Genomic DNA, 136,674 nt, shown 5'->3' on the forward strand with positions numbered 1-136,674 from the left:
CTGTTTTCGTAAACATTTATCGAGCACCCACTGTATGCCGGTGCTGTTTTCGTGCTGGGGGCACCACAGGGAATGAGACGGACAAAGTTCCCTGCACACGTGGCGCTCACACCATGAGTCAGTGATTTCACTCGTCACCGTCCAGCCAGCACCTGGCGCACAGGAGTGTCGCTGGCGCAGGAAGGAAGCCCAAGACGCTGCTGCACTTGGCGACCCCACGGGGACCAAGACGCATGCGGTCATTGCCTTCCTGAAGCTCACGGTCTGGTGGTCACCGTGGATGGCAAACAACACCCGGAACTTTTGTCTATTCGTGGGGGGGAGCCCCAGGCCCCTTGCCCTGGCTGTGTGTCCCACTCAGGTGCGGATGGAAGTCCCAGAGAGGAGAGTTTCAAGGAGCCGATCCTCCCACACACCCAGTCAACTAATAAATGGAGCCTTTGACCCTCCCCTCACCTCATATCTCAAGATAGGCTAGAACAGCAAGTCAAGGTGCGGCTTGCTGTGGATCTGGGCATGGCCAGGCGGGGAGAGGAGGTGGGCGTCCTGCTGGGTCAGGGCTGGGAGAGATGCCGTTGCAGGGACCCGTGCCTCGTGGAGCCTCAGTTTCCTTGTCTGCCTGCACTAGGAACACTTCAGGCCCTTTTATTCTCTTTCTGTCATTCAAAACACGTTGATGGAGCACCCTCTCTGTGTTGGAACCTTGTTCTAGGTCTCTTTTGGTGAGAGGCCAGATGGTAAGCCTTTTAGGGCTGTCGGAACTATACAACTCCATGGGTTCAGGGTGAAAGTGGCCCAGGTCCATACTTACGTGAGAGGGCCTGGCTACGTTCCAATAAAATCAACTGGGCAGTAGGGCTGGTTCAAAGGGCTTAAAGCGTGCTGGGTATACAATAGGCATCTCATTAATGCTTGTCTCCTGCCTGAACACAGCAGGCGCTGCACTGGCCCGTGCCTGGTTTACAGCAGGCTCTCCATTAACGCTTGCTTCATATGCATATGGAACATAATACCCCGCAAATAGCAGGCACTGCGTTAACGCTTTGTAAGTGGCTGGTATACAGTAGGCGCTGGAGTAATGCCTGCTTCGGTGCCTGGTTTATAGTCAGTGTTCCATTAATGCTTGTTTCCTGCTGGGCATATAGCAGGCGCTGCTTTAGCGCTGGGCTCGGGCCCCATATACAGGAGGCGTTCCTTTAAAGCTTAGCGGATGAGAGGAAGGTTCGTTTCCGGCCAGGCAATGCCAAGGCGCCTCCCGGGAGACCGTGAGCGCTGGTACCCCAGCGTCTCGCGGCGGGCCGAGGTCCCCGGGTGCCGCGACGGCAGCTACGGGGTCCACGCCGCTCGCTCCGGGGCCCAGCGGACCGCCCGAGCGGGGCCGCGCGGAGCCGAGCACAGACGAGCCAGCCGGCCGAGTCCGCCACATTCCCACAATCCCGGGCGGCCCCGCCCGGCTCCCGGCTGCGCGTCCCCCTTCCCACGTCGGCGCAACCTAACCCGCGGGCGCGCCCGCCGCGCCGCGCCCCGCCCCGCCCCGCGCGTCGCCCCGCCCAGCGCAGCCGCTAGTCCCGCCCCCGCGGCGGGCGCGCGGGCCACCGCCCCCTCCCATTGGCCGCACTGCCCGCCCGTCGGCGTTGTCCAGGCGCGGGTTAGGTTGTGCACCGCTTGTCGCTCGGTCGCGGCGGCTGCGGTTGGCGGCGGCGGCGGCGGCGGCGGCGCGGGCGCGGGCGCGGGCGCGGGGCAGCTGGGCGGGAGTGCGCGGCCGAGCGGGGACCGGCGCTCGTAGGCGGCCGAGGCGGACCGGCCGGCCCCGGGGGCCGAACGCCTAGGGCCAGGCGGGCGCGGCCGGGGCGGCTCCGGGCCAGGGCCAGGGCCGGGCCGGGGGGCTGCGGCGGCGGCGGCGGCGGCGGGGGCGGCCGGCGGGCGGCCGGGGCCGGGACGATGACTCTGGAGTCCATGATGGCGTGTTGCCTGAGCGATGAGGTGAAGGAGTCCAAGCGGATCAACGCCGAGATCGAGAAGCAGCTGCGGCGGGACAAGCGCGACGCCCGGCGCGAGCTCAAGCTGCTGCTGCTCGGTGAGTGGGGCCGGGCCTGCCGGGGTCCCGCTGGCCAGCGGGCGTCCGCGCCGGCCGGGTGGGGCCGCCCCCGCCGTGCTGCCCGCGGCCCGTGCCGTCCGCGGCGGGCCCCCGTCCCTGCCCGTGCTGTCCGCAGCACGGCCCAGCCTCCTCCGGGGCCGGCCTTGCCGGTGCTGTCCACGGCAAGTCCCAGCCCCTGCGTGGTCAGCCTTGCCCGTGCTGTCCAGATCAGGCCCCGGCCTCCTCCGGGGCCGGCCCTGCCCGGTGCTGTGCACGGCAAGTCCCAGCCCCTGTGGGGTCAGCCGTGCCTGTGCTGTCCGCGTCGGGCCTCGGGAATCCTCCCCTACTTCTGCCGTCCACATCAGATGTCCAGGCCCTTGTGGGGTCAGCCCCTGCCTCTACTGCCTGGGAAGGGACCCAGAACCCTCGAGGGTCAGCCCTGTGCCACTTCTCACCGCAGGAGCCCCTTGCCCACGCAGGGCTGGCCGTCTGTCCCTGCTCTACCGAGTCTAGCCGGTCGCTGCCCCAGCGTCTGCTCAGCAGCGGACCTCTGGGCTGTCACCCGCTAGCTGTGCCCCTCACCTCCCGGGATCTTGTCTCGGTTCTTCCCAGCAGGTGGAGCCCTGTTCCTGTGTGCGGGGGGTCTGTCCCCCGTCTAGCACCCCATTCCCGCTGCGGGGAGAACCTCCTTGAACGGTTTTACATCCCTTCCGGGAGAAGACAGCCTTCCGTTCCCTCGGGGTTTCTGTTTCGGGCCGAGGCCAGGGTGCGGGCACTGCAGGAACTATCCCAGATTCTTAGAAGCGGCCAGCTCACCACCCTTCCGCAAACCCCTTCCTTCTGTCTTGGTGAGAGCGGGCTCTCCCAGGTCGGCCTCCTCCTGCAGAAGATTCCTGTCCCATCGCCCCAAGGCACACCTGTTGTAGGGACGAGTGGGCCCGGCTGTTGGCAAAGTGCTGTCACCCTAGTGAGGGCTGTCGCAGGGCACCACCGCCAAAGGCAGGAAGGTCGTTTACAAAACAGAAACCCTGGCCCTGCCCTGCTCTCCCCAGCCCTGCGCCCTGCACCACGGGGAAGGCTGGAAATGCTCACTCGCCCTCAGGGGTAGCCTGGACGGGCCCAGAGTGGGAGCGGGCGGCTGGCCCAGGCGGGTGCGCCCAGAGAGTGGCGGGGGGTTTAGAGGAGCCGAGCCTGCAGGTGAATGAGTGGTGGGTGGCCCTTTGGGAGGTGGCAGGTCTTGAGGGGGATGCATTGCATTTCCTGCTTGTGGTAACCCACGTGGGCCCCCCATTTGATGAAGTACCTTTCCTGTTGTTTTTTTTCCAAACATACGTCCCGATTTACCCGAAGACTGCAAAATAGGCCATCCTTGCAGAAAAGACAGGCAGAGAGTAATCTTCACGTTTGGGGGAGACTTGCAGTGGGGCCCAGGGGTCTTTAGGGGGACAGCATGGCTCTGGCTGGCTTCTCCAGTGTGACACAGACTTTATCATGGGAGGGGGGCTTCGGAAGTTCTCGGCCTCGTAACGGTACCACCAGTTGGCCTTGGCCCGGGGGCTGTGTGAGCCTCCAGGTGCTCCCGCCCGCCACCTGTCCTGAGCACGCAGGCTTTGGGCTGAGTGGGGTTCGAGGGGGCAGGTCAGCAGCTCACGCTTCTGCAGCCTTGGCGTGCGTCTCCAGTGTCCCTGGATTGGGGGACCCAGCGGGGCCACCTGCTGAAAGTGTTGGTGCCTGCCTGTTTACAGCCCCACACCTCTGCCGCCCCGTGACCCTGGAGAGGCACCCAGCCGTCCCCCTGCCAGGCTGCACTGTGGGGGGGTCATGCACCCGTCCCCGAGGCCGTGACGTGCTAGGCATGCGGGGCAGATGGGAAAACGAAGGGGTGGGCTTGCGGGTCCGAGGTGAAGGTCTGTGGCATAGAGCACAGCAGCAAATGTCTGGGGTGCCCTGGAGGCAGGGTCGCCCCCGTTGGGAACCCCCCCCCCCCGCCCCAAGCCATGCTCCGTGCCAGCACACGGGGTCCAGTGCGGGCTGTGGAGCTGGGGTGTAGGCTCGTCAGGTGTTTGGGGAGGGCTTTCGAAGCGAGTTTTCCATTTGTCCACCAGAAAGCCGCATACACACGTGTGTGTTTGGTAGGCCGTGTGTGTGTGTGAACGTGTGCGATGCGCGCATTCGGCTCTCTGGGTGCCGCTGGTCAGGCCGTGCTCTGGTTACCGTTTTGTCCTGTCCGGAGCGGGAGTAGAGGGCGCGGCTGAGCGGGGCCAGCTCCCGGGATCTGGGTCCTGAGGACTCAGAATTGTGCGCGGGAGGACCCCGTGGCCTGCGGGCTGAAACCCCGTTAGGAGCTCTAGGGACAGGGGTCCCGGGCAGGCCTGGCTGGCTTCTGCCTCCCGTGACCTCTTCTGGCCAGGTCCTTTGCTGTTGTGTTTCTGTCACTTGGGGGTGCCCCTCGTCTGTTCCTTAGGGCGGGTTTATTTGAAAATCGAGATCTTCACGGGAACCCCGGTCACTGGAGGTGGCAGCGAACGGCCCGGCTGAGCCTCCGCGGCTCTGGGACTTCTAAATAAAGCAGGGCGGTCAGTTCCACAGGCTTCCTGTCGGCTGCGCCGGCCCCCAAAGGGCAGTGGAAAGGCCCGGAATCTGGCATGGGGTGTGGTGGCCCTGGTGGGAAGGGCGCGCCTCCCGGGGCTTCGAGGCGCCGAGCGGAGCGTGTGGAGCGTGGCTACCGGCTCCTGGCAGGGCGGTCGTGCTGCGCGCCCTGGGACCCCGGAGAGCGGGAGGCACCTCGGGGAGCCCCTGGGCTGCGGCGGGCCCGTGACCCACCCCAGGATGTGCCTGACGCCCCTTAAATCCAGATTTCGTTTCTCCTGCCCAGAGGGTGTGCTTTCTTGGGGCGCAGTCCGTGTTAGTGCTGCGGGGGCCCCGCGCTGCCCTCAGAGCTCCCCCTCCCTCAGTTTCCCTGCACGTGCGGGAGGACGCCAGCGCCTGGACGCGGCTCTCTCTCCCTCCCGCGGGGCCGCCAGGTGTGCCCCGGGGGCGCTGAGCTCCCATTGCGCAGATGCGCTGATGGAAGATCGAGGCCTTTCCAGGCTCTGCTCCTTCCCCGCGTGCGCCGTGCCCAGCCGGGCTGCGGTGGGACATGAGGAAGCGTTCTGCCTCAGATATTTAACCACAAGAGGTTTCACTTTCATGTTTTTGTGGCGGAGCCCTCCCCGGTGCAGCCCCAGGAGCGCGGCCACGGGCATCGCCGCTCGTGGTGCCCGGCGTTTGGCGCTTACAGCAGTCCGGGGAGGGGGAGGGGAGGTGTGTTTGTCCCCCTCGGTCCCAGATGGTGCCCGGTGCAAAGTTCAGCCGGGGCGGGCGGGTCTGGTCTGGGGCTCCGGGCCACGCCGGGTGGACCGAGTGGGTGGACTGAGCCGGACCCACTGCCCTCGGGAGGAGGGGCCCCATCTGCGGGCCCCCGCCGGGTACGGCTGTCCCGGCGGGCAGGGCGGCCCGGGAGCCGAGGACAGCCAGCCTCTGGGGTCCGTGGGCTCGGGCTGCTCACAGAACCGCCATCCCAGCCCTCAGGTGTGCAGCCTCTCGCAGGTGTTTGTAGCTCCTGTGCCCACGGTCCCGGTGCCTGTCTTCTGGGGCAGCCACCGTATCTGTCCCCTGTGGGGCATCCGGCCCGCGTCTGGGTCCCATCTCACGGCCACTCAGTCGCCGCGCGGTGTCGTCCTTGCTCCCGCTGCTCTCTGCCACCCCGGCCCCCGGTGCAGAGCCTGCAGTCTCAGGAATGGTGGCCAGTGACTTCCATTTGCTAACGGAATTCACATCCCCCAGGGAAACGGGACGGGAGTGACTTGGTGCTGCCACCACAGCCCTTGGGGACCCGAGCCTCCCTGCTCAGGTGGGCCCGATGCCATCTCACCTGTGGCCCTCTGCTCTGATGTGAACAGATGGGGACCCCAGCGGACAGCTCACGGTTACCCTCCTCGGGGGCTCCTGCTGGTGGGTGTGGGGGGCTTGCTTTGAGGGCTCCCTGTGCAGCCGGCTCGGGGCAGTCGGGGGGCGCTGGCTCTGGGGCGGGACCACGGCTCCCGCCCTCGGTTTCCTCCTCCGTCTGATGGGAGTGACTGTCCCAGGATTAAGTGTGATGGTGCCACTGAGGCCCCTGGCACACAGCAGGTGCTCGGCAGGCAGAGGGAGCCCTTTGATCCTGTCGCTGCCCGTCCTCCTGGGCACTTTGCACCACGTCCCCTATGAAAGCAGCTGCGACGGCCCTGGGAGGCACCTGTCCCCACCCCTCAGCACCCGGCCGGCAGGTGTGGGGTGGGGTTTCTGTTCTGCGTGACTCCCGCCCGGTCTCGGCATTGTCTTCTGGAAATCGGAAGTAGGGATGGCGGGGAGGGACAGACGGGGGCCGCCATCTCATTTCTGTTCGACCACACCGTCCACCTGGCTGGCAGTTCCCTCTGCCCCTGAGCGGGGCCACCCTGTCCTGCAGCACGGGGACGCACCGTCTCACTGCCTTTCCTCCTTACCTTTCCTGAGCCCTGGCAGCTGGGTGGCGCTCTGTGCCCCGGGCACTCGCAGACTCCTCTGAAGGGGCAGCTCCGGCCGGTCCCCTGGGAACTGGCCTCGTGTTGGCCCCGGGGCATCGTGTTGAGAGGGACAGGAGGTGTCAGGTTAGAACACTCCCAGAGTCCCTTGGGGCAGGAGCGTAAACGGGAGGCTCTCGCCATCTCTGCCCAGCTGGCCTGTCTTCCGAGCCTCTGTGGAGGTGTCGGTGAGCTGTGCGGGCCCCGTCCCTCTTCCCCAGCTGGGCTGGATGGGGGGCTGGGCAGGACTGGGGGCTCACAGGGTCCTGACTACCTCGGTGCCCCAGGAAGGGCTACAGTAGGACTTGGCACACGGGGGCAAAAGCGGGGGCGCAGTGACACGTGTGGGGTGAAGGACGCCCACCAACATCAGCAGGGACAGCTGTCCCACCGTTGGGCTGGGAGGAACAACCGACGTCACGGCCCGGCGTCTGCGCCCCGCGGCCCCAGCCCCGGGGTGTCCTCCCTCCTCTCCCTCGTCATCGAGGTGCACACTGCTGTCTTCTCGCTCTCTGGGCCCCACAGCCGAGCGACGAGTGCTCCGCCCCAACGCCGAGGCCAGATGGCCCCAGGCTGTGGAGGTCCGACGGTCCCTGGCTGTGTGACCCTCCAGAGTGTATCCCTCTGCGCCTCGCCAGAGGGGATATGGGGACAGTGGTGTCACTGAAGGAATGAGCGGGCTTGACTTGCCATCCTCAGCTGCTCAAGGACTTTACAGTGTCTCTGTCCTCCTGGGTAAGGTCAGCGTCCCGTCCCTGATATCAGACCCGCTGGCACAGCTTGAGGTCCCAGGGGTATCCGGGAGTCCCAGGTCGCAGGGGTGCTCTCGCGTGGTCTCCCCGCAGTCCCAGGAGCTCCCGGCTTCACTGCCCACAAGCCGGAACCGTGGCGGCCTGCCCCCGGGGTCCAGGGTTCAGCGGTCCCATGCTTCCTGCCTGTTAGGCCTTGGCCCCCACGGCGTTGGGTCCCTTTCCCGCCCGTCTGGGGCTGGGGCTCACACTTCCTTCCTCCCTGCCCCCCACCCCCTGCCCATCCCCCAGAGCTCGGTCCCTAGTGAGGCCGGACAGCGGCATCTCCTCCAACTCTGGCTTCTCCTTTCTTTCCCCTTTTTTCAGCTTGTCTCAGCTGGGCGTGGGTCAGATGCGACCCTCCTGCCAGGGATGCGTCAGGGCGCACCCGGGGGGCGTCCACGGGCTCCCGGTCCTGCTGCATCCCATCTGATCCTGTGGGGCAGGCGCCAGGCTGGGCTGCCCCCCAGGGGCTCCCCGTCCCTGAGTTAACAACCAGTCGAGTCCCCCGCCCGGCACCGGGATGAGGAGGACCCGCGGGGGATGCTTGGCGGAGCCGGCCCGTTGGATGGGGGCCAAGTTCATTCTGTTCATTCACAAAAAGCTTGTGCAGCATCTTCCGTGAGCTGGCCTGGGGGGTGGGGGCTGGGGGCTGGGGGCAGGCGGCTTTGGGTAGACCCCCCCCCCACCCCCCCCACCCCCGCCGCATGAATAACTGGGGTGGCATCGTCTGGAGCGAGAAGGGGTGGAGTGTCAGGGGGCCGAGGGCACTTCTAGGAAGACCTGAGGTTGCGTTTCTGCGAAGGAAGCGCCAGTCGCGCCGGGGGCGGCTTATGTCCCCTGGCGGCACAAGTGCCCACGGACGTCTCCTTGAAATGATGAGCAGCAGGCAGGCCGGGGGCCCACGGTCGTGGACTTGGGGTCTGCCCCCCGCCAGGACCTGGCGCCGGCACGGTTCCTTCCAGGGAGGCGGTGTGATTTCATCACTCGGCCCAGGGCGCCCCACCGCAGGGACCCCCGCCACCCATCTCATCCATGCGTCCGCGGGGGTTCCCACTAGGCTCTGAGTGCGCTCCGCAGCACGGCTGGGCCGCTGTAACCACCTGCCTGGACGTGGGGGCCGTGGGGGGCCTCTGGGCCGATGCCGCTTCTCGGCGGCTGTAGGAAAGTTCCAGGAAGTCACACGTGGGTGCTGGAGTGAAGACACCGGTCTTTGTCGGAGCGAGCGACTTTGGAGCTCCTGGGTCCAGGGCAGCTGTGCCTGCGTGGTTGGGGGCGAGGAGGGGCGCGGTAGGCGAGTCTGCGTGGGGGAGTGGGGCCCGGTCTTGGGCACGAGGTGGGGCCTTCCCTCCCTGGGGGGCACCCGGAAGGTTTTGAGCCAGGAGGGCACGTGCAACCAGATGTCTTTCAGGGGGAGTGTGAGCGTGGGCCAGCCAGGTTGCACCGGAGGCTGGAGACTGGGCGGGGCGGTGGGTCGGGCAGGACAGAGCCCCGTGGGAGGTGAGGGGGGCAGGGCTGACTGGAACCCGGGGCGTCGACCACGGCGCGGGGCTGGGTGAGTGGCTGGTTCCAGATGGGCTCAGCCGTGAGGTCCAGGCAGGCCTGGCCTCCGAGACGCTTGTGGGCAGGTGCACATCGGGTCAGGTGTGTGGCAGTTCCTGGGGCCAGGGATTCTGTCACAGGCCCCAGTCCCAGCTTCCAGGCGCTACGTGACGACAGATATGGCAGGGGCTCAGTTGGCCCCGGAAACGGGGCATCTGGAAAACGAGCCTGGGTTGCTTTGGCCAGCTCAGTCTTGCACGGAGCCTGGTCCCCTGCGTCCAGCCCTCCCTCCCCTCCCTCCCGGACGCTGCGGTGGCCCAGCGCCTCCTGGGCAGTGGGCCTGGCCTGTGCCAGGGCAGAGGGCCCTGCTGGCTCCCGCCTGCTGTGCTGCGGCACCGGGCCTGGGAGGCTTCCTGCTCCGTTGACGTAGGCCCAGAGTGTACGCCACACGCGACACGTGGCATTTTTCTCTGAGGTCCTCACCTGTCCACACCTGCCTTTCTCTCCATTCCCTCCTTTCTCCGTGGCTGCCGTGGGCAGGGTCACTGATTACCCCGTTTCCCAGGCAGATGGGGACTGTCGGCCGTGCCGGTCCCTTTTGCGTCTTTCCTCCCCTCGGCTTTATTGACACGTGAGCGATGTCGATGCTGAGCAGGTTTAAGGTATGTAGCTTGATGATTCGATGCGCTCACGTACCACAAAATGATTGCTGCAATCAGGTCAGTTAACGCGTTATCTCACATTAGGGTAGTCGGCACATCGTCTCACGTTGTCTTTGTGCACTTCGCTTCTGCTGGAGTTTGACCACAACCTCGGTCTTTGCTGTGGCTACTCTGCCGTGTGGGGGGCGCTTCCAGACTAGACAGCAGGGCTAGGTAGGGACCGTGGGACCTCGGCCACGAAGCTTGTCCGGTGCCCCCGACCTCTCCGGGAGCTGATTGTGTGTTTCAGGCTTCCTTGACATCCTGCTTATATCTCGGTTTTACGGAGAGTGTCCCCGCCACCCCCTGTCCTCCCTCAGCCCGGCTTCGTACCAGATGTGGGGCTGCTCTGGCTCGGCATCGAGGGCCCTTCACGGGCACACCAGCCTCACCTCCTGTCCCCCCCCCCCCACCCCCCGCCGCCGGGGCTCACAGCAGTATGTTGTGCTGATTGACACAGCCGTGGGCGTGGGTGTGGGTGGGTGGTGTGGGTGTGCGCACTCGTGTGCCCTTGTGTACATGTGCGGGTGTGCACACGTGTGTGTGGACGTGTGTGCACGGCCCCCGGAGCCTCCACGGGGGGCTGCTTCCCTCTTTTGCCTTCATTTTTATTTTTGTTCTGTAATTTTAATTACAAAATTTTTTTATTTTTATTTTTTACAAATTTTGTTTTTCATTTATTTTTTTTCAAGTTTACTTATTTTGAGAGAGCGCCCAAGCAGCGTAGGGGCAGAGAGAGCATTAGAGAGAGAATCCCCAGCAGGCCCCCCACCGTCAGCATCGTGGAGCCCAGCTCGGGGCCTGAGCTCACGAACTGTGGGATGATGATGACCTGAACCGAAATGAAGGCTTGGAAGCTTACCGACCGGGCCCCCAGGCGCCCCTTGCCTTCATTTTTAAGGAGCCGGTGTGAGGTCGGTCCTCGGCTGCACACGGTGCGGTCTACAGGCCCCTCCCGTGGTCTCCCCCCGCCTCTTGTGGGAGCCGTGGCCTTGGCCTCTCCCGTGCCGAGGTTCCCGCGTGTGCTGCCCTCGGGGCGGTGCCTTGTGGCCTCGGCGTGCGACCTGCCGTGTCTGCACGGCGGGCTGACCTCCGGGGCTGCGTCGGGGGCTGTGGCTGTAACGCGGGTACCTGGTTAGCTGTTTCCTGGGAGCGAGCCTCCCGAACAGACCAGAACAGACCAGCCGGGCAGTTCTCCTGCAGCAGCGTTTTTGTCAAAAGTAGGGCTTCTCAGGGCAGTCCTGCCCCCTGGAGGTCACTGGGCCGTGTCTGGGGAGCTGTGGTTGTCACACTGGGGGGCTCCTGCCATCGAGGGGGTGGGGCCGGGGATGCTGCCCGGCCCCCACAGCAACCCCCACAGTGCCCGGGTCGCCCCCCAGAGAGCGAGTCGGCCTGGGGTCAGCAGCGCCCAGGGGACAGGCGCTGGCCAGGAGGAAGGCACGGGAGAAACTGCGTTCCTAGCGCGCACGCCCCTCCCCGCGGTGTGTGGTGAGGGGGAGCAGTGTGGGACCCTCGCCGAGGGGCGGGGGGCCGGCCAGGGCGCGCAGGTGGCCTCCTGTCACTTTCACAGCAGAGGCGAATTGTTTGAAGGGTGGATGGAAGAGGGCGGGCAGGTAACCACGTTACCTGATGACAGACCCAAGGGGACCCGAGGTCGTTTCACTTACTCTGCGGCGGATCCGAGGCAGCTGATGAAGGAACGAGAGAGGCAGCCAAGGCCCCGCTTCGTGCTGTCTGGTTAGGGGCCCGGGTCTCCCCGAGTGCAGTCAGTCACTCAGATAGTGGCTCAGGGCCTCCCGGCCGCAGGACAGTGTGGACACGCGGGGCCCGCAGGACCGGTCCCCTGCGGAAGCTCCTGGGCCGCGGGGGGTGCCGGCCGCAGACACCTGCAGAGAGAGCCCCCGACTCGGGCAGCGGCCACTGTCCACCCCCAGGCCGCGGGGCTTTGTGGAGCGCGGATCGCCTCACGGGCCACGGCGCGGGAGGTGCGTGGACCGACCCAGAGCGGTGAAAATAAGCCTGAGCAGTGGGCGGGGCGCGTCTGGGGCCTCGGTCTGCGAGTGGGTCCCGTGGAGGGTCGTCAGACAGCAGTTTCAGGTGTCGCGCTCTCAGGAGTTACAGGTTGTCTCTGCTGTGTGATCATGTCACTCCGGGACTTAGTCTCTGGGGGTCCGGGGTCTGGGTGGCCCTGGTTCGGGGACCCTCATGGGGTTGCAGAGCACGTGTCGGCCACGTCCGGCTGCGGTCCCCCCCGTGGCCTCTCTGCCCAGCGCCGCTCGAGCGTGCTCGGTGTGGCGCCCCCCCTTCCCCTCGGCCAGTGGTGCCGGGCGGTGCGGACCTAGTCTCCGAAGTGACGCGCCGTCATCTGTCCTCTGTCGGCTGCAAGTGAGTCACGGAGTCCGGCCCGCGCTCACTGCCGGGGCCTCGGTCTCCCCCTCGGGAAGGGGGCGTCGTGGAGGTCCGTGGGCATTAACAGCCTCTGCGGTGGCTGGCCCTGAGTGTGGGGGCCCCCTCCACCTGGGGGCGCGAGGCCGACGCAGGAGGGGAGCCCGGGCTGCGTTGTGCCTCGGCGAGATCAGAGCGTGCCGGTCCGGGGCTCTGTGGGGCCGGGATGAGGGTGCGGTGGCCACGTAGCCCCTTTCCAGCTGGCTCTCCGATCCTTTTGATCCTGGAGGCTGAGGCGGGGGCCAGCGTGCTGCCTTGGAGCAGCCCGGTGAGCCCCGCGGCCGCTCGTGCTTACGGGGGAGAAGGGAGACCCCGGGGCTGATGTTGTGCGCGCCAGCTCAGCGGGCCGGGAGAAGGGAGCGGACGCCGGGTTTGGCGTGGCTTCTGGGTGGGCGTGGGACACGGGGCTTGGACTCCTGGTGCCGTGGTCGCTCCGGGTGAGCGTGGAGCGCTCAGCAGGCGGCGTGACGCTGGGTGGGTTTGTGAGTTCAGGGCTGAGGGGGAAGGAGCTTTCGGGGACCTTTGTGGGGACATATTCGGTCCTTAGAGCGTCCAGGCTTCTGTGCGGATACCCGACTCTTGACCCAAAGGAAGGCCGGCTTCGGTGGGGCCCCTGGTCGGGGGCCCGCGGAGATGTCGCCACGTGACGCTTGGCGTCCACGGTGGGCGTGGGAAGGTCTAGGGGGCCGGCCGGCCGTGGGGGCCCTGGAGGAGGAGTAGCTTGTCACCTGAGAGTCCAGGGGCGGTGGCATGTGGCAGAGACATGGCCCCGTGCCTCCCTGGGGCACCAGACCCAGCGTACCCGGCAAGCGCTCACGGAGGCCAGTCACCCCTGCCAGGTGGCCGGGCCGGACGCTTGGGGTACCTGCCCGTGTCGTACCTCGGTGCCGGACGCACCGCAGGCGCCAGGCCCCCAGCCCCAGTTTCCCATCGTGTGGCAGGGTCGTATGCTTGGGGACACGAGGGAGGTAAGACGGGGGACGCGCCTCCCAGACCGGCGGCGTGCCGGCCGCGCGTATCCCACGCCCGCCCCGAGCGCCGAGCTCTTGGGCCCTTGGGCCCTTGGGCTCTGACTCCCCCGTGGGCCCTCCTCTGCCGGGTGGGCCCCCGGCCTTGGCTCCGGCCCGTCCTCACGCGCCCTGCTCTGCAGGCACGGGCGAGAGCGGGAAGAGCACGTTCATCAAGCAGATGCGCATCATCCACGGGGCGGGCTACTCGGAGGAGGACAAGCGGGGCTTCACCAAGCTCGTGTATCAGAACATCTTCACCGCCATGCAGGCCATGATCCGCGCCATGGAGACCCTGAAGATCCTGTACAAGTACGAGCAGAACAAGGTGAGGCTCTCGGGCGGGAGCGGGCGGGCTGGACGCGGCGTGGGGCCCGGCCCCCGTCCCCCATCCCCGGTCCCTGCCAGGGCCTGCCTGCTCGCAGCGCCTGTGCGGGCCCGTCCTGGCCGGGCCTTAGCGCTCCCGTCCTACGGCAGGGAAGCCTGCCGGGGGACGGGCCCCTCGGCACCCTGTGTGATGCTCTGGGTGATCCCAAGGGAGGGGGCATTTCCCTTCCTTTTTTTTTAAGTTTATTTATTTTAAAAGGGAGAGCGAGTGAGGGAGCGCACCTGTGAGCGGGGGGACGGGCAGAGAGGGAGGGAGAGAATCTCAAGCAGGCTCCACGCTGTCAGCACGGAGCCCGACATGGGGTTCTGTCCCACAAACCGTGAGATCATGACCTGAGCCAAAATCAGGAGTTGGATGCCTAACCGACAGCCACCCAGGCACCCCTCGTTCCTTCTTCTTTTCTTTCTTTTTTTTTTTTAATGTTTATTTATTTTGAGAGAGAGAGAGACAGAGCGTGATCGGGGGGGGGGGAGGGTGCAGAGAGAGAGGGAGACACAGAATCGGAAGCAAGCTCCAGTCCCCGAGCTGTCAGCACCGAGCCCCAGGCGGGGCTTGAACTCATGAACCTGGAGATCATGACCTGAGCCGGTCAGACGCTTAACTGACGGAGCCACCCAGGTGCCGCCCACCCCCGTTCCTTTTTTTTTCACTAACAGCTGTTGGGACAGAATTCAGCCACCGTGCAGGCCTCCACTTAAGTGCGCAGTGCACGGTTTCTGACGCACAGAGCTGTGAAGGCACTACCACATCCATGGGGGAACATTCCCTCCCCCCAGAAAGAAGCCCTGTCCCCCTCAGCCGTGACCTCCCCTACCCCTTCCTCCCCCGGCCCCCACGAGCCCCCTTCCTGTCCGCGGATAAGCGTGTTCCGGACGTTTCACACACGCGGACTCACACCCAGCGTGGCCTCTCGTGCTCGGTTCCCTCCCTGAGCGTCGCGTGTTCGGGGTCCTTCCGCGGGGCGGCGGGGGTGGGCGCCTCGCTCCTGCCCGCGGCCGAGGGACGTGCGCGTACGCGGTGGACACGTTCATCTGTGGACGTGCCCGTGCGTGGAGGACACCCTGTGTGAATCCACTCACCGCCTGACGGACTCTTGGATCGTTTCCACCTTTTGGCTCTTGTGAATCCTGCTGTTGAGACGCTCACGTGCAGGTTTTCGTTGGCACACCTGTCCTCCGCTCTCGGGGGCCTGTTCTCAGGAGTGGGGGGGGGGGGCGGTCCCAGGGCAGCTCGGGGTCTGCCCTTGGGCGGAGCTACCAGCCCACTCTCGCCGCAGCGTCCCCGCCGGCCCCGCACCAGTGGGCTCGCGCTGCTGGCCTCCCTCGGCTTTGCTTTTGTAGATCTGTTTTTGGAGTGTTTCGTTCAGCCCCAGAAGTCTGCCCTGGGCTAACATGAGGTGGTTTAAATTAATCCATTTGCTTCGAGGCTTAAGAAGGTCGATCAACTAGATTGCTGATGTATCTCCGATTGGCACCTTCCTCCCTTTATGCCTGGTTCACAGATGATCAGGGACCCCCCAGCAGGGCCTGATGTTGGGCTTGTTGGGGGGTCCCTGCCGTCCTGGCCGTGAGCCGCGCGTACGGGGCCTGCTGGAATCTCTTGTCCTCTGGGTCTGGGTCAGTGTGACCTGCACCGCCGAGGCCCCCTCCAGCGTCCCGACCGCGTGTCCCGCGGATCCCGTGTTTGGACCGTAGGTGTCCGTCAGCGTCCAGAACAGGGGCCACCGGCTGTGGCCTGTTTCCGTAAACAGTTTTATTGGTTCTCACCACGCTTACTCGTTTACGTAGAGTCCCCAGTGGCTTTCGCTGCATTGGCAGAGACAGTGTGGCCACAAAGCTGACGACACTCCTCTCTGGGCTTTTACAGAAGCAGATCACCGGTCCCCGATCTCCACGTGTGCACAGTCAGTGGGTTTTCGGGGGCGGTGCCTGCTTCTCCAGGCCCCTGACCGAGAGGCAGGTGAGGGCTGGAGGCCACGGCCGGGGGACCGGAGAGCATCATTTGGAGGGGGGACAAGTGGGGGCAGCCCTCGAGTCCAGGAGGAGCCTGCTGGCCTTCGGCGCCCTGGCTAGGGCTCCCTCGTTCCCCATTTTGAGTTCTGTCCGGCTGTGTCCTCCCTGGTCCCCCAGCTGGTGGCCGGTTGTGTGGGCCTGACCACCCTGAGGACAGGCACGTGGAGTGGGCTGGAGGAGAAATGGAGAGTCTCCTGAGCCACCTGCCTCGCTGTTGTGTGTGTGCACACGTGTGTATACGTGTGTGTGTGTGTGTGTGCGCGTGCGTGTCTGGGGCATCCCTCGGGGCCTGGTTCCCCAGGAGCGGCTCCCCTCGCCCTGCGGGTTCGGGGGCGCTGTGCGGGTTCCTGCCGTAGTTGTGAGTGAAGAAGCCACTGGCCGCGGTGATCAGCTCAGCTCCAGCCCCTCCCCCTCCGCTGGCAGGTTCCTCGGCCCAAGCCCCACCCCCAGCCTCCTGTGTGCCAGGCGGGGGGGCGGGGGGGTGCAGGCCAGACAGCGGCTCCCCGACTCGGTTCCTGCGCTGGCTGGCGGTGGTGTTCGTTCCGTCGTCCCGTTTGCCCTCGGTCCCTTTCACGGGATCTGCTTGTGCGTGTGCGCGGTCTCCTCCGGTCCCGCCTGCCGCCCCGCGGAGCAGGGCCCTGACCCAGCCGGGCACCCCCCGCGGGCACCGCCTCGTTCCCGGGCCCTGCTCACCGGGGCACAGCCGCTGCCGCCCACCCTTGCCCACGCCTGACGCGCGCTCCCGCCTAACCGGGTGACGGCCCGCCCCGGTCGGGCGCCCCGTGTGGCCGGGCCCCCGGCGAGCCCACGGCTCTCCCTACCCACGCTCGCAGGCCAACGCGCTCCTGATCCGTGAGGTCGATGTGGAGAAGGTGACGACGTTCGAGCACCGGTATGTCCACGCCATCAAGACCCTGTGGGACGACCCTGGCATCCAGGAGTGCTACGACCGGAGGCGCGAGTATCAGCTCTCGGACTCCGCCAAGTAGTGAGTAGCGCGCCCGCCCCGCGGGTCCCAGCCAGGGCCACGACGGGGTTGTCGGGCGCCTGCTGCTCGTGACACGTGGGCCACGCTGGCGAGACGTGGTCACTGTAGGCAGCCTGGCTGTGCCCGAGCGTCTGCTGTGGCCACTTTTCTGTGAGCCTCTGCTACTGTGCTAGAACGAGAAGGTTCGTTTTGGAAAGTCCCCTGGGAGAGAGTCCCTCAGAGCCGGCTCGAGTCGTGCGGCTCCCCTGGCCACGGGACCCAGGGCGGGGCTGCTTCACCCCCGCCAGTGAGGGCTGCTGGGGGGACCGTGGTGGCCAGGCCGTCCCCCCACCCCTCACGCGCTGGCCCGAACAGCCTCGTCCCTGCCGTGTTACAGCTACCTGGCCGACGTGGACCGCATTGCCACCTCGGGCTACCTGCCCACCCAGCAGGACGTGCTGCGGGTCCGAGTGCCCACCACCGGCATCATCGAGTACCCTTTCGACCTGGAGAACATCATCTTCAGGTACCTGCGCCCTGGTTCCCTGGGGGTGGTGGCCCTGGGGCTGCCTGGGGCTCTGTGAACTGCAGGAAGGAGGGGCCCAAGCACCTGCTGTGGAGACAGTGCGATTCACTGGGTCCCGGCCTCTGCTCCCAGGGAGCGTCCTGCCCCGATGGGAGAGAAGGCTCATACAGCTGCCACCGAGTTTCCACGTGAGCCGTGTCCCAGTAGTGGCGCGGGTCGTGGCGGAGCTGGCCAGAGGCGGCCTGGAGGGGAGGGTCTTCCGGGGGGCCCTCTGTGACGGGGCCTCAGACGAGGGAGGGTGATCTGGAGTTCCCGCCAGACCTGGATACGCTTCAGGGCAGTGCGGGCTTCCTGACGGCCCTGGGGACCCACACAGAGCTGGGTGACAGGAGGGTCCTGGACTCTGGCTCTCGGGCCCACTGTGGCTCGTGGCACGTTGGCAGAAGGGGTGCGGCGGTTCTCGCTTGGGGCCAGAGTCGTGTGGCCAGAGTAGACTTGGTGCCTTGAGGTCCTTGAGGACCTGGGCCGGCCTCTCAGTGGGGTCCCAGCTGGTGGAGAGTCGCTAAGTGGCAGAGGGCAGGTGCACGTCTGCTGGGCCGCCGTAACAAAGGAGCACAGGTGGGCGGTTGTTTCTGTCCTGGCGCTGGAGGCAGAGCTGGTTGAGGCGAGGGCACGGCTGGTTCCTTCCGAGGCCGGAACGGTCTGTTCCGTGCGTCTCCCGGCTCCCGGGGGTCGCCGGCCGTCCTTGGCACCCCCTGGCTTGTAGGCGCACCGCCCCGTCTCTGCCTCTGTGGCCACGCAGCCTCTTCCCGTGTGTCTGCGGCCAGCTGTCCCTCTTCCTGTAAGGACACCGGTGATCAGAGTAGGGCCACCCTGTCTAGTGTGATCTCCTCCTAACCAGTGACCTCTGCAGTGGCTCTGCTCCCACGGCGGGTCCCGTGCCCGGTTCTGGGTGCACTCGTTTGGAGGACGTTCAGCCCAGCGCCCCCGGCACGGCTCCCTCTGCTCCTTGTGTGCAGGCTCACCCTGGGGAAGGGGCCGGTGCCTCCTGGGCGGGGGTCCCAAAGAGGCGGTCAGCCGTGGCCCCTGTCCCCGGCCATGGCGCCCCGCCCCGTGGCCTCAAAGCGCCAGCTCTGTTGGCTGTGTTCTGAGGGGCCCTTTGGCCTTCACCCCTCCCTGCCGTCCGCACCCTCTCTTACCTGCCGGGCCTCTGTCCGAAGCCCTCTGGGGTCCCCGGAACCTTCAGAAGCTGGGGGCACCCTCCCTGTGTGTGTCCGACAGCCCGTTTTCCTGGTGACAGCTTTCTGTTTTAATTAGATCCTCGGCGGGGTTGTGACCTCAGAGTTCAGACCTGAGGTCTCCAGAGCACAGGCTGCGGCTTGACGAGGGTTCCCCCGAGCCCCCATTTCAGGGACTCCTCGCGGCCTCACCCTGACCTCTGCGTGTCCTGTGCCTGCTGTGTCCTCCCCCTCCCGTGCCCGAGCCTGAGCTGGGTGTGTCCCCTCTTCTTGGCACCATTTCCCTGGTGCCCCTCCCTGTCGCCCCCTCTCTGTGGGGTGCCCGAGCTCTGTCGTGGGCCCCCACCCTCTGCCACTGCTGTTCCCCAGCCAGCCCACCCTTCGTTAGCTGCGTTCTTCCGCTCCAGCCGCACCCCTCCCCTCCAGCCGTGCACTCGTGGAGACAGCCTCGGGGCCCTGGCACTGAGCTTGGGTCTGGCCCCTCAGCGGAGGTGGGACAGCACTGAGTAACGGCCTGACGGCCCCGGTGTGTGAGGAGATGGGCCTGGTCCCAAACAGGGGCCTTGCGTGGAGACCTTGCTCCACACTGGGGAGGCCTCGCTTTCCAGTAAGGCCGTGGCCCCAGATGCCGTCAGCCCTGATGGCACTCCCCGGACTGGCCCTCACACAGGGCCCTCGGCCAGTCCCCACCCTCCTGTCACCACTGTCCCGTCCGTTCAGCGTCACCCTGGCACATCCACCATCCACCTGTGCTCTCTGGAGTCTCCCGGGGGGGGGGGGGGAGCGCTCTGCCAGGAAGCCCTGCTCCCGTGGGCCAGGCCGGCGACAGCCCTGTCAGCCCCTCCCTGCAGCCCCCGCTGCAGCCGCGGCCAGAACCCCTGCCTTCTCAGGGCCGGGGCCGGGGCCAGGCAACTCCTGGGTAGCCAGCGGCCAACCCCTGCAGGCAGGCCCGCGTGATGGGGTGTCCCTGGTGTTTCCTCCCCCTGCTGCTCCTTCTGCTTGTGAGCGTGTTGTTAGTACTGTTACTTTCCGCGCGTTGGTCCTGCTGGGCAGGAGACCTGCTGGCGGAGACAGTTCGCTGTCTGAGCCGCCCCCTTGTGATGCCGAGGCTCATGGCGCGAGGGTTTATCTCCGTCCCCTTGTGGAGATCGAGACCGTTCCCCGTGTGTCACAGACATCTGTGCATGATGCGCAGACGAGGGGATGGGTCTCCAGGGGTTGCCCCCCCCTCCCCGAGCGCCTGGGCCCCCGGGCTCCCCAGTCCTGGGACTCCTTCAGGGGCAGGTGCCCGGGCGCAGTGCCCCCGGCCAGGGCAGCGTGTCCCGCAGGGGCTCTGCCGGGCCCAACAGGTGCGGGGGGGGGGGGGGGGTGGGGGGGTGGCCCGAGGCCTCGCAGATGTCTGTCTGCGGGCCTGGGTGCTGAGCCCCGCCGGGCTCCTGTCCCCCGCAGGATGGTGGACGTGGGGGGGCAGCGGTCGGAGCGGAGGAAGTGGATCCACTGCTTTGAGAACGTGACGTCCATCATGTTCCTCGTGGCCCTGAGTGAGTACGACCAAGTGCTGGTGGAGTCGGACAACGAGGTGAGGCACCTTCCTCCGCTTCCTCCTCCTCCCTGCGGCCGGGGCCCCGCCCACGCTCACCCCCTCGTTCCCGCAGAACCGCATGGAGGAGAGCAAAGCCCTGTTCCGGACCATCATCACCTACCCCTGGTTCCAGAACTCCTCGGTCATCCTGTTCCTCAACAAGAAGGACCTGCTGGAGGACAAGATTCTGCACTCCCACCTGGTGGACTACTTCCCGGAGTTCGACGGTGAGCCGGCCTCCTCCGCCCCTCTGCCGCCGGGCGCCGGGCGCCCGTCCCGCGTGCTCTCGGGACCTCAGTGCCTGCGATGCGGGGACGCGGGTGAGGACGGTGTTTCGCACGGGCCCTGGCAGAGGCTGGTGGCTCAGTTAGTGCGAGCCCGGGAGCTTCCTGGAGCTCTGGTGGCTTCACGGGCCGCCTGCCTCGGTGCTCCTTCCCGAGCCTCTGTGTCCCCAGCGGGGGCGTCCTCTTGGGGAGGGCGTGCGCTGTGCCTGGTGCACAGCGGCAGAGGGACCCGCCCCGCCCGGACGCTGTGCTCCCAGGCCGCCACCCAGCCGGCAGTCCGCCCCGCCTCCCACCCCTGCATTGGGAGGGAGCGAGGCACTGGCAGCGAAGGGGTGGCCCAGAGAGTGCCCAGGGTCCAGCAGAAGGCAAAACCGAGCAGAGACGGCCCCCACCTTGCCCTTCGGCATCCCCGCAGCTGCCTCCCAGGACACAGGACAGGGAGAGGACCCAGGCCGGGGCGGTCGGGGTCTGGCCACAGCCTCCCCATTGGCCTTGTCCGGCTGGTGGACTGTTGTCGCGTGGCTGTGGGCCGACAGCTGGGCCGGGGCTGTGCAAGTGTGCACGCGTGTGCGGGGGCGCATGGGGCCGTGTGTGCATGCGTGAGGCCACGTGCCCGTCCGTGTTGGGACGGGGGTGTGTCGGGGACGCGGTGGGAAGGAAGGTGGGTGCGGTTTGGAGGTGGTGGGCTGTTCGACCGAGAGGCGTGCGGGGGGGGGGGGGGTGGGTGGGCGGTGACCTGCGTGGAGGCCGGTAGGCGCTGGTGAAGCTGCCGCCTCGGGAGCTGCGGGAGACCGCAGCTCGGGGCCTGTGGCCTCCACGCGGGGGCCCTCATGGGAGCAGGGAGGAGGCGGTGCCTCTGTATGTGCGCGTGCGCGGCGGGGGCGGGGCCTCACCCGCCTCCACCTCCCCCAGGGCCACAGCGGGACGCCCAGGCCGCCCGGGAGTTCATCCTGAAGATGTTCGTGGACCTGAACCCCGACAGCGACAAGATCATCTACTCCCATTTCACGTGCGCCACCGACACGGAGAACATCCGCTTCGTGTTCGCGGCCGTCAAGGACACCATCCTGCAGCTCAACCTGAAGGAGTACAACCTCGTGTGACCTCGCCGCGGCCGCCCGAGGGAAGAGGGGGAGCCCCAGGCGGGCCCCTCCTTGGGGCGCCGCGCCCGGCCGGCTGTCCCGGCTCCGCCCGCAGACCGGTTGATTTCGTTTTCATATTTTTAACAAATGGTTTTTATTTCACAGTTATCAGGGGACGTACGTCTTTCTTTCTTACACCTCGTGCACCTTCTCACCTGTGTCAGCGGCAAGGCCGCCTTTTCTTGGCCTTGACTCGGGGCTCGCTTTTTTCTAAAAAAATAAAACAAGAAAAAAAGAAAAAAAAAAAGGAAACAGAAGAACGGATGGAGACAAGTGGAGACGAGCGGCCCCGGGCCGGCGGCCTCCCGGCGGTCACGCGGGGACAGAGCCAGCCGCCGGCCTCGGACTCCCCGGCTTGCCCTCCCCTCGTTTCTTGGTCGTTTCCCTCACAGGCGCGGCGGCGGAGGCCTGGGGACTGTGACTTCTCTCTCTTTCTCTTCCTAAGTTATTGACACCCTGGACTCCAAGAAGTGGGGGTGGGTGGCGCCCCCCGCTGCCCGCCCTGGGAAGTGCCTAACCTTTTTTTTTTTTTTTTTCTTTTTTTTGGTGAGGAAGGAAAACGCAGTGTGCCCACTCTTTGGTCGGGGAGACGGCCTGGCTCTCAGCCCTCCCCGCCCCCGCAGACCTCTGGGGGCCCTCCCAGGGCCCTGCAGGCTGCCATCGGCACACCCCCGAGGGTCCCGTACCCTCCGGCCCTGGCCGAGGGCACCCCGCTGCATCCAGGAGGCCAGAAGGAGGCCCCCTTGGACTGGGAGTCACTTTTGATGTGTTCTGTTTTGAAAGCAGTTTGGAAACAGTGCGAGTGGGGCGGGGACTTTTTCAGAATCTTCTCAGGTCTGTCCCCTGGAGGTAGGAGCGGAGGAGTCGCCCCTGGCGGGGTTCTCGGAGGCTTCCGGCAGCAAGCACTTGCCCCCACGTCTTGCAGGTCCGCCCCGAGCCCCACCCCGGGAAGCGAGCACGCAGCACACGCACTTTGCCCAGAGCCATCGAGGGCCCGCGGCGGCCAGGCCGCGTGGAGGCCGGTAGCTGGCGCCTCGGCCCCCTGGTGGTTTCCAGGCCTGGCCACGGCCACGGCCACGCACTGAGCCAGAGCCGGGGCCGCCTTGCCTGAGCCCCCTTCTTCCGAGGGGCTCAGAGGGTGGGAACAAGCAGGGGGCTGTTTTGGGGGGGGGGGGGGATGAGGTGGCTGTTTCATCTGATGTAGACTGAGCAAGCACTACAGTGTTTTTCTGTGGGTTGGTTGTTTTGATTTGCACAAAGTAACAGGGATGAACCGCCGGTGATGCCTTGGACCCGCCCAGGACATCTGGTCGCGGCGCGTTAGCGGTCTGTGTGGCTGCTGCTTATGGGGGCCGTCTTCAAACACGGTAGAAACAGCTCAGCCACCAGCCCAGACGCCGGTCCTGTGTGCCTGGCCCGCTTCCTCTGTGCTCCGGAGGAGAAAGGACGAGGCTTGTGGCTCCCGCACAGAGTCCCTTGAGGGCGGGGTGGCTGCGTTCCTGGTGATCGGCCCTCTCTGGGGGCAGACTTGGCAGGGGGGGGCAGGGCCCCCGCTTTCTGTGCCAGTCGTCCCTCGGTGCCTCTACCGAAAGGGCCCTCGTGCCGTGTGTGTATGCGAGGTGTGTGCTGTGGGCCGGCAGCGGGGAACGCAGGGTCCTGGCTGGGTGGGCACCTCCATGTCTTAGCGCCTCTCTGGGGCCCGGATCGCCAGGGAACTGGATTGGGCTCTCAGGGTGCCGTGCGCCGCGGGCCTGAGGCACCCAAAGTATTCACTTTTCCCAGAGGGAGCAGTATGCCGAGCACCCCAAAGCCAGAGCCTGGTGCTCCCGGAACCCTGGGAGGGGGGCGGGTGCTGTGCGCCGCGGGGGGTGCGAGACCAGTTCTGTGCCGATGTCAGCGGGGGGGGGGGGGGGGGGGGACGGACCACGTGGTCTGGGCCCCTCCCTCGCCCATCTTGTGAGGTTTGTTTGTGTTGTTCTACACCCTGGTGGACCTTCTCGAGAGCGCGGGCCTCCCGCCCCTCCCGCTGCGCCGTCAGATCCCCAGCAGAGGGGAAGCCGCGCCTGCTCCCAGTGCCAACGCCCCCCCCCCCCCCCCCCCCCCCGCGGCCGTGCGGGGACCGTGCGGGGATCCTCCGGCAGGCCGCCGGCAGACGTTCTCCGGTTATACTTGTACATTACACAGGCCTGATTTCAGACGATTTAAACCTTAACCTATTTTAAAGAAGAATATTATATAAAAATACTGTTTTTAAACCTTTTGTCATTTGAAATGCATGTATCGTGAGCGCTGGGGGATGGGCACGTTAGCTCAATGCCAACGTCCTGGGGCCAAGGCTGCCGAGGTCGGGCGGGCTGGACGGCAGGCTTTGCTCATCGTGTCGGGGCCCTGACCCCTTAATCCAGAGATACCTGATGGAAATTGACTTTTCATATCTTTCTCCTGAAATGAATTCTGTTTTAAATTGGAATAAATTCTGTTCCTAAATGCCGTGGCCCCCTCTGGCTTATTTCCTGTCGCTGGCCGTGGTGGGTGCTGGGCAGTGCGTTGGTGCCGAGGGTCTGCAGGGGGCTGCCTGGTGTCTGCGCATCTGGCTGGGACCCCAGCACCTTTGGCCAGGTGTCTGAGCTCCTGGGACCCGTGGCCACAGCTGCCCCGGGATACGCCTGTGCCTCCGGCCCCGGGCGGCGACTGTGGCATCGGGGCCCCTGCTCTGAGGGCCTCTTTCTGGACCCTGGCTTCAAGTCCATTTGTGCTGCGGGACGAGAGCATCGTGCAAGAGTAGCGCCTCCTCACCGGGGGCAGGGGACCGGGGAGCCCGGTTCTGGGCCGGGCTTGCTACTCGCCGTGGGGGCCGTGGGGGCCGTGGGGGCTGCTCTTGTTGGAACACGTTCTCCTCCCCCACCTGTATTAGGCCAGTCTCCGCAACCACTCCTCGGATTTTTTCCTTTTTAAAAAGTGGTAAGCGCACATAAATGTACCATTTGTGGGCGCCTGGCTGGCTCAGTCGGTTAAGCATCTGACTCTTGATCTCAGCTCAGGTCTGGGTCTGCGGCTCATGAGTTCAAGCCCGGCACTGGGCTCTGCACTGGGCATACAGCCTACTTAAACGTACTATTAAAAAAAAAAAAAATTTTTTTTTGATGTTTATTCATTTTTTGAGAGAGCATGAGTGGGGAGGGGCAGAGAGCGCGACACAGAATCCGAAGCAGGCTCCAGGCTCTGAGCTGTCCGCGCAGAGCCGGACTTGGGGCTCGAGCTCACGGACCGCAAGATCATGATCTGAGCCGAAGTTGGACGCTTAACCGCTGAGCTGTCCAGTGGCATCAAACACACACTGTCGTGCACCCACCCTCCATCCGTCTCCAGAACTTTCCATCTCCCCAGACTGAGACCCTGTCCCCATGAAGCACGGACTCCCCACCCCTGGCTCCCACCATCCACTCTCTGCCTCTGAGGACGGGACTCCTCTAGGGACCCCCTGTGAGTGGGGTCACGCAGGACGTGTCCTTCTGTGTCTGGCTCCTGTCACGGTGCAGTGTCCCCCGGGTCCATCCACGTGGTGGCAGGCGGCAGGACGTCCTTCCTCGCCGAGGCTGGATGATCATTTTATGGATGAGCCACTTTCTTCGGTGGACACTCGGGTTATTTCCACGTCTCAGTGACTGGGAATCATGTTGAAGGGGACCTGTGTGTGCAAACATCAGGCTGAGAGCCTGCTTTCCGTTCTAGTGACTACACACCGCACCAGCAGTCGCCAGATCACGGTAGTTCTACATTTAGCTTTTTGAAGAACCACCAACCCGTTTCCACAGCGGCCGCCCCGTTTCACACTCCCACCGGCCGTGTCCAAGGCGTTCAGTCTCTGCACGGCCTCCTCCAGCTTTCCGCACTTGCTCATCAGTGGGATAGGCCTTGAAGGCTGTGGCACCAGACACAGCAGGGAAGCCGGATGGGGAACAATGATGACGTGAGAGAAGGGCACCCCAGGCACGGGGCACAGCCCGTGCAAACGTCCTGGGGCAGCACTGGGCTCCCATGTCGGAGGAACAGTGAGAAGGCCCGCGTGGCTGCAGCAGAGTGGGTGAGGGGGAGAGAGGGAGGAGGGGAGGGCAGGAAGGGGCAGGGGCAGGTCTGCAGGGCCTTGAGAGCCTCAGGAGGACTAGGGCTTTCCCCCCAGAGAGGTGGGCGACCCGGAGGGCTGCGGGCTGAGGAGGGCCAGACCTGACTCGGGTGCTCACGGGCGCCCTCCGATGGCCGCCATGGGGAGGACGGACTTGGAGGGATGAAGGCCCGAGCCGGGGATCCACGGCGGAGGGGACTGCTCTGGTCCCCGCGGGCGTGATGGGGGCTGCACCGGGTGGGGGCAGAGGAGGGGGCAGGATCCAGGAAGTGAGGCGGGGAGGAGAAGGCCCCGCGACGCAGCCGGCGCACCTGGACGTCATGCCCGCCGCGTCCAGCAGGTGCCGCTCTCGAGCTCTCCGGCCTTCCCGCACACCGGCAGGCTCCGACGCGCGCTTTTCCGCGGGAGGGCCTCTCCTCCTCCTCTCGTGGGGAAACCAAGGCACGGAGTGGCCAGTTCCTTGCCCTGACGGTAGGCCAGCGCTCGCCGGACATGGGCGCCAGCCGCGGCCGGTCCAGCGAGGCGCGTACACGAACTAAATGAAAACACACGATCTTTGTTTAAAAAAAAAAAAACAAAAAGGGGGGGGGGGCATTTCAAGACGGAAAACCTGCAGAACCGGGTTGCTACGCCCACGAAGCCTGCCCCACTGACCTGTCGACGGCAACCTGGGGCTGTGAATGATGCCGCTGTGAACACAGGTACGCAAGTGCCTGGATAGTGCTTGCCATTCTCCTGGATATAAAACTAGCAGTGAAATCGAGGCAGGAAGACTTTCTCGTCTTCTCCAAAGAAATGATCAGTTAAAAACTTGGTTATCCCAGCATTGACTTCGGGCCTTTGCCGGGGGTGGGCAGGACCTGAGGTGTGGCCAAGGGCCGGCGGGGACAGCCGTGGCCCTCAGCGGCCAGTACTCCCGGCAGCCGAGGACTGGGAGGTACTTGGAAACGACGTACAGATCGTATTCTTGTTAGGCACAAAGGACGCTTGTAAAACCAGAGACGCAGCAAGGCGCGTGCCATTCAGGAAATAGGACGGGAAGGAATGGACGCCGCTCCGTGGCGCATGCGCCGTGGCCAAAGCCAGTCCCTGGGAAACCCCTTCTAAGCCACCGTTCCCCAGTTAGGTTTCTCTCCGCGCAAGGTCGCCCCTTCGGTCACCAGCGGCCTGGGCCACGTGTCCACCGCTGCCCCGCTCGCTGCAGCCCCAGGCTGAAATTTAACCGGGCGCCCGTCAGCGGTCCAGGGTGGCTAGCGCGGCCTGGGGACCGTGGTTAGTGACACTGTACCGCACAGGTGAACGTGGATGAGAGGGGATCTTGGAAGCCTTCATCCCGGGAAAACAAAATGTCCCCTAACGAGACCCCTCGTGCGATGGTTTCACGATGGGCACAAATATCGGATCGTCACGCTGTACATCTGAAACGAACGCAAAATTATATGCCTGCTTAAACTAGATAAGCGTTGGGGCGCCTGGGTGGCTCAGTCCGTTGAACGGTTGACTCTTGATCTCTGCTCAGGTCATGATCCGGGTGTCGTCTCTCCCTTCTGCCCATCCCCCCGCTCGTGATCTCTCTCTCTCTCTCTCTCTCTCTCTCTCTCTCCCTCTCTCTCAAAAAAAAAAAATATATATATATATGTATATATATATATATATATATATAATAAAATAAATAAATGAAAAGACTGCCATCTCTCGACTGAATTGTCATTTGATCCGAGTCTATGCAGTCGATGGTGGTGTTTAGATCTTCTATATTCTTCCTAATACTCTGCCCGCTTATTCTACTGATTACGGAGAGAGGGGTGTCAACGTTTGGGAGCAGATTTGTGGATCTGCGGATTTCTCCTTTCAGGCCTTTCATATTTTGCTTTTCTGTGCCTCGTGCATACACGCTCCGGTGGCCATGTCCTCTGTGAATTGATTCTCTTATGTAATGTCCCTCTTTGCTTCCTTGCTTTTTTTTTTTTATTATTTAAATTTAAGCTAGGTTTTTAAAATTTACTTATTTACATAACAGTTTCTAAAAATGTATTTATTTTTTTTAAAGAAACTAACACTTTAATTTTTTCATGTTTATTTTTGAGAGAGAGAGAGAGCGAGTGAGCAGGGGAGGGGCAGAGAGAGGGGGACCCCAGGCTCTGTGCTGACAGCAGAGACATCGATGTGGGGCTCAAACCCCCCAACCATGAGATCGTGACCTGAGCTGAAGTCGATGCTTAACCCACTGAGCCACCCAGCCGCCCCTAAAGTTATGTCTTTAAATTCAAGTCAGTTTTTTAAATTTATTTAAATTCAAGTTAGTTTTTAAAAATTTGTTTATTTAAATTGAAGTTAGTTTTTTTTTAATTTATGTCTTTAAATTCAAGTTAGTTTTTTTAAATTTACTTATTTAAATTCAGCTTCCTTGCTTTTCTTTACGAATGTACAGCTCAATTAAGCTACCCTAAAATTTGTGTTTCCTTTTCTCCACTTGTGAACTTTATCTGCGCAAGATGAACTGTGGTGAGTCATTTCTATCTATCACTCAGTGTCACATCTGTGTGACACAGAGTGCTGCGTGTCCTTGTGGGTCGTCAATCCTCACCACCAGCTGTGGCCACAGCATTCCTTTGGGTGAATATCCCACATCCGTTCTTTTGTTTTTCTTAAAAAAATTTTTTTTTAACATTTATTCATTTTTGAGGGTGAGAGAGACAGAGCGTGAGTGAGGGAGGGACAGAGAGAGAGGGAGACACAGAATCCGAAGCAGGCTCCCCAGGCTCCGAGCTGTCAGCACAGGGCCTGACATGGGGCTCGAACTCACGGACCTTGAGATCACGACCTGAGCCGACATCAAGAGTCGGACGCTTAACCGACTCAGCCACCCAGGCTCCCCGAGAGATGACAGTCTTTTTAACAAATGATGCTGGGACAACTGGACATTCACATATAGAGGAAGAAGGAGAAGGAGGAGGAAAAGCAGGAGGGGGAGGGGAAGAGGAGAGACAGGGGGAGGGGAAGGGGAGGAGGAGGGAGAAAGGAGGAGGAGGGGGGAGGAGAAGAAGGAGGAAGAGGAGGAGGGAGAAAGAGAGGGGGGGGAAGAAGGGGAGGGGGAGGAGAAGGAGGAGGAGGGGGAGGAGGGAGAAAGAGAGGGAGGGGGAAGAAGGAGGGGGAGGAGAAGGAGGAGGAGGGGGAGGAGGGAGAAAGAGAGGGAGGGGGAAGAAGGGGAGGGGGAGGAGAAGGAGGAGGAGGGGGAGGAGGGAGAAAGAGAGGGAGGGGGAAGAAGGAGGGGGAGGAGAAGGAGGAGGAGGGGGAGGAGGGGAAGAACCTCTACTTTCATACAAGAAAGAACTCCGCGTGGTCGTAGCTCTAAATGTAACATGTAAAACAATAAAACTCCCAGAAGAGAAGATCGGAGAACATCACCTCCTCGGGTTTGCCAAACAGTTCTCAGATAAAACACCGAAGACATAATCCATAAAGTTAAAAAAATTTTGATTCATTGAACCATCATCGAAATTTAAAACTTCTGCTCTAGGGAAGACACAATTAAGGGGACGGAAACCCGACCTACGGGCTGGGGGGAAAAGCATTTGCAAACCACCCGCGCGATAAAGGACTTGCGCCCAGCCTGCCCGACGAATATTCAAAACACGGTCATAAGAAAACAAGGCACCGAAAGGAAGGCCGCTTCACCAAGAAGCACACACGGATGTCGCGTGCACACACGCGAGAGCGTTCAATGCCACTGGTCCCTCAGGGAGACACAGATGAAATCCATAAGGAGACACACACGTCTGAAAATGGCTAATACTAAAAATACAGACAATGCTAAGTGCTGGAGACGATACGGAGCAATTGGACCTCATTCATCGCTGCGGGGGGGGGGGGGGTGGCGTGGGGGGGGGATGCAGACTGGGGTGGCCACTTGGGAAACCGATCGCAGTTCCTCACGAAGCCAAACAATTACCCTGGCCCGGAGATCCCCCTGCGAGAAATTTCTCCCCGAGAAATGAACACGGATGTTCGTCCGAACCCCGAACACGTGCGTGTGCGGCAGCACTGTTCGTGATCACTGCACCCTAGAAACAACCCCCGTGTGTTCTGTGGGTGAGCACTGCCGTGTGGGGCCCCACAACCGCTCAGCAGCTGGAAGGAACAGGTCCCCGGTGCACCCCCAGCTTGCAGAGGACGGATCTCAAATGCTCCGTGAAAGAAACCAGTCTGAAAAGCTACCTAATACAGCATTCATTTGTGCGACCTCCAGAAAAGTACTTTAGAAATCATAGCAACAAAGATCAGTGGTTTCCGGGGACTGGGGACGAGGCGAGGGTCTGACGACGAAGGAGTCCCTGGAGGGAGTATTTCTAGGTGGTGGGAGCACATTCCGTCCTCTGTTCGGGTGATAATTTACATGGCTGTGTGCCTTTGTCAAAATCCCAGAACCGCACACCAGAGAAAGTGAACACGACGCCACGTACATTTCAGAATGAAAACCAAGATAAGTCTGGGGGCGCCTGGGTGGCTCAATGCAGTTAAGCATCCGACTTTGGCTCAGGTCATGATCTCACTGTTCAGGAGTTCGAGCCCCGCTCTGGGCTCTGCATTGACAATGCAGAGCCTGTGTGGAATTTTCTCTCTCTCTCTCCCTCTCTCTCTCTGCCCCTCGCTCACTTGTGCCCTTTCTCTCTTCAAAAGAGAGAAAAAGAAAGAAAGAAAGAAAGAAAGAAAGAAAGAAAGAAAGAAAGAGATAAATCTTAGTACCAAAAATTACTCCCCAAACATAGAGACACCGTAGGAGCGAGAGCATTGGGGACCGTTGGGCACTTCCTGGGGCTGGTGACATCTTCAGTCTTCACCTGGGTTCAGATCAAGTGGATGCAAGTTTCACAAGAATTTATTGGCTTATATATTCATGCTTTATGCGGTGTGTGTGTGTGTGTGTGTGTGTGTGTGCGTGTGTGTCTTAAAAATATGCAAGAGCCCGCCCTGCTATTCCCGAATGAACTAAAACGTGACAGATTCCCGCTGGCGCCTGGCACGGGGTGGGGGGAGGGGAGAAGTTAAGGGAACTGAAAAGGAGATTTATTTTGAAGCCGGAGAAACTCACGGAGGCCGGGCCCCTGGGGGGGGATCGAGGACCCCGGCCGTTTGTTCCGAGGCCAGTGAGCGAGAGCCACAGAAGACATTAAGCTAGACCCCATGACACCTGAGTCCCGTCGTGGCGTGCTGGGGGCCTGGTGACCCTCAGGGTCCTGGGCCTGGTGCCCGCATCTGGACCCGGGTCTGTGACTCAGCCTGGCCTCCGGGTTTTTGCCAAGCTGGTTATTTCTGTTCTGCTGTTCCCCGGCTCTGCGCGGCTCAGACCTATTTCTGCTTTTCATCTGCCCGGAGGGTGGAAAGTCACTTAGGCCTCCGGCTTTGGGGAGCACCTCTCCTCACAGCCATCCGGTTGTGGGTGGGGGTGGGGTGGTGAGCGGGGCAGCGCCTGCCAGCCCCAGTGACCCAACGGGGGCCCTTATCCAACTTCCCATCTGCTGTTCGTTATGAATCAACAGCAAAGAAAACCACACGGGTCTTGCGGGTCTTGCCGGTCTTGCCATGGGGGAGGGCTGACGGTTGCTGCCGTGTGACCCCAGGCACATCACTCACCCTCTCTGAGCCTTGCTGGTGCCATCCGAGAGGTGTCCCGAATTATGTGTATCTCCAGCGGGAGGGGTTTTCCAGAACTTTCTAGAGCCTTCTAGAACCTCTCAAAGCGGGGTTTCTACCGCCAAACAGGGCAAAGATCTGCTGGATTGGAGACAACCCAAGACGTCCCCTTTGGCTGTGAGTGCCCATCCAGAAAGCAGCCATGTGTCACCGTCCTATTTCTAGGGTCCCGGGGGCCCAGGGGGCAGGGGCAGGTGGCCCCATGGCCTTGTCGGGAAAGTCCCTGAACCGCACGTTCGACCCTCAAGGTCCCCCTGTGGCTAGGCTGCCTGTCCGACCCCCCCTCCTGGTGACCTTCCTTGACCCCTATTTAAAGCCCCAACCCAAGCACCCAGCGTGCCCTACCCCCTGCTCTGCTCTCTTTTGCGCTCGGAATGTACCGTCATCCAACAGCCTTGAATGTTAAACAGGTATTTCCTTATCTGCGTCTCCATCTAGAATGTTAGGCTTAGCGTTGTCACTTTGCGCCCTGCTGTGCTCGGCACTGTCCCTGGCACACAGTGGGCACTCAGTCCTCGTCCGCAGGAAGAAGGAAGCCGCCTGGTCGGCGTTGAGAGCCTGGGGCCCTGTGGGCGACAGCAGACTCCGGGCCCTGTCTTGTTCTTCCGCCCGGCGCCCGGGCAACTCACTTCCTGGCCCTGTGCCTCAGTTTTGCATCTGCCCATTGGGGATCACGGGAAGTCGGGGCGACGTGCACCTGAGACGGCCCCTCCACGGGAGCCCCCTGGCTTCCGCCCGTTTCTGGAGAAGATCCTTATTGGCCTTGCCACGACCTCTCGACCTCCCCTCACCGGCTCCGCTCCGCGGAGGGGAAGAAGGGGTGCGCCTGGGGCCCGCCTGGAGGCGGCGTCAGAGGCCCCGGGAGGATGGAGTCCGCCCGTTCTCCAGAATGAGGAAGGAGGGCCCGGTGGGGCGCTGCGGGGACGCTCACTGCACCCTGTGGTTGGGCCCTTCCTCCCGGCACCCCGCCCTCCCCCGGGGGGGGGCACCCGCCCTCAACCAGTTTGGCAGGGCAGGCCGGGTCTGGAGATGGGCGGGGAGCCCTGAGCCTCCGCGCCTTCCTGGGCGCCTCCTCCCGCCCCCAGCCGCCCGCCGGACACCCAGGCCTCGCCGAGCCGGGCGCCGGGCGCTCGAGGCCGGCCGGGGAGTCGGCGTCCCCGCGGGTGACCCCCCAACAAGGCTGCGCGGCCCCGGTACGCCCGACGGCCGTCCGGGCGGGGAGCCCTCCCCGGGGCGGGGCCATGCCGCCCGGTGCCCGCTGAGGCCCCCACCATGGCCCGCTCGCTGACCTGGTGCTGCTGCCCCTGCTGCCTGACCGAGGATGAGAAGGCGGCGGCCCGGATCGACCAGGACATCAACAGGATCCTGCTGGAGCAGAAGAAGAGGGACCGCGGGGAGCTGAAGCTGCTGCTTCTGGGTGAGCGGGCGGGTGGGGCGCGCACGGGACGCCGCCGGGGACCCCACGGGGCCGGGAGAGCCTGACCCACTTGGGGGCGAGAAGTCTAAGGCCCAGAGAGACCAGGTCCTCGCCCCGAGGTGTGGGCAGCGGGCGGCCGGGAGGGGCTTGTGCAGGGGGGGGGTGGGGGGGGGCAGGCCCCGCGGGCCCTGCCGGCCTCTGCCCTGGCGTCAGGGGAAGGGGGCGATGAGCCCAGGCGTGCGGCCCGCCCCGGGGCCTCCCCGTCGTCCGCCGGGGGCCCTGCCCCCTGTCTGTCTGCCCCACGCCGGCCGGCCGGGGAGGGCCTGGCCCCCGCCTGCTCTGGCGAGCTCGCCGCGGAGTCCCTGGGCCCGGGCATTGCCCGCGGGCTGTGACCCACGGGCTCACGGATTCATTCATTCGAGAAGTATCGAGTAACTCTCCGGGCGGGCGCCGCAGCCAGGGAGATGGGCCATGTCCCTGCCTCCGGGGACCTCATCTTGCCGACAGGGAGGCAGACGGCCCAGAAGCCAATAAGCAGAGAGAGAATTTCCGGCGGCAAGAAGAGTGAGGAGGAAAATAAACCAGGGTGGAAGGGAAGAGTGACGGGGGCGGCAGGTTGTAAGGCTCCAAGATTGTGGCCTCCCAAAGCGCAGAGTCTTGTCCCCAACGCGTGTCCACTCCCTCCACCCCTGGGGCCCTGCGGGCCTCCCCTCCAGGTGCCAGCCTGAGAGGGGCTCCCGGGACATCCTGAGCCCTGGGGTGGGGGGGGGGGGACACCAGGGAAGGTCTCGGGTGTCCAGAAGTCACATCTGCCTGCCCTGGGCCAGGAGGCCGGCCATCCGTATGGCGGCCTCACTCTTCCCTGGCTCCGAGGTGGGGGGGCCCTGGGGAGTGGAGAGGAGGGTGTAGAAGCCTGGGGCCCCCAAGATTGCACCTTAATTAGGGCCCTTCTGACTCTAGTCTTTTATGGAAAAGACATCCCCCCCCCCCATTTAGTTTTCCAAGGAACCTGGCATGGGGACGGTCTCAAGTCCAGCCGATGGCCCCGTGGCTGGCCCCTCAGACCCCAACTCCTGCAACTTCCTCCTGCGATCCTTTGCCACAGGCCCTTGCCTTCTCTGCTTTTTTCAATTATTTCATTTTCCTGAAGCTTCGGTAAAGTCGTCAGTGAGGCTATCTGAGCCTGGAAGGTTTTAATTAAAAATTTAATTACTTGGGACGCCTGGGTGGCTCCGTCGGTTAAGCGTCCAGCTTCGGCGTCAGGCCCCGTGCTGACCCGCTCGGAGCCCGGAGCCTGCTTCGGATTCTGTGCCTCCCTCTCTCTCTGCCCCTCCCCTGCTCACGCTCTGTCTCTCCCTGTCTCTCAAAAAATAAGTAAACATTAAAAAATTAAAAAAAAAAAAGAATTAAATTACTTGGGGCGCCTGGGTGGCTCAGTCAGTTGAGCGTCTGACTTCAGCTCAGGTCACGATCTCGTGGTTCACGAGTTCAAGCCCCACGTCGGGCTCTCGGCTGTCAGTGTAGGGCCCGCTTTGGATCCTCTGTCCCCCTCTCTCTCTGCCCCTCCCCTGCTTGCATGCTGTCTCTCAAAAACAAATAAAATATATTTTTTTTAATTAAAGAATTTAATTACTGTAATTACTGTAATTGCTATCTCTATTTGACATCAGACTAGGTAGGCTATTACAGGAAGAGGATGTATGATATATGATGTAGTATTGATCCCCTTTTAATAATATTATTATTAGGGCTACTTAGGCTATCTGTTTTTTCTTGCGTCAGTTTTGGTTATCGACGTCTGTCAAAGAACTTGTCCCTTTTCTTCGAAGCCGTCGAAGGTATGGGAATCAATCGTGTGCCCCATTCCCTCGTCCCGAGGGACATGTGAAGCGTCCATCTTTCATTCTGTTTGTCTGCTCGCTTCCTCTCGATCCACCCGGCACGGAGGTTTACCGATGCTGGCGATCTTTCCCTGCACACCTCGAGTTTATGTATCCGAACCTCAGGGCCTTTCCACTTGCTGTTCTCCCTGCCGGTGGCTCTCGGCATCACCCACGCCTCCGTGCGGCCGGTGCTGTCACTCAAGGCAACACAACTCGTGTGTCACCTCCGCAGAGAAGTCTTCCTGGATTCCCTGACCACAAAGGCGGCCCATCCTTCTCCTTCCTCCTTTCTTCAGGGCACGTACTGACGTTCTGTAGATTTGTTTAACTTGTTCTTTCCTGTCTGTCTCTCCAGTTACACGGAGGTGGGGACCGTGTCTTTCTTGTTCGTGCCTCTGTCCCCAGCATCCGGCCCAGGGGGCATAGGGAACCTGACAGAGAACAGATGCCCAGAGCATACTTTATGAATGAATAAGCGAATGAAGGAATCCTGTCTCTGGGGCGACTTCCCCTGGAGCTGCGTCGCATCTTCCAGAGCTGGGAAGGTCCCTGGTGCCACGCCACGCTGACCACTGCCCAGCCCTCCCCACACCAGGAAGCCCCTTCTGCTGGTGTGCGGTGGGGGCAGGGAGGTTGTTCATGTTCCCAAGCGCTGATGGTGGCCCTGTGGACCACGCTGTGGACTGTGGTTTTGACCGCCCCCCTACCCCCCAGCCCCAAGGGCTGCTTCCACACCTCTCTCCCTTCTTGAAAACAGGAATTGAAACCAAAAGTTATTTTTTCCTGGAGGTGGCTGGTCTTTTTGAGGAAGCAGGCTGAGGGGCCGGGAGTCTGTCCCTGACAGGAAGCGATTGGCGTGTTGGAGAATGGTGGGGGGGGGGGGACGTCAGAATGAAGCCATTAAAGGAGCCAGCTCTGTCCACAGAGCTTGAGGTGGATACCGCTCCTGTCCCCAGGTGGGAAACTGAGGCCCAGAGAGACGAAGCGATTTGCCCAAGGTCACACAGCCAGGATCGGAACGTAGAATTCCGGTTCCGGAGCCCATGCATTTGACCTCCCTGTGAATGTGCCCCTGGAGAGAAAAGCCACAGCACCCCAGTGGCAGATGGGGAAACTGAGGCCCAGGGAGGTGATGGGCTTGGTCTGGGGTCGGCGGCCAGTCTGAGCCAGAGCTGGACCTAGAAGCTGAGCCTCCTGCCCTCCAGCATGTCCCCGGCCCCGTCTTCTGGAGCATCAGAGGTCTGGGGCGGCCTTCCGCCGTGGAAGCAGCCGCCAGGTTCCCCTTCCTCTCCACCCCCAGGAGGAAGAGGCCCTACCCCTCTGGCCCACCAGGTGGGAAGAGCTGTCCCTGCAGCCCCCAGCCCCATTTGCGGACTTTCCCGCAGCAGACCGGGAACCTGGGGCTGGAGAGGTTCCAGAATCCTCCGTGGCTTCAGGACAGTCACGGGCTGCAAAGAGAGGGTTCCACCCAGTGGAGTTTTCAGACTTTAGGTGGTGACCCAGTCATGAGTCACAAAATCCATGCTGTGGGTGGCGACCAGGATTTTTTTGTTTTTCCTTTAACGACACAGGGGAGAAGAAAATCAGTGCCTCGCAAGTCAGCCGTTGCTCTGTGTGACCTTTGATGGGTCCCCACATGTCTGGGGGAGACCCGAGGCCTGAGGGTTGAAAGGCTACCGGGAAGGAGGTCAGAGGGTGTGGTCCCCTGCGCTCGTCTCAGTCCCCCTTCCCGCAGCCCCCGCAGGACCTGTCCAGCTCCCGAGTGTCTGTGGACGCGTGACATTGACATGACGTTCATTGTCCGATACTCGGCAGGCTGGCCGGAGCCCATTTTGTCAGTGAAGGACCCACCAGGGCTCGAGTTTACTCCCCTGCTTCTCTGCTCGCTGTGGGACCCCGGGAAAATCACCCCACCTCTCTGATTCCCGGGTGTCTTTTGCAAATAGCAAACCGGTGGGACTCTTTGGGGGGGGGGTTGGCTGAGGACAGGCACGGGGTATTCTGGCCCAGACACCAAGAGTTAAATCAAGCTCGCGGTGACTATGGATATGGGGAACTTTCTGGTTTAATACCGCTAACCCATGAGCTCTGCACTTGGACAGAACGAGGTCCGAGTCCCAGCTTGGCCCCTTAACCGGCTGCGTTGGCCCAAGGCAAGCCCATCAGCCGATCTGGGACTCAGTTTCCCCATATGAAGAGTGGGCCAAGAGCCGTCCTTCTGTCAGGCGACCTCAGACACATACGGCTCCGTGTTGGAGACTTTCAGGCTGTGGACCCGGGGCGTGGGGGTGTTTTGGGTGTTTTTGGGGGGGAGACTTTTTATTTCGGAATAATTTTAGATGTACGGAAAAGTGGCAAAGACAGAACAGTTCCCGTCTACTAAACGGCTTCCCCTGTGTTAACATCTCGTATGACCCCGGTGCACCTGTCACAGTGGGAGAGCTCCCTCGGAACCTCACGACTGCGTTCCGTGAGCGGCGCTCGGGCCTGGGATGTGGCCGGTTCTCTGAGGGGGCCCTTTTTCTGTTCCAGTTTCCCCTTCAGCATCTCGCATCACATGTCAGGCTCTTCCCCTCGGTTAACTTTTCAGTTTGAAATGCTTTCAGACCCACTGAAAAGTCGGGCCCGGTTCTTCTGCAAATGTTGTTTTACCATATTTCCTCTCTTCTCCATCTCCCTCCCTCTCGCTCCTTTTTTTTTTTTTTTTTTTTTGTAAGTTGACTTATTGATTTTGAGAGAGAGAGTGTGGGAGCAGGGGAGGGGCAGAGAGGGGGCGGGGAAGGGAGAGAGTCCCAGGCAGGCTCCGCGATGTCAGCGCAGAGCCTGACGCGGGGCTCGAACCCACGAACCACGAGATCGTGACCTGAGCTGAAACCAAGACTCGGACGCTTAACCGACTGAGCCACCAGGTGCCCCAGAGCAACTCATGTTCTTGGACCTCGAGTCCAGCGGACTTAACCACACCTGGCGTCACCCCAGGCCTGCCCTTTGTTGCCCACGGATATGTGGGGACACGGAGCTCCTGGCGGGGCACCCTCTCTTCTCTCCGCCTCCTCCACCCCCACTCTGCTCCCTCCGACTGTTTCCTCTTTCTGGGCTCCACCCCTTCCTTTCCTGCTGCTTCCTGTTCCTCCTTCCAGTCCCCCCTCCTGTGCCGGGAAGGACCCCATGCCAGGGTCCCCCAGGAGCTGGGTGGGGCAGGGAGCTGTGGGAGGAGCCTCCCCGTCCCACCCCTCCTGCCTGGCTATCACACCATTTTACAGATGGGAAAACGGAGGCGCACACACACACACACACACACACACGCCAGGGCTCAGGCAGCAGGGAGTCGAGCCTTCCTCTCTGAGCTTCCAGACCGGGACTACCGAAGATCTAAGTGTTATCGTCGCGAGCCCAGGGCTGGCTTTTCTGGGCGCGGGACCCGGGCTGTCCCGCAGTGCCCTGGGCTCAGAAGGGCCCCGGCGTGCACTTGGCCCCGTGAATCGTGTAGATGGCCCTGCAAGGACCCCTCTCCCCGCTCTGGTCCATCAGCGAAGCCTTCTCAGTCCGTCTCCCAAATATCTCTCGAAGGTCTTCTTTCCACCGGGTCCAGCCCCCGTCGTCACTCACCTAGACCTCCACCCCGGACGCCCTGCCCCTGCCCTCGCCCCCGCAGTCTGTCCTCCCTGCAGCGGCCACCGCAGAACGCCTTCGAGGACCTGGGTCGGGTGCCCCACTCCCCATAGCCCTCCAGGGCTCCCACCTCCCTGGGGTGAGAGCCCGAGTCCTCCGCGTGGCCCCCAGCCCCCCCGCACCACCTGGCCCCCCCCCCCCCCCACTCTGCTCCAGCCAAACAGCCTTTTTGCTGTTCCTCAGTATTTTCAGCCCCGCGGGCCAGACCCTCTCGGACTGCCGGCTTCTGCTGCCCGAGCGAGCAAACGGCCAGAGGCCGTGGGGACACAAATGGCCGTGACTGTGTGCCAATAAAACTTTATTTAGGGACGCCGAAACAGGAATTCCGTACCAGCTCCACATGTGATGAAATACTCGTGTTTTTGTTTTTTTTTTTAATTCCTTTCAATCGTTTAAAAATGTCAAAACCACAAGGACAGAAAGTATTTGAGCCGTGAAAGCTGTCGTACAAACTGAAAACCTGCTGGGCACGCGGACACAGGCGGCCGGCCGGCTGGCCCCTCGCGCCCTGGTTGGCTGCCCCCCCCCCCCCCAGGGGCCTCTTACGGGGTGCTCATTTACCCTCGCAGGCAGGCTCTGGCAGCAGGGGAAACTGAGGCACGCAAGGGGAAGGCGCTCGCCCAGGGTTGTCCGGAGCGGGGTTGGGGGGACTGAGCTGCTGTTGTCCCCCCCCCCCCAGGCCCCGGCGAGAGCGGGAAGAGCACGTTCATCAAGCAGATGCGCATCATCCACGGGGCGGGCTACTCGGAGGAGGAGCGCAAGGGCTTCCGGCCCCTCATCTACCAGAACATCTTCGTGTCCATGCAGGCCATGATCGAGGCCATGGGCTGGCTGCAGATTCCGTTCAGCAGGCCCGAGAGCAGGGTGAGCGAGCGGGGGGCTCGGGCCGGGGCCGCGTGCCGGTGGGCCTGTGGCACTGGGGGTGGGACCCGTCCCTTCCGACCCCCGGGCCCAGGCTGTGTCCACTAGGACCCCCGGGGCAGGATGCGTGCCCTCTGACCCCAAAGCCCAACGCATCTTCCCCTCACAACTTCCGGGGCAGGACCGCGTCCCCTCAGACGCCCCCACCCTGGTGGGACCATGTCCCCTCGGACCCTCCAGATCAAGACTATGTCCCCTCAGAACCGCAGGTCTGGGCCGTGTCTCATAGAACCCTCCGTTCAGGGCCACGTCCCTTTGGACACCTGGGACAGGGCCGTGTTTCTTGGGTCCCCAGGTCTTGTTAACTCTACCCCAGGAGTTTCCGTGCATTCCAGGCAACTTGGCATCAGCCCCCCTCTCGTGCTGTCCTGTGGGCCCTGCGATGACAGGGGTGGCCTGGGTGGGGGGGGTCCCGAACCAGCACCCGCTTTGCCGTAGCAATGTTAATACCATCGACCGGCGACAGAGTCCGGCTTCGGGGCGGGCAGCTCCGTGTGCACGTGTCACGGGAACACTTCCCACGCTCTCCACCCTCGTCACAAATGCTGGGGAGCACAGTGCAGTACGGTTCCCGGCAGGCCTCTCGCACGTGGTCCTCCTGAGGAACTAGAAGGTCACGGCCTCGAGTGGCAGATCCCCAGATCTCCCTGCCCCAGCCCCATGCCGCTGTCCGTGTCCATGAGTTTGCTTTTTCTAGAAGCCTCACGCAAGTGGGGTCATGCAGTATTCGTCCTTCTGTGCCTGGCTTATTTCACTTAACGTGATGTCCCCCAGATTCATTCATGTCGTTACCTATTGTGGATTCCCCTTCTTTTTTTAAGGCTCAGCAATAGCCGTGTGTGTGTGTGTGTGTGTGTGTGTGTGTGTGTGTGTATGCACATGCACCACATTCTCTTGATGGACATTTAGGTTGTTTCTGCGCCTTGGCTATTGTGACTCGTGCTGCAGTGAACACGGGATGTTAGTATCTTTTCAAGATCCTGATTTCAATTCTTTCGCTTAAACGCTCAGAAGTCGAATTGCTGGATCATAGGGTAGTTCTATTTTAATTTTTTTCAGGACCCTCCACACTTGTTTGCATTCCCCCCAACAGCACACGAGGGCTCCAATTTCTCCACAGCCTCGCCAGCACTTGTGGGTTTTTAAAAAAAATATTTATTTATTTTTGAGAGAGAGAGAGACAGACAGAGCACAAGCAGGGGAGGAGCAGATAGCGGGAGACACAGAATCTGAACTGTCAGCACAGAGCCTGACGCGGGGCTCGAACTCACAAACCGTGAGATCGTGACCTGAGCCAAAGTCGGATGCTTATCTGACTGAGCCACCCAGGTGCCCCTAGAATAGCGGTTCTAACTGAGATATAACACACGTGGTGAAGAAGCCAGTTCACAAGCTCAGTGAAGCCATCACAATGTAAGTGCACGTGTGTAATCACTGCCCAGGATGAGAAGCAGAACGTGTCCCCAGAGGCTCCTTCCCCAAATCACTACCCCCCCAGGAGTAACCAGGAGCTATATTGGGGTTACCTATTTTTGAACTTCTCATACATGGAATTATACAGAACGTTCTCGCATGTCTGGCTTCTGACACTGCTCAGTATGTCTGTACTTCTTCCATCTTTGGGGGCATAGTTGTGGTTTGTTCATTTCTATCATATGTGTTTCATGAAAACCTACGCATCTCTGTTGGGTATCTATGTAGAAGTAGATTTGGATCATAAAGTAGATTAGATTAGGAGGAGACACCAGACCGTCTCCAAGCGCTTGACTATTTCACACTCCTGCCAGCAGTACATGAAGAGTTCAGTTGCCACTCATCCTTGCCAACACTAGATGCTGTCGGCTCGTTTTAGCCATTCTGGTGGGTTCTTGGAAGTATTTCATTGTGGTTCTGATTTGCATTTCCCTGATTAAGAAGGAGGCTGCACACCTCTTCACAGGTTTGTCGAACATTTGGATATTCCATTTTGTGAAACAACTGTTCAAATCTTTCGCCCATTTTTGTTTTTGGCTTTGTTTTTGCCCTTTTTTTTTTCTTACTGATTTATAGCAGATTCTTTGTATGTTCTGGAGGAGAGCACTTTGTTGTGTATTTTGTAAATATCTTCTCCCCATCCATACCTTGCATCTTCATTGTTTTCACGGTGTCCGAATGAATCGCTCCTAATTTTAATGAAGTGCAGTATGTCAGTCTTCTGCTTACTGGTGTGTTGTTGGATTTTTGCTTTTTGTGTTTTTTGTTTGTTTGTTTTTGGTAGCCAGCTTAAGAGATGTTTTTCCTCCTGAAGGTCATGATGAAATTCTCTATCGCTATCTTTAACTTTTTTTACTTATTTGTTTTTAAAATTTTATTTATTTATTCTTGAGAAAGCGAGAGAGAGAAAGCACGCTCATGGGAGCAGAGGAGGGGCAGAGAGAGGGAGAGAGAGAGAGAATCCCAAGCAGGCTCTGTGCTGTCAGCATGGAGCTGGACACGGGGCTCGAACCCACGAACCGGGAGATCACGACCTGAGCTGAAACCAAGAGTAGGATGCTCAACCGACTGAGCCCCCCAGGTGCCCCTCTATTGCTGTCTTTTAAGTGGAGCTTTATTGTTTCAGATTTAGATTTACCTTGTACCTGGAATTGATTTCTGTGTAGGGTGTGATCACGTTTCTTTCCTTTTTTATCCTCCTGGTGCAGATATTCAATGGTGGCAGTGCCCCTTGACATTTTCCCCACCGTACCAGTCTCGTCTTTGTGATCAATCGGGTGTTCAGATGTGCCTGGATCTGTTAACGCTCGCTGTTCTGTTCTGTTGGTCAATTTCTCTGCCTTTGAGCGAACATCATTTCATGTTAGTGACTGTAGCATCCTAATACGTAGCCTCGGAGCCTGCGAGTGGAAATCCTTCCACTTTGTCCTCCACAATGGCGTCGGCTGCTCCGGGCACTTTTGCATTTCTACATTAAGTTTAGAATTATCTTGTCAGTGTTTACGCACACACACGCCTTTCTGGGATTTTGGTAGAATTGCATGGAATCTGTGGATTAATTTGGGGAGAACTGGCAGCTTAAAAATGCTGAGTCTTTCAATCCACGAACACAGCACAGCCTTCCAATTATTTAGATCCTTTACATTTTTTCCTTAGCGGGACGTCTGGGTGGCTCAGTCGGTTAAACGTCTGACTTTGACCCAGGTCACGATCTCAAGGTTCACGAGTTCGAGCCCCGCGTCGGGCTCTGTGCTGACAGTGCAGAGCCCCCTTTGTTGTTGTTGTTTTTTAATGTTTTCTTTTTTTCTTTCTTTATTTAGAGAGCATGAGCAGGGGAGGGGCAGAGAGAGAGAGAGAGAGGGAGAGAGAGAATCCCAAGCAGGCTCCATGCTGCCAGCACAGAGCCCGATGCGGGGATCGAACTCACAGACCGTGAGATCATGACCTGAGGTGAAATCAAGAGCCGGGCGCTTAACCGACTGAGCCACCCAGGTGCCCCGCAGAGCCTACTTTGGATCATCTCTCCCCCCCCCACCCCTCCTCCGCTCGCACACGTGCGCCCGCTCGCACAAATAAACATTTAGTAAACAAATTTTTTCTTCGTGATGTTTGTATATTTCAGCGTGGAGAGATTTCACGTGTGTTGTTAGATTTATTCCTAGGTATTTGATATCTTTTTTTTTTTTTTTTGCTACTGTAAATGGGATTTAAATTCTTGAAAACGTCCACCAGTTAGTGGTTAATATATAGCCACACATCGGATGTGTGTCTGTTGATCTCGCCAAGGTAACTAGCTTATTCTGACAGCTCATCGCTGGACTGTGTTGGACTTTCTACGTGCAGTCATGCTCTCGGCGAGTAACCACCGTGTGACATACTCCTTTCCAAACCTGACGCCTTTCGTTTCCTTTCCCTCTTGGGTGGCCCTGGCGAGGACCTCAGTACGTTGTTAGGTAGAGTGGTGGCCCTCGTTGTCACACTCCCAGGCACAGAGGCACACACACCCCCCCACGAGCACACACGCACGTGCCCACACGGACACACGCACACGCGTGCACAGGCCGACGCAGAAGTCTGAGCCGCTGTCCCTGCTGGAAGGAAAGGACGACGGGTGGAGGCAGGGAAGGGGCAGCACCGCACGGCTCCGGCTGCGTGTGCCTCGACCTCCCCGCGGGACCTGCACGCATTGTTTCATCACGCTACCTGTCTGTCGTGAGGGCACCTGTAGCGACTTGCCTCATGAGCGTCAAAGATGCAGAACTGATGTCCCTGCACGTGCCTTCTCTGCTGCCCCTCTGCCCTCCATCTGGGGACAAAGGCGGGCGCGAAGGAAGGAGCAGAGGCGGGGGGGGGGGGGGCTAGGAACTGCGGCGTGGGGGCGGGGTTCCGTCGCAGAGGGGCACAGTGGCTCGCGGGGATGTCTGACTCGCCCCGTCCCTCCCTCCCCAGCACCACGCCAGTCTGGTCATGAGCCAGGACCCCTACAAAGTGACCACTTTTGAGAAGCGCTGCGCCGTGGCCATGCAGTGGCTGTGGAGGGACGCCGGCATCCGGGCCTGTTATGAGCGTCGCCGGGAGTTTCACCTGCTGGACTCGGCCGTGTAGTGAGTGCGGGGCTCGGGGGCGGCAGGTGTGGGGCCCAGATGCAGCCGGTGGCGAACTCGTCCCGGGACAGAAGGGGCCCAGGCTGGTTGGCTCCCACTGCGGGAGGTGCTGTGGATGGTCTTGCTCCCGGGTGACGTCGTTCCTGGGGGGACACAGCTCCTGGGGTGACGTCGTTCCTGGGGAGACACAGCTCCTGGGGTGACGTCGTTCCTGGGGAGACACAGCTCCTGGGGTGACGTCGTTCCTGGGGGGACACAGCTCCTAGGGTGACGTCGTTCCGGGGGAGACACAGCTCCTGGGGTGACGTCGTTCCTGGGGAGACACAGCTCCTGGGGTGACGTCGTTCCTGGGGGGACAGTGCTCATCACCACGCAGTGACACTCCCTGGGCACGATGCTGGGCATTGAGGGCGATTTGACAGCTGCAGCCTGTTCCCAGGCCGTCACTTTTCTTGGGACAGTGCCACTCCTGGGGGTGACAGCTCTCCCAAGGTGACACCCCTCCCCCGGTGACACTGGTCTTGAGTTCACACTGTCCTTGAAGTCCTGCTGTTCTGAGGGTGAGGCTGCTTCGCCCCGTGCTCCCTCAGCCTCAGGGTGATGCTCCCGGGCCACCTGCAGACCCAGAGGTCCGGCCCCTCCCCAGCAGCTCCCCTCCCCCCGCAGGGTCGTCTCTGGGCTTTGGAGGGGGGTCTGAGAAACAAAGGGAGGCTGCGAGACTAGGCCTCAGGGCTCCTCACTCCACAGCTACCTGTCCCACCTGGAGCGCATCACTGAGGAGGACTACATCCCCACGGCACAGGACGTGCTCCGGAGCCGCATGCCCACCACCGGCATCAATGAGTACTGCTTCTCCGTGCAGAAGACCAACCTGCGGTGAGCCCACGGCCCGGAGCTGGGGAAAGCTTCCTGTAGGAGGGGGCAAAGGAACTGGGGCCCTGAAGGATGAATAGGAGTTTCCCAGTACCAGTCCTCAAGCGGCGTCCAGGCTGAAGGAGGCTGAGCTGGATCTAGACACCTGGAGTCCCCATGCAGTCAGGTGTGGGACCTGGAAGAGCCCGGAATGAGGCCACCAGAGGTCCAGGAGGGCAGGTCTTCCTGAAGGAGGGGACATTGGTATTGGGGCATTGAAGGTTGAATAGGAGTTCAGTCGGATAACTCGAAGGGCTGCTGGGTAGGAGGAGACGGAGACTGTGTGGTCAGCGGTTTTCCAGAGGGATCGATTTGGGCCTGGGGAAGCTCAGAGGGTGATCCCCCCGATGGGGTGAGGCTGGAGGTCAGGGGACTCAGGAGTGGGCGGGAGCCATGATCCAGGCAGGAAGCGCTGGTAAGGGCCAGGGCAGTGGTCGCAGGGATGGAAATGAGGGGATGGAGCAAAAATTGTTTCCGACGTAGAATGGGCAGGACCAGATGAGCCCAAGGATCAGAGAATCTGGGTGATGGGGTAAATGTCGGGTCACGGTGGTGGTGGCAGCGTGGGGGTGTTAGACTAGACAATGATGTCCTTTGGGGCACGTTGAGTCTGAGGGATCTGGGGCATCTGGGAGGTGGCTAGGCACACACAGGCCTGAGCTGGAAGGCAGAGGCGTGAGTGGCCAGCGCAGCAAGGGATCCAGGCAGAGTGACGGCCAGCGTCGAAGACTAAAGGTGAGGTCGGGAAGAGTACACCGGGAAAAGCGACTTCTGGGATTGGCATTTAGAGGGTCATCAGTGACCTTAACAAGCTCCGTGTCTGTGGGCTGATGGCAGGGAGCTGTGGAGGGTGCGGGGTGAGGACTGGACAAAGGGGTTGTGCTCACCTCACCCATACTGAGCCTCACACTGTCCTGAATTGATACCCCAAACGTGCTCCTCTGGCCTTTGCAATAGTCCTCACCAGGAAGGCTCATAATTTATCTGTTTGCCATCAGTCTCCTCCCCTGACGGAGAGCCCCACAAGGCTAGGGGCCGAGTTTGATTCCCCTGCTTTGCTAGTGATGATCAGCTCAAGATCAGAGTGGAAGTTAGTGAATGTGGGAGGAGAGTTGGAAAGATGGAAGGATAAATGAGTGGATGGATGGGTTAGTGTATGTATGTATAGGTGTGTGGAGGGTGGGTGGACGGGTGGGTGGATGGACGGAAGAGTATGTGGGTGGTTGGATGGATGGTTGGTTCAATGGTTGGGTGGATGGATAGATGGATGGATGGATGGATGGATGGATGGATGGAAGAGTATGTGGGTGGTTGGATGGATGGATGGATGGATGGACAGAAGAATATGTGGGCGGTTGGATGGATGGTTGGTTCAATGGTTGGATGGATGGATAGATGGATGGATGGATGGATGGATGGACGGAAGAGTACGTGGGTGGTTGGATGGATGGATGGATGGTTCAATGGTTGGATGGATGGATGGACGGAAGAATATGTGGGCGGTTGGATGGATGGATGGTTCAATGGCTGGATGGATGGATAGATGGCTGGATGGATGGCTGGATGGATGGAATTGTATGTGGGTGGTTGGATGGATGGATGGATGGTTGAATGGTTGGATGGATGGATGGATGGACGGAAGAATATGTGGGTGGTTGAATGGATGGTTGGTTCAATGGCTGGATGGCTGGATGGATGGATGGATGGATGGAATTGTATGTGGGTGTTTGGATGGATGGATGGACAGAAGAATATGTGGGCGGTTGGATGGATGGATGGATGGTTCAATGGTTGGATGGATGGATAGATGGATGGATGGATGGATGGACGGAAGAGTATGTGGGTGGTTGGATGGATGGATGGATGGTTCAATGGTTGGATAGATGGATGGACGGAGGAATATGTGGGTGGTTGGATGGATGGATGGTTCAATGGTTGGATGGATGGATAGATGGATGGATGGATGGATGGACGGAAGAATATGTGGGTGGTTGAATGGATGGTTGGTTCAATGGCTGGATGGATGGATAAATGGATGGATGGATGGATGGATGGATGGATGGAATTGTATGTGGGTGGTTGGATGGATGGATGGATGGTTCAATGGTTGGATGGATGGATGGATGGACAGAAGAATATGTGGGCGGTTGGATGGATGGATGGTTCAATGGTTGGATGGATGGATAGATGGATGGATGGATGGATGGACGGAAGAGTATGTGGGTGGTTGGATGGATAGATGGTTCAATGGTTGGATGGATGGATAGATGGATGGATGGATGGATGGATGGACGGACGGAAGAGTGTGTGGGTGGTTGGATGGATGGATGGTTCAATGGTTGGATGGATGGATGGATGGATGGATGGATGGAACTGTATGTGGGTGGTTGGATGGATGGATGGATGGTTCAATGGTTGGATGGATGGATAGATGGATGGATGGATGGATGGACGGAAGAGTATGTGGGTGGTTGGATGGATAGATGGTTCAATGGTTGGATGGATGGATAGATGGATGGATGGATGGATGGATGGATGGAACTGTATGTGGGTGGTTGGATGGATGGATGGATGGTTCAATGGTTGGATGGATGGATGGATGGACAGAAGAATATGTGGACGGTTGGATGGATGGATGGTTCAATGGTTGGATGGATGGATAGATGGATGGATGGATGGATGGATGGACGGACGGAAGAGTGTGTGGGTGGTTGGATGGATGGTTGGTTCAATGGTTGGATGGATGGATAGATGGATGGATGGATGGATGGATGGACGGAAGAGTACGTGGGTGGTTGGATGGATGGATGGATGGTTCAATGGTTGGATGGATGGATGGACGGAAGAATATGTGGGCGGTTGGATGGATGGATGGTTCAATGGTTGGATGGATGGATAGATGGATGGATGGATGGATGGATGGACAGAAGAGTACGTGGGTGGTTGGATGGATGGATGGATGGAAGGATATGTGGGTGGTTGGATGGATGGATGGTTCAATGGTTGGATGGATGGATGGATGGATGGACGGAAGAGTGTGTGGGTGGTTGGATGGATGAATGGATGGTTCAATGGTTGGATGGGTGGACGGACGGACGGATGGATAGATGGGTGGATAGATTGTAAAAGTTTAGGAATGAAGGTAGAGGTTGGGGAAGTCACAGGAAAGGCTGGGCTGAGGTGCTGACTTTTAAGTGAGAACCCTAGAGTGTTCCTAGGTGAGGAGAGAGCTAATCAGTGGGGTAAAGGATCAGAGGGATCCGATTAGGAGATGGGAGGCTGGCAAGTAACCTACCCCACATATATCTCAGTCCGCTAAGCCCCACTTGTAGCCACTGCACCCCTATCCCGCTCTGGGGTTGGAGGGGGTCTGAAGAGGCACAAGAGGGGTTGGTTGGTCTGTCGGATCAGGAGCCACAGGCACTAGCCTTGGCTTCCCGTCCATGCAAAGGGGCAAGTCCCTTCTTGCTCTGAGACTTCTGGCATTTCCTGTTGGCTGCCTGTGTAACCGTCCATCCCCGGGGAAATGATGCAGGGCTTGTTATCAGTGACCCACATTTCTTAGAGAGAGAACAGGAAGGCGGGAGGGCTCAGGCTTTGTTGTGGTGTGTGTGGGGGGGTGGAGGCTGGGCTTTCGCCCTGGGCCACACACCGAGGGGATGGCGTTGTCCAGCCAGAACCGTGTGGCTGCATTTCACAGATGGGGAAACTGAGTTCTGGAGCTCTTCTGCGCGTTGCCCCCCCCCCCCCCCAGCCAGCCAGAACCAGGGCAGACTCCGGATGTGTCTGACCCTCTGTCCTCTAATACGGGGGCAGACATCAGGCGGCCCAGGGCAGAAGCCCGGCAAAATGTCCCCCTCCCGTGCCTCAGTTTCCTCGTGTGTAAATGGGCAAAATAGTAACACCCACCTTGCGGGGTGGCTGAAAGGCAATTAACACACAAGGGGCGTCGGCCCAGGAGCTGCTATTAATATTGGTCTTGACGTGTCCCTGCTGTGTGGGGTGCGGTGTCACGGGGCCCTGATTGGGTCTGAGTTCTGACCCGGGCTGGCTCCTGGCAGGATCGTGGACGTCGGGGGCCAGAGGTCGGAACGGAAGAAGTGGATCCACTGCTTTGAGAACGTGATCGCCCTCATCTACCTGGCCTCGCTCAGCGAGTACGACCAGTGCCTGGAGGAGAACAACCAAGAGGTGAGGTCCACCGCGGGTGCGGGGGCACCGCCTCCTGCTGGCCTCCAGGCGTGCAGCCGAGCAGGACAGCCCATGGCCGCGCTTGATGGGGTCCGGGTGTGTCTGGCGTGGCTCTGAGCCCCGCCCCCCACTCTTCCGCGGTCAGAGCGCTGCGCCCCGAGACACAGATACACACACACACACACACACAAAGGGACACCGGAGCCCCTGGACGCAGCCCCCCCCCCCAGGAAGCGCAAGGCAGCTGGCCTGGGAAAATGGGTCATTGCCTCAGGGGCAGTGTCCTGCTTTTATTCCGAAAGGCTGGACAACACTCTTTTGTGAGCTCTTCTCCTAATTAAGACCCGGCCCATTTCCGACATCGGGGCTTTTAGGGGTTACGGTTCCACACGGACAGTTTGGGGATCCAGGGGTCAGATGCTATCGTCCCGACTTTCAGACCGAATCAAACAGAATGAATTTGAGGTCGTTCTGCCACAGAGTTTGCTCCAAGGCAGCCACACGAGGTGTCCTAGTTTGCTGGGCTGTCCTAACAAAGTACCACAGCCCGGGGGGCCGGAGCCACGGAGACTTTTCTCCCAGCGCCCGAGGCCACACACCCCGGATCCGCACGTTGGCCAGGCTCGGTCCTCCTGAGCCTGCGGGGGAGACCGTCCCAGGCGCTCTCCGCTTCTGGGGGTCACTGGCCATCCTTGGTGTCCCTTGTTCTGTGCACCCGTTGCCCATCTCCGCCTCCTGTGGTCCCATGGACTTTTCCCCACGTATCTGGGCCCAAACGTCCCCTCTTTAAAAGGACACCTGCCACCAGACGCGACAATCTAGAAGGACCTCTTCTTAACTGATTACATCTTCAAAGACCCTATTTCCAAATATGGTCCCATTCTGCGGTTCCAGAGGGGCGTCAACTTGGGGACACTAGTCGGAGCGGTACGGGCCACACAAAAGCGTGGGCCGCCCCCTCCGACCCAGCCAGGAATCGGGGAGCCCTGAGCTCCCGGACGGTAGGCTGGCAGCCCCCTCTCCACGTGGGGGAGGGCTCGTGTCTGGACCAAGGCGGCCGTCGTGTTGGAGCCGTGGTCTGCCTGTTCCCCCCGAACAGAACCGGATGAAGGAGAGCCTGGCCCTGTTCGGCACTATCCTGGAACTGCCCTGGTTCAAAAGCACGTCCGTCATCCTCTTCCTCAACAAAACTGACATCCTAGAGGAGAAGATCTCCACCTCCCACTTGGCTACCTACTTCCCCAGTTTCCAGGGTGAGTGGTTCTAGAACTTTCTAAGCCCTTCAGCTCCAACGAGCAGCTCCCAGGAGAGATGCTGGTCCAGACCCTGCCCCAGCTGGAGGTTCAAACGGGATCAGACAAACCTGAGTTCCAGACCCAAGCCGTGAGCCTCAGTTTCCCCCTCTGTGGGAGGGGGGGGGAGGGTGGCAGCCATCATGCCCCAAGCACCTGCTTCAAGCAGGGGTTCTAAAGAGGCAGGTGTTACAGATTCTCTGCACGTGGTCTGCTGTCGAGTTCATTGTCATGAGCCACACCTGGAAGGTGTCAACCTTTTCCAGACTCTGCCTAGGTTTTCGAGACTTCTTTTTTTGAGTCTTTCATAGTCACTGCATCTATGTCTAATCAGATAGCAGAATATTTTGTTACTTTTAAGAGAGAGAGAGAGAGAGAGCAGAGAGAGGCAGAGAGAGAGGGAGACAGAGGATCCGAAGAGGGCTCCACATTGAAAGTGGGGGGCCCGAGGAGGGGCTCGAACTTACGAGCTGCAAAATCATGACCTGAGTTGAAGTCGGTCGCCCAACCGACTGAGCCACACAGGCGCCCCCTCGGTTAGCAGAACACCAAGGAAATAGGTGCCTGACCTTTGAACAAGTCCTTCCAGGACACAACGTTTTCACAGACACAGCAGCCCTCTTTCCCGCGGCGCTTGTAGCTGACAGGTTTGTGCAGCGTCTCGGCAATTGCGCGTGAATCGGGACAGGACGACCTCACTGAGCGGGTTTGGGGGCGAGCCGTCAGCGCAGACGGAGGGGCGAGGGCCTGGCCGCCTAGAGAGGATTACGGGGGAGTCGGGCACAGGTCAGTGTATCCCGCAGAGGGGAGGTGGGGTGTCGGAGGGTCCCGGGAAGGGGTGTATTGGCTAGCACTCTCCGCCCAGGGCCACTGCGAGGACGCAGCATGGCTGTCTCAGGGTAGCCAGACGTCAGCCCGGGGGGTGGGGTGGGGGGAAGCCTCTGCTCCCGACGTGGTGGCCTCAGAGGTCCCGGATGGTCACAGCCGCCTCATTCTATGGCTCAAGCCAGTCAGGCCAGCTCCCACTCAAAAGGGGACAAACAGACTCCCGTCTTGGTGGCCGAATGGCACACACGTAAAGGGGTGGGGGGAGCGATGGCAGCCGTCCTGGGGACAAGCTGGCTTCATCTCCTGGCACCGCAAACTAGGAGGCTGAAAACAACAGACGTGGATCTGTCCCTGGTGTCTCTTAGTTTCTGGCGTTACCTGCAATCCTCGGTGTCCCTGGACATATGGATACATCCCTCCAACCTGCCTCTGTTGTCACATGGCCTCTCTCTCTCTCTGTGTCGTTCCTCTTCTTATAAAGACGCCAGTCATTGGCTGTAGGGCCCCCCCAATCCAGTGTGACCCCATTTCAAGCTAACCAATTACATCTGAAAAGACCTTATTTCCAAATGAGGTGACTTGGTCATATTCTGAGGTTCTGGGGGGACGTGGATTTGGGGGAACACTGTTCGCCCCAGTACACAAGCAACGTGGCAGATGAAGGTCTTAAGCCCGGTGACATCGCCACGGGCGTGACGCTTGGCCTTGTCAGGTCTCGCAGCCCACGAGGCCAATCTCAGCCAATCATCCCCAGAAGACTTAGGGGCCCGAGAGACAGATGGCAACTTGTCCCAGCATGGCGGACGCCCCTTGTTCCCTTCCCGGCTGGGCGGCCTTGGGAATGGGAGCGTGGTCTGGAGAGTCGGGGGAGGGGGATAAAGTGGATAGTTTTGAGGGACTGTTTTCCTTCATGTCAAAGGAAACGCTCATGACTCACCTTTTTCTCCCAGCCAAAGGGGCTGCAGTACTCTCCCGACTTCCGGGTGTCAGTCCTTGCCTGTTCTGTACTGAGTAGCATTTGTGATTATAACAGCGGCTAAAGTATCTAACATTGCCCGAGGCGCCCTCACGTAGGGACTCATTTGATCCTCGTTAAAAAGTCCTGTGCAGTGGAGCTCTTCCTCCTCACCGCTATAGAGGTGGGGAAACTGAGGCACAGAGAGGGGCAACGACTTGCCAAAAGTCACACGGCCAGCGGGTGGCAGAGGCAGGATTCGAACCCAGGCTGTGTGGATCCGGAGCCACCAGCCTTAACCACCGGGTACCCTGCCTGTCTGGAAGAATCAGAAGAACATTCCGATGATGGAGCACAGAGCCCTCCACATGATTGCATTGAATCCTCACAACTCTGGGAGGCTTGGGACTGTTAGGATCCCCATTTTACAAATGGGGAGACTGAGGCTCACAGCGCTAACATGGACTAACATATAAGGCAACCCAACGAGTAAGTAGGAGAACCAGGGCTTGGGTTCTAGAAGCCCTTGCCCACATTGTGCTTGGGGGAGAGAGAGAGAGAGGGAGACTGAGCATGGCAGGTGCCTCACCAGGGTGGCCACCCCTCCCTTTCTCTTGGCCTCGGTTTACCCCTCTGCACCTCTCAGGAATGTCTTTGTCTGCAGCTCTAGGCTCCCATCCCCTTAGCTGCAAGCCCAGCCAAGTGAGAGGGTTTCCTTCTTTAACACAGTTCTGCCTAAAGTCCCAGGGCCAAGTCTTATTGGTCCATTCCAGGTCATGTGACTCACCTGAGTCCATCCTCGATGATCCCATTGGCTGGACCTGATAGTCATGGGACCCTCCAGAAAAACCAAAGATGGCGCCGGCCTGCACCATGGCGCGTGGTTCCTGGGGCGCCTGCAGCCCCGTTGACGTGCACGCGTGGAGCAGGGTCTCCAGATCCCCTCCTTGACCCAGGAGACGCTCCCTCCTGCCCCACGAGCCCCGTGCCCTGACTGCCCATCCCCCCCCCCCTCCCCCAGGCCCGAAGCAGGACGTGGAGGCAGCCAAGAAGTTCATCCTGGACATGTACACTAGAATGTACTCCAGCTGCGTGGACAGCGCCGACGGGGGCAGGAAGGGTCCGCGCTCCCGGCGACTCTTCAGCCACTACACGTGCGCCACGGACACGCAGAACATCCGCAAGGTCTTCAAGGACGTGCGGGACTCGGTCCTGGCCCGCTACCTGGACGAGATCAACCTGCTGTGAGCCAGGCCCCGCTGCCCCCGGGCTCAGACCCGCGCGTGGCAGGCGGGACCTGCGGGCGGACCGGTGCTCAGGGAGCCCAGATGCCGCTTGTCGCTCGGCCCCGGGTCCAGGTGGCCGAAGGGCTGTGAGTGAGTCAGAGGTTGACGGCGGCGGGTGGTCGTCCCCCTCCTGTCTCTGCCCCTCACTGGGACAGCCCCTGGGTTTGCCCCCCCCCCCTTGACTCAGTTTACCCCCTCGGAAAGGGAGGGCAAGGGCCACTTGGGATGCCAGGGTGGGGGGAAAAGTGGGGCGAGCAGAGGATGCAGGATCTCTCCCGGGCAGAGGCCGGGACCTCCGCGGAGGTGCTGCCCCAGCCCCGGGATGGGGGGCGTGGGCCTTCCATCGAGGGACCGGACTCTGGCGCCCCCTGGCGGACAGGAAGCGGCACCGACCCGCTGAGGCCTGGGTAGCGCGGGGACTTCCTGTTCCCGGCTGGAAAAGCGCCCCGGAAAACGCTGTCCCTTTCACGATCTGAGGCTCACAGGGTGTCCTGCCCTGTTTACAGACGAGGGAACCTGAGGCCCACAGGCATCCCCCCGCTTCCCAGGCTGGGGGCCGGGCGCACCGCAACATCCCTTCTGTATTTATTCCCTCCCCTTCTGTGGCGCCCCTCGCAGGACATTAAAGAAACGACCTTCTGGACACCTGTGGTTTCTTAGGGTCGTCCTGTTTATCACTGCGCAGCCCCTTCTCGGGGCGCCTGTCCCAGGCGGGGTGGCACCACGGGGCAGGAGGGAAGCGATCGTGTGGACGTGTGGGACGTGTAAGCCCACCCTGTGTTGTCACCCCAAAATTCCAGGGGCCCCCACCCACCTCGGATGAAGGTGAAGGTTCAGACGTCGAGGGCTCCACTTACCCGGGACCGCGGTCTCCCGCCCCGGCGGGTCACAAGCCAGCCCACCTCTGCTTTCCGATGAGGAAACCGAGGCACAGAGACACGGAATCATCTGACGAAGGCTCCAGCCTGCGAGATGGCAGGGCCGAGAAAGGGATTCATCCGACACTTTTTTTCTTTTCCTTTTAAGCATATAAACTTTATGTTTCGGGATAGTCCCATTGACAGAAAAATCGTGAAGAGAGTACAGAGTTGCCCTACGAAACCACACTCCGTGTCCCCTACTGTTCACATCTTATGTTAAGATGGTACTTTAAAATTTTTCTGATTTTTAATTTTATTTTAGACAGGGGGGAGGGGAGGGGGCAGAGGGAGAGAGGATCTTACGCAGGCTCCTCACTGTCGTTGGAGCCTGATGCGGGGCTCAATCTCACGGCCGTGAGATCCCGAGCTGAGCTGAAATCAAGGGTCGGGCGCTCAACCGACTGAGCCGCCCATGTTCGGTAATTTTAAAGAACTTCTTGGTTTTATTCAGAGATTCGTGAATCGGGGAGCATCGCATCTGGCAGACAGATAGAAGCCCCTGGCTTGATTTTGATGAGCTTGGCAGTTTTCAAGCACGCTGGGCAGGGATTGCCTCGGTTTCCCGGGACCACAAAACAAAGGGCCACACACTTTGTGACTTCATGGCAGATTTTTACTCTCAGTGCTAGAGGGCAGAAGTCAAGGTGTGGCAGGGCTCTCTCCCTCCAAAGACCCCAGGGCTGGATCCTTCCCTTTCCGCATCTTCCAGCTTCTGGGGGCTCCAGGCGCCCCTTGGCCTTGGCTCCGTCCCTCCCGTATCTCCGCCTCTCTTCATGTGGCCCCTTCTCTCGTGTGCGTCCACGTTTTCCCCCCTCAGAGGGGGCAGCGGTCGTACTGAATGGGGGCCCATCCTAATGACCTCGCCTCAACTTGATTACACCTGCAAAGACCCTATTTCCGATGAGGAAGTGTGGTCACGTGAGGTCACAATGAGGTCACGTGCCCAGCTATCGGGGGCGAGGACTCCAGATCTCCCTGCAGGTATTTCGGGGATCGTCCCTCGGTGGAGGTTTGTCTGACGCTTTCCTCGAGATTAGGTTGAGCTGGCGGGCTTCAGGGGGCAGGACCACAGAGGCAAAGGGCCACTTGCCCCTCATCGTAGCAGGAAGACCGGTGTGACACCGCTGTGGGCGTCGGGCCCCTGGCTGAGGGGTCGCCCAACCCTTTGAAAACCTTTTTTTTTTTTTTTTCTCTGATCGTGGAAAATACCAAATCTACGAAAACAGGGAGGCGAGGCAAGGCCGCGCTGGGACTTCTGTGGGCTCAAGGCGTTATTGCTTTCATAGGTCTCCTCCTCCAGAAGCAACTGTTAAAAATTGTTTTCTTGTTAAAAAAATTTTTAATGTTTATTTTTGAGAAGGAGAGAGAGAGAGAGAGAGAGAGACCGTGTGCGCGCGTGGGGGAGGGGCAGAGAAAGAGGGAGACTCAGAATCCGAAGCAGGCTCCGGGCTCTGAGCTGTCAGCACAGAGCCCGACGCGGCACTCGAACCCACGAACCATGAAATCATGACCTGAGCCGAAGTCAGATACTTAACCGACTGAGCCATCAGGTGCCCCTTAAAAGTTGTTTTCTTAACAACTGTGTTGGTAGAAAGACCAGGGAAATCCAGAGGGGGCTCACTGTTACCTATCCGTGATGGTTGTATTTGTTTCCTTCTTCTAATTTCAAAAAGGAATGAAAGAGATTCGCACGGGCCCCTGAAAGTGTCATGGGCAGAAAGCGTAAGCTGACCGAAAACCCCCATCCCTATGCAGTCAGTTGGCATTGACCCTTCCTGGCTGGCCCATTTCCGGCCCTCCCTCCTCCCGGCCCCACCACACCTACCTCGTGGTGACTCTGATTATCCTTGACCTCGAGCCATTTCATCATCACGCACTTGAGGGCCCCCTTCTGAGACAGAAGGCCTCCCTCCTCCAAAGTCTAGCTAGCCCGTGGACTTTGTTCCAAATTGGCCAGCCTTCCGTGGACGCCCCTTTCCTGGTCCGGGATCCCTGATCGTGCTGTGTTGGCTCTGTGCCCTCATTCCAGGGTGGCTCGTCTTTGTCCCTCACGGCCCCTGGGAAGGGTTCTGCTCGGTTCCCAAAACTTGGGCTTGTCTGGTATTTGCTCTTGATTTGACTGACCCCGTGCATTTTTGGCCAGACTCCCTCGGGAGTGATGCTGGGACCCCGCTCAGCGTGTCGCCGGACTGGGCCCACGGGGGCGTCACGTCTGCTCGCGGACGGTCAGATCTCGCAGGCGTTTTCTCACAGACAAAGCCCACACGTGGTGTTTGGCCACTTCGGGGACAAACTCTTTTCATCTGTAAGCATCCAACGACCCTTTTCTCGCGGCCACTGATCTGTCGAAGAAACCAGGTCATTTGTCCCGTATCCCAGCCTCCCGACTGGGCGAGTGGCCTCCCAGGCGTCGACTAACGTACTCCCTCCCCATTCCCCGGGACGCCTCAAGCTGATCTGTCTGGAAACGTGAGTGGACTTTCAGGACGCCGCTGTAAGCCCACCCGAGGACACGGAACGCTTGCTTGATTCTCGTCGTGCCGGTCCCCGTGTCCACGTCCCTCTCCAGGAGACACGTAGCCGAACGTCAAGTTCACTCTCTCTCTTTTGTGTTAACACTGATCCCTGGACGGAGGGGGCACCCGTCCGATTCGTCCATCACGAATTTCCCCCATGAGCCTTTCTCCTAATGGTCGTAGCGGCCATTGGAGAACATTCTTTAGACACAGCATTGGCCACGGCTAGAGCGGGGGGATAGCCTAGCGCTTTCATTTTCTCTGCATTTATTGCCTGGAATTACTCTATTTAAAAACCACTCAGAAGAACTGAAAGGGTCTTGAGGCGATATTCGCACACCCGTGTTTCCAGCCGCGTCATTCACAGCAGCCGGGACGCGGAAGCAGCCCGCGAGTCCAGTGATGGGTGACGGAGAAACTCGATGCGGTCCATGCACACGCTACAGTATCGTCCAGCCTTAAAAAGTTAAGACGTCCCGGGGCGTCTGGGTGGCTCAGGCGGTTGAGCGTCTGACTCTTGATTTCAGCTCGGGGCGCGATCTCGTGGTTCGTGGGCTCGACCTTGGGATTCTCTCCTCCCCTCTCTATCCCTCTCCTGCTCACCGTCTCTCGCTCAATAAATACACAAGCTTTTTTATTATTTTTTTTTTAATTTTTTTTTTCAACGTTTATTTATTTTTGGGACAGAGAGAGACAGAGCATGAACGGGGGAGGGGCAGAGAGAGAGGGAGACACAGAATCGGAAACAGGCTCCAGGCTCCGAGCCGTCAGCCCAGAGCCTGACGCGGGGCTCGAACTCGCGGACCGCGAGATCGTGACCTGGCTGAAGTCGGACGCTTAACCGACTGCGCCACCCAGGCGCCCCTACACAAGCTTTTTTAAAGAGTTAGGATATCCTGCCGCCTGCCACCACGTGGACGGATCCGGAGGCCACTGTGCGCGGTGACAGGAGCCGGACACAGAAGGACGCGTCCCGCGTGACCCCACGCACAGGGGCTCCCCAGAGGAGTCCCGTCCACAGAGACAGAGAGCGGATGGTGGGAGCCAGGGGTGGGGCGGGGGGCGGGGAGTCCGTGCTTCCTGGGGACAGGGTCTCGGGTCTGGGGAGATGGAAAGTTCCGGAGGCGGATGGCAGGGCGGCCGCACGACCGTGTGAACGCGCCTGACGCCGTCGAGCTGTGCGCTTAGAGACGGTGAAGATGATACGTTTTATGCTATGATTCGTATCACAATTAGTATCACAATCAACCCCACTGTCCACGAAATCCCCGTTGTCCACGAAAGCGAACCACAGTCTGCTCTCCTCTGTGTCTCTGACTCCTGGATGTCACTGCTCGATGCGCTTCCGTCCCTCACGCCACCGCCACCCCCACCGTGGCTCCGGCCAGGAGAGGCCTCCTGGGTCCTCGGACACGTCCCCACTCGCCCCGAAGAGTTCTCAGCCGGGCACAGACAGCCGCCGTTAGCTCCTCCCGCCCTCGCCCAGCCCCAACCCTGCACCCGGCCATTTCTCCAAGGAGCCCTGCTGCTGCTTTTTCATGGGAAGTGATATTCCGGGACCACAACCTGACCACAAAGTGAGGCAACAAGTTGCGAAACGAGGACAGTGAACTCCCGTGAACCCTTTATCTATAGGTCAGGGACTCACCAACGACCTGTGCTGACCTGTTTTGGCAAAGGGAGTTGTACCGGCACGTGGCCGGTCCATTTACATATTGTCCCTGCCCACTTCTGCTGCAACAGCAGCGTTGGGTAATTGGTTTTGTTTTTTTTTTTTTTATTTTTTTAAAAATTGAGAGACAGAGAGAGACAGAGCACGAGCAAGGGAGGGGCCGAGAGACGGGGAGACACAGAATCGGAAGCAGGGTCCAGGCTCCGAGCCGTCAGCACAGAGCCCGAGGCGGGGCTCGAACTCACGGACCGCGAGATCGTGACCTGAGCCGAAGTCGGACGCTCAGCCGACGGAGCCCCCCCCCCCGGCGCCCCCCGCAGAGTTGAGTCATTGTGACAGAGACTGGCCCACAAAGCTGAAAATAGTTACTATTTGGCCCCTCGCAGAAAAAGTCGAACTCCCAGAGCTAGATCCGCCCGTGGTTAACCTCTTGCTTGGGGTCTCTCCACACACGTTGTCTAAGAACATATGATATGTTCCATAGAAAATCTTTTCCTCCATTTTCCCAAATGGTTTGAGAGTGAGTCGGACACATCACGAACCTTTCCTCCAAAACGCCACGCGTTGTCAATGAACGGACCCCTCTTGTGGTCTAAGCGAGGGCGATGGTCAAGTTTGGGGAATGCGGCAGTGAGAGACTGATGTCAGTTGATAGGCAGCCCGAGTGAAAATCGCGTCGGTTGTCCCCGGATTGTCCTTCACAGCACCTTTCCCCCACACTGGCGTCCCCCACACTGGCGTCTGGGACTCCCTCACTGCCCTTAATTCCACGAATCCTGGATCGCTTGTCATCCACAACAGCGCAGGCTTCTCTTTGTCCCACAACCTTTCGTGACCGCGACTCTTTGGAAAGTGTACGGGTCAGTCATTCTGTGGGATGTGCCTCAGGGCGAGTCTGTCCGCTGGCACACACCCCCGGCGGGAATATCCGAGCAGTGACCGGTCCCCGTCACCTGGGTGACGCCTGGGTGGCTCGGTTGGTTAAGCGTCCGACTTCGGCTCAGGTCACGATCTCACGGTCCCGTGGGTTCGAGCCCCGCGTCGGGCTCTGTGCCGATGGCTCGGAGCCTGGAGCCTGCCTCGGGTTCTGTGTCTCCCTCTCTCTCTCTCTGCCCCTTCTCCGCTCATGCTCTGTCTCCGTGTCTCAAAAATGAATAAACGTTAAAAAAAAAAAAAAAAGAAAAGAAGAAAAAGTGATCCGTGGGAAGATACTTTGAGATTATGCAAATGCCCTGCTCCCAGTGATCCCACGCATTTAACTCCCAGTGTCGACTCTTGCCTGGGCCAGTTATTGCTGGAGAGGTCACAAAGAGATGACTGTTCTGACACCATTATTGGGGGGACGTCTACTGGTGGAGCTGCAGGATATGGAAAGAGTCTTCTTTTCTTTTTTTCTTTCCCCTAATCGGTTTTATTGGGATAAACCGCACTTGAACATAAAATTGACCATCTTAACCACTTCCAATGCCCAGTTCAGTGGCGTTAAACGATCCCCAATGCTGTGCAGCCGTCCATCTCTTGTGAAACTGAACTCTGTCCCCATCGAACACTGGCTGTCCCCCCCTCCCCGCCCCCCTGGCGCCCAACCACTACTTTGAGTCTCTCTCAATTTTAACTTCGCTCAGTACCGATGCCCAGATCGCTCCAGGCTTGGCCAGCAGCCGCCCTGTCAGGCCGGCCCCTGTGTCTCTGACAGGTCCCCGCCCTGACTTCCTGGCACACCATGAACTTCCAGGGTCGCGTGGCACTCTCCCTGCCCCGCTCCCGGAATCAGCCATTTCTCCCAGGAGCCCTGGAGGCGATATTCAAAAGCCAAGATCTGATCTAAGGGCTAGATGTAACTGTTGGTATTGGCTGGTCTCAGTGGACAGAGTTATGAAACGGGTTTTTGTCTAAATCATCACGGGGCCCGGGGCGCCAGGGTGGCTCAGTAGGTTAAGCATCCGACTCTTGGTTTCGGCTCAGGTCATGATCTCACCGTTCGTGAGTTCAAGCCCCACATTGGGCTCTGTGCTGATGGTGTGGAGGCTGCGTGGCATTCTCTCTCTCTGTCTCGCTCAAGATAAAGAAACTTAAAGAAATGAAATAAAGTAAATCGTCACGGTCCTCGCTGATACTTTCCCTCCAGGCCTGTTTCGTGTGCTCTCCTCTCCATGTTGACGTCTTATATGCTCCTCTGTGAACACCTGCTTCTTCTTCTTTTTTTTTTTTTAATGTTTATTTATTCTTGAGACAGAGACAGAGCGTGAACAGGGGAGGGGCAGAGAGAGAGGGAGACACAGAATCGGAAACAGACTCCAGGCTCCGAGCCGTCAGCACAGAGCCCGACGCGGGGCTCGAACTCACGGACCGCGAGATCGTGACCTGAGCCGAAGTCGGACGTTCAACCGACTGAGCCCCCCAGGCGCCCCAAGACCTGCTTCTTACTAACATCAGTACCCTCGCTACTTTGCTCAGTCCCATAATGCACGTGAGACTTTCAGAATGACTACACCCTGCCAGTCCTGAAAACAAATGCACTAAACAACATCTTTTTTTTTTTTTTTTTTTTGGTCAGTTCCTTTTGTCTTTAGAAAAAGTGTCGTGCCCAAAGGTTGCACGGGCTGGTTCTCCTCTATTTCTGGGCGGTCATGGTTTTCATCTGAAACACAGTGCGTTTCACCTGTGTTCTGCTTCCGATACACATCCTGGAGCTTTTCCCCTGCACCCTTGTTGAGTTAATTTCATTGTAAACTGTGGCAAGTATTCTCAGAGCTTGAAAACTATGAGGAATGCCCATAGGGTGTCAGTCCCACCGCTGTCCATTTATTTCAACTCTACCCGCCCCCCTACCCCCCGCAGGGAACCAATTTCACGGGTTCCTGGTTTATCTGTCCCGTGTGGCTTTTGCAAAAGCAAGCAGATCGGGGCCTTATTTCCCCTTCTTTGCTTTGCAGCAGGTAGCATCCTACGTGTAGCCTTTTGTATCCCCCGCCCCCGCCCCCGCCCCCTTAACCATACGTCGTGGAGGCCATGCCCATCCACTCACTCACGTTCACAGCCGTGTGGCACCCCAGGCTACGTGCAGCGTCGCTCACCGGCCTCTCTCCTGGGTGCAGACGTTGGGGTTGCTTCTAATATTTTGCATTTACCAACAACAATGAGTAACCATTCGCATGCATACTTTGGGCAGGTTTCTAGAGGGGGGATGGCTCTTTTGTAGCATGGGGATAATCATGAGATTAAATAAGGTATGGTGTGCATAGGGCCTTCCACTAGGCGGCAGGTAATTCGTGGCAGAAGGTCATTGTTGGATAGCTTGGCCTTGTGAGTCAAACCCTGCTCTCTCATACCATTTACTTTGGTCCTGAATTCGCTCTCTGAGACCGGGGTCCGAGTTGCAGCTGGAGTGGGGCTTAGGCGGAGGCCCGGCTCAACTAGCATTGGGGCTCAGCTTGAGATCAGAGTTCAGTTCTGGGCCAGGTGTCAGCCAGAGTCAGGGTTGTGGTCAGTCTATGGTCACCCACTCAGCCAAGGTCAGGGTTCAGCCAGGGATCGGGGGTCAGCCTAGGATTAGGGCTGAGCCTGGGCTCAGGGCTCAGTCCAGGATCAGGGCTCAGTCTGGGATCAGGGCTCGGTCCAAGGTCAGGGTTAAGCCCAGGATCATGGCTGAGCCTGGGCTCAGGGCTCAATTCGGCTTTAGGGCTGAGCCTGAGATCAGGGCTCGGTCTAGGATCAGGGCTCAGGGCAGGATTAGGGCTCAGTCCAGGATCAGGGCTCAGTGCAGGATCAGGGACCATTTCAAGGTCCAGGCTCAGCATCAGGACACACAGCGTGTCTCTCTGTGAATGTGCCTGAGTTCGGTGGTTCCTTGTGAAGTTGAGGCTGAGGCTCAGTGCTCAGCTATTCGGGGGTGCTCCCTGGCATGTCCCCCTGCCCCAGCCTCACACCCCCACTGCCTGGGCAGCCCTTGTTCCCACAACCTCCTCCTCAGACCTGTTTCTGCTTGGTCACCTCCAGTGAGAAGATGCTCCTGAGTCCCCAGGCAGCACCTCTGTCTGCGGCTCCCGGTACCTGCCCTGCTCCCAGGGCTGAACACTGAACAAAGGGAAGGGGTGCAGGCTGGTCCGCCCTCGGCCCCAGTCTCGTGACCGCCGAGACTTATGGGGATGTTGGAGCCCCTCGTAGCTACGCCTCCCCGACTCGGATTCCCCAGGACCGGCTGGACTCGTGCCCCACCCCCCGCCCCTCCCCCACCTGGTGCCCATGCCCCAGTCCTCAGCATCTCCAGGTGAGTCGGCCTGAGTGGGCCAGGATAGACATGAGGGGGTGAGCTCCCACTTTTCCTATGAGCCCCGCCCCTCCCCATCCAGGGGTGAGGGGAGCAGCCCCAGCTCAGGCACAGGAGAGGCAATCCCGAGGGTCCCGGCCGAGACCTACGCGTGCGCCTGTCTGGGTGTTTACCTCCCGCTGCGTGTTCTCCTGGGCGACTGGGGACGGCTGGCCTCAGTTTCCCCTTCTGTGGACAGTGTACCACAGGCCGGGCCTGGCTCTGTCATGGGAACAGAATGTGCCTATGCCTTCCAGGAGGTATCTGGGGGTGTGCGCAGCCACTTAACACACTTATTAAGCACCTACTGTGTGCCAGGCAGGCTTGGAGCGGTTGAGGAGAATGACGGGGTCCTGGAGGGGGTAGCTTGACGGGGGGGGGGGCAGGGGAGCCGCCCAGCCCGGGAAAGGGGCCCATTTCCCCTCCCCTCTGGGGCCCTCGCCCCTCCCTGGGCTCTCGGGGTGGGGGTGGGGGTGGGGCGCACCACCGGGGGGGGGGGGCAAAGATAGGGTCTCGCGGCAGGGGGCAACCGCAGCACCCTCCCGGAGCCGGGGTGGGAGCCGACCGTTGGGATGCCCCTCCCCGTCCCCGGCCTCACCCCCGGCCTGGGGCGGGGGGTACCTCGAACATAACAGGAAATTTCAAATAACAGGAAACCGAGGCCCGGCGAGTGGCTCCACCCTGCCCCGGGGGTGAGCCACCCCGGGGCCTCAGTCCGTCCCAGGGGACCGCCATGAACGGCTCGGGGTCCCCGGCCGAGGCCCCCGAGTCCTGCCAGCGGCTGGCGGCCGGCGGGCACAGCCGGCTCATCGCCCTGCACTACAACCACTCGGGCCGGCTGGCGGGGCGCGGCGGGCCCGAGGAGGGCGGCCTGGGGGTCCTGCGGGGGCTCTTCGTGGCCGTGAGCTGCCTGGTGGTCCTGGAGAACCTGCTGGTGCTGCTGGCCATCGTGAGCCGCATGCGGTCCCGGCGCTGGGTGTACTACTGCCTGGTGAACATCACGCTCAGCGACCTGCTCACCGGCGCGGCCTACCTGGCCAACGTCCTGCTGTCGGGGGCGCGCACCTTCCTCCTGGCGCCCACCGAGTGGTTCCTGCGCGAGGGCCTGCTGTTCATGGCGCTGGCCGCCTCCACCTTCAGCCTGCTGTTCACGGCGGCCGAGCGCTTCGCCACCATGGTGCGGCCGGTGGCCAAGAGCGGGGCCGGCAAGACGGGCCGCGTCTACGGCTTCATCGGGCTCTGCTGGCTGCTGGCCGTCCTCCTGGGCCTGCTGCCGCTGCTCGGCTGGAACTGCGTGTGCTCCTTCCGGCGCTGCTCTAGCCTGCTCCCGCTCTACGCCAAGGAGTACATCCTCTTCTGCGTGGCGGTCTTCGCCTGCATCCTGGCCGCCATCACGGTGCTCTACGGGGCCATCTTCCGGGTGGTGCAGGCCAACGGGCAGAAGGCCTCCCGGGTGCTGGCCCGCCGCAAGGCCCGCCGGCTGCTCGAGACGGTGCTCATGATCCTGGCGGCCTTCCTGGTGTGCTGGGGCCCGCTCTTCGGCCTGCTGCTGGCCGACGTCTTCAGCTCCAACGACTGGGCGCGGGAGTACCTGCGGGGCATGGACTGGATCCTGGCGCTGGCCGTGCTCAACTCCGCGGTCAACCCGCTCATCTACTCCTTCCGCAGCCGCGAGGTGTGCCAGGCCGTGCTGGGCTTTCTCTGCTGCGGGTGTCTCAGGCTGGGCCTGCGGGGGCCCGGGGACTGCCTGGCCAAGGCCGCCGAGGCCCACTCTGAGGCCTCCACCACCGACAGCTCGCTGAGGCCGCGGGACAGCTTTCGGGGCTCCCGGTCGCTCAGCTTTCGGATGCGAGAGCCCCTGTCCAGCATCTCCAGCGTGCGGAGCATCTGAGCCGGTGCCCGCGGGGTGCTTCTCTGGGCCCGCGGGACACCCGGGAGGGGTGGGCCGGCGGGGGGCGGGGGAGGGGGGTGCCGGGAGTGCGCAGGGAGCAGGGGGTCCTGACGGAGAGGCGGGAGCGGGGCGGCCAGCGGGGGTGCGTCCCGAGGCCCCGTGGTCGTCCCCACGGGCGCCCGGGCCTGCTGATGCCCAGCAGGTGTCCCGTGGCCTCCCTGGAGGAGGTGACTGCTCACGGGGGCGGGGAGGGTCCCGGAGAGGGCATGAGCGTCTCTGCTGTGTATGCCCCCGGCTCCCGGGTGATTCTGGGGAGTCCCAGCCCCCCCCCCCCCCGCCGGCCTGGGGGGGGGGGGGGGGGGCTCCCGGGCTTAGAGGGGGCGGCTGGGGGGCTGATGTCCTGGCAACACGGAAGCTCAGTGATGGTTTGTCCCGGCCTCCCTCTCATTCACGCGTGGGCAGGGGGACGACGGCGCGGGGCTGTGGGCCGGCCGGCGGCGTGCAAGGAGGTGTGCCCGCGGCCAGGGAGGGCCGTGGGGCTGTGTGGATCTGGGGTGTGGTTGTGAGGGCGAGCGGCAGGGTGTGGACGAGAGTGTGTGTGAGGGAGGGAGGCGGGCACAGACCGGGGCGTGGCGACAGTGTGGGCTGGCCTGTCTGCTCGTGCACAGACCCCCTCCGTGTGTGTGTGTGTGTGTGTGTGTGCGCGTGTGTGCAAGCATGAGAGCCTCTGGGGCTGCCAGGTGGGGCCCCCGCCCCTCCCGCTCACTTCCCCTTTCCCTGCCCCATCCCTCATCTTGGGCCCTCCCGGTCTCTTCCCCGCCTCTGGCCTCTGCCCCCTGTGGGGGCCCCATCTGGGGGCTAACCTGGCCCTCCCGACCTCAGGGAATTGCCCACTCCTCTAGAGTTCCCGTTATTTATTATTAGTTTTTAAAGTTTACTTCTCTCATAGTTATACAGCCCTAATAGCTTTCTCTTTTCCATCTTCTGACTTTTTTTTTTTTAAAGTAGGCTCCACGCCCAGCATGGAACCTAACGGGGGGCTCGAACCCGTGACCCCGAGATCCAGACCTGCGCTGAGATCAAGGGCCGGATGTTCAACCGACCGAGCCACGCGGGCGCCCCTGGGGTTCCCTTTAGCACTAACTGCCTTGTCCTTCCCTCCTGTGACATGGGCCCATCACGGATGGGACCCTGGGAGGAGGCGCTTGCCAGGGCACGTGGTAGGAAGGCGCGGCCCATTCCGGGAGCCCCCGTGGCTGTTGAGCACTTGGTAAGTGGTCAGCGCCACGGGCAACCGAACTCAGTTTGGGTTTGAACAGCCCGTGCGTGACACCCGCAGCCAGCACATTGGACAGCGCAGGGCTACGGCCCTCAAGACGTGGGCCACTTTCAGCTGGGAGGAAGTTCCCTCTCTCTCCCTCCTTCCAGGCAAGCCCCTGCCTGCAAATCTTCCTGCCTCTGTCTTGCCACGTTCCTGGGGGCAGCACCTGCCTGCCGCGTGGGCACAGGACAGCTCTTCTCTGACCTCGGTTTCCCCTGTGCACGAGGAGGGGTGAGGCGACTGGAAACTCCGCCGCACCGCCCCGCGCGCCACGGCTAGCCGAGGGGCGGCTGTTTACAGTTAACGAAAATGAAATGAAATTTTGAAATTCACCTTCTCGGTGCCTCGGTCGGCTGGAGGTGCCGCGTCTCAGTGGCACAGCCCGAGGGGCTTTATAGACACTCGTTCCCTCGTGGTTCTGGAGGCCGGAGCCTCTGGGGCTCCGAGGTGGAATCCGTACCATGCTCTCTCCTAGATTCTGGTGGTTTGCTGGAATCTTCCGTGTCCCCCGGCCCGTGGAAGCGTCCTCCCGAGCTCTGCCTCCACGTGGCGCTCTCCCTGGGTGTCCGTGCCCGAATGCCTTCTTTCTCTAAGGACACCGAACGACCTCATTTTTAACGTGATCACCTCTGTAAAGACGCTGTCTCCAAACACAGTCTCATTCTGAGGACTCAGACGTGAGCTCTGAGGGGGACACAGTTCAGCCCATAACGTCCGGTCGCGCCAGGCACGTTTTAAGCGCTCCATAGTGACGTGTGGCTTGTGGCCACTGTCCGGGGTGGTGTAGACGCAGGACATTTCCATCATCACAGAGATTTCTGTTGCACAGAAACTCCAGGCATGTGTCCAGGTGCACAATAAACTGGGATATTCTTACATTTTTCCGACTCTTATTGTCACGTTTATGGGTGATGGCAGCAACCTGGCTGGCTGATGGCAGGGTCTTGGTGGAATCTGCGGTGAGTGGAGCCTGGGCCATCCACCTTGAACCTGCCAGCCCGTGCTCTGGGCCCGCGTGAACCGGTCCCACTGCCCCTTCGGGTCTCAGCTTTAGGACCGCCTCCTCCAGGGAGTCTGCCCTGATTTCCCCTCCTGCCTAGGTCGCCTCTCAGCTCCCACAGCTGCTTGCGCGTCCCACGCTGACGGCGGCTGTGCCCGCTTCTGGTCACTCATCCGTCTCCTCCCCTGGACTGTCAGCTCTGGGGGGGGGGGGCGGAGACGGTGGCAGTGTCTGGGTCACTGGTGTGACCAGAGCTCCGAGAGAACTGGACCCGACAGCACGCCTCCCTCGGAGCCTCAGAAACCTCTTCCTCTCCCTCTTCCCCACCCCAGGCCTCCCCCCTGACTGTCCCCAAGACAGCAGTACTGTCCCCAAGAATCCTGACTTCTGCCGTCTGTAACCTGCTATCATTTTCCGGCTTTGCCACACACCACGGGCCTCAGCTTCCTCCTGTAAAACGAGGATATTGATGGCCCCTGGCCTCCGGACATGCTGATAAGGTGAGGCCCATAGAGGCCCTCAAACGATCATGTGCGTGTTTTTACATGAACGGCAGTAGGAACAAAGCCTCATATATATTACTCAGTGCCTGACACGCTGCTCTCCTCCCTCGTTCATCAACTCGCTGGGCCCTCAGAAGCCCTCTAGGAGGCAAACGCCACCATCAGCCCCATTTTACAGATGGAGAAACTGAGGACCAGAGAGCTTAGGGGATGTACCCAAGGCCACACGCCTCAGAAGGGGCAGAGCTGGGGTGGCAGGCAGCTGGCGTCTCGATCCCTGCTTGTTAGGGATTACTTGAACCTCTCCATTTCCCAGGCGGGAAAACTATGGCTCAGGGGAGGAGGCGGTGTGAGCCGCTCCACGGCCCAGGCCTCGTCACCCGAGCCAAGTTCAGGCCCCTTTCTCCGGCTGTCTCTGGGTGAGTGTGTGTGTATCTTGTGCGTTCATAGCCTGACCTGGAAGAACGGGGGCACATGGCAGAAGCAGGGACGAAAGGCACATGGGCCAGAATGAGTTTCGGGGTGGGGGGGGCATTGGAGCTCTCACTTCCCATTCATTCCACTCATTCGTTCATTCACTTAACCAGTGTGTCAGGCTCTACTCTGGGCATTGGGGTTCCGCCCACAGACACCTTGGTGCCTGCCCCCACAAAGGTCCCACTCTGGTTAGGGGTGACAAACGCCAGGCAGGAAGGTGTTAGCCTTGCAGGAGGGTGGGGGGGAGGGATAGGAGAGGCAGCAGCCGGGAGGCTGCACGAGCTGGTGCATTCTCACATCAGCGCTTACTGAGCCCTTAATGTGTGCTGAGCTCTTTCTGAGTCAGTTCCCCTGGGGACCATCTTACTGAATTCTTACCCCTGGCGGGGGGGGGGGGGGTGGCTGGGAAAAGGGCATCTGATTATTTGTCATCATATCGGGTGGCTGAGGAAACTGAGGTTCTGCGAGGTGAAGCAATTTGCCCAAGGTCACACAGCTGGGAAGGGTGGGCCGGCACTGAGACTTGATTCCAGAATTCTATCAGTCAGCACACAGGTCGCCTCGCACCTGGGGCAGAACGGGGGGTCCCCCAAGTCCTTCAGGAGCCGTATTGAAGCCTGGATGTCAACTCACTGGGGGGCAGGGCCTTCTTGTTCGGCACCTTGTGGCCTCAGTCTTCCCATCTGTACCCTCACACAGGGGGTATGAGTTATGGATGTTCCTTAAGACCCCTCGCAGGCAGACAGTGCGATCTTAAGGTTGCCAGATTCGAAAAAAGCAAATACGGGACACCCAGTTAAATATAATGAACAACGAACTTCAAATGATTTTTTTTTTTTTTTACTATGAATATGCCCCAAATACGAATAAGCCTAAGTAGAAATCATCCTATCACCGACCCTGCACAAACTCCAGGCTCCAGACTACAAGTCCCATAACCCACTGTACCATCCCTTTAGGAAACTTCTATCATGATTTCTTTCTTCTTGTTTCATTCATTCATCCCCAAACGGTATAGCCAACCCACTGTATGCCAGGCCTCGCACTAAATTCTGGGGATACATCAACGCACGAAGCGGACAAAAGCCTTTGCCCTCGCGGAGTCTAACATCTACGTGTCTCGGTTGTTTTAACGGATTTTTCTGACTTCTGCCAGGAAGACTACAGCTCCCATGAGCCCTGCGCCTGTTTAACCGGACTACAGTTCCCAGGAGACTGCGCGCACTGGGCTGGCCCCTCTCGTCTCTTATTCCAACTTCCTTCCGGGTTGGAAGGTCACCTCCTGCCCCGCGGCTCTCGCCGCTCCCCTCGTCCCCCCACAAGAGACAGGGTTGGAGAAAGTTCGACCGCAAATAGTTGTTTTAAAGTCTCCGTATTTCGGGACTCGGAGTTGACGTGACACGCCATCAGTTCTAGCTCAACGGTCCACCGCGGCGTCCTCCGTTGGGAAGTAACAGAGTGGGCCTACCACTCCCAGGAGGCTCCGCGCGCGCCAGGAGGACTACAACTCCCCGGAGGCAGCGCGGCGAGGGGGGCGGCCCGTGGCGGTGCCCGCAGGACCCCGGAGCAGGCGCGGGCTGCCCGGCGCGGCGCCCGCAGGACCCCGGCGGCTACCCATGCTGAGGTGAGTCCGCGGGAGCCGCCGCCGCCGCCGCCGCCGCTGCCGCCGCCGCCGCCGCTGCCGCTGTCCCGTCCCCGCCGCCGCCCCGCGCGGCCCTGCCGCCGGCCAGGATGCTGGAAGAAGCGGGCGAGGTGCTGGAGAACATGCTGAAGGCGTCGTGCCTGCCGCTCGGCTTCATCGTCTTCCTGCCCGCCGTGCTGCTGCTCGTGGCGCCGCCGCTGCCGGCCGCCGACGCGGCGCACGAGTTCACCGTGTACCGCATGCAGCAGTACGACCTGCAGGGGCAGCCCTACGGTGCGTGCACCCCGGCCTCGCCGGGCTCCCCGGAGCCCGGGCACCCGCCGCGCCGGCCTGGCCAGCTGCAGTGCAGCCCGCAGACCTCGCTTAGGCCACCCGACCCTTAGCCTTAGCCGAGCCGCAGACGAGTCAGAGCCTGCGTACGGACCCCTGCGTGGCGCCCAGCTCTGTCCGTCCCGCGCCCCTGGAGCCCTCAGCGCGGGCTCCCCTGGCCCCTGGCAAGGGCAGCGGGCCCCAGAACCCGGGGCTCCGACCCTCAGGCCAAGCTCCCTCTGCTCCTGGACCCTCGGATTCCCAGCTGGGCCGGAGTCGCACTGCCGAGGCCCCCTTCCCGGGACACCACCCGGGTGCCCATCCTCACTGGGCCGTGTCCCGGTGCCCAGAGCTCCCGCTTTGGGGGCGGATTTGGAGGTGAGCCTCCTGGCTTGGTTTCTGCCAGGCGGAGCCCCTCGATGGGCAGTTCCAACCAGCCCTGACCCTACCCGGCCCAGGTACCCCCACTGTTTTCTGCTCAGTGCCAGTATTGTCCCCTCGGGTCTCAGGAGCTCTGATCTCTAACCCAGACCTGGCCTCACGTCCAGGCCCATCTCTCCAGCCTCTCAGGGCCCAGCTCATGAGCCAGATTCCTTAGCCAAGGCCCCCGGCCCCCACTCCTTCCCATTTCAGTCCCCGTGCCTGTGGGCTTGTGGGGTCCCTTAGACCCCGTGTCTTGTCCCTTCCTTCGGTGCACACACCTCCCCCCCTTCGTCCAGCCTCCTCATCCTGGTACCCCACTTGCTCCCTCTGTCCAGGAATCCTGGATTGCCTCTGACCCTACTGGGTCCTCTGTCCCAGGCCTCCTGGCCCTGGAACGAGCACAGCTCTTTGGTTCCCCCTCCTGCCCCTTCTTCTTCCTCTCAAGGTCCTGATCCCAGCCCCTAAGCCTCAATTCTAAATTCCCTCATCTCTACTGGACTATAGCTGTATCTGGTGTTCCAGAACCTTCTGGCCTCTGGGTTTTTCTTCCAGCTTGGTGCCTTAGGCCCCTGCAAGTGCAAGTCTGATTTCTCCATAAAGAGCTTCCTCCCCCGTTCTGGTTGTCCTCACCTCTGACCCAGTCTCCTCTTGGACTGGCTCCTCCTGTTAGAACATCTCAGTCCTAGCCTGAGCCCCATGGATCCCCAGCCAAGCCCTTGGGGAACCCCGGGCCCTGCAGACATGTCCAGACATCCTCTCAGATCCGTCCTCACCCCAAAGTTAGGCCATTTGTGTTTAGAACAGTGGCTGTCAACCCAGGGGACGCTGGGTGATGACTTTGTGGTTGCCCCAAGTGGGGGTGCCCCTGGCATCCAGTGGGTGAGGCCAGGGATGCGACTCACCGCCCCTCAGTGCCCAGAACGCACGCCCCCACCCCCAGAGAACGACCCTGCCCTGCATGTCTTCGGTGCCAGGGGGCTGACCTGAGTGGGTTAGAGTGATGATCTTGACCTGAGGCCCCAGGCTCTGGAGGGGTGGGATGGAAGGCCAGGAGCCCCTGATGCCCTGGGCATGTTTTGGTGGAATGTTACACGTTCACGTGGGTGAAGGGCCTTTACCGGCGGCGTCCGGTAGAACTTTCTGTCTTGTGTGTCTTTGCTGTTTAACGTGGGAGCCACGAGCCACAGGTGGCCACTGGGCACTGGAGATGTGGTCCAGGCAAGGGAGGACGGGAGTTTGTAGCGTTGTGTCAGTTGTAATAAACCGAATCAGCCAAGGGTGGCTGGCGGCTGCCGGAGGAACCCGTGCTCCAGAAGGCGCAGAGCCCGGAACCTGAGATAACCGGATGCCGGGTGGATCTCCGTCCGGCTCTCTTTTCCTCTTTCCTCCCTTCCCTGGGTTCATTGCCCCTCCTCCTCCTGGGATTCTCTCCCATTCCTTTTTGTGGCTTGACATCTTCCCCCGTGTGGCGTCCGTAAAGACCTTGGGCTCTGGGGGGGTGCCCCCCGTCTCAGCCGAGAGCTTCTGGTGTGCAGCCCAAGGAGGCAGAGGCCCGGTGCGTGGGGGGTCACGCACCCTCCTGACCCCGTGCCCCTCACACCGGGCTGTGTCCACCTGGGGAGACGCTGGAGGGACTGTTGGTGCCGTTGTTCTGGTGGGACCGGAGGGAGCCCTGGCTCTCTGGCGGCCAGCGTGGTCTCTGAGCGCCGGCCTGCAGGTCATCGCCGATTGCCGTCTCCCCAGTGTCTTCAGCACCCCCGCCGTGCCTGCGGGCTCCCCGCCTCCTGGTGCAAACCTCGCTCCGAGTCTGCCTCCTTTCCTCACTTCCTGTTCTCTCCTCTTGAGAAACGCAGGCCGGCCGGCCGGCGGCTGGGAAAAAAAGGGGTGTGCCCTTTGTGCCGAAGTGCCAGCTGGGCTGAGGGTAATCCCGTCAGGTACAAGGCCACGGGCGTGACCCCGCCACCGCCTCCCGGAAGACTGGCCCTCCCGAGGTGACAGGTCGCTTTAACAGCCCTTGTGTGTGCGCCTTGCAGCGCTTAGCGGCCTGGTCGTACCTGCCTCACTTGATCCCCTAGGCTGAGGCGAGGCCCTGGGAGAGGTGGCGACGCGAGCACCCCTGTCAGGCCCCTGTACCCCTCGTGGTAAATAAAGTTTTATTGGCACACAGCCGTGGCCGCTGGTTGGCGTGCAGAACTGAGGACTTGAGGCGGGGCTGGCGTGGCCCGCAAGGTGAGAGGCTTGGCCTCCTGGCCCTTGATAGAGCAGTCTGCGACCCCTGCTCGGGCCTGGTCCTGTCGAGAGAACTGGCGGCTTCCGTCCCGCCCGGTCGTGGCACCCGCCGAGCCCGACCTCTTCCTGTCCGAGGTCCGTGGCGGGGGCAGCTGCACCAGCCACAGCTTTATGTCGGCAAAGAGGGTCTCTGCCCCTGGGGCCCTCGGGGTCCGGGGGGCGGTTGGGGGCCCGTGTCCACCCGTCTCTGCTCTCCCCGCTTCCCTTCTGGGATCCTCCCCCGGGAAGGTGGAGTCCCGCTCCGTGAGGGAGCACCAGGCCAGCTAGGCCTGCGTGCCTCCCCCTGTAGCTGATTTGAAGGACTCCGGGAGGCCGAGTGTGGGGCACGGGGGAGGGGCCTTCCCGGACTCCCAGCGCTTCGAGGACGACCTGAAGGTCTTGCTGCCCTCGCCCTGCCCGGCCCTCCTGGGGCTCCCACGGCCAGTCCGAGTCAGGGAAAAGGCCCCTGGAGGGAGCACCCCACCCCCGGCCCTGGGGACGTGGGTCACCTTCGTGCCTTGGTCACAGGCCCCCTGCTCCCAAGATGGCCTTCCCTTTCCCACCTGGGACGCCGTCCCCTTTCCCCTGACCAGCCCCTTCCCTGGTCTGTCTGCCTTCTCCGGAGGCCGCGTTCCTGGAAAGCAGAGGTGGGGGCCGGGGGGCCGGCTCTGAGCTTGAGGGGTTCGTAGCCGAGCGTCCGTGTGGACACCTGCCCCCGCAGCTCTGACCTTCGGATGGCAAGGCCGGGCTCCCCGTCATGACTTTGAGCATCCACTGTCCGGGTCTGCGATGGGAGGCCCCGGGGCCACATCCAGCCTCCCCCCACCCCCGCCCCGCCCCGCCCCGCATGTAACATGGTTGCTGGTTTTGCAATCGTTGCTTCTCTTTGCTGTTTGAGTGATTTGATGTAAAAATTGGGATTTTTTCTGGAGAGCTGCCTAAGTCCCCTTTCCCACCGTGCTTGGGAGGCAAACGGCCCCTGAGGGCCTGCCATGCACCACGCATGGGGACAGTGCCGCCGTGGGAAGTTACGTAGATGTTAGCGCTTGTCCACGTGCAGGCATTTAGCGTCCGTGTGGCTTCTGGCCGGTTTTCTCCAGCGCGGCCCTCTCAGGGCTCAGGTGCCTGTGTCTGGGGGAGACCCCTGTTGACCCCAGAAAAGCTCTCCACCATCCTGGTTCCAACCCACCTCTTCTTGGATGGAGGGTGGGGGGGGGCGGGGATTCAGTTGCCTGGAAGCTCCCGTCTCTAGCTCTCTCCCTGATTTTCTGGAACTTTCTTCAGCTCTCAGAAGAGAGTGAGAGATGGCCCTTGGCTGTAGAGCGGAGGCTCCGATCTGGGGCAGTCCGGCCCCGGGGGGACTCTGGGCCGTGTCTGGGGACACCTGAGCCCCTGGCACCCAGGGAGGAGGGTCTTAGCTCTTAAGTGGTTCTTAGGGGCCCTGTGACGCACCGGAGTTTGAGTGGGTGCTGCGCCTGTGGGCGGTGAGGCGCAGGCCTTGGCGGACGTGGTCTTGCCCGTGTCTGCTGTGCCTGTGGCCGCTGTGGGACACGTAGGGGGTGAGACCGTGGGGGTCCTCGAGTCCGTGGTTTCCAGGTGCGGGTCCCGGGGCCCCACTGAGGGAGGCCCTGCCCGCCCTCCTGCAGGCACTCGGAACGCAGTGCTCAACACGGAGGCCCGCACCATCGACGCGGACGTGCTGAGTCGCCGCTGCGTGCTCATGCGGCTGCTGGACTTCTCCTACGAGCAGTACCAGAAGGCCCTGAGGCAGTCGGCCGGCGCCGTGGTCATCATCCTGCCGCGAGCCATGGCCGCCGTGCCCCAGGACGTCATCCGGGTGAGTGTCCCCCCCTCGCCTTCCACACAGGCTTGGGTCCAGAAACTTCCGCAGGAAGAAGATCACTGGGTTCGGAGAGAGCTGTGTGCCCTCGGGCCGGGTGCCTGCCCCTGCCTTGCCCTCCGCCCTTCAGAGAGCGGGCTGCCGCCTGTTTGCCTCTTGGTCGTGGCCCCTGCCACCCCAGGGTGATCCTGTCCTTAAGGGGACACGCCTGTGACTGGGGAGCCCCTCGCATCCGGGGGGTGGGCTGTGCCGAGGCGGCGACCTGCTTCGAGTTAACGGGGTCTCACGGGCCCCCGTGAAACTCCACGGACGGAGAGGCTTTTGCGGATGAGATGCGGGGGTGGGGCTGTGGAGGGGGCTCCGCCTCACCGAAGCCTAGTTCGGGGGTGGGCGGGGGCTGCAGATTGGCAGAGTCTCGGCCTCCGGCCCCAGGACTGTGGCACGGCCGGTGCGCCTCGTGTGCGGGCACCTTGTGCTCACTGCGTGCGGGTCCCTGCCGTCAGCCTAGGGTGCCGACATCTGAGGATGTGATGGTCGTGGGGGCTGGCGCCGGCCCACAGTGACACCAGATCTGACCCCAGACCTGGCCAGCTCCCTCTCTGTCCTCCCAGCCTGCTTTCTCCCTGGCGGGTACCGCCTGGGCGCCCCGTGGCGTTGCCACCCTCTCTCAGCCCTCCGTCCTTGTCCCGTCTGCGCCCACCCCCCCGTCCCATCCTGTCCTCTCCGGTGTGATCCTCGCCTTATCGGCCAGCCTCATGGGAGGCTGCCTGTGCTCCCGGGACGGCCACTGCCCCCCGCCCCCCCCCCCCGCCCCCCCCCCCCCCCCCGCAGGCCAGAAGCCCCCTAAACAAGCCTCTCCTCCACAGCAATTCATGGAGACCGAGCCTGAGATGCTGGCCATGGAGACCGTGGTCCCTGTGTACTTTGCCGTGGAGGACGAGGCCCTGCTGTCTATCTACGAGCAGACGCAGGCCGCGTCCGCCGCCCAGGGCTCCGCCTCCGCTGCCGAAGGTAGGCTTGGGCGGCAGGACGGGGCTGGCGTGTGGGGTCCGGGCCTGTTGAGGGGCCGCGTCTCACAGCGAGCGCACGGCCCTGCACGCACCGGCTGTGCCACAGACCTGGGGCTGGAGGCCAAGACCCTGCCGTTCCGCCCCTGGTTCCTGTGCAAACAGAAGCCGGAGAACCACTGACTCGGGGAGGCGTTTCTCATGTTCAGCCTCTGATGGCTTCTGGGAAACACAGACACCTGTTCACCTGCCGAGGGTTCTGTCCGTGCCACCATATCATGCTGGAGTCTGTCGGGAAGGGGTGGCAGCGTCCTTGGGGAGGGAGGAAACCCGTCCTTCTGTTCCGTGGACCAGGGGCGTCCACGAGCTTGGAGCGGGGCAGGTGGCCGTCGAGAGAGAGCTAGCAGAAGCACTCAGAGACGCCGGGGAAGGGACCTGCCTGACACTCCCTTCTCACGTGTGCGAGTGGTGGGTGTGACCGGTGCCAGGGCACGAGTGTCTTCCCTGCCAGGCTCTTTGCCCTGCCCAGTCCTCACACCGCGCCCCGGTTCACGGGGGCGGTCCCGTGTCCAGCTGGCCTTAGACCGAACCCCTGCCGTCTGGGGTGTTGGGGCGACAAGGATGCCGCCTCTGGTTCGGGAGCCCCCAGGGGCTTGGGCTGACGCTCCCCAACCTGTCCTCAGTGCTGCTCCACACCGCCACTGCCAACGGCTTCCAGATGGTCACCAGCGGGGTCCAGAGCAAGGCCGTGAGTGACTGGCTCATCACCAGTGTGGAGGTGAGTTTCTGCCCCGCCCCCTGCCTGCCACACTAAGGCCTGGGGAGGGGGGCATCCTGGCTCTCTGAGCTCAGCCCCACCTGTTCCCCACGGAGGGAGCCTCTGATAGGGAAATCGGGTCAGATCTCCCCACCAGCCCATCTCCTGCCTTCCATTGCCAGCCCCAGCCACACATCAAGTCTCTTCATCCTGCCTCAGGACCTTTGCACTGGCTGTCCCTGCCTCGCAGAGAGCTCCCCTTCCCGCTGTGGCCTTTTCTTTTCATATCATGATACCTCCAAGGCTGAATCCTCAGAACTTTCTGGGGACACACACCCCCTGTTGTCCACAGCTCAGCTGAGCTGGGAGAGAGCTGAGCTCTGGGTGTTGAAGTAGGCAATTAAAGCGGCAGGCCAAACATGAAAGAGTTCAGCCCGTCATCACCTCCTGTGGGGGTGGAAGCAAGCGTGTAGGCCGGAGGAAACCCTGACTCGGCTGCTCTGTTCTCCCCCGTGTCGAGGGTCAGCTCTGTCGCCAGCCGTGGGGGGCCTGGACGGAAAGCTCCAGCACCCAGGGTGGGGAGGTGGCGAGGGGGAGGGCTGGCAGTGGAAAAGCACAAAGTGGGGACTGTCTTCTTTTCGTGGTGTCATCGTGTCCGTCGTGTCCCCCACCCCAGTGAGGAGGTCTCCCTGGAGACCGCCTGGGGGACCCTCACAGAGGCCCCGGAAACAAAGGCACAGGGCAAGGAGCACAGATGGGGCAAGTGCATGGCCAGGGGCTGAGTGCCCGGTGGCAGCCTGCCAGCCTGAGAAACCACATACAGTTTCAACCCGGAGCCGGAGTCGTCCCGTGGCAGGCCTGACCCAGGCCTGGCTTTACCTCGTGTCCAGGGATCGTCCCATCTGACACGCTCGGAGCCTGCGTGTCGCTCTTTTCTTTCCTACCGGCCCCGGCGCCGGAGGAGCTGAGACCGTGTCATCTCGGCCTGTGTGGTGTCCTGGGAGCCTGACCAGGCGCCTGTGCACAGCAGGCCCTCAGCGAGCACTTGAGCTGAGCGTGCTGGTCGCCCCGGCCTCTGTTTGGGCCAGGCGGGCCTGAGTCCCCAGTGGCTCACACCAGACGGCGCCAGGCTACTCGGCCAGCCCCTGGTGCCGGCGTGCGGGCTCCGTGCGAGTTGGGGTGCGGCTAGCCCTCCCCTCTCCAGAACTAAGCGAGTCCGCCTCGGGAGTTTAACCTGCTTTCTCCGTGAGCACTCTGAGCCCTGCTGTGATCGGGAGGCAGCAGCGGGCGGGATGCCCTTCCTTCCTGGAAGAACTCCCCTGCAGTTGGGGGAGGTCCGAGGGTGGCAAGCGGGCACTTCGGCCCAGCGGGAGACGGGCTCTGCCGGGGCAGTCACGCCTGCAAACAATGGCTCATCCCAGTCCGCGCAGGGACCCTCGAGGACGCCAGACTGGCAGGTCTATAGCGGCGAGGGGAGTCGGGGCCCCGGGCGGGGTGGGCCGCCCGCAGGGACCGGGTGCAGGGGGCTGGGCAGGGTGGCCGGTGGGGCTGGGCAGGCCGGTTCAGGATGTGGGGACGGCGCTGCCCCGTCGAAGCAGTGGATGAAATTAGAAGAGGAATAGCGCCAAAACCGTGTGACGCATCGCGGCAGGGCCCTTGCCATCGGGCTCCCGGAGGTGGGGCCGAGCAGCAGCGGGTCCGGGTGCCAGGGGGTTAATAGCAGCGGGGCCGCCCGGGGTCTGGTGGGTTCTTGCCTTTCAGGAGTCTCTCTCAGCCTGCCAGCCTGGCCGTCCTGGCCTGTGGTTCTAGAAACCTCTGCAGTGCCCTGAGGCCTCTGCCATCCCTGTTATCTGGGTCGAAGCGGGGGGCATGGAGGAAGTGGGGGCGCTCGGCTGCCCCTCTACTCTCCCTGGCCCCCGTTGGCTCACGCAGCCGGTGCTGGGATCAGTCTGTCTCGAGAGGCCTGAGCCCGTGCGGTCGGCAGCGTGCCCGTGGTCTCGGGCGGGGACCCACACCCGAGCTGTGGTCCCGGGTCTCGGCCGGCTCCCCGTGGACGGCAGCCAGGAGGGCTCGCCAGCGGCCGCTTCCCATCTGACGTGGCTAAGGCCCTCGCAGAGCTCGCCCTCTAGCTGGCAGGATCAGAAAAACGGCCTCAGCCGTGTGCTGGCAAAGACCCTGGGCCACCCCGTCCGACCTCTCTGCACCCCGGGACTAGCCTTGGACGGGAGGAGTGGAGGCTGAGGCCTTTGCTGACAAGAGGTGGTTCTGCTTTGTCACCCCCGTGACTTCAGCGAGGGCCAGTCCACACGTGCTGGGTCTCCAGCTGGGGCGCCGGGACCTGGACCCCGGACCCCGATGGGCTCCTGTGGCCGCGTTCTGAACTGGCTGCCTCTCATCAGCAGAGCTCTGCTCCTGCCCTGACGGTGGCTCGGGGCTCAGCCTTCGAAAGATGGGTCGGGTCTCCAGTTGGGGAAGCACGACAGAGAGAGCAGTGGTCGGCGTGCTGCGGCCCTCGTGACTTCTTGTGTAAATAAAGTTTTATTGGCGCCTGGCCACAGCCATTGGTTCACGTATTGTCCGTGACGGAGCCGGCAGGGCTCGAGAGAATGCCCCACCCCATGGGGCAGCCGGAACTGTTTCTGGCCGTTGGGCCCCCCCCCCCCCCCCCCCCCGCCAGCATGCCTTTCACAGACTGTCTCTCTCTCTGCAGGGGCGGCTGACCGGGCTGGGTGGAGAAGACCTTCCCACCATCGTCATCGTGGCCCATTACGATGCCTTCGGAGTGGCCCCTGTACGTATGCGGGCACTTTGGGGAGGGGCCCGGGCATCCCCACCCCCAGCCCTGCTCCAGCCTAGCTCAGAGGTGGAGCGTTTCTGTGCAGTGTGGCTGGGGTCACGGCAGCGGCACCCGCCCTCTGAGGCCCCGGAGGATCCCTGGCACGGGTGGCATCGTGGAGCAGACACGGGCTGATCTGAGGCAGGTCTTGCGGCCAGGGTCCCGCAAGAGATGGGTGGCCGGAAATCGAGACCAGGGTGTCTGTGCCAGGGTCCTCAGGACCCCTGCCAGGAGCAGGGATGTGTGCAAAGATTCCCCGGGGTGGGGGTGTGCTGGGAGGACCCCAAGGCCGTGGTTTTTATAAAGGATGAGAAGCAAATAATCTCAGGGCATAGGCACGGGGTGGGGGACGGCACAGGGACACCGGGCTAAGCTTCCAGAATCGTCTCCCGGGGTATCCCCTAGGACGAGCTTGATCCCCCCCCCAAAACGACACGTGACCACACGTGAGGTGTGGTCTCCAGGGGGCGTAGAGACCCAGCGCCCAGGTTCTCACCGGGGGCCGGTCAGCAGGCCCCTCTGCCGGGCTCGGGCGGAGACCCCAGACCCCAGGAGGGGAGCGGGTCCTCGGCGCAAACCTCGTGTCTGCACAGACAGCTCCGGGACACGAGCCCCCCGCCGGCGAGGGTGGTGGGAGCCCCGGAGTCCGGGTCCAGACGCCGCTGAGGGCCAGCCTCGCCAGCAGTCCTCTGAGGAGGGAAGTGTCGGGCCTGCTGAGTTCTGCTGCCCTGCAGGCCTCCCGCACCCCCTCACCCCCTGCCGAGCTGTCTGAGCCCCCTGCACAGTGAGGTCACGGTCACTGCTCACTCTCACCAGCTTGTAAACAGTGTCTGTGGCTTCATCAGGAAAGTCTTGCTTTGAAAGAAAAACTGTCCAAACCGAAGAGGTTGCCAGTGGCAGCCCGGCGTGAGGTCCTGGCCGTGTGACCATGGCAATGGTGAGCAGCCGTTCCAAGGGCCACCCCACCTGGGAGGCCAGCGGTCCCGGATGCCTGGACCCGCCGGGGCCCGAGGCAAGGCCTGAGCTGTCCCCTCGGGATGCTCAGCCTCGTCGTCATTCTCCCTCCCGCCTCATCTGCAGCCTTTTAGATTATTTTGTTTTTAATCCCCCGCCCCCTGCCGTGAAGTCTGCCTGCCTGCCTTCCGTGAGATGTAATTCATTTAAAAATTGTTCTTTTAAAGCAAATGTTTTAGTACAGAGTAGGACACTCAGAGCTGTGAAAACCATCACCGTCTACTTCCAGAACATTCTGTCACCCCAAAAGTAGCCCCATCCCCATCAGCGGTCACTCCCCGTCGCTCCCCAGATCCCACGAGCCCCCTTCCTGTCTGTGGATGAGCCTGTTCTAGACGTTTCACACACAAGGACTCACAAGCCATGTGGCCTCTGGTATCTGGTTCCTTCCCCGAGCCTCATGTTACCTTTTCCCCTGAATTTTAATGTGTCAATATGTGATATGTTGGCTACAGACTGTAACCTGGGGGGTCCCCGAGCCCTATTATAGAATCCAATTTTTTTTCTTATCTGATTACCATGTTGTTGGGAGTGTTCCTTCAGATTACAGAATGCGGATGAGTCGGGGGCTTTCACAGCTTGGGGGGGGGGGCGCCTGCACCGCCCTCCTGCCCCCCAGTAGCACAGGTGGGGGGGCAGGAAGGGGGGCTGCATTCCTGGGGCAGGTGCTCCGACCAGGCCGCCCCCGTGGGGCAGAGTCTTGGCGAGCAGGGCTGGAGCCGGGGAGCGAGGCGCGGCCCAGAGGCAGGGTGCAGGGCTCCGGCTGCCAGGGCAGGGCTGGCGAAGTGACCTCCGGCCTCGTGTCCCTCCTGCCCGCAGTGGCTGTCACACGGTGCGGACTCGAACGGGAGCGGCATCTCTGTGCTGCTGGAGCTCGCCCGCCTCTTCTCCAGGCTCTACACCTACAAGCGCACCCACGCCGCGTATGTAACAGCGGGGGGGGGGGGGGGGGGTGCTGCGCACACCCCCAGGAGTAACTGCACCGAGGTCCCCCGGGCGCCGGGCCTGGAGCTGAGCCCCACCTGGGTCCTGCACCCCAGGGACACCGGGTCCCGTCTGGGGCCGTCTGGCACTGAGTGGGTGGGTCCGGGGATGCCGCTCGCCCCCCACGGAGCCCGGGTCGCCCCACAGAGCGTCCACGGTGCTGGGACAGGGACACCCTGCTCTGAGGGGCCAGGGCTCAGTGCCTGTGGGAGACCAGCTCCTCCTCGGGGGCCCGGTCTCACCTCCACGGCCGACACCCGCTCTCCCCATGCTGCCAGGTACAACCTCCTGTTCTTTGCTTCTGGAGGGGGCAAGTTCAACTACCAGGGAACCAAGCGCTGGCTGGAAGATAACCTGGACCACACGGGTGAGCGGCCCCGGGGGGCTGGGGCTGGGGCTGGGGGCCGGGGCCGCAGAGGGGCCCCCCCCAACCGCTCTTGCTGCCACGCAGACTCCAGCCTGCTCCAGGACAACGTGGCCTTCGTCCTGTGCCTGGACACCGTGGGCCGCGGGGACAGCCTGCACCTGCACGTGTCCAAGCCGCCCAGGGAGGGGACGCTGCAGCACGCCTTCCTGCGGGAGCTGGAGACGGTAGGTGCCAGAGCGCGTGCCCGCTGCCGCCCGGGGTCTCTGGCCCCGCGCGCGCTCGTTGCCTCGCGGTCGCGTCCAGCAGGCTGGTGATCAGGCGCTTGGTACGTGCTGGCGCCCGAGGACTAGGGACTCGGGAACCCTCTTGGCCCCCAAGGCCCTGCGTGAACGTCCGTGGTCTGAGCTGGCGCGGGCCCCCCTCGCGGAGACAGGCGGCATCCGGGGCGGGGGTGTCGCCCTGATGGGCCCCGCCCCCGCACAGGTGGCCGCCCACCAGTTCCCGGAGGTGCGGTTCTCGATGGTGCACAAGAAAATCAACCTGGCGGAGGACATCCTGGCCTGGGAGCACGAGCGCTTTGCCATCCGCCGGCTGCCTGCCTTCACCCTGTCCCATCTGGAGAGCCACCGCGACGGCCAGCGCAGCAGCATCATGGATGTGAGGTGAGTGTGGGCGCGGCCGCGAAGCCTCCCCTCCGTCCATGCCCGGTTGTGGGCGATCTTTGAGGGGCGACAGTGTAGGTGCAGGTGCCCGGATGGAGGGAGTGAACCCAAAACGTGGGTGGTCGGGAAGGGGCCAGCGTTGGCTGAGGACCCCAGGAACAGTGGGGGGCCGGGGGCCTGGGGTCGGATTACTGAGTGTCCCTCATTAGCGATGGGGAGGCTGCGTGAGTGGTTTGGGGTCCCCTGGCCCCCACATGTGATGTCCAGACCCCACGCGTGACTTTCAGACGCTGGGCACCTCGGTCTACCCTGCTTCCCACATGCTGCAGCATCTGTCCCTGGGCCTTTGCACGGCCGTGCTGAGGCCTGGCGAGTGGTGCCCTGTCTCGTGTCTCCTTGGGGAGCCCTCCCCACCCCTTTCTTCCTCACCATCTCTCTCCAAGACCCTGTGCACCTCTGGCTTCTGCCATTTTGTGACTTCACTTCTCGTTCGTGGCTCCCTGTGGCCTGTCGGCCCTCAGTGGGGCCAGGGTTTTATGGTGGCCTTGGGGCTGGGCCCAGCCCTGTTGCTGGACATGTCTGCTGGGGGGTGAGAAGCTGGTCCTCGAGGAGGCCCTGCCAGGCAGTGGGTGAGGCCTAAAGAGAGAGCAGGTGTGGGCAGGGTGTTGACTGTTCCTGGGGCATCAGGGAGGCTTCCTGGAGGAGGCGGTGCTACATACAGTCGAGGGGCTTCCGGAGAAGGGCGTTCCGGGCGGAGAGAGCGGGAGGGAAGGGGCTGGGCCCTGGCTAATCCCTCCGCCTTCCCGGCCCCCCCCCCCCCCCCCGCGCTGTACACACTCGGCTGGGCGGTGTTTTGCGCCAGAGATCCTTTTCCGGGTCTGTGTGTTGCCTGCGCGGCCTCAGGAGGGTGTCTCTGGGTGTCTGTGCGATTTCCCCCCTTCGTGTAAGGACCCAGGGCTCATCCCCTCCAGCGCGACCTCGCCTTCACTGGTCACGTCCGTGGAGGCCCCGCTTCTCAGGCATGGCCTGTCCCCAGGCTCTGGGTGGGCGTGAATGTGGGGACATGTTCACCCGGCCCAGGACATCGCATCAGTGATGTCCGCCACAACCGCGGGGGCGGGTCCCCCCTGACCGCCCCCGCGTTCCCGATGAGGAAACTGAGGCCCAGAGCCGCTCACCATTCCAGGCAGATGCTGGGGAGGCGCCCGCCCTGCCCGAGGCGGCGGCTGTGGCTTTGTTTGTTTGTATCATCATCGGAAATACGACCACTGTTTTTCTGGCGATTTTAACTGAGGCTGATTCCAGACACATCCGTGCGCTTTCTTCACGCCTGCCCTAAGGTCCCGGGTCGACTCTAAAACCCTGACGCGCAACACCAGGCTCATCGCGGAGGCCCTGACCCGAGTCATCTACAACCTGACCGAGAAGGTGAGCCCCCACCGCGCCCGCCAGCTCCCGGCCCGCCCCCGCCGGGCGGCCAGACTCAAGGTGCGTCCCCCCCCCCCCCCCACTGTCTCCACAGGGCACCCCCCCAGACATGCCGGTCTTCACGGAGCAGATGGTAAGGGCGGGGCGGGGGGCGGGGCGGGGGGGACGAGGAGGGGGCGGGGCCGGCGGGGGCGGGGGGGGGGGGGGGGGAGGGGGCGGGGCCGGCGGGGCGGGGAGAGGAGGAGGGGCGGGGCCGGCGGGGCGGGGAGAGGAGGAGGGGGCGGGGAGAGGAGGAGGGGGCGGGGAGAGGAGGAGGGGGCGGGGAGAGGAGGAGGGGGCGGGGAGAGGAGGAGGGGGCGGGGCCGGCGGGGTCCCGTGACCGCGGCCCCCGCCCCGCAGCAGATCCAGCAGGAGCAGCTGGACTCCGTGATGGACTGGCTCACCAACCAGCCCCGCGCGGCCCAGCTGGTGGACAAGGACGGCACGTTCCTCAGCACCCTGGAGCACTACCTGAGCCGCTACCTGAAGGAGGTGAAGCAGCACCACATCAAGGCGGACAAACGGTGAGGCGCCGTCTGCCCGTCCCCCCCCCCCCCCGACAGCCGCGTGGGCTGTGGCTCCCCGCTCAGCAGGCACCCGGGGGCTTCCAGAGCAGATGGAAACAGTGGACGGAAGTAAAACAAGGAGTTCAAAGTACAGGTGTCCAGTGAAATGCGATTCCATGCAAAGGCTTATTTACATGTTCTTGTTTAGCGTAAGTATGTCTCCTGTAGTGTTTGGGATATACTTATCCTGACGGCCGATTTTTCTTTATTTAAAATCCGAAGGTAACTGATGTCCTGTGTTTAATTGGGCAGCCTTGTATCCTCCCCCGCCCTCTGGTCCTTTCATGCTCTGGTATCTAGTGACTCGTACCCCGGTCCCCGGGCTGCCCTCAGGATGCTCCTCCCCACCACGGGCCACCTGGGTTCTGTCTTTTTTTCTGCGGCTCAGAGCCCCCCACGTGGGCCAAGCTAGCACCTCAGGGCCTTGTGGCCGGAGGGAACCTGCAGGAGATCTCCCCACACTGCTTGGTGCCCTTTGCTGGCTTTTTACCTTCTCCCGACTCATGGTGTGCCTGAGAGTCAGAGACCTTGGGCGGAAGAGGAAACCGAGGCTCAGAGTGGACCCACGGCTGTGGAGCCAGGGCCTCTGATTCCCAGACCACCTTGCCCTCTCTCTATGGAAATGCTTTCCAGACCAGTAAATTCTTAGCAGTCACCCTACTGCGTTTTTAAAGAGTGTTCTGACGCCCAGAAAAGCAATAGGAAAGAGGTTACTTCAGGACAAAGAATAGTTCTTCCCCAGGAGGGTGAGTGGCAGCTTTGCCCAAGCACGCACGTGCACACACACACACACGCACGCACGCACGCACGCACGCGCTCCCTCCCCCGTTCTGGGCCCACGGGCCCTCCAGGCGGTCTGGTTTCTGGGGGACACAGAACGTGGCCCCGCTGCTGGGTGACCCCGCTGAGGAAGTGCTCTCTCCTCAGGGACCCCGAGTTTGTCTTCTATGACCAGCTGAAGCAGGTGATGAATGCCTACAGGTGAGCTGCCCTGGGTCACTGCCCGTGGCGTGCGGTCCAGGGACACGGAGGCAGCCCGCACCCTCCCCTGACCCCGCCGACGCCCCGGTCTCCCTCAGGGTCAAGCCAGCCATCTTCGACCTGCTGTTGGCCGTCTGCATCGGCGCCTACCTCGGGATGGCCTACACGGCGGTCCAGGTGAGCCGGGGGAGGGCCGGGAGGGGGCTCACCCAGCCAGGTGCGTGCTCACCCCCACCCTGCCTAGCAGGACGTGACCCCCAGGCAGCCCTTGGGCCCAGCTCTCACTCACGCCCCCCACGCCGCCCCTATAGCACTTCGACCTCCTGTACAGAACCGTTCAGAGACTGCTCGTGAAGGCCAAGACGCAGTGACGCCCCCGCCTGCCACCCCTCCCCACGCCACAGCCGGCCGGCACCCCGAATTACAGAGCTTTTCCGTGTTGCTCTTGAGGACTTGGGGGGTTCTTTCTCTTTTCTGTCCCGTGAACTCTATGGGAGGAGCATTTGGTGGAGGCCCCGGGGCCGGGCCCTGGACTTGGGGACAAGTCTGCGGACGAGCCCCCCGCCCCGGAGGCGATCCCCCAGCCCTCAGGGTTCACGGGCTGCAGGATGACCAGAAAGGCACCCGGCACGTCCCTCCTTTTGCCCGCGACGCTGACCGGCGACTGCAGGCTGAGGGGCAGGGGGCCGCCCCTCTCTGGCCCTGTCTGGCCTCACGCCGCCCTGTCCGCCTGGTGATGTGGGTGCTCAGCCTCTTGTCTGCCGGGCAGCACCAGCCCATCCCTCGGGGACTGGGTCCCCCCACCCTGGCCTCTCGCCTCGGGTGCGGCCTTGGAACACGTGTGCCCCGAGCCCCTGGCTTGTCACAGCCTCTGCCCTCCCGCCGTGCCCGGGGCACTTGAGCCTGTCCCTTGGGGACCCGGCTGCCCCGACGCCCCTGGGGCGGGAGACAGGCGTGGAGAGAGGAGGCACCCTAGCCCTCTGCCCCTTCCCTTGGGCTCTCTGGGCCTCGGTCTCCTCACCTGTGGAGTGGAGGCTGTGTTCTGGGGGCAGCCGGTGCCCCCGCGTCTGAGGACGGCATCCAGGCTGGGGATCGAGGAGAGCGTTTGCTGGAGAAGTCGTGACTGTGGGGCCCACGGGGCTGCTGCCCTTCCCAGGACCTGGGACCTGGAGAGGAAGGTCTGGGCCTGAACCCCACAAATCAGGCTCCTTGTAAGGGAAGGGTGTGGAGGGGGCCTCCAGTGCTGCTGAGATTGATCTCAGGGAGACCCAGGCGAACCGATTCATTAGCAATATAATCAGTGAGGTGTTCTGTGCGGAGGGGAGGGTCAGGATGAGGGAGGCTCTGGGCACCTGCCTCAGCCCCCAGGGAGGCCTTAACGGAGGGTCTGGAGAGCAGGGGAACCGCTCCCTCCCACGTGCCCCCCCCCCCCCCCCAGCCAGCCCTCCCCAGAAGCCAGCTCACCACCCACTGCAGGGACGGGCTCCCGGGGGCTGTGTCTCCGTCTCCACCTTGGGCCTCCTGCCTTCGCCAAGCCAGACCGTCCCTGTCCCAGCCCCCCAGGCACAGGGAGGGGCAGGTGTGGGGTCTACAGGCTCTCCTGCCTCTGCCCCTCTCCCCCCCACCTTGCCCTGCTGGGTGGCCTGTCTCCCCCAGAGACTGTTTACCGAGTGCCCAGCCAGCCCGGCCACCTCTGGGGGCAGGACTCGAGGACCGGTGTTGGCCCGTCTTCCCCACGTGTGCCTGCCCAGCGGGTGTCCCTCCTGCTGGGGCGGCCGTCAGGACTGCTAACTGTTCAGAGCTCAGGCTGGTCGGGGACGGACTTGGACGATCAGAAAATAAAGCCATATCGAATGATCCGCCTCTCGTGTCCTGTCCGGGAGCCGCTTCTAAGGTGTTTTGTGCTCCTTGAGGGGCCTGGGGCCAGGTGAGCGGGGTCGGTCCTTCCTGGCCCCCAGCTGCCTGCTGAGGGTGGAAACCCACTCGCTGTCCAGTGGGATCACGGTGTGTGTTTGATTCCTGGGGCAGCTGTACCCCGACCGGGCACCCTGAGCAAGTTTCCGGTCTCCCAGCTCTGGAGGCCAGAAGTCAGGGGCAGGGCGTGGGCAGGGCTGGCTCCCGGGTCCCCGACAGTCTCTTCCTGGCTCTCTCGGGTCCCTCGGCTCGTGGGCGTGTGGCTCCAGCTGCGCCTGCACATTCCGTCTGCTTCTCTCCCGCTCTCAGGCCCCCACCCCCGGGGCAGCACCACAACCTCTCTGCTGATAAATATGCAAAGACCCTCTTTCCAGAGAAGGTCACGTGCTGAGGCTCCCGTGGGTGTGAATCGGGGCTGGGGGGGGGGGGCAGGGGGCTGTATGCAGGCTGCCCCCATCATCCCGCCTCCCCTGACCCCCAGTCCCAAACCAGTCTCCAGGGCGGTCCGGGCCGGAGCACAGCCACTGCGGCGCTCGGGTGCAACGCTCCACTTCGGGTTTACAGGGCCCAGGTCTCTGCTCCAGGCCTGGGAGCTCCCGCCAGGTGCCTGCCCCCCAGGCTTACCCTGCTCGGCTCCACCCAGATCTGTCGGCCGGTTAACGGCGTCCGTGTGTCCTCTGTGGTGGTCAGTGAGGACAAACAAGGTGTTCTCAGGGGCTGGTGTTCTGGATGTGGGAGAGGACAGCCTGCGCGCGGTCTCAGAGCTCCGAACCGCCGGCAGGCGGTGTAGACGGGCTGCGGGGAGTCCCGGAGGGGATCCTTCGCCTGGTGGCGTGCTCGCGGGCGCCCTTGCGTGGCCGCTGAGGGGAGGACGAGGGCGGGAGGCGTCCAGGACCCGAGGGCCGCGCGGGTCCAGGCGGAAGGATGGGCTGGACGGGGCGGGGGCGGGGGAGGGGGTACCGGCGCCCGAGGGGCGGGGCCACCGCCGTGGTGGGCTGGGCCTGGAGCGGGGGACTGGCCGGGTTTCCCCAGGGACCCCCAGCCCCACCGTCGGGACCATCTCCCTTCCCTTCGACCCGCCCCCCACGGGCCCAGGTAAAACCCCGCACGGTTCAGAGGGAGAAGCCAGACGGTCATCTACTCGTGTTAACGTACACGGATTTTTCCTTTTCCTTTTTACACACAAAGTTCCATGGCCTGAAAACGGGAAAACGGGGGCGCCCGGGTGGGGTGGCGCAGTCGGTTGAGCTTCCGACTTGAGCTCAGGGCATGATCGCGCGGTTCGTGGGTTCAAGCCCCGCGTCAGGCTCTGTGCCGACAGCTCAGCTTCAGATCTGTGTCCCGCTCCCTCCCTGCCCCTCCCCTGCTTGTGCTCTCTCTCAAAAATCAACATAAATGAATAATTAATTTTAAAAAAAGAAACCAGGAAAACAAGCCACCAATCACTGTAGCTGGACTTTTTTCCATCCTGTTTCCTAGAGTGTGTGGTGTATATGAAATCCCATTTTGAAAATCGCGTAAGTTTTAAATACGGTTGACCCTTGACATGGGTGTTAGGGACACTGTCGAAAATCTGCATACAACTTTTGACTTCCCAGAGCTTGACAGCTGATAGCCTCCAGTCGACCAGAAGCCTGAGCAATGATGCCAGCAGCCGATGAACACAAGTTAGTGTGTTACGAGTTACCGGCTGTGATATGTGTGTTACGTGTGTTCCCTGCTGTGATGTGTATGTGTTAGCCGTGTTCCCTGCTGCGATCTCTGTATGTTGTGTGTTCCCTGCTGTGATGTCTGTATGTTTTGCGTGTTACCTGCCCTGATCCCTGTACGTTATGCGTGTTACCTGCTCTGATCTCTGTATGTTATGCATGTTACCTGCTCTGATCTGTGTGTGATGCGTGTTACCTGCTCTGATCTCTGTACGTCATGCGTGTTACCTGCTCTGATCTCTGTACGTTATGCGTGTTACCTGCTCTGATCTCTGTACGTTATGCGTGTTACCTCCTGTGATCTGTACGTTATGCGTGTTACCTGCTCTGAGCTCTGTATGTTATGCGTGTTACGTGCTGTGATCTTTGTGTATTATGCGTGTTACCTGCTCTGACCTCTGTATGTTATGTGTGTTCCCTGCTGTGATGTCTGTATGTTATGCATGTTACCTGCTCTGAGCTCTGTACGTTATGCATTACCTGCTCTGATCTCTGTGTGTTATTTGTGTTACCTGCTCTGATCTGTGTGTGTGTGCATGTTACCTGCTCTGATCTCTGTATGTTATACGTGTTACCTGCTGTGATCTCTGTATGTTTTGCATGTTACCTGCTCTGACCTCTGTATGTTTTGCATGTTACTTGCTGTGATCTCTTGTATGTTTTGCGTGTTACCTGCTCTGATCTCCGTGTGTTATGCGTGTTACCTGCTCTGATCTATGTATGTTTTGCGTGTTACTTCCTGTGATCTCTTGTATGTTTTGCGTGTTACCTGCTCTGATCTCTGTATGTTATGCGTGTTACCTGCTGTGATATTTGTATGTTATGCATGTTACCTGCTCTGATTTCTGTGTGTTTTGCGTGTTACTTGCTGTGATCTCTGTACGTTATGCGTGTTACCTGCTTTGATCTCTGTATGTTATGCGTGTTACCTGCTCTGATCTGTACGTTATGCGTGTTACCTGCTCTGATCTCTGTGTATTATTTGTGTTACCTGCTCTGATCTGTGTGTGTGTGCATGTTACCTACTCTGATCTCTGTATGTTATGTGTGTTACCTGCTCTGATCTCTGTATGTTATGCGTGTTAACTGCTCTGATCTCTGTATGTTTTGCGTGTTACTTGCTGTGATCTCTTGTATGTTTTGCGTGTTACCTGCTCTTATCTCTGTATGTTATGCGTTACCTGCTCTGATCTCTGTACGTTATGCGTGTTACCTGCTCTGATCTCTGTATGTTATGCATGTTACCTGCTCTGATCTGTGTGTGATGCGTGTTACCTGCTCTGATCTCTGTATGTTTTGCGTGTTACTTGCTCTGATCTCTGTTTTGCGTGTTACTTGCTCAGATCTCTGTATGTTATGCATTATCTGCTCTGATCTCTGTATGTTATGCGTGTTACCTGCTCTGATCTCTGTATGTTATGCGTGTTACCTGCTGTGATATATGTATGTTATGCATGTTACCTGCTCTGATCTCTGTGTGTTATTCATGTTACCTGCTCTGATCTCTGTGTGTTATTCGTGTTACCTGCTCTGATCTCTGTACGTTATGCGTGTTACTTCCTGTGATCTCTGTATGTTTTGCGTGTTACTTGCTGTGATCTCTGTACGTTACGCGTGTTACCTGTTCTGATCTCTGTATGTTATGCGTGTCACCTGCTCTGATCTCTCTATGTTATGTGTTTTATCTGCTGTATTCTCAAAGTAAGCTGGGGAAAGAAAGTTAACTCTAATCACAATCACGAGGAAGAGGAAACAGATCCCAGCGCTGTGCTGTAAAAGTTGCACGTGCAAGGGGACCCACTTGGTTCAAACCGTGTTGTTCAAGGCTCAGCCTTGTTTCTCTTTAGACAGCTCTGTAGGCGCTGGGTGTGAAGTGTGTGGTGTGAGGTATGAAGACGCGGTGTCGACACCCCCTCACGTGTGAACGTACAAGTGCTCTGGAATGATCCCTCACTCTCCGTCGCCACCCCTCTCAGTGCCCTCTTCGTCCCCAGGTGACTGCCGATCACGTCACTGCGGACTAGTGTCATTAGGCTATGGAGTCAGCCAGTACTTGCCCACCTGCCATGTGTCAGGTGCCACGCTGGGCTGGGGGAGACACGGAGGGGAGACACTCTCCCAGCCACCCTGAGGCTCGCTGTCTGCTGGGAAGACGGGTGACTAAGGAAAGAATAGATGGGGACTGGATGGTGAGAAGCCCTAAACTAGGCCTTTGAGTAAAGTCGGAATGACAAGGATTAAGCCGTGTGGAAATTAGGGACGGTGGTCCAGGCATCGGGCACAGCCTGTGCAAAGGCCCCGGGGCAGGACGGTGCCTGGCGTGTGGGAGGAGCAGTGTGAGCCATGGGGAGAGAGGGAGGCGGGGAGGGCCCTGCGGGGCCTCCAGGGAATCGGCAGGGCCTCTGTCTCTTACTCCCAACGTGATGGGGAATGTGGGGAGGAGGTGGGCCAAGGAGAGGAGGGATGGGGCCCGGCTTCCATTTGGAAAGGTCACTGGCTCCCGGAGGATGGTCGGGAAGGTGACTTTGTTCCGTGGGCCTCCTCGGTGTGGATAAGTGAAGTGTCATTAGCCCTGGGCAGCGGCAGCAAATGATTTGGGCGAAGGTGAAATCCAACAAGCATCCTGCAGCCTCCGTGAGGACCCCACGGGGGTCACACGTGGCTTTGACCTCTACCCCAGGGGCCTTTGTTTTGAGGCAGTAAAACACAAGTGAACCTCCTTCCAAGCCACCTGGGTCTCCCTGGAGTCACCGTCCCCAGCCTGTATCCTTCCTGTTCTTTAGAAAGCGTTCTTACATGCATCCTTACAAACCCGGACACTTTTCAGCAGTGTTGTGTGTGCGGCTTCAACATTTTACACCAACAGCATCAAAGTGTCCTGGTCTGGCGTCCTCTTACACACGCACGTCCCTTTTTTTGTCGCCGTCTAATATTCCGTCCCGGGAAGGTGCCTGGAGTGACCCACTTTCCTGCTGACGGACGCATAGCTTTCCCCAACCTTCGGCCATCACAAACCTTCCCGGGTGCCTTTCGGAGCCCTGGGGGGAGCACGTGCACCCGGAGGTCAGCACGCTGGGGCCCGTGGCCTAGTCCGGCTACCCGTGACCGTAAATAAGGTTTCACTTGCACGTGGCCACGCTCAGCTCATTACATATCAGGGGCACTCCCAAGGGCGGAGCTGAGCGGGGAGTGGGGGGGACCCTGTGCCCCCCTCCAAGCCCAAGATGTTTGCCCCCAGCCCTCTCCAGGAAGAGCCTGCGATCCCCCAGCTCCACTCTGGTTTTCCTCTCTTAGTGGAGAGACTGTCCAGAGAGCCGTGGTTGTTTGGCACTGAGCACACACTCGCGGCCTCTGAGAGACGCTCCTGCTTCTGATCTGTCCGGAGGCCCAGGGAGGGCTGAGGACACATGGTTCCAAGGGGCTGCAGAAATGTCTCCGCCCGTCGTGGCCCAGGACTCCAGGGGCCGGCCCGAGGACCAGAGAGATCTCCGGGAAGAAGGCACGAGAGAGAGAGAGGAACAGAGACAGAGAGAGAGGCTCATGGCGGGCACGGCTCTAAAGGGACAGATGGGGGTGCTAACCCCGTGCTTCCCAAACATTTGCTTTCTGTTTCCTAACTTTAAAAAAAAAATTTTTTTTTTTAATGTTTATTTATTTTTGAGGGAGACAGCCTGTGAGCAGGGGAGGGGCAGAGAGAGAGGGAGACACAGAATCCGAAGCAGGCTCCGGGCTGTCAGCGCAGAGCCCGACGCGGGGCTCGAACTCACGAACCGTGAGATCATGACCTGAGCCGAAGTCGGACGCTCAACTGACCGAGCCACCCAGGCGCCCCTGTTTCCTAACTTTTTATCTGGACACCATTTCAGATTTACGGAAACGTTCTAGAAACACCCGGAAGTTTTCAAAGCCTCCGTGCAGTCTGCAAACGCTGACATTTCACATCTGCTTCCTGCGTTTCTCCCTCTCCCTGTCTGTGCCCTCACCCCGCTCCTAGACCCAAATACGTTTCCTAAAGTGCCCTCCTCACAGAGCACCCGCCCAGCCCAGGAAGCGGACACCAATACAGATGACAGACTGACTCCAGCATTGGTCATTGTCCCCAACAGCATCCTCCGGGGCAGAGAACGTTCCAGATCACGCCCGCCTTCCGGGATTCTGTCTCTCTAGCCTCCTTTACCCCTGGAGCATATTCTCCACCTTTGTGTCTTAGGATCTTGACACTTTCAGGGGGCCTGGCCACTCTTCTGCAGAACAGCCCCCACAGTCCTGGCTTTCTGGTGTGTCCCCAGGATGGGGTTCAGCTTCTGTGTTGGGGGAGGGCACGGGGATACCACAGACAGACGTGACACCCGGGTGCCATGTCCCACCCGGGGCGTGAACCCTGGTGGCGTGGCTAATGTGGCATCTGGGGTTTCTTCCCTTGGTGACCCCTAAGTTGTGGGGAGGTTCTGTGTGCGGACCCCGGTGCTCCTCAAAGGCCACCCTCCGGTCTGGGTGACACTCTTCTGGCCACGGAGGGCGGGTGCCCCTCACCCATCCCTCCTACATTTTTTTTTTTTTTGCTTTGTATTTTTAAGTAAAATTTTTAAAAATTTATTGTTTTGATTTACATCCAAGTTAGTTAGCATCTAGTGCAACAATGATTTCAGTAGATTCCTTAATCCCCCTCCCCCATTTAGCCCATCCCCCCACCCACCACCCCTCCAGTAACCCTCAGTTTGTTCTCCATATTTATGAGTCTCTTCTGTTTTGTCCCTTTCTTGTTTTTATGTTATTTGTTTCCCTTCCCTTATGTTCACCTGTTTTGTCTCTTAAAGTCCTTATATGAGTGAAGTCCTATGATATTTGTCTTTCTCTGACTAATTTCACTTCGCATAATCCCCTCCAGTTCCATCCACATAGTTGCAAATGGCAAGATTTCATTCTTTTGATTGCCGAGTAATACTCCATTGTGTGTGTGTGTGTGTGTGTGTGTGTGTGTGTATATATAGACCACATCTTCTTTCTCCATTCATCCATCGATGGCCATTGGGGCTCTTTCCATACTTTGGCTATCGTCGATAGTGCTGCTATAAACCCTGGGGTGCATGTGTCCCTTCGAAACAGCACACCTGTATCCCTTAGGTAAATGCCTCATAGTGCAATGGCTGGGTCGTAGGGTAGTTCCATTTTTAATTATTTGAGGAACCTCCATACTGTTTTCCAGAGCGGCTGCACCAGTTTGCATTCCCACCAGCAGTGAAAAAGAGATCCTCTCTCTCCGCATCCTCACCAACATCTGTCGTTGCCTGAGTTGTTACTGTTGGCCATTCTGACAGGTGTGAGGGGGAATGTCATGGTGGTTTTGATTCGTATTTCCCTGATGAGGAGTGATGTTGAGCGTTTTGTCATGTGTCGGTCGGCCATCTGGAGGTCTTCTTTGGAGAAGTGTCTATTCATGCCTTTTGCCCATTTCTTCACTGGATTATTTGTGTTTTGGGTGTTGAGTTTGATAAGTTCTTTATAGATTTTGGATACCAGCCCTTTATCTGACGTGTCATCTGCAAATATCTTCTCCCATTCCGTCGGTTGCCATTTAGTTTTGCTGATTGTTTCCTTCCCTGTGCAGAAGCTTTTTATTTTGATGAGGTCCCAATAGTTCATTTTTGCTTTTGTTTCCCTTGCCTCCGGACACGTGTTGAGTAAGAAGTTGTTGTGGCTGAGGTCAAAGAGGTTTTTTGCCTGCTTTCTCCCCAGATTTTGATGGCTTACCACAAAACTCACCCTTTTAAAGCGTCCTTGGCTGTGGTTTGTAGTACATGCACAGAGTTGTGCATCCGTCACGCCTAATTCCAGAATAATCCATCACCCTAAAAGACACTGGCCCCCATCGACAGTCCCTCCGCCAGCCTCTGGTAGCCACGGTCCGCTGTCTGTCTCCGGATTTGCTGTTCTGAACATTTCACACGTACGGAATCCTACAGGAGACGACCCCAACCGGTTCTGACAGGCACTCACTCAGTCCCATGGAGGGCTCCCCTCACTCTCAGCCTCAAATTCCCACAGGAAGAATTCACTGACCCTCCGGGGCAGGTGTCCATGCCTGGCCACATGTGCGGTGGCCGGAGGGCAGAGCCCCCCACCCGGGGAGGCGGAGGGAGGCCATGCCCCCCCCCCAGGCTCACTGGGCCGAGCAGAGTTTGTTGAGAGGGGGCATCGAGAGGTTGACCCAAGGAGGAATCATTTTCCATCCCAGGGGCCACAGGGCAGGGATCAGGGACTTGGGAGAACCCCAGCGGAGATCGGGGTTCCCGCAGGAGGGAAGGGGTAGCTCCTTCCCAGCACAAGGGAGGACAGTTGAGGCGGGTCGGTGAGGACCAGAGACCTCTGCTCTGTGTGGATGTGTGGAGGCAGGAGGCATCTGGGATGAGTAGAGATGCGATGTATGTGCCCAGCGGACACATCACCAGCCCCTAGATCCTCTGGAATGTGCTAGAAGAGCGCTGGGCAGCCTGAGCAGTGAGGGGCTGGAGGGCGTGGAGGGCAGAGCAGGGCCAAGAGGCATCAGGGTCCAAAGGGACACGTTCAAGCTGACCATCACCCAGGGAGGCACTCAGGCTGGCCGTACGGAGACCACCAAAGGCCAGAGGCCCCACTCTGCCCGTGCCCGCTGACCCGCCATTTCCCTCCACGGGCAGGGTCAGAACCCACATTTTGGGCAGGATGCCTAGATGGGCACACGCCCTTTCCAGGAAAGACTCCGCCTTAGCCGACAGGAGTAGATTGTCCTGAGGGCCCCGAGACACACGGCCCTGGAGGGGGGCTGTGTGGTGAGGAATGCGGGTGGCACCTGGGGCCGAGCCAGAAAGCGTGGACGGCAAAGCCCCGAGCGTGGAGAGACCTTGCGCTCTGGATGCCGCCAGGCTGAGCCCTCGATTGCAGCTTCGTGGGACTGGGGAGCGAACCCAGTGGCTCGCTGTGCTCCAATGACTGGCCCAGGGAAGCCACGAGCAGGAGACACGTGTTCCGGGCCAGTGAGTTGGTTGTAAGTTGTTACACAGCTGTAGCTAGCTGATACAATGGTCGCTGGTGTCGATCCCACTCTTGGCCTCGGCATTATTCCCTGGGCTTGGCTTTCCTGCCCCCAGAACATTCCTGCTGTGCCTCCCAAGTCCTCCTTGATGTCTCCTTACAGTTTACAAAGTGCCTCCTTCCAGGTGCTCTCGGGAAGGATCCTAAGCAGAGGTGGGGGGCAGTTCTCAGGGCACACACGGCCTGGAGGGGGTGCCCAGGGCGGCCTCCTCCATGCTCGGGGAGGAAGGGGTTTTGACACAGGAAAGTCAGTCCCAGGGGCTTCCCACCAGCCAGGGGAAGGATGGCAAGAATCAGGATTTAAGTAAATTTGCAGGGAGTGTAGAAACTCGGTGTTTCTTGGGCACCGTTATTTCGGGACTGGGGGGCTCACCCCACCCCCCATCCGTGGTATCACTTGAGCCTCACAGATTCCCTTCACAGAACTGTCACTGCCCCTCCCCACGATTTATTGATGACGGAGCTGGGGCCCAGAGAGTTGAGGTGACTCACCCAAGGCCACACAGCCCCAACCGCTTTTTATTAGGGTTAGAGCCCTGTCCCCTAAAGCAGGGTTTCCCAAAATGGGGGGGAAACCCCACTGGGATTTTCAGAGATGGATGGAAAAACCGTAGCGTGAGAAAGGCCCACCTTTTCCTTGCTGTTCCATTTCAGTCAGAGGAAGTCTCTCCAGGGCTAACGGGTCTGTAACGCTTCTCACGCAGAGTGAAAGCGTCAGTGTTCAGTTGAAACCTTCTACCCGCATATCTAATAAACCGTATTTCTTTTATTTTTATTTTATTTTTATTTAAAAAATGTTTAATGTTTCTTTTTGAGAGAGAGAGAGAGACAGCGTGAGCGAAGTGGGGGCGGGTGGGGGGGGAGAGGGCGACCCAGAATCCGAAGCAGGCTCCAGGCCCCGAGCTGTCAGCACAGAGCCTGACGCGGGGCTCGAACCCACGGACCGTGAGATCATGACCTGAGCTGAAGTCACACGCTTAACCGACTGAGCCCCCCAGGCGCCCCTGAACCTCGTTCCTTTCAGAGGCAACAATGTAAATTTGCCTTTAAGATAAATTTATTTAAGGTTTTTTTTTTTTTTCAAGAGGTGACTGATAACAAGGAAAATGTCACGTAAATAGTGCTTGTGCATCTCACACCCACCAGGGTGGCGACTACTTAAAAAAAAAAAAAAGAGGAAATAAGAGAATAACAGGTGTCAGCGAGGATGTGGGGAGATCGGAGCCCTCGCTCCCGGCTGGGGGAATGTGAGACGAGGCAGCCGCGGTGGGAAAGTCTGGCGGGTCCTCAAAACGTTAAAGATAGAGTCGCCATCTGACCCCTCGATTCAGCCTCCGGGTTTATACCCCAAAGAGCCGATTGCTGGGCCGTGAACGGATGCTTTGCACACCCCTGTTCCCAGCAGAGGATTCACAATGGCCGGGAGGCGGAGGCCACCCGGGTGTCCGCGGCACGTCGGTCCACACGGTGCCATGATGAGGACATTCTGACACCTGTCTTGGCAGGCACGGGCCCCCAAGACCGGGGAGCCAAGGGACTTGCTGGAAGCCTCCCCCCAACCCCCAACTCCCCCCCACCAGGCTCTGCTCCCGCCGCCCCCCCCACCCCCGCTTCTCCAGTACCGTCCCACCTGGTAGGATGCTGATTGTGACCGGGTCTCCCAAATTGGAGCATCGGCCGTGTGGGCTCCAGATGTTTCCAGGTGCACAGGCTGCTTTGTGACCCCACCCGGGTCAGGGAATGAGCTCCAGGGACGGGTATCGTTCAGACGGTGGGATGCTGGGTTTAACGTCCCCAAGGTCAGTCTGGAGCGGGGCTGGGCTCTCTCTAGCGCCTTCCCCACCCCTTTGTTTGGGGTAGAAGTCAGAGAGTGAGGAAAAGGCATCTCTGGCTCCCGGGGGGCCTGCTGGGTTTAATTTCTGTCCTTTCCCCACTCTCCTGGCACATCAGAGGCCCACAGGGCTCCGGGCATCAGGCTCAGATCTCCATGGAGACGGTGCCTGCCTCCAGCTCGGCTCCACGAGCCCATCCTGGGGCTGAGCGGGAACGGGGGGGGGGGTGGCTAAGAATGTCCCAGGCGCTGTACGGAGCCTCACCCATGAGCTCGCTGAATCCACGCCAGGGACTTCACCCCGTTCGCTCTGGGGTGTCACTTGGCAAATAAGGAACTAGAGGCTTAGCCACCTGTAGCTGGAAGGAGACGTGCGGGGTCGTGGGAAGTTGCGGGCTCCAGGGTGGGCCCGCTGGGTTCAAATCCCGGCGCTCTTTGTGCGTGGCCTTGCACCAGCGACTCGACCTCTCTGAGCCTCAGTTTCCCCTGTGCCAAGTGAGTATAGAAACATTACTTCCCTCTTACGGCTGCTCTGAGGGTTGGTTGTGCAGGGAGGGACCGGGGTGAGCTCACCTACGGAGCAGTTTAAGGGGGTGCAGGAAACTCAGTCATCAAGATAGGGATTCTTTTCATGCAATTTTAAAAATCAACACTGATGAACAACAAATCCATAACGAACAGAATGTCAACATTTTATTTTATTTTTTTAATGATTTATTTTGAGAGAGAGAGAGAGAGCGTGCACGGGAGGGGCAGAGAGGAAGGGAGAGAGAGAGAGAGAGAGAGAGAGAGACAGAGAGAGAGAATCCCAAGCAGGCTCCGTGCTGTCAGCACAGAGCCCGATACGGGGCTCGATCCCACAAACCTCAAGACTTTGACCTGAGCTGAAATCAAGAGTCAGACGCTTAACCGACTGAATCATCCAGGTGCCCCGAATGTCGACATTTAAAATAGAATCAGTATTGCTGATTTTTTCCTTTGGCTCAGCGTGACGTGCTGAGTCAACGGGAAAACTCAGGAATACTAATTCTGCCTTTATTTAAATTTTCGATATCGTGTCCCTTGTACTTTTTGCATTTTGATCTTTTAAATGTTACACTAAGTGGTTTTTTTTTTTTAAGTTTATTTATCTAATTCATTTTGAAGTCATCTCTACACCCGACGTGGGGCTCGAACTCACAACCCCGAGGTCAAGAGTCACGTCGTCTACTGACTCTGACTACAGTCTGTAAGAATCTGTTTATGTGTACCCACCCAAGGGGCTGTTGTGTGGATTAAATGAGTTTGTACATGTCGAACACCTAGCACAGAGCCTGGCACCTGGAGGGAGCTATGTGGTTTATTAATAAACAATTAAATATATAGCATATTAGAATTAAGTTAAAATGGGTGTAAATGCTATGGAGGAAAAAGCAAGCCTGAGGAAGCGTGTGATGGGGGCCGAATGACTTTAGATAAGGTGGAGAGAGAAGGTGATGAGGAATGAAAGAGTGAGCCATGCACCATCTGGGAGAGGGCAAGCCAGACAGAGGGCACAGCCTGTGCAAAGGCCCTGGGGCAGCACTGGGCCTGGCGTGTGGGAGGAACAGCCAGGAGGCCCATGTGGCTGGAGCAAAATGGGCAAGGGGGAGAGAGGGAGGAGGGAAAGGCAGGGAGGGGACGGGGCAGGTCCTGCAGGGCCTTGTGGGCTGTGGAGATGACTCTGGCTTTCATTTGGGGACATCTTTGAAGAGTTTTAAGGCAGGGTGTCATGATGCCCATAGAGCACTCGGTCCAAATTTGTGTCACTATCCTTTGAAATATTTTGAATAGTATGTGCACACACAGCAAGTGTGAGGGAAAAAAATGTTATTTCTGGTTACCGTTGATAAAAACATAACGGTTGCTATTTCTTCTTCTTCTTTTTTTTTTGTAAATCTTTGTTCTTTGGGGTTTTTTTGTTTTGTTTTGTTTTTTGGTTTTGGGGAGGTTTTTGCTGCCAAATCCCCGGAGGACGATTGCTATTTCTACTCAGTAAGCTATAGACTTAAAAGTCCTGAACACAGTGCCTTGCCCATGGTAGTATCGAAGTGTTCCTTTTTGGATAAATTCCTCGTAGTGCTGTTGCTGGGTCATAGGGTAGCTCTATTTTTAGTCTTTTGAGGAACCTCCTCACCGTTTTCCAGAGTGGCCGCACCACTTTGCATTCCCACCAGGAGTGCGGAAGAGATCCCCTTTCTCCGCGTCCTCGCCAGCATCTGTTGTTGCCTGAGCTGTTAATTTTAGCCACTCTGACCCGCGTGAGGTGGCATCTCAATGTGGTTTTGATTTGTATTTCCCTGATGAGGAGTGGCGTTGAGCATCTTTTCATGTGCCTGTTGGCCATCCGGATGTCTTCTTTAGAGAAGTGTCTATGCATGTCTTCTGCCCATTTCTTCCCTGGGTTATTTGTTTCTTGGGTGTTGAGCTTGGTAAGTTCTTTATAGAATTTGGATACTAGCCCTTTATCTGATATATGTCATTTGCAAATACACCCAGAGGATACAGGGGTGCTCATTCACAGGGACACATGCACCCCAGTGTTTATAGCAGCACTATCGACAATAGCCACAGTATGGAAGGAGCCCGAATGTCCATCAACGGATGAATGGCTAAAGAAGCTGTGGTGTATATTCTACAAGGGAATATTACTCAGCAAAGAAAAAGGATGAAATCTTGCCATTTGCGCAACGTGGATGGAACCGGAGGGTATTCTGCTAAGCGGAATAAGCCAGTAAGAGAAAGACAGATAGACGTTTGCACTTATGTGTGGAACTTGAGAAACTTAGCAGGAGACCATGCGGGAGGGGAAGGAAAAGAAAACAAACAGATACGAACTGAGAGGGAGTCAAACCACAAGAGACTCTTAAATACGGAGAACAAACTGAGGATTGATGGGGGAGAGGGGGAAGTGGGTGATGGGCATCGAGGAGGACCCTGCTTGGGATGAGCACCGGGTGCTGGATGTAAGTGACGACTCATGGGAATCTACTCCCAAAGCCTAGAGCACACCGTACACGTGGTATGTTAGCTAACTTGACAATAATTTTATACATATATATAAATATAAATATATATAAAAAATTTATATATATAAAATTTTTTTTAAATTAATATGTGTGTATATACGTATATGTATATATACATAGATGCATATATACATGCATAGATGCATCGATGCATCGATACATATATGTATATATACATGCATCTATGCATATATACATCTATGGATCGATGCATCGATGCATCTATCCCTGTATCCATAGATGTATATATACATATATATGCATGTATGTGTGTGTGTGTGTGTGTATATATATATATATATATATATACATATATATATACATATAAAGTGTTCCTTTATGTTTTGCTGCGGGTATTATTACTTTCATTACTATTACTATCATGACACTCTTCACTATCACCACCGTTACCGAGTTACCCGCTTACCAGCGCCGAGGACGGGGTAAACGCCCAGGAGGCGCCCCACCCGACCGCGCGCCACCCTTAGCGTCCTTCCTGTCGGTGGCGGTGGGGGCCGCGGGTGCCCCTGGGCGCCGGCCGGGCACCACCACCACCCCCCCCCCACCCCCCGCCCTCGGCCTCGGTCCCCCCCGCCCGCTCGGGGCGCGGGAGGCGCCGCCGCGTCGACGCGCGCTCCGGCCGCCAGGGGCCGCTGCGGAGCCGCCCTTTTGTGGTCCTGATGCTGGAGCGAGCGGGCGCGCGGAGGGGGAGGGAGGAGGGCGCGGGGACGGGGCGGGAGGGAGGCGGGAGGCGGCGTCCGTCGCTCCAGCTGCGAGTCCGCCCGCCGCCCGCCGCCCGCCGCCGCCGCCGCCGCCGCCGGCTCGGTCCCGCGCCCGCCGCCCGCCCGCGCCCGCCATGGCCCGCCTGACGGAGAGCGAGGCGCGCCGGCAGCAGCAGCAGCTCCTGCAGACGCGGCCCTCGCCCGTGGGCAGCAGCGGGCCCGAGCCCCCCGGGGGGCAGCCCGACGGCATGAAGGACCTGGACGCCATCAAGCTCTTCGTGGGCCAGATCCCGCGCAACCTGGACGAGAAGGACCTCAAGCCGCTCTTCGAGCAGTTCGGCCGCATCTACGAGCTCACGGTGCTCAAAGACCCCTACACGGGCATGCACAAAGGTGGGCGCCCCGGCCCCCTCCCCGCCCTCCCCTCTCCTCCCTCGGCCTCCCCACCCCACCTTCCGGCATCTTCTCTCCCCCGGCCCTCCCCTCCTCACCTCCTCCCTCCGCTCGCCGCCGCCACAGCATCATTGCTCTCCCCCTTTTCCACCTACCCCTCCTCCCCCCTCTGGGGGTGCAGCTGACAGATTCGAGCTGGCCCCCTCCCCTCCTCCGCCCCCTCTCCCTCCCTCCCCACCTTCCGGCATCCTCTCTCTCTCTCTCTCTCTCTCCCTCTCCCTCTCCCTCTCCCTCTCCCTCTCTCTTTCCTTTTCTCTCCTCTCCCATCTCCCTCTACCTCCCATCCTCTCCCCCCCAGCATCCTTCTCTCTCTCTCTCTCTCTCTGCCTCTCCCTCCCATTCCCCCTGGACCCCCACCCCTTCCTCCCTCCCTCACCCACTCTTTCCTGCCCCTTTGCTGGAGGAGCTGCCCGGACCTCGCCACCCCTCCCTGCCCACCCCCTCATTCATTCGGCCTCCCCAGGCCCCGTCGGGGAAGTTTGCACCTCTGGACTCCATTGCTTTGGTCATTTTCACAAAGCCAGGCCAGCGGGGCAGGTCCGGCCAGCCGCAGGGGACACGGATGCCCAGGACCCCGGGCTAATCGGTAACTACAAAGAAAGCGGGGTGGGGGTATCAGGGAGCTGAGCCAGGCTAGTGGGGGGTGGGCGCCAGCCTCCCCAGCCCTGGGTGGTTAAAATGCTATGGTTTGCCCTCCCCCCCCACCCCCGCCGCCCATCCCCCCTCCATTTCTCTGCCCTCCCCCTCCCTGCCTCCACCTTTGGCTCAAGTTAAAACTGGCCTAGCCTGTTAGCAATGTGTTGAGGTCTGAGGCCAAAGACGATGAGCCTGGACCGTCCATCTGGCAGAGCCCAGATCCTAAGGTGGACGGGGGAGGCGTGGGCGACCCGGGAGCACAGTGGGGGAGGCAGGAGGGGTGGGGAGGCCTGCCCACCTCCCTCCCACCTGATTCTCCCTCAGACGGGATGCTGGGAGGAGGCGCCCGGGGACTGTGGCCCCAGCCCTGGGCTCAGATCATGGGCCCAGTGTCTGAATGACGGTGGCTTTGACGGCTCTCCCATCAGGTGTCGGTGACCGAGGGTGGGGACAGTGAAGGCTTTGTGCTGGACACCCCTGGCAGGACCCTGGAGGCTCCTTGGGGATGGAGCGGGGCTCATGACCTATTTCAGACCCCGTTGTCCCCCTTCTTCTCTGTGGCTGCTATGGGAAGCATGAATACATGCTTGTTGGATGGATGGATGGATGGATGGATGGATGAGTGAATGAATGAATGAATGGGTGGATGATGGACCCGGGCAGGCCATAGGGAGAGTCTGGTGGGATGGACCCAGGGCCTGTCACTGTAGCTAGACCCTCCAGCTGGTATCCTAGGGGGAGGAAAGAAACCCCTCCCATCCCCCACCTCTTTTCAAATCCAACCATCACAAAAAAAAAAAAAAAAAAAAGGGGGGGGGAGCTTGGAAAATCGAATTCCTCTATGTGAACTAGGAGGGCAGAGGGCTCCCATTTGCCCATGAGTCAAGCTCAGGGGTCCATGGCTGCATGGGGGGCGCTTTGCACAAGCCCTCCGCCCCCGGTACGGCCGAAGGGCCCATTTCTAGAAAGATTCTGATGGGGGCTGGAGGGGGTGTCCACGTGCCCCCCCCAAATGTTGAACTGATAGGCTGTTGGTGGGCTCTCAGTGAGGGAAGCTGATGGGGTGCAGGGGGTGCACACACTGGGTGGCCCTCCTCCCTTTGCTCATTTTTAAATCTCCCCTGGACACCCCCCACCCCCACCAGGGGAAGGGACGGACTGTGGCTGGGTTTCCGCCTGGGCTGGAGCCTCAGTTTCCCCCACTGTTGGCAAAGCAGGGCCTCTTGAATGTCGGGTTATTTTTTTTTCTGGCTGGGGATTGTTAGGCTTAGGGGCGTCTCGGGGTCTTTCCCAGAAGGGTGACAGTTAGGCAGCTGGGTGTCCGTGACACCCAGCTCCCACCCTCCACTTCCCAGGGGCCCCCGGCTGCAGGGGGTGGGGAGGGGGACGTCTTCTCCCGCCCATCCTCCAACACCGGATCTCTCTCCTGACACCCCCTGTGCTGGGCCTGGCTGGGCCTCACCTGTGGGAGGGAGCTGGAGGTGAGGGGGTCTCAAGGGCCAGCAGCTAGGATGATGGCTCCGCTGTGTGACCTTTGGCCAGTGGCTGCCCCTCTCTGGGTCTCAGCCAAAGGGAGGTGCAGTGATGAATGGGAAGTACAGGGGGTGTTCAGGCGCCTCCTGCCAACACTTCCCTGGTTTCATTTCTGGGGAGCCAATGGGCACAGGATGCCTGCTGTTGGCGCTGGCTGAGAGCAGCGAGGGCTGGGGGTGTGGCCCCGGCGGGGGTGAGGGTGGGGGGAGAGATTCCCCCCTCCCCAGCCCCAGAGCCTTCTGGGCTCCCGAATGCCAGGGGATCCCATGACGACGGACGCCAGGGGTGCTAAAAGGGACAGCAGCATGGGTCATCATCATCCCTGTCCTGACCATCATCTCATCCTTAACTGTCATACCTGGGGCCTGTTCAGTCCCCCACCGAAGGGATAGCCACTGCGGTGGGCTTGCGAGCATCAGCGTATTTCACATGGAAGGGAAACTGAGGCCGGGAGGGGTCAGTACTGGCTCCCAAACACCCACCCGAGCCTGGGCCCTCACTGTCTCCCACCTGTGTCCCCTCCAACCCAGGGAATACAAAAGTACATCTGTGTGATGGAGGGGTGACAGGTTCCCCCCCCAGCCAAGAGTCGGGCCCCCCTCAAAGATGGTGTTGGGGAGGAAGGGGCTGTGGCATGAGGCACCCCGATGCCTGATGGCCTGTGGGGCCCCCGTGAGACCGAGTGACAGGTGGGAGGTCCAGCCGTGCCGGGGGAGAGGGGGGGCTCTGGGACCTGAGTGTCGGGGTAGGGGGCAGGATGGGAAAGACAGGGTCCTCAGCAAGAGGGCAGGCCCTTGGGCGCTGGCTTGTTTTGTTTTTAAGATAAGGGATGGAGACAGACAGAGAAATGATTTAGAGACACAAGGAGAGACCACGAGAGACACAGCAAGAGCAGGAAAGGAGACAGACACACAGACAGAGAGAGAAACCGAGGCAAGTGGAGCCCCCCCCCACACACACACACCCAGGGAGAGGCAGGGAGGGGGAGTCAGGGAGAGCCACGGAGAAGGGGGAGCAGGGAGGCTGCAAGGCCGCTTCCTCACTCAGACCAGAAAGGGAGCCCAGCCAGGAGCTCGGGCCGAACTGGGGGGCTCCCACCAGCCGGTGTCCCCATGTCCCCCCACCTGGCTCCGGCCAGGGGACAGCCCCCGCAGAGGGGGCCCGCGGGGGTGCCTGGCGTGGCCGGGCTGTCCCTCTCTCTCCCGTTGGGGGCCGAAGGAGCGTCGATGCCCACCCCGCCCGGGGCAGGCTCCCACGATAGGGCTCCAGGGCTCGGCAGCCCAGCCGAGAGGCCCCCCATTTATGGTAATCACATATGCATTTGCATGTTAATGACAATATTTGTCTTAAAGCGGAGGTTGTGAGGGGGGCCGGTGCAGGTGGGGGGGCCGGGTGGAGGCCTGTGGTTTCCATGGGAGCCCCAGCTGCTCACTCCGCGGCAGGAGGGGAGGCTGGAGCACGCCGCCGAGCTCTGAGGCGTGAGATTCCGAGGGTGACGCGCCAGCCCCAGGGAGACGGAGGGCTGCCTGGCGGGGGCACCGAGGGAGGAGTTGTGAGCACGGCGCGTGGGGGGGGGGTGCTGGGGGCCGGCCGCCAGGGCCGGCTGCCTGACTCTGAGCTGGGCGTGCCCCTCCCCGTGCCTCAGTTTCCCCAGCTGCCCGTTCTTCCCCGATTTAACAGGGGCCTTACAGGCCGTACTGTGACATCACGTCTGCCCTCCTTCGGGCAGAGTGTTGACTAAGCACCTACTGTGTGCAGCGTTCATGGGGAGATGGGAATCCGTGCAACCAGGCGTCCCTGTGGATTCACGATGGGTTGAACAAGACACGAATCCATCTCCCCATATAACCAGCATTTATTGAGCACTTGCTGTGTGCCAGGCGCCGTTCCAGACCCAGGATATGATGTTGGGCAACACAGATTACCCTCCCCTGCCAAGACCTGACTTGCCTTCAAAGCCCAGTCTGGTAGGAGGGACTCAGTGAGGAAGGAGGAGGTTAAAGGCATTGATGTTCAGGCTGCGATGGTGGGAACACAGCCCAGAGGAGCCCCTGCAGGTGTGGAGACCAGGAGGGCTTCCTGGAGGAGGTGGTCAGTATAAAAGAGCAGTTCTGAGCTTGGCATTGAGATGATCTGGTTTCTCTAATCTTACTGGCAGACCGTGCTCTCGCCTACAGGGCCTACAGGGTCGGGAGACAGCGGGGCTTTCACTCTCAGAGCAGTGGGGAAGGGGAGGACCGCGAGCCGGGCACAGAGTACATGCTTGGTCAGGAGGAGCTGGGCTTATCGTGGGACTGGGCTGACGCCTACAGGGTGAGAAGGATCCGTTGGTGGGGACAGGTGTCCCTGGCACAGAGAAAAGCATGTGCAAAGGCCCAGAGCAGTGCTACCTCTGGAAACTTCTGGCAAGGGGGGTGGGGGGTTTTTCCCTGGTGAGAAAGGAACAAAGGGTCTTGGGAGCCCCAGCGTCCCCTTCTGTTGTGGGACTTACCCCGGGGGGCTCTTCTGAGAGGCTCTGGCGCTGGGGATGTCTGACACAGGCTCCTGTCTCTCTTTCACCCTTGACATTGGCAGATGAGAGCCTGGCCATGAGGCAGGGCCATGCCTACTCGCCCATTCGTTCGTTCGGCCAACGCTTCCTGAAAGCCTTTTGGGGCCGCTACTGGGCACGAGAAACGCGAAGGTCTCTGATGGCAAGGCAGAGCTAGGCGCTAGCACTCAGAGTGAGTGGCCAGGGCTGGGTCGGAGGGAGGGAGGCAGGGTTGAGGGAACCGGACGGGAATCTGGGGCTCTGCCTGGGAACTCCGGCGGCGGCGTGGACGAGGGGCTGTAGAACAGAGGCTTTGAAAGGAGAATAGGAGCCTGCCCGGTGAAGGGAGCGCTTCGTTTGTTCACTCGCCGAAACAAGTACTGTGTTCCTGGCCCTGGGATGGGCATGGCTGTGACGTCCTCATGCATGTGGGCAGAGGGAGCTGGGTTTACAGAGGCCTGGAGGTGTGGAGGGCACACCTGGAGGAGGGAAGGAATTAGGTGGGACCTGGGAGGTGAAGCCAGAGGGTCAGCATGGGCTGAACCCCGGAGGGCCTGTGATCCCAGACTGAGGGCACTGGGGAGCCATGGAAGAATTTAGAGCAGGGGAGGAATTCAGACTTGGGTGGAAAGGGCGCTTCATGTGTGTTCACCTGCCATTGCCAGCCCCTTTCCAGCCTCCCAGCCTCATTCAGGATATGCCTGCTTCTTACGCAGAAGGATGGAAAAAGAGGAAGCTTCCCCCTGGGGTGAGCCCACACTGTGGGGAAACTAGAAGTGCAAAGAAGCAGACCTGTGTTCTCAGGGGACCAAGTTGCCCTCCCTCACACGGATCACATGATGAGTTGGGGCTCAGAGAGGCGTAGCACTCAGCCCCAAGTCACACAGCAATATAGCTAGGCGTTCCACCTCCCAGACTGAGTCTTGGCCCACTTTGGAAGAGGAGTAGAGGAGGCAAAGAAAGAGATGTGATTGTGGAGGTGAAGATTCAGGGTGAGAGCCATCAAGGGAGACTGGCTGTCCTTGGACTGAAGGCGACCAGTGCCAGAGGAAGGGGCTGCTGTTGGCCTGGGGTCATGGGGATTTCACTGATATGTAAGCTCTGTGGGGGCAGGGACTGTGTCTTGTTTGTCATTTGGAAGTGGAACATGTGGATGGATGAGGGCATGAGGGAATGAGAGGTTGGGGGGTGGGGATGGGGAATGGTTGGATATGGGAGGGTGGGCTGGTTACAATATGGACAGATAGATGGATAAGTGAGTAGATGGATGCAAGGATGGAGGGATGGATGGAGGGAGGGATGGAGGGAGGGATGGATTGATGGGTGGATGGAGGGCTGGATGGATGGAGGGCTGGAGGGATGGAGGGATGGGTGGGTGGATGGAGGGATGGATGGATGGAGGGATGGATGGAGGGATGGATGGCTGGATGGAGGGATGGGTGGGTGGATGGATGGAGGGATGGAAGGATGAATGGATGGATGGATTGATGGGTGGATGGAGGGCTGGATGGATGGAGGGATGGATGGATGGAGGGATGGATGGATGGAGGGATGGAGGGATGGAGGGATGGGTGGGTGGATGGAGGGATGGATGGATGGAGGGATGGATGGATGGAAGGAGGGATGGATGGATGGAGGGATGGATGGATGGAGGGATGGAGGGATGGGTTGATGGATGGATGGATGGAGGGAAGGAGGGAGGGATGGGTGGGTGGGCAGATGGGTGGGTGGATGGAGGGATGGATGGATGGAGGGATGATGGATGGAGGGATGGATGGAGGGATGGAAGGATGAATGGATGGATGGATTGATGGGTGGATGGAGGGATGGGTTGATGGATGGATGGATGGAGGGAAGGAGGGAGGGATGGGTGGGTGGGCAGATGGGTGGGTGGATGGAGGGATGGATGGATGGAGGGATGATGGATGGAGGGATGGAAGGATGAATGGATGGATGGATTGATGGGTGGATGGAGGGATGGGTTGATGGATGGATGGATGGAGGGAAGGAGGGAGGGATGGGTGGGTGGGCGGATGGAGGGATGGATGGATGGAGGGATGGATGGATGGGTGGGTGGATAAAGAGATGGATGGGTGAGTGGATGGGTGGATGGAGGGATGGATGGGTCGATGAGTGGATGGAGGGATGGATGGGTGGAAGGATGGATGAATCGATGGATGGATGGATAGATAAATGGATGGAGGGAGGGAGGGATTGGTGGATGGATGGGTGGATGTATGTATGGATGGATGGATGGGTGGATGGAGGGATGCATGGATGGATGGATAGATGGATGGAGGGATGGAGGGAGGGATGGAGAGAGGGAGGGATGGATGGATGGGTGGATGGAGGGATGGACAGATGGACGGATGGATGGATGAAAGACGGAGGGATGGATGGGTGGATGAATACGTTCCCAGCATTCGCCACCTTCCTCCACACGTGATGAAAGGGAATGACCCATCAGGTCTGTGGTCTCACAGGCTTGGTTTCTGTTCCTGGTTGTGTGTGTGTGTGTTTGTTTTTTGGTTTTTGTTTGGTTTTTTTTTTTTTTTTGGCTCCTCTGTGATCCTGAACAAGCCACCTCATCTTTTCTGAGTCTTGGCTTCTCATTTGTAAAAGAGAAGGAATATTGAAAGCTGTCTTCCAGAGTGGTTGCAGAAATTGGAGTTCACTTACATAATGTGATTAATGCACGTACTCTGAGTGATGTCCTTCATGTTGCAGGTGTCCTCAGTGCATGGTCAGGTAGTCAGATAGTCAGCAATTGTTTTCCATATCTCTGTTAGGTGCCAGGCGCTGAACTGGGGTCTAGGGACACAAACCCTTCCAGGGGAGAAGGGAGCTGATAATAAACTGGGTAACAAACAAGTAAGATTTAGATTGGATTGAGTTGCCATGAAGAATAAAAGTAAGATGTGTGTTGGGAGGTGATAGCTTGGGTGGCCAAAGATGGCCTCTCTGAGCAGGTGACCTGAATGACAGATGAGAAAGCTGTGATTCTGAAGCCAAGGGAAAGGCATTCCAGGAGAGGAAACAGCACATGCAAAGGCCCTGAGGTCGGGATGAGTTTGACCTGTGAGAGGAACAGTGAGGAGGCCTGTGTGGCTGGAGCACAGAGGGCAAGGGGAGAGAGGAAGGAGGGAGGGCAGGGAGGACACAGGGTAGGTCGCTCAGGGTCTCATGCGTCTTGGAGAGGATCGTGGGTTTTACTCCGAGTGAGGTGAGAGCCCTGGAAGGCAGTGGGCAGGGAAAGGACAGCATCCCATACGGAGCTCAGAATCTGGAGAACATGGACTCCGGGTTCTCCGTTTTCTAGATGGGGAAGCTAAGGCACAGAGCGTTCTAGAGTGTGGGATGGAGCTTCCTTCCATCATGGCTGCACCCGGTCCCTCTGAGGGGCTCCTGAGGACAGCAAACTGCCTGGAGGCGTGGCCAGCGCTAGGGGAGAGACTCCTTGTCCCTGACCCTCTGCAGATGACGCCCCCCCCCCCGTGGCTGGGGGCCCTAGAGCAACCTCATGCAGTGAGAGACAGAGGCTCAGAGAGGGGGGAAGACCTCCCCCAGGACACACGGCAAATTCGTCACGTGCCAGAAGGGACCTGGCATCATCTAGAGCGACCCGAGGCGGATGGCTGGGGCTGGGGCTCATTTCTTCACCCACCTACTTGCCCCCTCTCTGCACTATTTCCCGAGTCCTGCTACATTCAGGATCGAAACCTGCCGTGTGTCCGTAGGGAGTCCAGTGCTCTGAGCGGTGGACAGGATGTCTGCGCTGGCCTGGACGGACAGACGGACGGAGGTGATGAGTGGCGGGGGGGGGGGGGAGTGGGAAGGGGCAGCGCTGAGGGAGACGTCTGGCGGTTCCTCAGGGACCTTCACGCGGAGTTACCGTGTGACCCGACCGTTCCACTTCTGAGGACAGATCCGAAGAATTGAAAGCCTCCGAGAGCTGTTTGCACGCCCGTGTTCACGGCAGCACCAAAGTGGGAACGCCCCAAGTGTCCCCTGGTGGATAAGTCAGTACACACAGTGTGGTCCATCCACACGCCGGAATGTGACCCAGCCCCAGGGAGGGAGGACGTCCTGCCACCTGCCACCGCGTGGACGGACCCGGAGGTCACGGTGCGCGGTGACAGGAGCCAGACACAGAAGGACACGCCCCGCGTGACCCCACTCCGAGAGGCGTCCCGTCCACAGAGACAGAGAGCGGGCGGTGGGAGCCAGGGGTGGGGCAGGGGGCGGGGAGTCCGTGCTTCCTGGGGACACAGTCTCAGTCTGGGAGATGGAAAGTTCTGGAGACGGGTGGTGGGGGCGGCTGCACGACAGCGTGAGTGTGCCTGATGCCAGTGCACTGAGAGACGGTTAAGGTGGCACATTTTACGTGATGTATATTCTACGGCAATTTGGGGACGCAGCCCCATCCCCGCCCTGGCCGCCCCTCCTCCCTCTCGCCCCCTCGCTCACTCTGCTGCAGCCACACGGGCCTCCTGGCTGTTCCTCAGGTCGGTCCTTCCCCAGGGCCTTTGCATGAGCCGTCTCTGCTGCCTGGAATGCTGTTCCCCCAAATCTCTGCAGAGTTCACCCTCTCACTTCCTTCAGGTCTTGGCTCGGATGTCACCTACTTGGTGAATGTTCCTCTTCCCCCAGAGACTCACATGCCTCCTTCCTCCTGCCTTTCAACCTTCACCTTCTCAGTGCCGCCTCCCTGCAGAAATGATTTATAATCACAGCCACCCTCCAGCACTCCAGACCCCTCTTCCCTGCTTTCCTTTTTTTGCTGGGAAAATGGAGACTCCTGACACACCACAGATCATAGGTTTTGTGTTCGTGCTATTTGTTTTTCCCTTCCTCCCCCCCCCCCCCTTAGAGTGAATACAGCATTAGGGTGGAGACTTTTTGCCTTCTGTGTCCACCGCTGTGTCCCCAGGGCCTAGCACAGTGCCTGGGACACAGCAGGTGGGTGGGTGAACAGATGGATGGACAAGTGAGTGGGTGAGTGGGTGGGTGGGTGGATGGACAGGTGGATGGGTGGGTGGTTTGTGGATGGACCCGTGGTGCAGCAACGGTGAGAGTCTGTGGGAGGAGTCAAGACGGCTGGGGGCAGGAGACTGAGGGTGTGTCCAGACGAGGCCTGAGAAGCCCCGATGTGTAAGTCTGGGGCAGAGGAGGCTAAGGAGCCCGGCCAGGGAGGCAGAAGGTCAGCCCAGAGATGATGCGCTGGGGTGAGGGGTCCAGGGGTGTGAGCCATGCTCATGAAGTCATGCCCTCTGCACAGAAGCCAGTGGGTTTGCAGGGGAGGGGAGGGGCGATGAATACGGGAGAGGCTGTCCGCCCCACTGTTCTTAGCAAAGTGGGGACAGTCTGGGGCTAAGAGGATGCGGGGAGGAGAGAAGGTGCGGGGGGCAGGCGGTGGGTGAAGGGTGGCCCCACAGCACAAGGAGATGTCTTCCGTAATCCGTAGTGGAGGCTCAGAGAGGTTAAGTGACCCGAGATCGCACAGCAGAGAGGGGCATCGGGCAGGGTTTGAGCCCATCTTTAGCCGCTAGATCCCAGAGCCAAGGTTAACGGCCAAGAAGGTGGGCCGCCTGGCATCCAGGGGGCTTGGGAGCAAAGGGATTCGACCTGTCGTGGTGCGGTCCTTGTTGGCGATCAGAGACGAACAAGGGTGTCTTTCCTGCGTCTGTTTCCACAGTACAGCTGGCACATAATAGGTGTTCAGGAAATATCGAATGGCCCCGTGCTGGGCGTGGGGGAGGAAAGGGGAAGGATAAAAAGGGATCGAATGTCACTGCCCTCAGAGAGATTGTCTCGATGTGAGCAGGTCGGTTTGAAAACACGTCCATTCAGTCCACAAGTATTCACTGAGCGCCTACTGTGTACCTGGCAACTATTTAGGTCCTGGGAACCCTGGGGGGGAAAAAAAAACCATGAAAAACTGACTGTCCTTGTGGACAGGACATTTCAGTGGGCTGGGGGAGGCGGGGAGACAGAAATAAATATAATACAGGTACCCTCTGCTCCTGGAAAGTCCGTATTATGCTACTCCCTCTGCTTTCATGAAAGGCCTACATGAGTACCTTTTTTGGTAACCGAAAGAAATCTGAAGGAGATTTTTGCTTTTATGAAAAAAGGCAAAACGCTAAAACAGCACTCAGCTCTGGCTTTGCCCTCGGGGAAGGCTTATAGAGGCAGTGCGAGCCCCCAGCAGCGAGGGCAGCCCCACGGAGCGCCTTCCCCGGGACCACACTCGGGCAGGCCTGCAGCCGGAGCTCTGAACTGTGTCTGCAAGCATCTGGGCCTTGTCGCGTTTAATTCTGTGCCTCCATTAGCAAGATGTGTCCTAACCTATCAGAAAAGCCTAAGAGAGGCCAATTCGGGGGTGTGGGAATGTTCAAAAGTTTTCCACATAGACCAGTGGCAATTGCTTCTTTACGGAAAGTTACGGGAAAGTTTCACAGGAACGCTCTGCTTTCGGATAGCGAGGGAAACCTGTATGCGGCCTGTAAGGGCCCTGGAAAACCAGAGCAGGGTGAGCGGATGGTTGAGGGCCGTCACTTTAAACAGGGTGCTTAAGGAGCCTTCACTAAGGAGGTGACATCTGAGCCAAGACTCGAAGGAAGGGAGTGAACCGTGCAGAGATCTGGCAGAGCGCACTCTGGAGCAGCCCATGCAAAGGTCCTGGGGCAGGACTGGGCCTGGAGTGTTGGAGGAACAGAGGAGGCATGTGTGGCTGGGAAAGAGTGAACGAGGGGGAGAGAGGAGTAGGGGAGGGCAGGTCCTGCTTGGGGGCCACGGAGAGGACTGAGGCTTTTACCCCCAGGGAGGTGGGAGCCCCTGAAGGCTGGGGGCAGAGGAATGCTCACGGGCGCCCTCTTGTGGCCCCCGGGGCAGGGCTGATTTGGGGGCGGGGGGTGGCGAAGTCGGTGGCGGCAGCAAGGGGAGACCCGGGGGCGGAGGGGACCGCAGCTCCAGGAGGGCGTGGATGGGCACTGGACCAGCCTGGAGGCCGTGAGCTGCCCCCAAGTGCTTGCTGCGCACACAGCGCGCTGGGCGCAGTGCTGGGCTCTGGGGACACGTCGGTGGCCTGCACGCTTGGTTCCCACCCGCAGGGAGCTCCCTGTCCCGTGGGGAGAATGAATGACTCCCGACAGGATAGGCGGTGAGCGCCCCGCACAGGCTCGGGAAGAGCGGTGGAGCGGCCGCGTGCGGAGCGGGGGGTGGGGGAGGGGAGATGCCGAGCGTGGGGTGCAGGGGAGGGGGACAGGGTGCAGCCAGGCACGTGGCCATGGCCGGTCCCCAGACCTGGCCAGCTCCGCGTAAGCGACAGAAATCCCAGATTTACCCACGTAAGTGACGACCACGAACAGTCAGAAGGAAAACAACAACAACAATTTTTGTTGTTCTATTGCATTTTCAAACAAATTTTTCTTTAGGCCCCTTAAGGCCTCTTTCCTGCACTCTGGGATTTTCTGAAACTCGAAAGCTCTTTCCCACCTCCCCCACCCCCCCAGCCACAAACCCTGAGTCTGGGTTCAGCTGAAGGGCTTGTTTCTGATTTGCTGTGTGACCTCAGGAAAGCACTAAGCCTCTCTGAGCCTGGGTTCACGCATCTGTAACACGGGATAAAAATAACTGCCAGGGGGAGTGAGGATTCCAGCTAAGGGTGGGGGGGAGGTCTGACCCAGGACTTGGCTCTGTGTGCTGGTGGCACTTCCTTGCTGGGCCTTTTGGGGGATTTTTAGTCAGTCCCGGGGGGGGGGGGTCCTTCCCCTGATGCCCCCCAGACCTCCAGGTGGATCTGGGACCCACCTCATTACCTCATCTCCAGATCCTTAATTACATCTGCACAGAGTCCCTTTTTCCAAGTTGGGTCCCACGCACAGGGTGTGGAATGCACACACGACTTTTCCGGGGGACAAGACAATCCACGACACCCTCCCAGGGACGGCCAGGGCGTCCGAGCCCTGCCTGGAGTGTCCCATCCGTCTTTCCTCTCTGCCCCGCCTGGCCCGGGCTCAGTCTTTGCCCTGCCCCATGTTGCCCTCGGCTCTGCCCCCCCTTGACCTCTGTCCTGTGTTCTAGTCCTCCCTCTATGCTGACCACCCATGGGGGTGCGTCGATGTGCCTCTTCCCAGCCTGGGAGCTGTCAGCGTCACCCATTAGTCAGGGCATTGTCCCCAGAGCACAGAATGAGCAGAGACGGGTTTCCTCAGAGACGGCACTTCCAAGGCCGGAGAGAGGAGTGTCCTTGTGGGCTGGGGAAAGAGCCCTATGCAAGGGGGTCATGCGGGTATGGGCTCAAGTCCTAGCTCTGTCGCTACCTGTGGGTGACCTGGGCCACTGTGACCCTCAGACTTTTCATCTGTAAGTTGGACACTGTTCTCGAAGGCTCTGTGGAGTTACCCCAGGGCCCCACGTTTGGGAGGCCTGTATCTTTAGGTAGCCCCCTACTGATTCAGTCTATCTGGATACAAACAGTCGGTGTCTACACTAGATTGTAGGTGGAGTACGATTGTCTTTTCGTAGATGCTCTTAAGGCCACCTTTGTCTTAAAATATTAAAGGCTTCGACTTTCAGGGAAGATGGCAGGATTGGGTGCCGCTGTGGTTCCACACGCTGGGGATCAAAGCCTCCAAGCACGGTGGATGGCAGGGAGGCCCATGATGTCCTATTCCAGCCCCCCCCTCCTCCCGGGTTCAAATTCCAGCTCAACCCTTACCCGCTGCTTCCTGCATACCCTGCATAATACCCGCCTGGTAGGGCTCCTGCAGAGAGGAGGGGTCCTGGAGCCAAGTTCCCAGGATAATGGCCACCCTGTGCTCTGTGCTCTGTGAATCAGCTGTTATGGCTGCTACTGTTATCTTTATAAGAGGGACAATATTGGCAGAGGAGGCACAGGCTGGAGTTAGTCCTCCGGGGTTCAAATCCCGCCTCTGGCCCCGATGCGATGTAACCTCAGGTGCATTCCTCACGAGGTGCTGTCTCAGTTTCCCTATCTGTGAAACGGGGATAATAATGAATACAATCATGCCATTCTCTTGGGCTAGTCTGAGGATTCAAAGGGTTGCGTTGGGTGGGGAGCCCCTGTAAGATTCCTGGTGCTCCGGGGGACATCGACTCTTATCATTACAGGTTTGAGCCATGAGATCCCCAAAGGCTCAGAACTGAGAGCAGAGAGCAGGGGATCTCAGCATGAGCAGGGATTCTCGGTAGTCTCTGGCAAGGAGGTTTCCTGTCTGGGGAGCCACTGGTGCTTACCTCCAGAGATGGGGAACTCCCTCCTTTCCCAAAGGAGCCGTGATGAGAAAGATCTAGTTATTAGAAAACTTTCATATATACGGTGATTCCCTCGTTTTGGCCTCTGCTCTGCCCTTGGGCCTAGAGAGATCTGCAGGCCTTGATCTGGCCCCCCCACCCCACCCCACCCCCCAGATCAACCCTGGTCCAGGCTTTGAAAATGCATGTGGGTGTGAAGGGATGGTCAAGAGCCAAGCATTCTGGGAAGAACGCAGGGCTTGGCCAGCATGGGAGGGAGCTCATGGACACAAGACCTGGCCCCCTTGTCATTGATGAGGCCGGTGGGGGGTGGGGGGGGAGGGGGGGGCCAGGGCCGGAATTGAGATGAGAGGTCCATCCAGCGTAGGCTTTGCCTGGGCTGTGACTTCTGTCAGAAGGTCCCTCTGGGACTAGGATGTAACGGTTGAAATGGGGCTCACGGCATACTCTCTGAAAGTTCCTTTCACGGAGAGGCAGGTCAGGTGCCTGTGACCCTCCCCTAGGCCTTGGGGAAAATGTTAGAAAAGATGCGAGCTCGAGGCAGTGTACCCCAGTGGTTAGCACAGCCCATGGGGCCTGGATATTCCACTCCCCATCTGTGTGACCTTGGGCAAGTCACACCCCCACTCTGTGCCCTGACCCCTCATCTGCAGAATAGGGCAACACTAGCAGCTTCTTTGTGGGTGTGTTGTAAGGACTAAGTAGTCGCTATGGAGTACAAGCTTCTTCGGATTAGAAGTCAGTGAGCTTTGTCAACATCACTACCAAGTCTGTGCTGACTGGGGATTGTATTAGTTTGCGAGCGCTGCAGAAACAACCTAGCACAAACCAGGGGGCTTCGAAAACAGAAACGTGTTTGCTCACCTCCCCGGAGGCCAGAAGTCTGCGATCAAGGTGTTGGTTGAGTTGGTTCCTTCTGAGACTAAAGGAGAATCTGGTCCAGGTTAACTAATTTCATCTGCAATGACTCAATTTCCAAAATGGGTCTTATTCTGAGGTCCTGGGGAGTTAGGACAGCAACATATGAGTTTTGGGGAGGGGAATACAATTCAGCCCTAATAAGAACTGGAAATCAAGGCTGTATTTAGCCAGAAAGGGGTAAACATCACACCTTTTCACCAACCAGAACAGAGAAAGAGGCCAGGAAGAGAGCGGGTCAAAAGAACAGGGAAGCATTTCAGCACCGAGGACAGCGGCACGCAATCTGGTTTGCGTCCCTCTGGCTGCAAACCTTCCAGACCCACGGGCTCATGGCCTTGAAGGTTGCTCGGGGGTCCCACCCTCCCCTCCCAGGACCAGCACACTCCATGTTCTGCAAATGAGGCCCCACGGGCAAGAGAGGACCCAAGGAGGAAGGGTTTTGCCTCTATTTTACATCTCCCTGCAGTCCAATTTCTTTCTGGCTGTGCCTAATTTCTCTCAGGCCCCAGGCTAGTTGTTTTAGCGCCTCTCCTTTCCCGGAAGACCTTGGGGGATTAAATTCAGAAAATAGAAACACCAAAAAAGGAGTAGAAAGACCAGCCATGGGCTGGGAGAAGATGTGTGCATCAGATGTAACCATAAAAGAATACAAAGTATTCTTTATTTACACACCACATAAAGAACTCCTGCAAAGCCACAAGGTGCCCAACTTTATTAATAACTGTAGCAATGTATGTTCCAATCTCAATGAAATACAATGATACACCCACCATAATGACTAACATCTAAAAGGCTGGCAAAACCAAGGATTGGGGAAAACGAAGCATAAATACTGTCAGACCCGTTGGTTGGAGAATGCTCTGGCACAACCCACTTTGGCAAACTGTTTGAAAGAATCGATTAAAGCTAAACATAAGCCTACCTTGTAACCAGCAATTCCATTTCCGGATATGCCTTTGCGCATCAGAGTACCTGTGCAAGAACGCTCCACAGCACGTTTATTCATGATAGCCTTTAACAGCGGACAATCGGGGCGCCTGGGTGGCGCAGTCGGTTAAGCGTCCGACTTCAGCCAGGTCACGATCTCGCGGTCCGTGAGTTCGAGCCCCGCGTCGGGCTCTGGGCTGATGGCTCAGAGCCTGGAGCCTGTTTCCGATTCCGTGTCTCCCTCTCTCTCTGCCCCTCCCCCGTTCATGCTCTGTCTCTCTCTGTCCCAAAAATAAATAAACGTTGAAAAAAAATTAAAAAAAAAATAACAGCGGACAACCCCGACGCCCATCCACAAGAGAATGGATAGCCTTGCTGTGTATTCACAGGGCAAAACACTACAAGCCAGGAAAAGGAATTAACCCCCGATACACACAACCACCTGTTGTTGAGTGGCAGAAGCTAGATACAAAGTGTGCATATGCTATGATTCCATTATATAAGTTCAAAGGCAGGAAGCACTCAGCTACACTGATTAGTGACCCCCCCCTCCCCGGCAGGGAACCATAATGAAGAACAGTGATGTGATTATCACAAGAGCTAGGTAGCAGTGACTTCTGGGGGAGATTGTCATGGGATGGGAGCACCCGGGCTTCTGGGAGCATCTGTGTCCTATTCCTCAACCTGGAAAACGGTTACGTGATTTTATAATTATAAAATTATTATATATTACGTGATTTATAATCTAAGTTCTGCACTATTTTGGCATATATATATATATATATTTTAATGTTTGTTTTTGAGAGAGAGAGAGAGAGAGAGCACAAGTGGGGGAGGGGCAGAGAGAGAGGTAGACACAGAAGCCGAAACAGGCTCCAGGCTCCGAGCTGTCAGCACAGAGCCCGACGTGGGGCTTGAACTCACGAGCTGTGAGATCATGACTTGAGCTGAAGTCAGGAGCTCAACCGACTGAGCCACCCAGGCGCCCCCACGGGAGGGGGGTTGTTTTTAATATATCTCCATTACAATTTTTTTTTATTGTGGGTAAAATACACATAAGATTAAATTCGCCGTCTTAACCGCGTCTAAGTACACAGCTCAGTGGCATCAGGCATGCTCACACTGTTGTGTAACCATCCCCACCATCCATCTCTGGAATTTCTCATTTTCCCAAATGGAAACTGGCTCCCTGAAGCACGGGCTCCCCGCCCCCTGCCCCACCCCTGGCTCCCACCGTCTACTCTCTGTCTCTGGGGACGGGACTCCTGTAGGGACCCCCTGTGAGTGGGACCAGACAGTCCTTGCCCTTCTGTGTCTGGCCTATTACGCTGAGCATAATAACATCCTTCAAGGTTCATCCGCGTTGCAGCGGGGGTCAGAATTCCTCGCTTTTTAAGGCAGAATAATATTCCAGCGTATGGATGGACCCCATTGTGTTTCCCGTTCATCTGTTGACGGACGCTTGGGTGGTGCCGCCTTTTGGGCTGCTGTGAACATTCGTAATATCTGTTTGAAATATCTGTCGAGTCCCTGCTCTCAATTCTTTTGGGTAGAGACCCAGACGTGCGGTTGCTGGGTCCTACGGTAATTCTATGTTTAACTTTTCTGAGGATCGCCAAACCGTTTTCCACGGGGGTTGCACCATTTTACGTGCTCACCGCGAATGTTTTTTGTACGCTAGAAAGCCCTGCCCCCCAGGGCACCAGAGGACCCCTCGGGCCCGAGGCAGACCCCTCCCCAGCAACCGGCCCAGCCGGTGGGAATGGCAGCGTGGTGACCACATCCCAGAAGGAAGGACGCGGCTTTAATTAGCTCCTGCCCGGAGCAAAACTGGGCACCACGGGGCTGTTCCCAGGGGCTCTCTCTGCACAGGGGGCCCTAGGGGTCGGAGGAGGCAGAGAGGCTCCACGGGGGAGCTGGGGGTGGTGGGCACGGGGTCCACGGCGCCAGAGCAGACGACGATGGTCTCGTTTCACACGCAGTGAACGTGAGGTCCACAGAGGTTAGAGGCAGAGTCCAGGGCTGAGGCCCGGCCCCCTGGGTCCATCTCAGGGGACCTGACACCTGCCTGCATCCCACACCCCGCCTCAGGCAGACATCTTTCAAAACACCATTGGTCTATCTCATCGGTCTTTCTCTGGGGGCCTCTCTCCGTCTCTCTCTGTGTCTCTGGTCTCTGCAGTTCTCACGCTTCGCACCCCTCCCCAGCCCCCACCCGGCCCAGGACGGCGTCCAACCAATCACACCCTCGCTCTGGACCACTTCTGGGCTGGCCCGCCCCCTGTCCTCTCCTGATTGGCTCCGCTGCACCACGCCCCCTCTAGCCCCGCCCCCGCCCCGACCCATCCTTCTACGCTCTGGGAGCATCCTCTCGGAGCGGGGAAACTGAGGCCCGGAGAGGGGCGGCGCCCGGCCCAAGGCCACGAAGCAGGTGCGTGGCAGAGCCGCCGTGCTCCTCCTCCCAGTGCTGGAGCACCTTCTGCATCCTTGGGGCTGCAGGTGCGCTCCCCACCGTCCTCCCCGGGCAGGGCAGCCGCGGCCTCACTGCCCCACCGGCCCTCACCCCGCGCTCTGCCTATCTCTTCATCTGGCGTCGGACGCGGGTTTAATTAACAGCTACTCTCCTCTCCCCTTCCCTAGCTCACCGAGGGGGAGGGGCGGCTGGACCACGGCTATTGTCCCCTCCCCCCCCCCACAATACCCTTGTCTCCAGTGTCCTGTTTATTTTTGGCGTGTAGTAAAAAAGAACATAAAATCTACCTCGATTTTTCCTTCTTTTCCATTTTTAAAAAAATGTGGTTAAATACAATTAAATTCACCCTCCTCACCCTTTCCAAGCGCACAGCTCAGCGGCATCAGGCACACTCACACTGTCGTGCAGCCGCCCCCACCACCCGTCTCCAGAACTTTCCATCTCCCCAGACTGAGGCTCTGTCCCCATGAAACACGGACTCCCCGCCCCCTGCCCCAGCCCTGGCTCCCACCATCCACTCTCTGTCCCTGGGGACGGGACTCCTCTGGGGAGCCCCTGTGCGTGGGGTCACGCGGGGCGTGTCCTTCTGTGTCTGGCTCCTGTCACCGCACAGTGTCCTCGGGGTCCGTCCACGTGGTGGTGCCAGGCGGCAGGACGTCCTTCCTTTTCAAAGCGGAATGATATTCCAGGGTGTGGACGGACCACATTGTGTTCATTTATCCACTGGTGGGCACTTGACTCCCTTGCTGTGAAGTTGGGTCTCGATCTCCTTTTCTTTTTTTTCTTTTTTTTTCAACGTTTATTTATTTTTGGGACAGAGAGAGACAGAGCATGAACGGGGGAGGGGCAGAGAGAGAGGGAGACACAGAATCGGAAACAGGCTCCAGGCTCTGAGCCATCAGCCCAGAGCCTGACGCGGGGCTCGAACTCACGGACCGCGAGATCGTGACCTGGCTGAAGTCGGACGCTCAACCGACTGCGCCACCCAGGCGCCCCTCGATCTCCTTTTCTCTTAACGCCCCCATTTGTCTCCCTTCCAGGCTGTGCCTTTCTCACCTACTGTGCCAGGGACTCCGCCATCAAAGCTCAGACTGCCCTGCACGAACAGAAGACCTTGCCCGGGGTGAGTCCTGGGTGCTGTCCGGGGTGTGGGGGTGGAGGGGACGCTCTCACCCTGGGGAAGGCCGAGGCCCTGCCCGGGGTCAGCGGTGAGGCCCGCGTGCCTCCGGACTCAGAAAGAGGGATAAGGTGCAGAGGGGCAGAAATGACCAGGGAGAGCGTGTATTGAGCGCCTACTGCCCACCATGTTCCCTGCTTCACACCAGAGTGGTTGTGTGTGGTTGTGCAGGTTGCACACGGCACAAAGGCCTGGCCCAGCGTGCACGTGTCATTGTGCCAAGACCTGAAGGACGAGGAGGCATTAGCGGAGAAAGGGAACAGCATGTGCAGAAGCCTTGAGGCAGGATCGTGCCCGGCACGTTGGAGGAACAGCAAGGGGGCCTGTGCGGCGCGAGGGAGCCAGGGGGAGGAGGGGAGGGCGGCGAGGGGACGGGGCAAGTCCTAAGGGCCTTAAGGGCCTCCAGGAGGAGCTTAGACACTGCCTGCTTCTCCATACGAAAAGGAAAGGGATTTCCTTATCCCTCATCCTTATGAGCAAATAGAGCTACGGCCCCTTGATGAAGGGGGTGTTTGGGCAGCTTTTCCACCCCCAGGGGAGGCTGGCCCAGGCTCCGTCTCCGCTGGCTCTCCCTTGTCAGCCCTGCCTTCTGGGGGTGGGCAGGAAGCCCCTGTCCCCAGTGCAGGCAGGGCGGTCTGCCTGAGCCAGCTGAGCCCGGTCCCCAGGCAGCGTGTGTTCACGGAAATCGAAGGAAGCACAGCGAGACCCATGGCACCCCATGGGCCCTGGGGTGCTCACCCTTCCTTCTGGGACTCTCGTGGACTCTTCAGCATCAGGGACATTTGGGGGCTGCTTGGGTGACATCTGCAGACACAAGTGCTGGGAATTGGGGTGCACCTGCCGGGAACATGCCATCATGGCAAGGGTTGACTTGGGTCTGAACAAGCACCAGAAATGGCCCAGGGGCTGGCCTCAACCTCATAGTCAGGAACAAAGTGCCCCTTTTTGGGTGAAGACAAGAGGGGTGGAGGTGATGTGGCAGCAAGCAGTCCTTGCTGAGCAGCAGTGAGCCAGTGACTTAACCTCTCTGGTCTTCAGCATTGGAAGAGTATAACGGGGTGGGGTGGAGGGAGGAAACTGTAGGGAAGGGGGTCACGGAAGGCTTCACGGAGGAAGTGACATCCGAGAAAGGATTCACAGTTCTCCCTCCGTTGGACCTTCTGCCATCACCTCCCCGAACCAACTGGGGACTGGAGGGCAGGTGCATCCGTGCAGGCGGGCCCCCGGGGGCACAGTGGAGTTTCTGTGGACCCCATTAGTTATCTCTTGTGGCCTAACAATTGTTCCACGACCTGGTGGCCTCAAACAGCCAGCATTAGTGATCCCAGTGGCCGGGGGGCCAGAATTAGGGAATGAGTCTGCCGCACGGTCGTGGCTCAGAGTCTCTCCTGACTGTGACTCAGGGATCCGCCTCCGTGCTGGCCCCTGGGGCAGCCGTGGACAAGAGGCCTCAGTTCCTCGCAAGGGGGACAACTTGAGCAGCCTCACAGCATGGCGGCCGGCTTCCCCCAGGGCGCAAGGAGGGCACCACCTCGCGCCTCGTCTTGGAGCGACACGCTGTCTGCCACGCTCCCTTTGGCAGGAGCCTCTGGGGACGCTGGGCACCTAGAGGAAGAAACCGGTTTCGTAGTGGATGTGTCCAAGGTCAAGCAGCCAGCAAACGGCAGAATGGGGACTTGACGGCCGACCCTGTGTGGGCGCCCAGCCCTTCCGTGTCCGTGGACCGTTTTTTGGCGCGTGGCACCGGGTTCTGGCTGGGGGCTCTGAACCATCTGTCCGGAGAAATCTGTACCCACCTGGAGATCTGCTAAGATTTCTAGCAGTGCCCCCAGCTCAGTCCTTCTTAGCTCTCTTCTCCCATTTTACTGATGGAATCACTGAGAGCCAAAGCCAGCCTCCGTCTCCACTGCCTGAGGCCCTGGGGGCCTGGGAAGCGGCACCCTCTGTGTTGGGGGCCGAAGCTGGGCTCTGGGCTCCATCAGCAGCCGGGAGGGAAGCCAGAAGAAGGCGGGGGGGGGGTCTCTCCCTAGAGCGGGGGCCCCTCGAGTCCTCAACACCCATGGGTTCACTCAACAGACATTTACCGAGCTCCTGAACGAACCACCCAATGAAAGGACTTCCGGTGGTGAGGACACCACGGAGCCCAGAGGCGACGGGGGCGGGGGGGGGACTTTCAGAACGATTTTCAGACTCAGGATGCGGGTTCTGTTTCGACGGGGAGCTCGGGGACCTTCTCTGAGCATCAGGGGCCAGAGGGACCGCAGGGAGCTGTGGTTGTTCGGGCAAGCGGCTCGGGCAGGGACAGCGGAGGTAGAGATGAGGGGTTCGGGATGCTTTTGGAGCAAAGCTTTCCGGGTCGGAGTGAATGGGGGGGGGTTAGTGACCCAGGGCCACTGTAACAAAGCGCCATGCACTGGGGAGCTGAAAGCAACAGAAATTTATGCTGTCACACTTCCGGGAGCCAGAAGTCTGAAAGCGACGTGGCAGGAGGGCCACGCTGTGGGGAACTCTGTTCCACGTCTCTCCAGCTCCCGGTGGCTCTCCAGCTTGTGGACGCATCGCCCCAGTCCCTGCCTCTGTGGCCACGTGGCCGCCCTCTGTGTCGATACGTCTCCCCTCCCCCTCTGCCTTTTTCTTATAAGGACACCTGTCGATGGGTCTAGGGCTCACCCTAAACCTCATCTCAAGATCCGTGACTTAATCACATCCGGAAGGACACCTTTTCCAGATTCAACAGGTTCTGGGGGTTAGGACTTGGACATATCTCAGGGAAGTCCCCGTTCAACCCACTATGACGGGCGAGCACAAAATGAGCAGCGAATGTGTGGCGGCCGGGACAGCATCGCGGTGGCTCTGGGTGGGGGGAGCCGGGGCCCCCCGCACTGGTGACTTCGTGCGGCAAACAAGGCGGCTTCTCGGAGGAGAGGGCATTTGAGCCATGTCGTGTCTCGAGAGATGGGGAAGATTGTGGCAGATGGAGACAGGGGTGGCGTGGGGAGGGCGTGTGCCGAGCCGGGAGGTAGGAATGTGCCAGGCGAGCTGCTGCGTGCGGGAGACACAGCGGAGCCTCCGCTGTCTCGTGGAGGAGTTTACGTTAGGTCAGAGGAGGGGTCTCAGCCCCGGGGGCGATTCTGCCCCCGCGGGACCCTGAGTGACGTCTGGGGACACTTGTGATTGTCATGACTGGGAGAGGCTGCTGGCATCCACTGATCAGGAGAATAAGGAGCAGCGAAGGTTCCAGAGCAGTGCGCATCGATCTAGAACGCGAGCCACATTTAACATTTAAATGTTTCCAGGAGGGGGCGTCTGGGTGGCTCAGTCAGTTCAGTGTCTGACTCTTGATTTGGGCTCAGGTCATGATCTCACAGTTCGTGGGTTCAAGCCCCGCACTGGGCTCCCCACTGAGCATGGGGTCTGCTTGGGATTCTCTCTCTCCCTCTCTGACCCTCTCCCCCCCCCCAATTAAAAATAAATAAACTTGGGGGGCGCCTGGGTGGCTCAGTCAGTTAAGCGTCCGACTTCAGCTCAGGTCGTGATCTCAAGGTCCGTGAGTTCGAGCCCCGCGTCGGGCTCCGTGCTGACAGCTCACAGCCTGGAACCTGCTTCGGATTCTGAGTCTCCCTCTCCCTCTGCCCCTCCCCCACTCACTCTCTCTCTCTCTCTCTCTCTCTCTCTCTCAAAAATAAATAAACGTTAAAAAATGTTTTAAACTTAAACCACTACACGTGGCTAGTGGCTACCACATTGGGCAGCTCAAGTCTAGAATGTTCTTTTTAAAAACCATTTATTTATTTATTTTTGGGAGAAAGAGCGAGCACAACAAGGGAGGGGCGGAGAGAGAGAAGTCGACACAGAAGCCGAAGCAGGCTCCAGGCTCCCAGCTGTCAGCACAGAGCCCGACGCGGGGCTCGGACCCACAAACTGTGAGATCATGACCCGAGCTGATCATGATTGGACGCTCAACCAACTGAGCCGCCCAGGTGCCCCTAGAATGTTCTAGGTCAGGGGATAACTACTGTGTTAAGCAGCAGATGTAGAATGTTCTAGACTGGGGGTCACCTCCTGTATTGGAGCGCTCAGACTTAGAGTATCCTAGATTAGGAGTCAGACACTGTTTTGGATAGCACAGATGTGGAATGTTCTAGACCCAGGAACATGATGCAATGTCATCGTATGTCTAGATTGTGGAGTCTGGGGGTCTCTTTTTGATACGGGCTTGTGGTTGGGGGCGGGAGGGAGGATCTCTAGCAGTCCCCAGAAACCATGCCTGTCACGTCCCCACGCCTGAGCCCCCGTCTTCCTGTTGGAGGAGTCACCATCCTGACTTTCACGGTAACCGACCCCTGTTTTTCCTCACGTCCTTTGTGCTTATAAATATATCTCTAGAAGACCGGGTAACCTTTTCCCATTTTGCTCTTTACCTAAAGCGACTGGAATCATATCATATGTAGTCTTTACCCCCTGCGTTTTTTTCTGTCACTGACTGTGCGGCTGCTGAGACCCAGTGTCCCCTGTCGGCACCAGGTCTCTCGGTGGCTGGTGCTTTTTCGTGGCCGTGTAGTATTCCACAGCGGGCCCACACAACTTGCCACTGTCCTGCGGGTGGGCCGTTACCGACGGGAGAGATCTCTACCTTCCAGAGAGACCCTGCCGTGCTTTGTCTCTGATGGACACGTGCCGCGTCTCCTTTGGGCGCCGACTCGGGAGTTCGGACCCCCGAGGACCTAGGCCTGCGGCCTCCGTGGCCGACACCCCCCCGCCAAGCCACGAAGGGGGTTGACTCGCGGGCGAACCTCCTCCCCCCCGGGGCAGCGGTACCGGCAGCCTTTCAGAGCCAGAGCCGACGCCTCGTCCGCGGGTTGCAGGAAGAGTGACGGGGAGGGTGGGGGGGGGGCGCCGGGTCCTGCGCTGGCTCTGTGCTCCCCCCCCCCGCCACGCTGCCGCTTCTGCAGCAGACCGGTTCCCGTGTCGCGTGTGACAGCGGTGTCCGTGGGGGACGCGGTTTAATCAAATCTCAGCATTCTGGAGTAGGATCCTAAATTAATCACAGAAGCCCAGAATAGGACCCGGAACGGACCGCAGGACCCGGGAGTCCACGCTGGGCAGATGCCGCAGGTCGAGCTGATGTTCTCCGCTGGGCCGTCCGACCCCAGGATGGGGCTCCTGGACCTGGAACGGGGGGCCGTGGGGACGGCGGGTCCAGCTGGGTCTCTCGGGGGCCGCGCCATCAGAGACGACACCACCCGTCCTTTCTTCGTGAAGGTCCCGAGGGGCGGAGGACACCCCAGTTCTGCCGGCTGCCCCCCTGTTCTTGTGTGCACCCTGGAAAGGGATAGGTTTGTCCGTCTGGCCGCGGATCCCCCCGACGGACCCCTCCTGACACCCCTTCTATGCACACAGGGGTTTCTGAGGTGACCCCCCCCCCCGCAAGACCCCCTCCCACATCCCACGACTTGGCTCAGAGCCAAGCCGAACCTGAGAAGGCGCAAGGGGCCCCACGGTGGCTTGACCTTCCCAGGCCTCAGTTTCCTCATTTGTGGATGGGACTGCAGAAGTGTTCTGAGGGCCCTGGGCGTGACACCTGCCGGCTGCTGAGCCTGGCAACAGGAGCCTGGCACATCCGCGATGAACGAATGAACGAATGAACGAACGAACGAACGAATGAACGAACTGTCGCAGGCAAGTCAAGCCTGCAGGACTCTGGGCCAGTCTCGTCTTCCCAAGCCCGGCTTCTCCCCCTGAAGCGTAGACACAGCTGGTCACAAGCTCTTGACTTACTCCCCGCACGGGGTGCTGGGCCCAGCACGGGTCCAGCTTGCTCTTTGCCCACGGGGACAGGGACCGGGTTTCACTTTCTGCGGAGTCTGGAGGCCGTAGGTTTTGTCTCATTTCATTTCACTTGCCATTTGGGGACCCCGGGCCGGGCCTCTGGTGGGGAAGGGGCGCACAGCCCCTCGGCCCCTGCCCCTAGGAAGTCACCCAAGAGGGACAATGTGTGTGTGTTGGGGCATGTGCCACAATCAAGGTGATGCCTGGACAAAGCATTGAAGCAGATGCACTTGGAGAGGTGGCCTTCAGGGAGAGGTGGCCTCAGAGGGGCCTGTTCGCACTGAGGATGGGGTGTGTGTGTGTGGGGGGGGTGAGTTGCAGTGATGTCCCGGCGGCATGGGAGGAAGGCAGAGGAGGAATGCCAGGATGCGACTCCCGGGGCAGTAGGGAGCCACAGCAGCGCCTAGAGCAGGAGAGAGGCTTGCTCTGGGTGTTTGACAGAGGCTGGCGGGGGCCCCCGCGGGAGAAGGGGGGGCTGTAATGGTGGCTTGGGCCCCACCTTGCTTTCTTCTCCTCCATACTACCCAGAAACAACCTGGTTGGGGCCTCTCCCGGGCCCCCACGTCTTCTAAAGGACCGTCTTCGGGGCCCCAGCCCGACTACCAGAGGCGCCTCCTGCAGTCCCTCCCCCCGTGGACTCAGTTTCCCCATCTGTAACACACACAGGTCAGACACAGGGACCCCGGTTTCTCAACGACGTATGACTTGGTTGAAGTCACCCAGCAAAAGCTGGGGGCAGAGCAAGGACTGGACCTCAGCTACATGATGTATGCCCCCCCCCGCCCCCAGAGACACAGACGCCCCCCAGAGCCCCGGCCCACAGGACCCTTGGCTGAAGGGTTGGCTGGATCCTAAGAGGACCTTGAGGAAACCATCAGGAGACCCGGACTCTGCTTCTGACGTTCTCCTCTCCCTTTCTGATTTGCCCATCTGTAAAACGCGAACGTTTCCGTCTCATAAAGTTGTTTGGAGATTGAATGAGTCAGGGGGTGTAGGTATTCCTCCGGCATGAGAAACTGTCTCCCCCCCAAAACTCTTACTCATACTTCAAAACCCACTGCACTATTCTACCTCCAGTGCGGCCCTGGTAGCCTTGGGCTCTTCACTGCTCTGAGCTCTGGGGTCTCCGGGAGCCGTCGATCCCTAGCTCTGGCTGGGAGTGCCCGCGTCTGCCTGTGTCCCCCCTTGGGCCAGATTCCTGGGGTTCTCCCTGGGGTTGCAGACTGACTCGGCATGGGGCACGCTGGGAATGTCGTGGAATAAATGAAAGGGGGACGAGAGGGGGGAGGGAAGGGACGCAGCCATGGGGAGCCAGAGAAGGTGTAGGAGGGAGGGAGGGCACTAGGCGGAGACCTCGGTGGGACAGATGGAGAGAGGGAGCCGGAAGGAGGTGGGCAGAGCCAGATGGGCGGGCAGGGGCGACAGGAGGGGTGTGGGGAGACCCAGCTCCCCCCCCCAACCCCCCCCCCCCCGCACGCCTCCTCCCGGCTCGGGCGGGCAACGCCGGCAGGGCCCGGCCTCTGGCGGGCGGATCGTCAGCGCCCGCCGGGCGTCGGGCGCGGGGAGCGAGGCGCGGGGCCGGTGCGTGCGTGCGGCGTGTGCGCGCCTGTGCGCCCGGGGCCGGGCGGGCGGCGGCACGAGGCCAGCCTGGCGCGCGTCTCCAGGCCGGTGGGTAAGGCGGGCCGCGGGGTGCGGACGGCCAGGCCTCGGAGCCTCGGCCTTCGAGTGGGGGACCGGGGAGGAGGGGACTGACTGCCCGCCTGGCTTCTCGGGACCAGACCCAGACCCCCGCGGCTGCCCCGCGCCGAGCTGACCCAGGAGGGGGAAGGGGCCTCCCAGGAGGCGGAAGGTCCCAGGCTCCGCAACCGGGCTGGGGTGGGGGGTGGGGGGGGGGAGATGGGGCGCAGGTATCCAGGCCACGAGAGTGGGGCGGGGGTGGAGGGTGCGGGGATGGGCACAGGTTCCCTCCCCGTGGCCCCCCCACCTCGCTCCCTCCCTCGGCGCATCCATCTCCAGAAGATTATATTTAAATATCTCTTTTGTGCAAGGCAGGAGCTGGGCTCGCCCCTAAGAGGCGGTTTCCATGGCAACAACAATTGCCAGCTTCCGTGTGGTGAATCAGCGTTGCCATGGCAACCCCATCCTCATCTGCCCAAGGTGCTGGGCGGCAGGGGGGGGGGGAGGTGAGGGCCAGCGGAGGCGGGGTGGGAGGGGTGGGGGCCAACAGGAGGCTGGAGCTCGGGTGCCCCCTGTCCCCCCACCTCCCTTCACAACCTCAGTCTGCCCGCAGCCCAGAACCTGGTCCCATCTGGTTGAACAAAATCTCCCCTCCCGCCTCCAGCTAGCTGGGTGTGGTCCCCAGGTGGAGAGGGCCCAGTGTGTGTGTGTGTGTGTGTGTGTGTGTGTGTGGACATGGTGGGGGGAGGGAGAGCCTTTCCCAGGTGGTCAGGGTCCCTCTGAGGATGTGGCTGCGTGGGTGACAGGAACTGGGGACACTGGAAGGCCTCTCTGCTTCTGGGGCTCCCAAGGCTGAGTTCAAATCGAGGCCGCCCATATGCGCGCAGAACGGGGAGGGGCTCAGAGAGGGTAGGGAAGCTGGAGAGGGGGAGGGGGCGCAGGGAAAGAGGGTGCAGGGTGAGGGAGGGGACTCAGACTGGGGGTGGGGGCAGTTCGGGGTCTAAGAGAAGGGGAAGGAGATCTGGGGGTTCACAGTTGGAGAGGGGTCTCTACTCACGGGACTGGGTAGAAAGATCCTTAGAGTTGAAGTCTAGGGAGGCTTAGTGCCTTCACTCACCCACCATGACCTTGGACAGACAACCTCTCCCGGCCTCGGTTTTGACATCTGTAAAACCTGGGGAAAGCTGCAGCTCGCTGGGCAGCTGCACAGTGACCAGAGGGCTGACGTCCCCCAAGCACCTTCTCCGAATGGCCATGGGGACTGTCTGACCTTGGAGGGGGTCTGGGACGGGCACGTGTTCCAACCCCAGGCCCGGTGCCCTTCTATGCTGTTGTGTGTTGGCCGCCTCCCCCTGGTCCGTTCAGTTCGGCAAGCTTCTCTGGTTCTCCCTGCTGCCGCGAGAACCCAAGACCCAGGCACTCGCTGCCCCGAAGCAGAGGGAGGAAGGGTTGCCTGCGTGGGGCTTTTGAGCGGGGTTTTGAAGGATGAGTAAGAGTTCGCCAGAAGCACGAGGCTTGGAGGAGGATCCCATTCTCAGACCAGTGGAGAAGCAAATGTCACCCGGTTCCCACATCCCTTGAGTTGGTTCTCAGACATCCACATTAGCTCCTCCCCATGGCTGGGTGAGTTTGGGGGTGGGGATTACAGGAGGATTTCTTCCATCGAACATCATTTTCGGTGCTGGAGGTGGAGGACAGGAGGGTCCAGAACACCGAGTCCACATTGAAAGCTGGCCCACTCAGGCACGACAGTCCTCCCACCCAAGGCTCAGAGAGCTGGCTGAAAGGAGTTGCCTTGGTGTCAGTCAGCTGGTGCTCAGTAACAAACCAACCCAACCCTCTTACTTGGTCATGATTCCACGGGTCGGCGAGCACAGACGGGGCTCAGCTGGGCGGTTCTTCTGCTGGCCGCTCCAGGGTCACTCGTGCCGTGGCAGTCAGTCAGGGCTTGCGGGGCGAGCCGGGGTCTCCCGTCCTCCTGTCCTGCCTCGGCCTGTCCAGCTGGCGGTGTGCGGGCCCCAAAAGAGGAAGCTGCGAAGTCTCTCGAGGCCGGGGCTTGGAACTCCCCCCCCTTCCCCGCCACCACACTCCACTCGCCAGAGCAAGTCACAAGGCCAGGTCCAGATGCAGAGGGTGGGGAAACAGACTCCAGTCTTTGATGAGAGAAACTGCAAGGTCACATCACACACAGGACCAGAGGAGTTGGGCGTCTTTCCAAGGAGCATACAGCACTTGGGAAGGCAAGGAGGCTTCCTGCAGCAAGAAATATTGTTACTGGGTTTTGAAGGTAAAGTAGGAGTTTTCCAGGCAGCATGAGTGAAGCCCTGTACCTGGGACTGTGTGCCCGTTGAGTTTGGCTGGTTTGCTGCTGGAAGCTGGTGGGGTGCTGAGCCCGGGGAGGGGGGCAGGGTGCCCGGCGGGGCTCGGACGTAGCCTCCCCCCGCCACGCCGCGCTGCCAGCCTTGACCTCCTCCTCCCCCCTCTCTCCACAGATGGCGCGGCCGATCCAGGTGAAGCCTGCGGACAGTGAAAGCCGCGGAGGTAGTTGTCATCTGTCCGTGGCCACCAGGCCGGGGGTCGGCGGAGGAGCCGGGGAAGGAGGGGAATCTCTGATCAGGAGGATGTAGCCGTCACCTCTCCGCTCACACGCCTAATGGTGGTGGGAGAGGCAGAGTCCCCTAGCTAGGGTAGGGGCAGGAGAGCAGGGGGGCTCTGTCCTCTCTTCCAAGCCCAGGAGTCAGGAGTAGGGGGTCTGGCTGGGTCCCGCCGCTGGCCCCTAGAGCTTGAAATACACCCCTCCCCTAGGGTGCAAAAATGGGGGTCTTCTGACGCAGAGGGGATGGGATCCCTGAAGGGGTCCCTGAGGGGAATCGCTTTTTCTGTGCGTGGGCGTGTGCGTGTGAGCACGCATGCCTTGGCACGCCTGTGGACAGATGTGCGTGAGCACGTGCACATGGGCACGCGCATTTCTGCGGCTCCTGTGGTGGGGGTGCCTGCCTGCCGGTGCGCGCGTCTGTGCATGGGCGTGCGTGTTCGAGCGTGTGTGCTTGACCTTCGAGGCTGGGCGAGCGGGTTCTCCGGCTGCAGGTCTGGACCGTGTTGGGGACCTGCCCACGGGGGCGTGCTCGGCTGTCCCCAGTGGCATCGGGGCTAGTCATTCTTGGAGAGTTTCCTCCCCGCCCCCCCCCCCATCTCAGGCGGACTGGGTGGCGTGCGGGGCAGGGCTGTTAGGACTCCTGTGTGCGTGTAGGAGCCTGGGACAGCCCATCTGGGTTGGGGCCTGTTTTCACACTCTCCAAGCTGGCTGCGAGTGTAGGGCAGGGGTCGGAGAGGGGGTCTGTGTTTCTCCATCTCTCCCCTTCTCTCTCACTCTTTTAGTAATTCTTCCCCTCCTCCTCCCCCCTCCTCCCCCTCCTCCCCCTCCTCCTCCTTCTCCCCCTCCTCCTTTTTCACTTCCTCCCCCTCCTCCTCCCCCTCCTCTCCTCCTCTTCCTCCCCTCCCCCTCCTCCCCTCCCCCTCCTCCCCTTCCTCCTCCTCCCCTGCCTCCTCCTTCTCCACCTCCTTCTCCTCCTTCCCCTCCTCCCCCTTTCCCTCCCCCCTCCTTCCCTCCTCCTCCCCTCCTCCCCCTCCTCCCCTCCCCATCCTTCTCCTCTCCTCCTCCTCCTCCCTTTCCTCCTCCTTCTCTACCTCCTTCTCCTCCTTCCCCTCCTCCCCCTTTCCCTACCCCCTCCTCTTCCCCCCCTCCTCTTTCACTTCTTCCTTCCCCTCCTTTTCCTCCTCCCCTTCCCCCTCCCCTTCCTCTCCCTTCTTCTTCTCCTCCTTCTTCCTCTCTCTGTTTCACCCTCTCTCCCTCTCCATACCTGTTTCTCTCTCCTTATCTTTTTCTCTCCTTCTGTCTCTCTGGTTCTCTCCGTACTCCTCTCTCTGTGTCTCGCTTTGTCTCTTACTGTCTCTCTCAGTCTCTCTCTCTCTCTCTCTCTCTCTCTCTCTCTCACCTGTTTCTTTCCCTGACTCTCAGTCTCTCCGCGTCTGTCCCTCCTTCCCTCCCACCCTCATGAGTGACAGCTGCCAGAGAACAGGTTTCCATAGTAACCCAGCTCGGCATCCCTGGGAGACGGAGCTGCCACGTTCCTGATTACAGGGGGGCAGCGCGGTTACCGGAGGGAGCAGGAAGGACTCTGGTGCCCCATACGGCAGACGCCGGCCCAGCCAGGCCTGCAGCCAGGCACCCACCCCAACCCCACCAGACGGGGGCTCCAGGCTTCCAGGCACCCGGTCCTGGGCGCACACATGCCCTCACTCATTCGGCAGGCACCTGCCCGGCTCCTTTTGGGGATGCAGGAGCCAGCGGCGCTCACCCCCGACGGGGAAATCTAGGTGGCAGACAGACAGACAGACAGGGGCCCAGGCCAGGCAGTTCTCACGCCAGCACTGTGTGTGGGTGCTCTGAAGGCGAGGAGGGAGAGAGCACCTTTGCCCGAGGGTGGGAGCAGGGAGCGGTGGCCCTGAGGACCGAAGGGAGGACGTTCCGGGAGGGGCGCACTGCGTGAGCGAAGGCTCCAAGATGCGCCCGAGCAGCGCACGTGGGAGGGGGGACAGACCCTGTGTCCTCCCGCTCACAGGCAGAGCAGGGGCCGGCGGTGCTCCCCCCGGGCCCTGCGGCCTCCGTTCGGTCGGCGGGACCGAGAAATTCCCGGAGGCCAGGACTCGGCTGAGGGGGTGTCTCCGCCCACAGGGGACCGGAAGCTGTTTGTGGGGATGCTGAACAAGCAGCAGTCGGAAGAGGACGTGCTGCGGCTGTTCCAGCCCTTTGGGGTCATCGACGAATGCACCGTGCTCCGCGGGCCTGACGGCAGCAGCAAAGGTGACCGGCGAGCCGGGACTGGCCCTGGGGCGAGGCTGGGCGCGTAGGTGGGGATGGGACTAGCACCTGGGGGCGGAGCTGGGCACTTGAGGGGGCGGGACTGGCTCCTGGGGGCGGGGCGGGGCACTTGAGGGGGCGGGACTGGCTCCGGGGGCGGGGCCGGACACGTGGGAGGGCGGAGTTGGCTCCGGGGGCGGGGCCAGGCACGTGAGAGGGCGGGACCGGCTCCTGGGGGCGGGGCAGGGCACTTGAGGAGGTGGGGCTGGGCACTTGAGGGGGCGGGACTGGCTCCGGGGGCGGGGCCGGGTACGTGGAGGGGCGGGACTGGCTCCTGGGGGCGGGGGTGGAGGGGAGCACGTGACAGGGCGGGGTTGGTTCCCGGGGGTGGAGCTGGACACTTGAGAACGCGGGACTGGCTCCTGGGGGCGGGGCCAGGCACGTGGGAGGGCGGGGTTGGCTCCTGGGGGTGGGGCCTACAGGTACCTGATGGGCCGGGACTGACTCCTGAAGGCGGTGGGGCAGGGCGGCTGGGGGCGCGGACTGGGTGGCCGGGACTGTCACGTCCCACGGGGTCCTAACTGTGTGCCATGTCCCGATACGCTGCCTGTGTCCACCTGGCTCTGTGGGACAGTTTCCTGTGGACTGTCGGCCTGATCCTGGCTGTACCATCCGGGAAAGACTTTAATGGTCTCCAATGTTTCCCTGTCTGCCCATGTGGCTGTATGTGACTATGGACGCCTGCCTCTCTTAGTCTCTGACTCGTTATGCCTGAGTGTCTAAATGACTATTGCTGTCTGGGTTTTCATGAGTCTGGTGGTGTTTTGTCTGTCTACCTGATTCTACCCGTTTGGTCCATCTGTCTGGCACCAACTCTCAGCCTGCCTGTCTCTGGCTCTTGCAACTTTTACTCTTCTAGGACTGAATGTATCCCATGGTCCCTATTTGCTTGGCTCTCTCTCTTTTTAAAAAAATTGATATCCATATACTGTAAAACTCCCCTTTTTAAAACGTACAGTGAAGTGCTTTTCAGTATATTCAAAAAATTGTGCAACCATTGCCACTCTCTAATTCCAGAACATTCCATTGTCTCACCCCACCTGCCTGGCTCTTCCATAGTACTCTCTCTGGAATTATGTCTAGTGGTCTCTCCTATGACTGTGTGTCTGAATTTACCTATGTCTGGTGGTCCCTGGCTATCTGTCTGCCCAATTTCTGATTTGGTCCTGTGTGACTAGCCAGCTGGGTCTGCCCTGTCTGGTTTCTTTCTTCCTTCCTTCCTTTCTTTCTTTCTTTCTTCTTTCTTTCTTTCTTTCTTTCTTCTTTCTTTCTTTCTTTCTTTCTTTTCTTTCTTTCTCTTTCTTTGTCTTTCTTTCTTCCTCTCTTTTTCTTTCTTTCTTTCTTTCTTTCTTTCTTCTTTCTTTCTTTCTTTCTTTCTGGTCCCCATCTCTCTAACTCTGGTGACATGGGCATATCTGTCTGGGTCTGAATGTATCTGTGCCTGACTGTACCCACAGGACTGTATCTCTGTGCCTGTGTCTGAAGGTTTGTCACCATCCCTCTGCATATCTGATTTCAGCTCTGGATCTCATGGTGCCAGGGGCTGGCGGGTGTTCTCGAAGCCCGTGCCCTTCCCTTGTTCCAGCGGGCAGGGCCTGCCTCCCCGACTGTGCACCCCTTCGCGACATCCGTCTGACTGTGCGTGTGACAAATAGCTGTGTGGCTGCCTGGCTTTCTGAGTGAATGGACGGCCAACTGGCTGATGTCGACCTCTGTGGCTGGCTGTGTGCTCGTCTCGTTGCCTGATCCTTTATTGTCCAGCTGTCTGTCTGGACACATGACTGCTTGTCTCTCTGTTCTGACTGTCTGGCCTTCCGGCTGCCTGTCTGACACTGGCCGTCCAGGGCTCCCGGTCCCCTCTCCTGCGGCCCCTGCCCCCCTCCCCCCCGGAAAGACCCCGTTGCCCTCACGCACTCTCCTTCCTTCTCTTGGGGCAGGCTGTGCCTTTGTGAAGTTCTCCTCCCACACGGAGGCCCAAGCGGCCATCCACGCGCTGCACGGCAGCCAAACCATGCCGGTGAGTAGGACTGTCCCGAGCCCCGGGGCGGGCAGGAGGGAGGGGACAGGGACGGAAACGCTCGCGACCGTCCCAGCCGTCCTCGGCCTCTGGCTGGTCGGCAGCGAGGCACAGACGGAGGAGGAGCGCGTCTCTGATGGCGCCGTGGGCGGGTGCACGCACACGAGGGTGACTGCGCACGCGCGGGGCGTACGAGGACGCGAGCGTGCGAGTGAGTGTGGGGCTGCGCGTGGACTAGCGCGTGTGTGCCTGTTCACGTGTGTGCGAGGGAGAGAATACGTGGGTGTGCGCACATGCCCGTGGGTGTGAGTGCGTGTGTGTGTGCCTGGCAGTGGGTGATTGTTAACGTGCACGTGAGCTGTGTGCGTGTGAGAAGATGTGCGGATAAGTGTGTGTGCTGGCACACGTGTAAGTGTGTCGAGTGGGTGTTTTTGTGCGAGTCGATGGTGCAGTACGTCCGTGGGTGGGGGCACGTGTGTGTATTGAGTGCATGCGTGTGTATGTGTGAGTGTGCCTGGGGGGCGCGGGGGGGGGGGCAGGGGCGTATGTGTGCATCTGCAGGAATATGTGAGGGCAAGTGTATGCGTGTGTGTGAGCGTGTAGGTCTGCGTGGGTGGCATTTGTGTGCACGTGTGTGGGTATGCGTGTGAGTATGTGCGTGTGTGTGTGTGTGAGCGTGTGTACGCGTGTGGGTGTACAAGAGGGTGTCCTGGAGGGGCGAGATCCCGAGAGGTGGTTTGGCTTTGTCGAGGCCAGCAGGGGGACGTGTGGGGCGTGGGGGATGAGGACACGGATGGGGGGGCAGCGGAGAAGCAGGGGGGCGGCTGGAGGGGCTGCGGTCCAAAGCTGAGGAGCACGGCTTCTTAGGGCGATGAGAGCCACGGAAAGTTTTGACAGGGGAGGGAAGGCCGTTTGGACACGTCCCCTGGGCCAGGGTGGGGATGGGCCGGGGAGGACCAGCCGGGCTCTGGGAGTGGCCCTGCCCTCTAGGAAGCAGGCGCCGGGGGCCACCATCACTGTACGTGAATGTCCAAATCTGCCAGGGGATGACAGGCCTTCCGGAACCAACTCTGCTCTCAGCTGGTCTCAAAATGGGTGTGCGGGGGGCGCCTGGGGGGCTCAGTCGGTTAAGCATCCGACTCTTGATTTCGGCTCAGGTCGTGACCCCAGCGTTCGTGAGTTCGAGCCCCATGTCTGTGCTGTCAGCACAGAGCTGCTTGGGATTCTCTGTCCCCCTCTCTC

General features: G+C 60.1%; 5 protein-coding genes and 1 long non-coding RNA gene across 18 annotated transcripts in view; all 6 read left to right on the forward strand.

Annotated features, from left to right (window-relative positions):
• The first annotated feature begins 1,913 nt into the window (after positions 1–1,913).
• GNA11 (G protein subunit alpha 11) lies at positions 1,914–23,772 on the forward strand. The gene is made up of 7 exons (XM_030298370.1): positions 1,914–2,077; positions 13,287–13,471; positions 16,377–16,531; positions 16,908–17,036; positions 19,724–19,853; positions 19,930–20,083; positions 21,053–23,772. The coding sequence occupies exons 1-7, from the start codon at positions 1,942–1,944 to the stop codon at positions 21,241–21,243; spliced, it is 1,080 nt and encodes a 359-aa protein (XP_030154230.1). The 5' UTR covers positions 1,914–1,941; the 3' UTR covers positions 21,244–23,772.
• Positions 23,773–32,275: 8,503 nt separating this feature from the next.
• Positions 32,276–53,972, forward strand: GNA15 (G protein subunit alpha 15). Of its 2 annotated transcripts, none has more exons than XM_030298345.1 (7): positions 32,276–32,516; positions 38,751–38,935; positions 43,415–43,569; positions 44,317–44,445; positions 48,543–48,672; positions 49,772–49,925; positions 52,769–53,676. In XM_030298345.1, the coding sequence occupies exons 1-7, from the start codon at positions 32,372–32,374 to the stop codon at positions 52,993–52,995; spliced, it is 1,125 nt and encodes a 374-aa protein (XP_030154205.1). In that variant the 5' UTR covers positions 32,276–32,371; the 3' UTR covers positions 52,996–53,676. The 2 variants fall into 2 exon arrangements, with proteins under 2 accessions (XP_030154205.1, XP_030154214.1); XM_030298354.1 differs by lacking the exon at positions 32,276–32,516 and adding an exon at positions 36,874–36,958 and having other exon boundaries at positions 52,769–53,972.
• LOC115502711 lies at positions 49,932–51,375 on the forward strand. Its single transcript, XR_003965161.1, has 2 exons — positions 49,932–50,750; positions 51,158–51,375. It is a non-coding gene; the product is annotated as an uncharacterized LOC115502711 (long non-coding RNA).
• A 9,128-nt stretch (positions 53,973–63,100) lies between the features above and the next one.
• Positions 63,101–66,543, forward strand: S1PR4 (sphingosine-1-phosphate receptor 4). 4 transcript variants are annotated; one of them, XM_030298333.1, is made up of 2 exons: positions 63,101–64,125; positions 65,347–66,543. In XM_030298333.1, the coding sequence occupies exons 1-2, from the start codon at positions 63,184–63,186 to the stop codon at positions 65,347–65,349; spliced, it is 945 nt and encodes a 314-aa protein (XP_030154193.1). In that variant the 5' UTR covers positions 63,101–63,183; the 3' UTR covers positions 65,350–66,543. The 4 variants fall into 4 exon arrangements, with proteins under 4 accessions (XP_030154193.1, XP_030154183.1, XP_030154173.1 ...); XM_030298323.1 differs by having other exon boundaries at positions 65,350–66,543; XM_030298313.1 differs by having other exon boundaries at positions 63,105–64,345.
• Positions 66,544–69,336: 2,793 nt separating this feature from the next.
• Positions 69,337–86,624, forward strand: NCLN (nicalin). Of its 2 annotated transcripts, none has more exons than XM_030298290.1 (15): positions 69,337–69,557; positions 73,931–74,121; positions 74,991–75,135; positions 75,815–75,909; positions 78,599–78,679; positions 80,558–80,661; positions 81,001–81,089; positions 81,174–81,313; positions 81,573–81,751; positions 83,092–83,179; positions 83,274–83,312; positions 83,582–83,742; positions 84,712–84,765; positions 84,864–84,942; positions 85,077–86,624. In XM_030298290.1, exons 1-15 carry the CDS (start codon positions 69,374–69,376, stop codon positions 85,134–85,136), a joined length of 1,689 nt encoding a protein of 562 aa, XP_030154150.1. In that variant the 5' UTR covers positions 69,337–69,373; the 3' UTR covers positions 85,137–86,624. The 2 variants fall into 2 exon arrangements, with proteins under 2 accessions (XP_030154150.1, XP_030154142.1); XM_030298282.1 differs by having other exon boundaries at positions 69,338–69,557; positions 83,579–83,742.
• Positions 86,625–101,187: 14,563 nt separating this feature from the next.
• CELF5 (CUGBP Elav-like family member 5) overlaps positions 101,188–136,674 on the forward strand; it is a 47,758-nt gene continuing 12,271 nt past the window's right edge. For 6 of the 8 annotated variants that reach the window (XM_030298412.1, XM_030298400.1, XM_030298408.1 and 3 more), the window contains exons 1-5: positions 101,194–101,452; positions 120,852–120,934; positions 130,987–131,038; positions 133,230–133,358; positions 135,353–135,432. In XM_030298412.1, the coding sequence (XP_030154272.1) occupies positions 101,194–101,452; positions 120,852–120,934; positions 130,987–131,038; positions 133,230–133,358; positions 135,353–135,432 (603 nt within the window). Of the gene's footprint in view, positions 101,453–120,851; positions 120,935–130,986; positions 131,039–133,229; positions 133,359–135,352; positions 135,433–136,674 lie in introns of all 8 variants that reach the window. The other 2 variants (XM_030298457.1, XM_030298437.1) reach the window with 2 other exon arrangements.

The sequence above is a fragment of the Lynx canadensis genome, chromosome A2 (genome assembly GCF_007474595.2).
Source record: "Lynx canadensis isolate LIC74 chromosome A2, mLynCan4.pri.v2, whole genome shotgun sequence".
NCBI lineage: Eukaryota > Metazoa > Chordata > Mammalia > Carnivora > Felidae > Lynx > Lynx canadensis.

What these genes read in the sequence shown, in the direction of transcription:
- GNA15 (XM_030298345.1), top strand. Translation starts at nt 32,372, where the DNA reads ATGGCCCGCTCGCTGACCTGGTGCTGCTGCCCCTGCTGCCTGACCGAG. An exon ending in TCAGCAGGCCCGAGAGCAGG is followed by an intron (nt 38,936 to 43,414) that starts GTGAGCGAGCGG and finishes CTCCCTCCCCAG; the next exon opens with CACCACGCCAGTCTGGTCAT. An exon ending in GTGCAGAAGACCAACCTGCG is followed by an intron (nt 44,446 to 48,542) that starts GTGAGCCCACGG and finishes GGCTCCTGGCAG; the next exon opens with GATCGTGGACGTCGGGGGCC.
- GNA11 (XM_030298370.1), top strand. Translation starts at nt 1,942, where the DNA reads ATGACTCTGGAGTCCATGATGGCGTGTTGCCTGAGCGATGAGGTGAAG. An exon ending in TGGTGGAGTCGGACAACGAG is followed by an intron (nt 19,854 to 19,929) that starts GTGAGGCACCTT and finishes TCGTTCCCGCAG; the next exon opens with AACCGCATGGAGGAGAGCAA. An exon ending in CTACTTCCCGGAGTTCGACG is followed by an intron (nt 20,084 to 21,052) that starts GTGAGCCGGCCT and finishes CACCTCCCCCAG; the next exon opens with GGCCACAGCGGGACGCCCAG.
- NCLN (XM_030298282.1), top strand. Translation starts at nt 69,374, where the DNA reads ATGCTGGAAGAAGCGGGCGAGGTGCTGGAGAACATGCTGAAGGCGTCG. An exon ending in AGCAGCATCATGGATGTGAG is followed by an intron (nt 81,752 to 83,091) that starts GTGAGTGTGGGC and finishes GCCTGCCCTAAG; the next exon opens with GTCCCGGGTCGACTCTAAAA. An exon ending in CAGGTGATGAATGCCTACAG is followed by an intron (nt 84,766 to 84,863) that starts GTGAGCTGCCCT and finishes GGTCTCCCTCAG; the next exon opens with GGTCAAGCCAGCCATCTTCG.
- S1PR4 (XM_030298313.1), top strand. Translation starts at nt 63,184, where the DNA reads ATGAACGGCTCGGGGTCCCCGGCCGAGGCCCCCGAGTCCTGCCAGCGG.